Source organism: Electrona antarctica (genome assembly GCF_951216825.1).
Source record: "Electrona antarctica genome assembly, chromosome: 17".
Classification (NCBI taxonomy): domain Eukaryota; kingdom Metazoa; phylum Chordata; class Actinopteri; order Myctophiformes; family Myctophidae; genus Electrona; species Electrona antarctica.
This window is the reverse complement of record NC_136798.1, coordinates 12,854,885-12,972,821: the sequence shown is the minus strand read 5'-3', so window position 1 is coordinate 12,972,821 and position 117,937 is coordinate 12,854,885. Positions and strand designations below refer to the sequence as shown.

The window sequence follows — 117,937 nt, the reverse complement described above, 5'->3', positions numbered from 1 at the left end:
TAACCTGCCTGTAAGGTATCCCCCTTATCTCTATTCCAGACTATGGTCAGGCACAAAGTCCTCCTTCTAAACAATAAAGAGAAACCTTGAGCGAGACTAAACTGCCCCAAAGGGATCGGGGCATTGGGTGGCTCTGTACTAGCCACACAACTCCAGAACCTGTACAGTACATGAGATCCACATAAAATACTCCGGACTGTGCACAGGACACAGACCGAACAATTCCCCTGAGTTCAGCATAGTGTTGAGTAATGTCACTCTCCCAATACCTTGGGAACTGGGTCTAATTCAGATACATGGAACGCATGGTCTCAGAATGACATTCCATGCCATGTTATGAATCGTCATTGCATAAAAGCGTGCAAAAATTGTATGAGCAGCATATTACTGGTTACGTGATATGCCTATGTACTGGACATATATGGAATAGTGGAAATGCTCTTTGTTCAGAGTTCAGACGAATTTAATTGTGCTATAACTACTTGTTTCCTGAATACAGTAAGTGTAGTAGGCCTTTCTGTGTGTAATGTGCTCTCTCTAATGAGGCAATGGAAACAAATTGGTTAGGGAGAAAACTACAAAGGATGCACACAGATTCAGTATCATATTTTATTTTTTTCTTTCATTTATCTTTTGTTTGTTTTTCATATAAAAAAAGTGTCAGTAACTGACATCAGTCAGAAGTTCGATATAACATCCACTTCCTCTCAAAACCACCTCCAAATGATGTACCATGCTATTATCATCACCATCCTCCTCCTCTTTACATCAATCATTCATCTGTCCAGTTGTCTCAATCCATCCTCAGAAGAAGAATGCAGTACTTTACTGGTTTTAGTAAACAAAAAGAAAACCACAGAGGGTCCATTCCTCCATCCAAAAAAAAGAAAAGAAAAAGCTGCTTTTGCACTGGTTAGGTTTTCTCCCCACAAGGGAAAACAAGCACAGCTACAAAACCTTCTGCGCTTGACAGTTTACCGATCGCAGGTGGCCCAGTGTGGGCCCGGTTCCCTACTAACAGGAGCAGGGAAACCCAAAAAACATGAGTCTTTCTGCTCGCCAAAGAGCACTTCTTATATGTTTTATAGCGAAAACAGAAGAGGTATTTATTTACTGGTAAAATTCACAATCCAAAGCTTTGAAAGTGTTAGGGTGACCAGGCAGCTGGGATGAGTGGAAGACAGACAGGTGTGGTTGGGGGACAACCGGAACCAAATCCCTCCTGGAAGACCTGGTTTCTAACTTTCTTTCTTATCAGCTTTTTACTCTTCTTTAAAAAAAAAATCTTACCAGAAACATAAAATACAACATCAAACAAAAATGATAAACAGTCACCTCACAATAACACAGCTACAGCAGAAGCGGGAAATCTCATTCCTTCAAAGTGCCTCGCTTTTTTTTTAACGCTTGAAATTCCAAAAGACTTTTTTCCCCCTCTCTCTCGTCTCAATATTTTCTCTTTAACACACTCTCTCTCATCCACACTTGTCACAAACACAGGCTCGCTCACACGCATACAACCAATAGGGCTCAGACAGTGTTCTTTTTAATGAGTTTCTCTCCTCTGTTTTTCACAAACTCCTTAGATTAGCTTACATAGACAGGTTGGGCTGGGTTTGGGTGGGGGGGGGTTGACATAAAGGGGAGTAATGCAGTGGATTTATGATGGATAGGGGTGAGGATTTTTGGGGCGGGGGGGGGGGTTGGAGTGGGGTTAAGGGGAAGGAGGATCAATATGACCCCGTGAATACGAGAGCAGCAGCATCAGCACGTCTACACACTGTGCTGGGTAGTTTCAGGCACACAGAATTACACTGCCCAAGTAATGCTTCCGTCTCCAGTTATCATTAATGAAAACAGCAACCACATCGATTGCGACAAACATCAACCTCTCGATACAAAAAAAGTAAAAAGGTATTAAAAGAAAACTAAAAATAAAACAAATGACTACATGATCAAAAAAAGTGCACAGGCCATTTAGACTGCACTGCTTTCTGGAGAATCGCTATGGGTCGTCACACTTTTCAGGAGATTAGCAACCACTGTGTTGCATTGCATGGTGGAATACTGAAAGGCTGGCCTTGATGCCTCCTGTGTCAGTCCTCTGGCCCCAGCACAAAGTCCCTGTGATCGAGGGAATTTGCTCCAGGCTGCCCTCTCTTGGTCGGTTTTGGCACTGAAGGCAACGAGAGGAGCTTCTGTATCCACCACCAGTTGAGATGATGCATTTCTTTTTTTTTGCAGCTCTCTTGCTTTCTTCTTTTGACTCTCTCTTTTGTTCTGATCCTTTTTCGCTACATCCAACCAACATGGGGACACCGTTGACACAAACCGGGGCGTTTTGCCTTTCTTTCTTTTTAGCCTCAATTTTCCTTATTTTTCTTGAAGTGTCCCATAATGAGCGACAACAATGACAGAAAAAAGACAACGATTAAACGACAAAAAAAGAAAAAAAAAGCACTTCATGTCATGTAGCGGGTGATCGCTCTCAGAGCGTAGAGCAGTTCTGCCTGCATGCGCGCTTCCATAAGAAGCAGATTAACGTGAACCTACAAGAGACGAGAGAGAGAAGAAGGGATGAGTATATACCCTACCACACAACCTAATGTGTTGCTCCAAAGCTTCTATACGTTTCCACTCACCTTCTCGGAGTGCTGAAACTGCCTCCAGAAGCTTTCATACATTCGTTTGGTGGTCTTCTCAGGGCTACACACCATGGTCTTGATGTAGATCTTAAAGCTACGGTCCAACAGCTGGTTAATCTCTCCATAATCGTAGTCATCATACCTGAGAACCACAGAGACAAACCACAACGTTATAAATGATGTCGAGCGACATTATGACAAAGCAGCTTCTCGACTGGTTCTGGACTGACCTGATGCCAAACATGCAGTGGATGTAGTTCCAGATGGCCCTGCGTAGCATGGAGGTATCCACATCCTTGTGCATGGCCATGGTGTTGTAGGTCAGATTGTAGGCCATTTGGAACTTCTCGTCCAACAGCTGACCGACGTCGGGATACAGCCGGTTGACCAGAGAGTAGCCATGGTCCTCCCAGCTGTAGTCCTATGGAAAGATAAGAACAGGAGAGCGGTTAGTGACAGGTCAATCAGGCAGTGGTTAATCATATTTTGACATCGGCGTGGCATCTTGGCTGTTCAGCGTGTGGGGGAGTGTTACAAGTAGGGTTGACCCGATCCGATCATGTGATCGGAAATTGGGGTCGATCACGTCATTTTCAAATGATCGGAATCGGATCGGGAGCTAAAAAACATGATTGGGATATCCCTAGTATCAATATTATATCATGATATTAGACTGGATATTGTACTATAGTATGGCATACGTTTCCTATAAAAATATAAATATCGGATCTGGAAAAATCGGTATCGGCACATACTCAAAATCAGATCGGAATCGGGAGCAAAAAAGCGTGATCGGGACATCCTTAGTTACAAGCATGCACAAGAGGGTGCAAGCAGCATTTACCTGCACTCTGAGGGTGGGTACATGCTCCCCCCTCCTGGAGAAGTCCTTGTAGCCGTAGCTGGGGTCCTCAAAGTGCCGGGAGACATCTCTGGAGGGGACGCACTCCTCGTCCTCTGACGTGGTCACCAACATGCTCTCAGTCTTCTCCCTCTCAAAGCGCGTGGCCATCTCCTCCTGGCTGGCCTCCTCCTCGTCTCTGCACTCCTGAAGCTGCTTCATTTTCTCCATTAGCACCTCAACCTCACCAGACACCTCCTGCGCACACACAGAGCACCAACATGTTCTGGGTTAGGGTACGATGAAGTGTACTGTCGGTGGGTCGTTCCGTCTCATTCATCATAATGCACAGAAATGAATGCAAAATGTCTAAAACACTCATTTTTGCTCACCTCGTTACCGAAGTGGTCGTTGTGGAGGTAAGCATGTCCATTGCCGTTGGCGATGTCACAGACGCAGTACTGGCTGAGGGAAGGAGGTCGGAATGTGTGTCCGCCGTTGCAGTGGATCTCGGGGGTGATGCCGCAGCCAAAGGTGAAGGAGGCCAGGGAGTGGTAGTGAGTGAGGAGAACCACGGCGTGGATGAGCTCTGCTAGTGACCAGCTGTGTTCCTCAGCTTTGAGCAGGTGCTGGAGAAAAAAGAGGAGAAACGGAGAGAGAAAGATGTTATAAGTCTACTGGCTCCGACATCAACATCCATAACCTTTTAGGACACAGTTTAGGGAAAATGTTCTAGTTCTCACACCATTTCTTCCCCTAACTAACTACCCCCCTGTGGGGGGGTAGTTAGACCCTCACCACTGGTTCTGTTCTCGCTTGCTTTACTTAAGCCCTATGCCATACAGCTGCCATGACCCTCACAAGGGGCTTCCAAGTTACACTCTGGACCTCTCCTACAATCTCAGACTATTACACAAGGCCCGCCTTTTCCCCCCCCTTTGTCCTGGTGTTGTCCACCCTGTGGCCTGTGTGCCCGTTCCCACCCAGTTCTCTTTACCTCGATATGTTCCTTGGTGAGCAGCCAGGGTCGGTGTGCCAGGATCTTGTTGAGTTCACTGAGGTGCTGTAGCTTCTGCGGGGCGCCCTCCAGGCCGTTGAGCCACTTGGGGTCGCCGCCCACCTGGAGGAAATCGTTGACGTGGAGGTTGACCAAGTAGGAACACTGGTGCCTGGCTGCTGCCTACAGAGGTTCATCGCAAAGAGACAACCAGGGTTAGAACGTCCAAGTCTGTTGCAGTGTAGTGTGTATTTATTCATACAGCTTATCTTCAACTTGGCGACAGAGTTGTAAAACCTCTAGACGAAGTTCTATCTCCAGCAAACAGCTAAAGCTAAGCTACTGCTATTAGCAAATAACCACTTTAACAATATATCTCTGCTGTCGGGAAGAAACCACCCAACTCCTGTACATTTTTCAGGACATTTTGAAAACAAAGGAATATTGCCTCATCAAAGTTGATGAGGCAATAACCTAAAAAAAGAGGTTGGCTAACGAATTGGCTATTGGGAAAAAGCCAATGATAACAAATATTTTATCAGATCTATTACATATTCACTTTGGAGTCCTTGACATGAAAATGTTTGACAACCACTGCTGTGATCAGCCAACGTGAGGGTGCTTCTTATATTTTACCATGATGCCTATGTAGTGGCGATAGTGCAGAGACAAGGGGCCATCCATCTGCAGCAGGTAGTGCTGTGTCCGGAGGAAACTGTCCAGGTACTGCGGGTGGAAGCCCATGACCAGGGAGATGTTGTCGAGGCGACCGAGGGCTGCGAACGCGTCCTCAAATATCGATTGCGTCCTGGTGTCCACTTTGCTGACTTGAAGGATCTAAGCGGGTGATCAGCAATACACAATGTCATTAATTGACCATTAATTAATATGTTCCTAATATATTACAATACAGTTGCTATTATAAAAGGGAGATGAGATAGTGACAAATACCTCTTTTTCAGGGATAAATCTGCTTGGTCCATTACCAAGGGGCCTTGGGATGCGGACTCCCAAATCCTGCAAGACACAAGAGAATTTGGTTTTAAAAACTGTTATAAAAGGAAACTAGTCTTCAGATAAACTTCAGGTTCAAGCTTTTTCGAAATTCGCACCCTCCAGCCGCCCGCAAGCACACAGAGCACTGCTGTGCTGGGTCACCTACCAGCTGCCTCGACGCTCCAGTCACTTTTCCTTCTCCAAGTTATCCAGACTCCAGTCCAGTGTGTATGAAGTCTATGAAACCAAATGCGCTTTGTTTCTGTAGGCTACTGTAGCCTACTGTACTGCAGCAAACCTATCGCGCTGCACAGACACGCCGATTGATTTCGGAAAACTATATAAAAATACAAGACAACTGCGCTGTGTTTTTAAAACATTATTACACTGTAGGAAAGTTATCTATAGGAAATTTAACTATTTATATTCCGAGCTCCAGGGGTTCACATCTAACGAAAATCACCAAAGAAAGAATAATTAAGGAAATACAAATACAATACATGAATACAACTATAATGTCCGTTCATATCCTCTACTAAAGGATTAGTGTTTTTCGGCTAGTGTTACTTGTCCAGACATGTCCCCAGCAGAGCAGTTCCCTGCTGCTGCGCACAATGAACGAAGTGGATGAATGAATGGTAGCCAACGAACGGGATAAGATAGAATCCGAGAAAATGGTTTCAATGACACGGGTTTATTTTAAATCCCGCAATCAAATCAATGACACATCGACACTTGATATGATCAGGGAAAAAACAGGACCCATCCATTATAATGTTGACCGATGACAAATAGGATCAAACTCCTCAAACGCGTAAACAACCTGGGACACAAAAGAAAGGACTGCACTGCAGCTTCTCTGCTCACATTCAATGAAATCACCCGACCAACATCATGACATTCATATATAATCAAATATGCTAAATGAAGACTGTCTAAAGTGTCAAAACGTGCATGCATTCATAACGGGAACTTTAATTTGCCTTTCTTTTAAACGTACCTTTTTGCTCATCCGTTCACAATGAGTGCATATCTTTAGCAGGTTTGTCACGGTTAAAGAATTATTTTCCACATTTTCCGAAGGTGCGATTGCGTGCCTCATGTCGTGTTCGGTTTGCAGCTCAATTTTGGCGGATATAAAAAAAATTATGAATGTAATTTGAATGGCTGTTTCCCTCTTGTCTTTGTTCCTTGAGGCACTGGGTAAAGTGCTCCGCTGGCCGCTGTCAGCTGTCGGAGCCCCACACAGCAGAATAACGTTATGTCTCTGCACATACATTCGGTAAATAAGCTGAGGTCTGTGTGACCGACGTGCCCCGCAGCCAATCGCAGCGCGAAAACAGCCTCCGCTCGACCAATAGCGGGAAGAGGCCTGCCCCAAGGGGGGCGGAGTGTACCGTGAGGAGAGTGGGGGTCTGTCTGTCTAAACGTGAGCTCACTGAAAGAACAAACCCCCAGCCCTAAGAAAACATAATCACTTAATATGTCTCCTTCTTTTGTTCCTTGCAGGCTGCAAGTTGCAGCCATTGATCATGATCGACTCTACGAATCCCGCCTCTGTATGCAAAACAGTGCAAACAAGCCACTGCTTGTACTATGCATTGATATTTGCAACAAACATGATTCAATCAATTCCCCCTACCTAACCCTATGATGAAATGGGCCACAATGATTCATGATCTAAATTTATTTGAACACCAGCAGCTGATAATAAGTGCCTTGTTGTCTGTGTACGCTTCTATGTGTAAAGTACACCCTGAGAGAAAAACAACCATACATGCAGCAGCAAGCCCCCCTATTGACTGGTGTACAGTGTACTGGGGGGGGGGGGGGGGGGGGGGGGGGGCTGTGGGGGGGGACCGCCAAAGCCCCCCCTCCAGTCTAGCAGCAGTACAAGGGCAGTAACCACCATAGCTGTGTGGCAGTAGCACGCTGATCATCAGCACGTCTGCCCTGCATACAGTGGGATGGGTACCTGCAGGACCTGCTGCAACAACAACAGGCATTCAGGAAAGCACCGTTATATTTTGCCGTACAACCAACCACCACTGGCTTTGCGCCACAGCCTATCACACCACAGATAGCGTACAGCTCCTCCACCAATCAGCCAGGGCCAAAGGACTCCTTCAAAGCCAAGGAGGAAGTAGAGATAAGGAAGGCAGCTCTAATAGCTTTGTTTATCCCAGCTCGACAATAACACCAGCAACTGGTACAGTGTGTTGGCCTGGTTTGGTTATTATAGAGTCAATAGCTGTTCTTTAGTTTTATCAGAAGTGATACGCTGGAAATGACATTGTGCATTGAACACAATGTGTTAGGGGTGTTTTATTCCTTTATGGTCTGCTGGCACTGCTGGGGAAATGATTAAGCCTAAGTCAAGTGTGTTGATTGCCAGCTATCCAATAGTGTATGCAGTGTGTGGGTGCACAGCACACATGTGCGCGCACGCACGTGTACAAGCGAAAGGATACCCAATAAAGAACCCCCATAAACAAGTTGATGATGATGGGGTGGAAAGAGGGAGTCAGATCGTTGTCACCCAGCAAAGTCGAGGCATCAGCTACGCTCTGTCCAGGAGCCCATGCCTGGTCATTTTGTCCCTCAGCGCAGATAGCCACAGAGCACCATATTCAGCAGGTTCATTGTGTGGGCCTAACCCCCCTCCCCCTCCCTCCCCTGATGCCACACCGTGGGGGTGCAGGGCAGCAGTAAACATGCCCCTGGGGCTGGAGTCAGCACTCTGCTGGGTGACAGCAGCACTGGGGCCGCTGTACTGGGAGCCCCATGGCTCAGCAAAGCTGCAGAAGAGGCTGGTCAGCGTTAGGGCTTATGATATGCACCAACCTTTTCACATAAAACCGCTTAGGCCCAGGGTCCAGGCTCGTGAACGGGGCCAAGCACTATTGTCAGAAGGCACACACACACTATGTTGTGGAGCTTTACTGTAACTCATGTCATGGCCTGTGTGTGCGCGCACGTGTGTGTGTGTGTGTGTGTGTGTGTGTACATGCATGCATGTACTGTATGTGATGGGAGCTGTAGTGGCTATGTCATGTGTGGTGCTTACGATAGCATTGTGGGTGCGTTCGGAATTGCGCACCGGGAGTGTACTCGGCTCGCCTATTAGTTTGTATTGGCAGTGCGCTCACTCAGTGTGCCTATATCTGAACGCACCCTGAGTGTATTTGGGTTGGGAGACTCCACAGGTTTCACCTCAGGTATGCACACATCTTCAGAATAACAGGCCACCGGCAACAAAGGGGTTCCATTGATGCTTGCCTTATAGTAATTAGAATGGGTGTATTTCCATGGGCACAAATATCCAGATACAATGTTTCCTATTAAACCTGCATCACGGAGCATCAGTGTTGACCAGTTCACAGTTTCAAATTGATGGTATTGTAGTTAGGTGACATACATTCATATACATAACCATACAACTACAAAGAATATAGCATTAGCTGATGCACTATAAGTACACATGTTTCAAGGGATCCGAAAGTAATTCCGACGGAGAGCATTAGTCCGTGCTTGCGGTTATGGTTAGGTTAGGGTTTGAGGTAGGTTGTCGTTTGTCGGACCAATGACTAGCCTGAACTAAGTACTGCACGGGACATGTAATGCTGAACCCTATTAGCTAATATCACAATGTTTAATATGGTGAGGAATACTGGAGTTCAGAAGAATATGAGGCCTTTATAAATTAGGGAATTTAAGGGAAATGTGAACAGAACAGACTTATTTTATTATATATTATAGTGTTTTTGGTCCAGGTTTTATCAATCATCATTAAAAATTATACCATCATTTATAAATAGTTTGAATGAGTGACTGAGTGAATGAGTGATTTATGAATCAGGAGCAAGGATTTAAAGTTTCAATATAACTAATTATTTTTGTTATAATTGCTGAATTAACTTGAACTTGAATATGTAACATAGGGTGATCATATTCTGAATCCCCAAAAAGAGGACACTATAGACTTAACTTATAGAAGTTAAGTTTGGAAACTTAACTTCGTCGATAATTTTGGTATTGTATTTTATATGGTAATGTTGCCAAAATCCACCAATATGCTTCTGTTGGTAATCACTCTTGTTTTGAGCGACTTGCCAGCATGACTGGCTGCTTAACATGGGTCTTGCTACTTTGACAAATATCTGTCTGTGGTACTGGTTGTGCAAATCTTGCCTGTAAATCTCTGGAAGAAAGTCTATGGTTCCTGGAGTTCCATGGAGTGAAGCAAAGGTGAGGAACTGGTCTTCTTGGGGTGTGGTCTCCCTGAGACAGCCACTGTCTATGACTTCACCAGTCTCACAGAACTTGGTTCTAAGTTTAGAAACGGGTTATGGTACCAGCCAGGACTGCCACTCTGTGTAACGGAACATCGGATTCCACTTGCCCTATTGCACAGGCCTTAACTGAAGGGACAAACATGTCATCTATCCATGGGGGCAGTGTTGCTGCTTGGATCATACACAAACTTGTAGAGCATGTGTATGCTCCAATAAGTTGCAGAACCGATGCTCAGGTGCCAGTCACACACCTGTGATTGGCACACACTTGACAGCAGATATGTGATGGCAGATCGCTAACCTTTAAAAAACGTCAAATTACAGTTGTTCTGATATACCACTATCAGAAATGACTAAAGTGCTGTCTCGGGTATTGGTGAACTGAATACTCAATACGCAAGTTTATGCACCAATCAAATCACACAATTTATCACATAATGATTGCTTATTTACTCTACACCGGCAAACAATAACACGTGCAGATCTAGTTCAGAGTAAGGTTAGTCAGAGCTAGCAAAATGTCATTGTCAAAATGTAATTCATTCGCTTAACTTGAGCCAAGTCATACAACAATCATATCACATCCATACAGAGTATCCGTGTACTTTAATGTACCGATACGCAAGTTCACAGTGGAATCGGAAAGAGTAAATTGGTATCAGATCATCAGCCACTTTATTGAATGTTAAAAGCATTTGTTTTGATTATCACACTGCTAATGCTAAACTGTTGACTGCTTCTACCCATAAAGAGGATGATAAAAGCTAATGAGATTAAAAGAGAGGGAGAGACAGGAACTTAGGAAGCCATGCTTAAGCTCTGTCCCAGCAGAGTATAGCTGCTGTTTTTCACATGCAGTAAGACAGGAGGAGAGGAGAACCACATAAACTGTGGGGATGTTCAACAAGTGGTAGAAGTCCTAACCAGTTCAAACCCGACCTATCGGCTCACAGAGAGGAAGCAGAAAACTCTCGCACACAATGACATAAGCCTAGCAACAGGCTTCCACCAATCACAGTGCAGAACAACAGTTGCAGGAACCAATCTTTTTGCGCTCTCTCTCTCTCCCTCTCCTGTTTCTTTGAGAGAAAAAAAAGTAGAGAGAAAAAGAGAGAAGAAAAAGTTTTGCAAGAGCAACAAGTTGTCGAGCAGACATACTGTAGACTATTATCTAGTCTATTGAAAAGAAAATAATTCTGTTTACTGGCTGAAGTTTGTCTGGCTGTTGTTTTAAACAGTCATGAGTGCTTCTGTGTGTCTTTTTAGAGTACCTCCTATCTTTCCAGCGAACACAAAACCACATGCCTCAGCTTAACCCAGAGGCTCACAAAAACAAAAACATGTCTGAAAAACAACCAGGAGCTTTTTTCCCCCATGTCAACAGATCACCTGTGGACCTTGGATTTCTGTAGGTCACTGGCATTTGACGAACTCTATTTAAACTCAATCAAAAGGTAGAAAGTACAGGGCTAAATAAATAGCATAACTCTATGAATAAGGACTGGGCTGGGCATGTTCACTGATGAAGTGTGAAAACGGCGCAAAAGTGGATATTCTGCTCCCTCCCCTCCACTCCCCTCCACTCTTCAAATACGGCTCTGGGTTCGAGTCTGTGTCCAACGATCACTAAGCACTAAACACATAGCAAGCTTAGACCACGAATTGGAGAGTTAACCCTTACCTGGCCAACAGACCACATACTGCAGCGTTTAAGGAGTGACAACGTATCAACTGTAAATACTCATTTGGCAACACATTGCTTTAGCATGAAGAGAACTGAGCAATAGTTGCATCAGTGTGGGAAACTTTAACAATACAAAGGCTGCCTTTTGGCCTCATTTGTGAGTCCCTTGTCCCCCCCCACACACACATGCACATCTGATCTATGTGTACTCTGGCAAGCTATCAGAGTAGAGCGGCCTAACCAAGCGCCAGTTTTCCTGAGAGAAGAGGCGCACGCCCAGACCAATGGGTCCTGAACAAGCGCACACAGACACTGGGAGGAAGCCGAGTTCTCTGAATTCCATGAAACACAGCGGAACATGAGAGACTTGAGAGAGAACACATAAAGACAAAGAAAAAACAAAACAAGAGAACCTATGGTTTTGAAGGGCAAGCGGAATCAGGAACAAAAGAAGACCAGTGGCTTCACACTGGTTTCAGGCACGCACGCACGCACGCACGCACGCACGCACGCACGCACGCACGCACGCGCGCACGCACGCACGCACGCACGCACGCACGCACGCACGCACGCACGCACGCACGCACACACACACACACGCGCACACACACACGTCACACACACACACACACACGCACACGCACACGGACATGGGCGTTATGGACTATGTTCCAGTGGAAATGCCACCCCTGCAACCTGCCCATGTGCACGTGAGGAAGAATGAGTTCCCGGGGATGTTATTCTAACAGAGGAGAGGGCAGCTGTCACAATACAGCAAGCCGCAACAGAAAGATCCCATAGAATAACAGAAAATACCAATCCCTCCCCTGCTATCTTTAGCTTGATATGACCCAGTACCAACAAATAATTGAAAGCGTCTCCGTTTTGTTCTGCTTTGCCCCCTTTGTCCCCGGCCGTCACACTATTAGATTTTTGCCAACAGAACCCTCCCACCAGATTCCCCGGAATCTTCTCTTCCAGCCCTCTGTGTCTTGGCAGGGATTCGTGGACAATGTTGTTATTTACTTAAAACATTCAGGCAAACCAGAGGTTTCTAGCAAATTAACATAGAAAGTTCTATGCCATCTCTCATGCCCATCAGTACTGGGCAACTACCCATTAGAAACTACCACAGTCTGGCATGTCGTTTCTGTGTGGCTGCTTTGGCATGCGCAGCTGTTTTTTTCTTCTTTGACAAGAAGCAGAGGCTTTGCTGACTGAGCAAAAATGAGTCAGCTCACTGGGAACTTATCCAAAAAGTTGTTGATCATCAGATTATAATTCCTAATAGCCACTGTAAACGCTTCACAAAAGTCCCAATCCTTCACCTGTCTCTGGGAGAAGACAGAAAGACAATGATTCACTCCCAAAACACCACTTAACAACAAGGCCATAACAGCTGCTTGTTCCAACCACTAATCGTAATGTGAGTTAGTGTGCCACTAAATCCAAGGCAATAAAAACTGGGAAGTATAAAACTTGATGAACCGTTCAGCCACCCCAGAGCGGCATGTTTTAAAAACTGGCTTTCATCATCTCCATCTAGCTGCTCATGTGGTACAAGAGACAGAAAACAAGGGAGTCAATGAACTCCTTTATATAAGAGAACCAGGGCGGAGCGACACCTCTGCAAAAGACAACAGGTATAGAGAGCAGCTAAGGGTAATCCAGCCTGACAAATGAAACCATTAAGCCATGCTATTAAACACAGCAGCACACTGTACAAAACACTGTGATAGACAAAGGCTGCCACTGCGTCTAATATAATGCAGTGTAATCAAGTGTAATTTTTTAAGATATGCTTTGTGCTTTTTATGCCTTTATTTGATAGTGTACAGTAAGGCGACAGGAAATGGGAGGAGATATATGGGAGTGACACGCAGCAAAGGTATCGTCGGGATCGGGAGTCGAAACCCTCATGCTGTCAGTCTGGATTAGCAGCCTAGGTGCCTAGTCCGCTAGGCCGGCCCGGGCCTTAGTTGTTATTCTTCAATATAGGCTTTAGAATCTGTCAGTGGCGGTTGGATAAAGAACGTGTCAAATGAGTGGGTCTGGAAAAGTCTGGGTGCGTCTGAGTTTTTTTGTGTTTTTGGGTGTGCTCGTCGCTTCTGAAATACGTCTGGTAGAATCACACGCTTTGTCTAGAGCGGCTGCGTTCAGGTGCATTGTGGCCGGAACACGATGCTTCCATGCCCAGAGGAATACGTAGTTTTCATGAATCTCATACAGTGGGGAACGCTGTCAATCTGGGTGGGCCCAGATACAATCTGGCTGAGCCTGGGCCTACGCAGCCTGGGCCTACGCAGCCAGGCTACGGGTGGCCGTGGGCATACGGGTGGGCTTACGCAGCCAGGCCCACCCGTAGATCCGTCTCTGGTCTCTGTGACATAGGGATTCCCATAATGTACTGCAAGCCTACTACAGTACATCCGTTTAGAAATGCGTTGTGAGCATTTATACTGTGTACCTCTGTCACTTTATCACATCTGGCCTTCTCAGTTCTCAGTCTCCTCCTATCGGTTTCCTCAATCTCTAACCCATACCAGTATGTACTGTATTGTGATTGTTAAACTGAATGTGATACGGTGATACGGTCATACTTCAAGTAGGGGGAGAGGTGATATGGCCTAATCGGTGTACTCAGGAACAGCTTTGACCGCGTCCTATTACTTCATTAATAGATAATGAACCCTGATGACGGACAGCACGACAAAACGGCCAGTGGAACCTCTTCTGAGCATGACGTCACAGCAGCATTAATATTTGATGGTTTATGAGACGTCATGTCTGTTTGATCCAGCTGATATTTCAGGCCACGTTTCGTTCTGCCATCTAATCACTCAGCCATTGCTGACCCCATATTTCCACGGACTTATTTTTGTGACAGACTGAACGTGCCTTATTATTATGTGTTAATCAACATTCAAGGAGAAAACAGTCTATACACATAACAAGTAGGGGGTGTTGGCATGCAGGAAAAGTGTTGGATTTATATACTGTACCCTGTACCGGTACGTCACTAGTAAAATGGTACAGTATACTGTAGCTCTTGTCTGGTTAACCACATGAACCCTAGCATCTCTATTTTGGGCATGTCATAATGTGAACAATCATCAAAAATAACTAATCTACATACAAGCTCACACAACATGTCGCAACATGGCACATTGGGGGCTTAATTGTAGGTTGACTATTTTTGTCCATGTTCTTTTGTGTAGAGGGAAAGAAAGTAGGGGACCAAGCATACAACCCTGGGGGTTGTATGCTTTATGGTTTAAGTGGTTAAGACGTGTCAATATGTCTCCTAACACATTATAGTTATGGTCTTTCAATTGCCATCTATTTCACTTCTCGGTTTTCCTCCACTGTCTGCACCCCATTTATTTTCTCTCACACGTTACACACCACTTATCTTTGGCCATAAGCTAAGTTTACACTTTGGCATTATATGAAAGACAAAATATACACACTAAACTCTTGTTGACTCTGCAAACAGAACAGGACAAGCGCAAATGTACATAAACATGTATTGCCTTCGGCCCACTACACGGCCTATACAGTTAGTTCCCCAAAAAAAGTACACACATGCAGAGAACATGAGCAAAGAAAAATGCTTACACGTGCAGGAAATCACATACATACTGTGTAGGTGTAAAGAATTGTCACTGACTGCAGCAGATAATTATGCTTCGTCATTATGTCTGCCATGGCATATTTAGCAAAACACAGCAAGTTTTACTGTAGATTACTTTTCTTTTCTTTAAACACCCATTTAAGATGATGCTGAACTTCAGTTCAATATAAACAATTTAGATAAAGGCTACGTTTTTGATAGATAGAGCTTTTGATTTTTTTATTATTATATTATTTCTTAATATCCATTTTTTAAGCTATGAGCACATATCTGCACACATTAAGTGGCATAGTTGTGTTCACGGGGATCACTGGACATACAAATAAGCCTGTCTATAAAGTAGACACAGTGAATTAATTGGTCCCTGAGCAGGCTTCAAGCGGGCTCTTTAAAATCTTCCGGTAGCCACGCCCCCTCCACACACACCTGCTGCAAACAAACAGACAGACAGACACAGCTCCTTATGTTAGGTAGTAAAAAGAGTGAAATAAACAACAACTTATAATGTAACTTTACACCTCATGGAAGTTGAGTGGAGTCTGGGTTGTTAGGAAGTGAAAACTGCTCAGTCACAAGTGTGTGACAGTTTGATAGTTAATTCATCTTCATAATAAACTGCTTGGTCTTTTTGTTTTTATTCTGCAGGTGAGTTAGCTACCTATGCTAAGCATTAACATGTGTGTGTGTGTGTGTGTGTGTGTGTGTGCGTGCGTGCGTGCGTGCGTGCATGCATGCATGCATGCGCGCGCGTGCATGTGTGAGTGAGAGGGAGAGAGCATGAAATGAACAAATATAAATGTGCTTGAAAAAATGTACAGACACAATGTTTTGTTTGGGGTGTGGCACCTCAAACAAAACATTGAAGTGAACAATGTAGTGGTTATATATATTATATTATATGATATAGCCTCGTATAAAACTTAATTCTTAACTCTCTACCAACGATGGTTTAACAGAGGGTATGCACGTGACATCATCATCATACCCGGAAGTTATGCGGGGACGCCTACTGAGTGGCAAAAAACTACTTTCTGTCCTTGACAATCCATACATCCAAACAGAAAAGTCCTATCTGATTACATTAAACGATGTTAAATGACATTAAACTCACTTTGCCACTCACTTTGCCACTCGATTTGCCATTCACTTTATGCATGCGCATACCCTCTATAGAAAGTGATTGAACCAAGTGTTGCAACCTGAATTGCACATCTAGATTCTCTCAACTTATTCCAAGGCATACCCTAGTCAAGGCATGTTCAAAGTCCCCACAGCTTAAAAATGTATTATTTATCCAATCTGCTGTTGCTAGGGGGTTGTGACAGGGTACAGTGTTATACAGTATGTGGCTCTTGGTCAGCTCACTTTCTTTCTACCTTATACTCAAAACGGTAACAGGTACGGTCGCCCCTTTTCCATCTCGCCCCACTACTCTACCTAGCTGTAAATAACAAACATAAATTCATGTTGGTGATTATATAAAAGGTATTATATTAATTTATAATTGTTAAGTTCACTCTGTATATCTATGGGCATAATAGCATCATGATGCCATAACAAAACATGGGCTACATATGGAAGAAATGTGTTTAATAAAACGAAATTACCTGCTAGAAGGTCCTAAATTAACTTAATTAAGCAGTCACCGTCTCTGTCTCATGTTATTCTTCCTTGATTTGAAGAGTATAGAGATCGACTACTATACAATCAAATACATCTGTATACAAGATAATTTCAGATTTCAGGGAGGGAGGGAAATACATTAACACTTTTCGCGGGGGCGAGTTGGTAAAGGGGCGAGTCGTCTGGTATTCCTCAAAACTTATGGTGTCTCTCTCAATCTGCTCCACATATACACAAGCCAGGGTGATGACCTCAGACCCCTAAGCTCAGCGTCTTCTCAGCCCTGAGTCCATTCTCCTGTGGCATGACATGCCATGAATGCTGGACCCTAGAGCCTGCCCTAAATCCCTGACCACTGCACTACACCAGAATGATATGTGCAATGCTAAACATCCATGGCTGAGTGTGAAGATGGCAGCCAGGAGAATGAGGCTGGTCGGTGCCATTGATACTGGGAGGAAAGTACTGGCCATGCTATCCAGATCTACTGTATGGAGGATGGAGATGACTGGAGACGCAGCTGGAGGGCTCATCATCATGAACTAGAGAGAGGTTGACCCTGGCATCACTTACACAACTGATGACGTCAAGGTAGGAACTTTTTTTTTTTTTTGCTTCTGCTGCTTGATTCTGCTGCTGCTTGTGTATGCTGTGTGTATACTAGTGTGATTCAAGCTGTTGTACAATTACTGTCATTTTCAGGCCCAATGACTGGGTGGCAATGAAGCATGTTCAGTAACTGTTTCTGGCTCTGGAATTGAATGCTGATGTGAATCTACAGGTTGTATGTTGTATCTGCCGTTGACGGTGTGAGTTGTAACAGAGAACAGTATATGTGTATGTGGCTCTTGATCACTCAATAATCCTATGAGTGAATTTGTTATTTCCTTTTGTTTCGAGCTAGAGGTTTCGGGTTTTATAATAGCCATCAATAGAGAGTATGCGCATGCTTAAAGTGAATGGCACATCGAGTGGAAAATCGAGTGGCAAAGCAACAGGCAAAGTGAGTTTAACATTGTTAATGTTTAATGTTTAATGCAATCAGACAAGACTTTTCTGTGTGGATGTATGGGCTGTCAAGGCCAGAAAGTAGTTTTTTGCCACTCAGTAGGCGTTCCTGCATAACTTCCTGGTTTGATGATGATGTCACACGCATACCCTCTATTCCAAATGTTAATTTTCAATTGAAGACTGATATAAACAGTCAGTTATGTGTGTTGTGGTTGCTGATGTTCGTTGTTGAGACAGGGTGGCTGTATTGGTTCATGACTGGCACGGTGGCAAAGAATGTATGTAGGCCTTGTTTCTTTGTCTTTTTTTAATGTTTTTTTGTGGCTTTCGCCTTTATTGTATATTGTTTTATGGAGGGACAGACAGTAGGCTGACAGGAAATGGGGAGAGAGATGGGGGGAAGACATGCAGTGAGGGCCGTCGGGATCGGGAGTCGAGCCCGCGGCACACTGCCAGACTGGGTTGCCAGCCAAGGTGCCTGGACCATTGAGCCATGGCCCAGGCCGTAGGCCTTGTTTCTTGTCGGCCTTTATGTATTATAGGCCTACTCTCTCTCTCTCTCTCTCTCTCTCTCTCCAAAACAGTGAATATCAACTCTTTGCAGTTTAATTGTGACTTGTCATTGATCTTTGATTGGGCTTGTTTCTGTTGCCCCACTGATTGATTTGCAACAGCTGTGTAACTGGCCTCTGATTTATTTCAACAGACAGATGTGTTGATGTAAGGAGTCCCCTCCAGTGTGGCCCAGCAATGCACAGAACATGCTCTTCTATTTAAAGACTTGGAACACGCTAGCCATGGTTCACATGACGCTCGTAGTTCACATGACGCTCGTAGTTCACATGACGCTCGTAATTCACCAGCGTCATGGCTTAACTTCCGCCTGTTTTACGCGATCGCTACATTTACATTCTAAACGTGTACATAAACATTCAGATTTCAAACATAAAATACTCACCACGTGGGCCACGGGTGTTAGAAATGTACTGGGACAGCGATTAGCACTGCTGCATCCCGCGTTGTTTAATAAAAGGCATTTTTATCCGAGCTGTTTTTTGCCATTGGCTTTCAACTACGCGCCCCTGTCGGTCGGGAGGAGTGTGGCACTCGGTGTGTTCGATATAGGCATGCTTACCGCTCTGCCAATACAGACTAATAGGCGAGTGTGCTCCCGGTGTGCAACTGTGAATTTTCCAAACGAATCCCGTTTGAGAAAAGTAGCCGGGGTGCTCGGATAAAAATGCTTTTTATTAAACAACGTGGGTGCAGCAATGCTAATCGCTGTCCCAGCACATTCCTAACATCCGTGGCACACGTGGTGAGGACTTTTGAAATCTGAATGTTTATGTACACGTTTTCCGTGTAAATGTTGCGATCGCGATCATGACTGTCATGATTATTATGTCATGTTTCAGGGCTAGGAACACGCCAACTTCACATTCCAACTCACCGAGTTGGAATGCCTGATGGAAATCAGCTTAGTCGAGAGGAGTGAAGTTTAGTTGAATAGAGTTACAAGCTTTGTTTGACTGTGATGCGGTGAAGTGAAAAAAATACAACAACAAAGCTGTGAGGTGCCCATCTCAGCTTTAAGCTGAGATGAAAAGAAAAACGTATCTAGTCTAACCCATTTCAGCCAACTACAGTGAGTAAAAATATTCAATTATTTCAATTCAATACAGTTGTTCACCTTGGGTTGGCTCCCACTGGGTTTTCTCGCCACCAGTTCTGGGTGTCTGATGCAGTGCCCTGTCAGCCTCATCCTTCTCTCTCTGACCTTGTCAGTGACCCGTGGTAGGTCCCCGTAGCGTAGAGCATGGGTTTTCAACTGGTGGTGTTGCAGGTGGTCCCTGGCCATGCATTAAGACAATTGTGTATTTTCTTTCCTTCTTTTTTTTGCAAAAAATAGGGCAGTAAATGATGACGTAAGACCTCATGTGGCCGATATAAATACAGTGGGTGCCCCTCACTTCACACGAGTGTGATTTTTAAGCGAGAGGACTTGGGACTTGCACAAATACAGGCACACATGTGCCTGTATCCAACAAAAATGTGCCTTTGAAAACTATAGATATCTTCTGTCCAGCTCATGAATGTAGCCTGTGATCGTGTGATTAGTGAATAACAAGGAAGAAAATAAACTCTAATATTCTTAACCTATGGAATGGTGCATGAACCACTATTGTGTCAGGTGGGTCTATGATGGAACCATCCTGTCAGGTGGGTCTATGACGGACCCACCCTGTCAAGTGGGTCTATTGGACCCACCCGACACAATAGTGCACACTATCTTGCTCTTAGTCAGGATGTTGGTCCCTGGGTCAAAACCTGTTGAAAACCCCTGGCATAAATGATTGAAGTACAATTACTTTATATGATATTATACTTAATGCTTAATGCTTTAAGTTTCCAATACATCTTTAAGGACAAATGTGTGAGGCTTCAGGAGTATACCGGTTCTTGACTTTTACAAACCCTTCATGGACCTCATAACCCTGACAGTATAGTAGGCCTGTGTTGTGTGTGTGTGTGTGTGTGTGTGTGTGTGTGTGTGTGTGTGTGTGTGTGTGTGTGTGTGTGTGTGTGTGTGTGTGTGTGTGTGTGTGTGTGTGTGTGTGTGTGTGTGTGTGTGTGTGTGCGTGCGCACGGGTTTGTGCGCGTGTGTGGTCGTCTGTCTCATGCCACGGGCAGTAGTGGAGATGTTTGCACTGTAGTTAATCGATAACAGGCCTGAACAACCAAAGAAAGGACAAACCAACGGCTTAAAATCGTCTATAACGTTTCGCCTATGGGCTCATACCTGGCTGAAATATTATTAACAGGGGAGAGATGTGGAGGCTTTTATCCCATGGTGGTGTTAATGTATACGCAAAGAATGATGGTGCTCATTTTAAAACACATGGAATCCATAATTGATTTTTTTCCCTTTTCTCGTCTAATTCTGCATTAGGATATTGTTGACACAAATAAAACAATAATTTACCATCTGTCTGTTAATGCATAAGCACAGATATTGTGGCAATTGTATAAGAGCTAGCTACATGCGGTAGCTGGGAAAATGGCTGAATCAGAACCATTTCAGACCATTGCAACCATTGCAAGTAATCACAAAACTTGCTAACTGTAAATGTTGCTTCAGCGCTAAAGCACCTGACTGTGAAGAACTACTAAGCAAGTAGGCCACTAAAGAGTTTTGGAAAAGAGGATGCCCACTAGTATAAGAAGTGGAATCCTTTTTTGTGGCCTCAGACACAAGCCATGTTGTGTCCATATATAGTCTTAAACAAATCTATGGTTTTGTTTGAGCAACATATCCCTTTGACTTAAGTCATTCAAATGTAGTTACATCATAATATAAATGCACCACGTCTCTGTGTGTATGTGTGTACGTATGCCTGTAATTCACATAAGAACCGTTTTCCTCACAGACTTCAAATTTGACACACACATTGGGCCTTGTCTGGACAAGGCCCAAAGTATATCTCTATATATAGAGCTGGCCTGTTCTGACATCACAATGTTGTTCTGACATCTGCAACTCTGCATATACTCCATATTTGGGCATATGTAGGTCAGTCGGGAGTGGCTTATTGTCGATATCAGCCGGTAACACACAGGAGTCTACCCCCGTTACAATGTGCTAGACCCCTGGGAGATGGATTGCTGAGGTGGAGCGCCACACCTACCATCAGCTCCCAGTACTTCCCGCACGACTTGCTGCACCAAGCCGTGCTACTCATTTGCTGAGTTGGCGGTGCCCGAGGCTACCCGGACACAATTTGGGCATGCCTGACAAATAACTCTATTTATGGGCATAACAAGACATAATAACTGGGTGGGGCATCCATTTCCAACTTTTCCATCGTTCCAAGTAGGCCAGTGCCCAACGGGCACCGCTCTACTGAAATAAAAATGGCAAGACTTGCAATAGTGCAAACCACTTTCACATTAGCCTGGCATGGCCAGACTAATATCTGGGATTTTCTTTTCCTGTGGCAGATTTGTCTGGTTTCCAGGCTACTTTCCAAAGGCTTTTTCTTTTATAACATAAGGAATCATAATCACAATAACAACTTGTTGTTAAATGTATTCACCATCCGATGTACTATAGTGTAACTGAAAGAGTAGATTTCTCAAAGTAAGTACCCAAAGCTGGTTTTGTCACAACCACGAGGAGACGGGGAAGAAGAGAGGAAAGACAACTACAATTTAGGCATTTAGCAAACGCTCAAGAGACAAGAGAGAGTAGATTTAAGAGGCCAGAAACCAGGTGTAAAATGATGGAAAGAGTGATGGGAGAAAAGGGATGAAAGTTGGAAGGAGCACAGGGAGAGGGAGAGGGAGAGAGAGAGAGATTATTTGACTAGTGTGCACAGGGAACGCGCCTCGTACCTTTATCATGGATAAGCAAACACTCTGTACCATCTAGAGTGACATCATTGGCCCGGAGAATCAATAACCAGCCACTTCCTGTGCAGTGGGAAAATCGATGAGTCGGTACACTAGATTAACTATCTGTGCCTGCCCTGCACACCTGAGGAGGTGCTCAGTCACAGCACACACACGCGCACGGACATAAACAGGACAACGTCCCAACAACACGCACATACATATAGAGCATTAAGAGAGAAAAAAAAAGAACACCCATAGTTCTCACTCAGGGAGCGGTATTTGTGTGGCTTGAGTGCAGAGTCAGGCCATTATAGGATTAGTGGGAACCACAGAACATAATAGCTCAGTTAACCACATGGACCCATGCGTGATGCGTCCCTAGTCTGGGGGAAACATTAGGCGAAAAAAGCTGATCTACAAGCTCACGACACGTCACAACACATGCACCGCTCTGTGAGCTTGTAGATCGGCTAGTTTCAATGGCGAGATTTCGTCTAGAGGGTAAAAAGGAGCAGACCCAAGTATAGATCCCTGGGAGACCCCGGTCAACTAAGTGTGTTATATACCGTAGGATTACAGTATATAACATCTGATCTAACATCTCCCTCTCGCACGCACGCACGCACGCACGCACGCACGCAAAGCAAAGCAAAGCAAAAACACCTCAGCAGCATGGCTCATCCACAAACCCCCAAATCTCTCAGATCCCTCTCTTCTTCTGGGAAACCTCCACACAAAGTCAATTTTATTTGCCCAAGGAGGGGGGTGACCAACATTTAAAACAAACACACGCTGACATCACATCACATTTGTGATGGTATATGCTGTCGGTGCTTTATGTGTGCCATTGGCAAAACTGTATTTGGACGTGCACAAGAGATTCAGTCGGGTGAGCAGGAGAATGCATTGCTGTTTGCCTTAAAATGTCTGGGAGGAAAAGTCCAGCGTCATGAGCCCCAGTGTTCTCAGATTACAGCTGTGCCTCTGCCAAGTCAGGGAGCATTCTGGGAGCTAATAGCAGAGCAGGCAGTTAACAGAGTGGGCTGGAGGGGAGATAATGAGGAACGGAGCCCAATGTAGCCCTTCATCACCTGTGTGTGTGTGTGTGTGTGTGTGTGTGTGTGTGTAGGGGGGGCGTAGAGTGGCAGTGAGAGACAGAGAGAGAATATCCCAAGAGACAAAGATTTCAAACACCACAAATGCTATTTGAAATCCCACCCATCCGAAATAGACAAAAACAAACCTGTGAACAGAAAATGTGTGAAAAGTACTTGCTGTCTCAACACATAAGCTACACACAAACAGAAAAAGAACGAAGTCAGCCGTGGCGTGTGAAATTGTCGAGGTGACAGAGAGATGTGTGGGCGTATTTTTCTTTTCCACAGACACTTGATTGTGTTTCATTATCACAGCTATTCTCTCGCTGATATATGTTTATACGTGACTCACAGACGCAGCGCTTTCTGCCATTCACTACAGAGGCTGGTGTGTTTATCCAATTATGAACAGAGAGTTGAACACGCCGACCTCCTTTCCTCTTCCCTGTGTGTGTGTGTGTGTGTGTGTGTGTGTGTGTGTGTGTGTGTGTGTGTGTGTGTGTGTGCGCGCTCACCTGGGACACCGTCTGTCTGTCTGTCTGTCTGTCTGTCTGTCTGTCTGTCTGTCTGTCTGTCTGTCTGCCTGCCTGTCTGCCTGCCTGCCTGCCTGCCTGCCTGCCTGCCTGCTATCTGTCAGGTTTCTGTTGAGAGTCCATCTGGACCACCCTACACCAGCCCGTCTGTGGCGACACAGTAGACGTGTGAGAAAGGAGTGTCTGTAGATATTTATTCATGACAAAAATCAGTGATGAAGGCTGGATAGCCGAAACGTTTGTCTCCTGTCCAACATGCAAGAATAAATTATTGAAATGCAGTCTTGGTGTGTGCGACCCATTACCCTTATTTATATGCCCATGTATGTACGTAACACATACTGCCAGAATTGATTCTCGCTGCATAGCAGTCAATCAATCATTCTCATCTGAACTTCAGGCTACTGTTGCTCGGACTAAGAATTAGGTAAGTCTGTTTGACCCCATGAACTGCACTGATATCGGTGCGCGTGCGTGCGTGCGTGCGTGCGTGCGTGCGTGCGTGCGTGCGTGCGTGCGTGCGTGCGTGCGTGCGTGCGTGCGTGCGTGCATGTAGTAGTGCATGTGGTCATGCACATAACGTCTGGAGAGGAAATCTATAGTCTCTTGATGCACCAAAGCGAGGTGTGGCCTCTGCCCTGTAATTCTGTGAGCCGCCAGGCCTGGTCTGTAAGCCGGCCCGCTGGGCCAGGGTGCGTTCTCTCTGAGGCTCCCACAGGAAACCCTCACACAATACTTGGCTCTGCTTGAGGTAGTCACACAAGAGACACACGCACGTAACCTGTTAGCCTTGACACACACACACACACAAAGATAAAGAGAAAATTGTGCACGTATGTTAAAAGGAACATACGTTTAACCATTTTCATCCTGGCATCCCTATTTCCCTATTGCAAAAATAACAGATCTATGTGCTCAAAAAGCGACGTGTTGTGAGCTTGAAGTCGCTCTTCGTTGTACAACAAAGGACAATGTAGGGCTTAAGTGGTTAATGTAGTGCATACGCTGCCTGGCACACACATGCTTGCGCGAGTGCATGCGCACACAGGGTCACAGGCAGACAATGGACAGTGGAACTGTGCCATAAGGAAAGACTGTTGTCCAGTCACTGGGCAACTGGGGCAACAGATGGTCATCTTCCCTTCCACTAACACCAGCCAGGGAGTGTGGTGGGGGGGCAGCATGGTCTCTGTCTCAATGGCTCACACCTTTCACCATGGACATGCGGGAATGACTCAGCTATAACCCATAAAGTAAATGGACTGGACACTGATCAACCTATAAGACAGCGTGGAATTGAGTTTTCGGTGCACTGGTCTCGCGCACCGAAAATAGCCAATCTACAATGTCACAATGTTTCTGTGAGCTTGTGAGCTGCCCTCAGTGCGTGACATGGTGCACAAATATTAATCGGGCATTACACTGAGCAGGGGCAATTTATGCAGACACCTCTCTCATACAGTAACAATCCTCAGTGTTAACTTAATGTATTATGAGAGTGTAAAAAGCTCTAGGACTGTTGGTGTGCAGACATAACAGCCTTGCAACCTCAACCCAACAATAATGCAGCAGAATGCAGAATAGAGAGAGAGAGAGAGAGAGAGAGAGAGAGAGAGAGAGAGAGAGAGAGAGAGAGAGAGAGATTGAGGTCGTGAAAGAGTGAGCATAAGTGCTGTAAAAGAAAAGTAGGGGAAAGGTCGATTGCATTACATAGAAGAAAGGGAAACGAAGAGGAAAAAGCCCAAAACAAACACACACAGGCCACAGTTTCATATCTTGTTGACCAGTCGCTCCCTCTCAGCGTGAAAAGCTTCCATGGGACAACACGCACGACCATGACACACACACGCACGTAGACACACACACATACACACACGCACACGCACGCATGCACACACTGAGCGAGAGGAACGCAGAAAGATAAAAACTGAGAAGGGAGGGGGGGTGCGGGTGGTTCTCTAGTTTCGCGTCTGTAAATACTAGGCTATGCATGCCCACAGTATACTGGGCAAGTGTACACGCGACTGTTGATGGAAGCATGTGTCATGCACGTGTGTGTGTGTGTGTGTGTGTGTGTGTGTGTGTGTGTGTGTGTGTGTGTGTGTGTGTGTGTGTGTGTGTGAAAGAGAGGGAGATAAGACGGGACATGGTCAAGTTTAATGCGGACAACCTTATGTCCTTCTGTATGTCTCTGGATATCCACGTTTTTATATAGATATGTTTTGGGCATTAATCTTGCCTATATTGATATAAGTGTATGTTGAGTAAGTGGAGACAGACAGGAAGCGAGGAGAGATGGGGAGTGACCTACAGCAAAGTTTGTCAGAATCAGGACTTGAGCCCACGATGCGCTGTCAGGCAGCATTTAGCCTGAATGAACGCTCCCTTTCCAAGGCATAGAGGGGCGGATTCAAACTAGCGATGGAAACCGACAACGGCTCTCCACCAGGCCGAAGGCATGGGGAGAGAGTATGTTTTGCACTCCGTCCGTCCGTGTGTGTGTGTCCGTCCGTCCGTCCGTCCGTCCGTCCGTCCGTCCGTCCGTCCGTCCGTCCGTCCGTCCGTCCGTCCGTCTGTCTGTGGACAGCTAATCTCCGGCACCGTTGGCTTGATCGCAGCCATACTCTGCACACACACTCCCTGAATGCCACAGCTGAACCTCTGCCCCAAGGTTTTCACATTGGCCTTTTATAGCGCCACCAGGATGCCGCTTTGTGCAAAAAATTTTTTTGGACAGTACACCTACAGATTTGGTCCAAACATCACGCAAATTGGTACACAGTCTCTCTAGAGCCATCCAACGCAACGGGTCTCTCAGATTTGTCAGACTCCATCCTGATTGGCTAAGATTGGCTACCAAAGTTTGCAGGAGTGCACAGTTCCAAACAAAATGCCGCAAATCATGAACACATCGTGTGATTTCCGTGAAATTGTACACGCACATTCCCACTAGGCCGAAGAAGAAATGCCATTGGAACATTTTCAACTCAGCCTCATGGTGGCGCTATAACTGGCCAATTAGTGTTTTTACCTCTACCTGCACGGATCTGTGTAAAACTTTGTATACTCCAAGGAAAAACCTTTGCCTGGAATTTTTCACATCTGCTCTATATAGCGCCACCAGGAGGCCGACATATGTAAAACACATTTTCTAATATTACTCCTTCAGATTGTATCCAAATTTCACGCAAATCGGTACACATGCTCTCCATAGTCATGTGATCAAGATGGGTTTGTTTGTTTTCTCATAATCCATCCTGATTGGCTAGGATTGGCTTCTAAAGTTTTCAGGAGTAGCCCGCTTTGTACCCGTTTTGTACGAATCGCCACAACTCCTCAACGCAGCATCCAATTGCGGTGAAACTGTGCATGCATATTCCCACTAGGCTGAGGAAGAAATGCCACTTGACAGTTTTCAAATCGGCGTCATGGTGGCGCGGACCAAGTCGCGTCACACACACACACACACACACACACACACACACACACACACACACACACACACACACACACACATACACACACACACACACACACACACACACACACACACACACACGAACATGTTTACTACTCCTAAACATTTTGCCAAACATCACACACACTCCTATCCTCCTGGTGGAGACCTGTGCCCAGAAGGGCACTTTTTCTAGTTTTGGTTATAAACTGGCTGCTTTACGCTGAGAAACGCTTCTCTTAGGACCAGATTGCCAGAGATGTAATTGCGTTTGGTATTATCTCCCAAGATAATTTTTACATCATCTGCTGTCTGCCCTATACAAAATTGTAGTCTGTGATTAAACTATATGACACACATTATTTAACAGGGGTCAGATTTCAAACTCTTTACAGAAGACTTCTAGTGTATGGCATGCATTATTGGCATGTATGAAGAGTACAAGTACAACCCAGAGGTTATTATTTTGTAATCTATGTATTTCCGTAAGCTTTCCGTATCCAGCCATCACTGGTGTACTCTTTGGTCCCAAAGGACATAGTGTTTTATGAGCAGCTTGTCCTCCAGTGCTTGCAGTCGTCCCTTGGGACCTCGTGAATTTGTTTACATGCCTATATGGATTTGCATACTGCTTTCATGTAGGCTAATGTGGATTCATGTTGATGTAGAACCACGATGACTCTTTAAACGGGTAGTGGCGCATGGATATTGTAAATTATTGTTATCTACGTGTATCACCAACCAACGGTAATTGATTCCCACCGTTCTGAATGACATGCACCTGTGTCGACACGCCCTAGCTCGCATTATGACACCTGAAGGATGAAAGCATTGGGTTTTGACACAGGTTTCAAATTAAGGAAATACAGGAAGCAACCTTGTTTTGTTGGGAGTTTGTTTGTGACTCTTCGATACATTTGCAACTGGGTGTCGTTCTGTAAACGCATGCCCGTGTTAACCTCTTGCAACCCCAGCATCCATATTCTGGGGGGAACATTATTATTACATTTCTATTTCCCAGCACATCCAGGGCGATGTTATTTCATGGAGCGGTTCAGCCACAACAACACAGTAAAAATCGTTAGTCTCAAAAAATGTTTACACCCTCGCGAATGGAAATGAACTCCGAAGAGCCATGTTACATAAATGAGCGACTTGTTGGCTGCCGGCCGCAGAAGAGCAGATGTCTTACAGACATGTGAGCTATTTGCTCTCCTGTGTAAGAGAAGTGGAGCACAGAAAACAACATTGCCACCGAATGAATGGGGCCTCTGTGTGTGCGTGCGTGTGCGCACACGCGTCTGTGTGTGCGTCTATGCTCAAGCGTGCTCCTTCAAGAAAACATGTTTATTAAAAGGGAGTTACATCACAGTGGAGGTATGAGAGAGAGAGAGAGAGAGAGAGAGAGAGAGAGAGAGAGAGAGAGACAGAGAGAGAGACAGAGAGAGAGCAGGGAGGGAACACAGAGAGAGTCCATAGAAAGGCAGTGGGTGAGAACGAAAGAGAACAAACAGAGAGAAAGTGGGACGGAGGAGCAATGAAGAGAGGAGGAGACTAGTTCAGTATGTGGGTCATTAGATACGAAATGGTGGTAATACTTAATTCATTATATGAAGCCCATGTCTATGATGCATTATGAACACGTCTATAATGCATTATGAACATGTCTGAAAAAGGTAAGATACAACGAAAAAGCCTGGCAGTGGCTAAATGCAGCGAGAAATAATTCTGGCAGTGAGTGAATGAAGTGAGTTAAACGGAAAATACATTTTCAAGTTGGGATACAAATTGTATCCAATCAGAAGAGACTAGAGAACTCATACAGGATACAGGAAGTGAAATTGTAAGAGATGACATAAAGAAACGAGAAGACAAAACTGGAACTGGAACACTGGAGCTGAAAAAGAGGTACTCTCTCCTGATTGGCTGAAATTGGCAACCCACCTGAAAGCGCTGGAGAGATGGGGAGTCTCCTGTTACTGAACAAACACATAAAATAGTCTATAGCAATGATTACTATCAGAATATAGAGCTTTAACCTTTAAATTTATTTTAAATCAAACATATCACATACACTACCTTTAATTTAACTCGAGTGTACAGTTGCATAACCGGAGTAACCAAATGGACCTGTAAGAGTCCATTTAGTTTAGTTACACCTGGGTAAAACTCAATTCATTTTCTATTCTTTGGGTCAGGAAATATTCATCAAGGCTGACGGCTTCACAGTCAAAGTGGGTGACAATGTTATCAATTTAAGATTAAATTACCTACCTGGGTTCACCTTAGAGGCAAATCTCTCCAGTGATAAAATTGCAACTAATGTAATAAAAAAGTCAACAAGATTCTTTTCATATCTTCAAGTTCAAAGTCTGATCCAACCGTACAACTGAACTTAATGTATAATGCACACTATGAGCCCTATATAGCATCCCCATTCTGGACGAAGATACGTGAACATTCTGCCAAAATGGCTGATTTACAAGCTCATGCTTGTAGATCTGCTATTTTCACTATTGGCATACAACCTATGTAAGGTTTAAGTGGTTGAGTAGGGCAATGTGCATTTGAGGTGAGGCAGCACATTCCTTTAAGACTATTGCAAAATCTAGAAAGTTAAATAACAAGGGAAAAACACCATGAGAGATAATTGATTCAGCATGAATGTGACACATCCTCACTTGCTGCTTTCTCCAAGTTTAAAGTACTGTAGCTACTTTAGGGTACCTCTCCTTGAGTATTGACATTTTTAAAGTACTGTAGCTACTTTAGGGTACCTCTCCTTGAGTATTGACATTTTTAACCCATTTTGACCTGAGATCAGATTCTAAAAATGTCTTCTACATCCTGACAGTTTTCTGAAAAAGCTATGTTTCTATGTCAGTCGTTCTTCGATTTAAAAAAAATAGCAGACCTACAAGCTCGTAGCGCGCCACTCGGTGGCGCGCTATGAGCTTGTAGATCTGCTATTTTTCAATAGCTAAAGCATAACATAATGCTAACACCAAAAGGGGTGCCCGCCCAAAATGGTTTAAAGTACTGTAGCTACTTTAGGGTACCTCTCCTTGAGTATTGACATTTTTAAATACTTTATACTTCTACTCCACTACATCTCAGTGACGAATATTGTAACCTTGACTCTGACTTTGAATTTGAGTTTACTAATAATTCGGAATTCCATCACTGCTTTCTCCCCCTCTCCAGTCTTTTTTTTTTTTTTTATATAATATTTATTTTATTTGGAAAAAGCAGTACAGTATAGACAGCATTTATATTTATACATAGGACACAAGTGCAATTCCCAGGATTTTTTTTTCACCCCTCCTCCCTCCCTCCTCCCCTCATGCCCCCTCCATGTGACTCCATCTCCAATGTCTCTGTATAATCCTCGCTTTCTTCAGATGGACTACATATGGCACACAAATATGACCACATAAGTCAACACTTAACAGGGGCCTCTCCAGTCTTTCTAAGAACATTCAGCACTGGATGCCTGAAAAGCAGGTTGCTCAATCTCATTATAAAACTCACACTGTGTCCACACGGGAATGAAAAACAACCATGCACGCCCAGAGGTGGAAGTACATTTACTGTGCTTGAGTATTTCCATTTTTCAACACTTTCAATACTTCTACTCCACATACGGTACATCTCAGAGGCAAATATTGCTACACTACACTAATTTGAAGTGAACTAGTTCATTTTCAGATTTGGGTTATTAATACAAAATATACATTCACCACTTAAGCCCCATTTTATACTTTGACTATTCAGAAAAAGCAGATAAGCTCACAACGTATTGCATCATGACACGTTGTGAGCTTGAAGATTACAATTACAATTTACAATTTAGGCATTTAGCAGACGCTCTTAATCCAGAGCGACTTACATTAAGCAAGAACAAAAAGCATGGGAATACATCACATATGTAAAATGCATTTATCGCGAAACATGCGTAAGCTAAGAACGTGACTAGAACATATCTATATAATGACACTATACATATAAACTATAACTAGAACATATCTATATAATGACACTATACATATAAACTATACATATATGCTATACTATGCTGTACATATATACTATGAAGTGCTATGACTACATACAATGCACTTATTGTGCTGTCTACATGACATGCTATAAGTCTGTTTCAAATGCTATATTGCTATATTGGAAAAAGGTTTGACAAATTTGGATGGAAATGCTTAGTAATTTTACTTTGGCACTGTAAGCATCTTTTGATGCCAATTGTACTTTTGATGCCAATGTATTGTACTTTTGCCAAATTAACATTTTGAATACAAGACTGTATTCTATTGATACTTTCACTTAAGTAAAAAAGAATAGTATACTTCTTCCACCACTGCGTACACCAAACAAATGCCTGTGCGATGAAATGGCAAAAACAGATTTATTTTCCTGTCATTCTATTAGACAACAGTAGGGGGGGAGGACAATAAAGTACTGTAACTGACACCTACTGCTCTTCCAATTTGTCACTCATTCTCTATAGTCTATATACTTCTCATTCTCTGGTCTGACTTCTCTTTCAGGACCGCTACCCCCCCGCCACCCCCTTCCCCGCGCACGCACGCACGCGCACGCGCACACGCACACGCACACGCACACGCACACACACACACACACACACACACACACACACTTGCACAAACAGCATGTCTTGAGACATGAGCAAGACAAGGGAACGCTGGGGAGGGGGAGAGAGAGAGAGAGTAGGGAGGGCGACGTGGTGAAGAGGGGGGGTGTAACCTATATAGTAGGCTGTGTTTCTCTCTCTCTCTCTCTCTTTGGTTCCCTACAGACTTAGCTTCAGTTTGATAAATAGCAGGCCCCCTCAAAGCACCAGATGCAAAGCTCAAACCCCAGCAAATTCATCAGCTCTGGGTGGAGAAAAAAAAAGAGTCCTTCAGTCATGGCTCTCTCCACGGCTGTCCCACATACTGACTGCGAAGCCTCCCAGCCTGCATAGCACACGGCTGGAATGGACAGAGCACATTACAAAACAGGGCCCCCCTTCTATGTTGTGCTGCAGGCCCATGCAGGACACAAGGCCCCGCCAGTCATCGTAGCAGGCATCAGATCCCCCAGTCTCGCCTGGGAGGCGCTTCCAAGACCCCCCCCTCCCCCCTAGACATAAAGGAAAAGGTCCATCCAGCCCTAGGCCAGAGCAGATTCAAGAACAGGCCGGCATTACAGGTCAAGTTCAAGGTTCCTTTTCCCTCCCCCTTGTTTTGTGGTTATTACACAGGAAAAAGTGCCTACTCAAGAGTGCAAAAATGTACTCAAACAGATCTGTAACTCTCAGAGTTAAAAATACCATTAAGTAGGCTAGTTGACAACATGCAGTGGTGGATTTTGACCCATCCATTTCTTCAATGCTTTTCTTTAATCAAAACGTGTCCTAGTTCCGAAACAAAGCGGTCCAACATCAACGTGTCTAGCCACACCGATTATGTTGCTAGATCGTTTGCAGAAACAATTGTGGAAGGCAGCAAATATGTTTTCCACGCTGTGTGCTAAAACTGCCTGCTTGAAAAGCAATTTTCTCTCGGAAGACAGATTGTGTTTGCTCTTTTCAGCCAGACAGGGGCCGTTTTCTGGGGAATGTTTGGTGTTTTTGTGGGTTTTGTGGGAGAATGTTTGCTCCAAGGTGGAGCTGGTGCAAGTTGCGTTCAAAAGAAAAGAAAAAGACCGCCCAGAGGTTTGAAATTCAGGGACAAGCTCTGAGGTTTTGCGAGGTGTAATGAAGTGTTTGTTTATCGTCACTGTGAGCATGCACTTTGTATGGCACGTCTTCTGTCTTGTCCCGCACCACCCAACCCCAGCGACAACAACCTCACAGCCTTTAATTTAACTGCTTGAACCCTAACGTCTCCTATTCTGAGGCAAACGTTGGGCTACTCAACTTAAGATGGCTCAGGGGCCACTCAGCAAAATTCCAAAAGTCCAAGGGCCGCAAGCTAAAAATGTCAGTATTATTTTGAAATGACTAGTCTAAAAATTAAGCCACATTTCCATCTATAAGGCCAAACCACAATGAACAAAAAACATTGTGATTAATGATGAAGTTACAAAATGAGGCTTCATTCACAAAATGTGAAAATAACAAATTATCAGAAGAATAAATAAGTGGTTAATACTCTGTCATCAGGCCATATCACTTTATCTTGGAACAGCAATACAATATCTACAATCTTGTTAAAAAAAAAGTAAAATAACAAATTATATTTTTTATTGGTATGACCATGACGGGCCGCAGATAGATTAAGCAGGGGCCGCATGCGCCCCATGGGCTGCGGGTTGAGTAGCACTGCCTATGTACAAGTTGCTCACAACATGTCGCACTGACAAAAGGTGTGAAGCCAAGGATGGAGTCTATTATATAGGGTTTTAAGTGGTTTAACCATGTGTTACCGTCTATATCGGTCGTCAATACATCTGTCTCTGCTGTTGTCTGTTGTCTCCCTCTATTTTCTTCGCTTCCATCCTCCACCCAGATACATCTGCTCAACACATTGGTCTATTTTTTACAAATACTTTTTTAAAGAAAGATAGTGTGAGGAGGGATGGGGAGGGGGCGGGTGTTAGACTGTCTGCTGACAGTGGCATGGAAAGAAGTTATTTAAAACGCATCTACAGCCACAGCAAGCGCATTTGAGTGTGTCTGTCTGTGCATCTTCTGCTTCTGGAAATGTTATGTCAAATTTCCCTCTTGCGCGCGTGTGCGTGTGTGTCTGTGTGTGTGTGTGTTTGTAGTGTTCCAAGACAACATACAAACGCACGCATGCGAGTAGGAATGCTTACAATATCCAAGCTGGCCTGACACTAACAGTACATGGGACTGGTTTCTTTCTACCAGGGTGAGATAGGGGCCTGGCCCTATCAAAGACACCCAGGGTTGCTATGGTGCCAACATCATCACTATACACACAAACACACACATAAACAGATGTCTGAGCTAAGACAGCCTACGGGCCAGGGAGCGTTCCGGAACAAAACAGAATGCAGCTCCTACCACCTAAGCCTGACAGAGAAATGGTGAAGTAGCTTACACTAATGTGAACATTGCTTGTGTTATCCATAGATATGAACGTAAAGATAGACCATACTGTAAGTGCCCTACCTCCGTCAATGCCACCTACTTTGCCGGGGGACCTAATTATGCTTATTGCTATGGATACCATAAACAAAGCATCTTCATATCGAACAAACTCATCACAGAGGGCCCCCATGGATTGGATTGACTACTTTCTCTTCCGTGTTTGAATTTGAAATGGGAGCACACGCGTTGCTATGAATGGAAACGTCCATTCTAGACATTTATTTCTATGGTCATATCTAATGCTCAACCTGTTCTCTTAGCAGCATTTGCAGAGTAAAAGCAAGACAACAGAATAAGCTTGTTAATCTTTGAGTTTGGCAAAAGGGCCTTTCTGTGTGGAGATTGCATGTTCTCCCTGTGTCCCCTAGGCCTAGGGTAGGTACCCTCACAAAAAACATGCAGTAATCCTGGTCTCTAAACTGCCTCCCCCTGGCCAGCGTGGTGTTGACCGTGTGACCCGATACGGTCAGGGCAGTGTCATCATGGCTGTTAACAAGTTTCATGACCAACAAAGGTGGAGAACGAGAGAGAGAGAGACAGCAGAGAGATAAAAAGAAAACGTGAGCCAAGAGAAGCTGGTTTGTGACAAGCTTTTTCACACGCGCTGACATCACCGCGTGAGAAAGTCACCCACGTCTGCTCTTATCTCTCTTTCTCTGACCTCAGCAGTGTTTGACAATGTTTGTTTGCATTGAGTGTGAAACACAAAAAAATGAGGCCATCCTAAGTCATTAGGTTTTGTAGGTCAGACCTAATTCAAACGCTCACACCAGCCTCTTGGCATTGCGCATTAACACAGATTACCCACACGCACGCAACGTTTCCAAAGTTTAGGAAAAGCTAAAGGAAGTGTGACCGAGATTCTAGCCGAGTCAGGAAGGAAATGGAACACACCCCTGGATCTGAACAGGAAGCAGCCAGGGAAAGAGGGCTCATGGAGCACTGGGCTAACTCTCACACAACACACGCACAGTCGCACACGCGCACGCACGCACGCACGCACACACACAGAGGACTCCAACTTCGCTGAAGGCCTGATATTCTCAGAAAGTAAGTAGCCCGCACATGGACAGGAGCATGATCCCCCTAACTAACCCCACCCTCCAACAGTGGCCTGGCCATGCAGACAAATGAACGACAACTATAGGGGCGTACAACACTCCACATATTCTCCACAGAGAATATGTATACACACAAACAGATGTTATATAAGTGGTGCAGGGAAGGGACATTGGGGCCTAGGCAGGGAGCCTTTCACATTGGCCCGATAACGGACGTGTCACCATAGCTACTTTAGCTCCTGTTGTTGGGTCAGCAGGAATAGGTTTGTTCCGTGTGTGTGTGTGTGTGTGTGTGTGTGTGTGTGTGTGTGTGTGTGTGTGTGTGTGTGTGTGTGTGTGTGTGTGTGTGTGTGTGTGATCGTGATCGCGTGCGTGTTTTTAATTAATCGGAGCCACACCCCCATCGTATACTTCTCAGCTAGCTGCCGCCTGGACTGGAGTCAACAATGATCAGCTGGTTTCATCAGACGCAAAATGCTAAACCAAACAAACATGAGAACATGTGGTTCAATAGTTCTAGAAACAACCAATGGCGTTTCACAGCCTGGTGTTGTTGAGGTTCGGTTACTGATAAAAGACCCCCTGTCTTTTATCAGTAACCGAACCATCCACTGGACACATCAATGAAAGAGGGGGAATCATCAACAATCACTGTTATGTAACTCTTTTCTTTCTCTTATCCCGAGTTGGTGTTGGCTAGACCTCACTCTAACTAACTACTATCCACACCAGGCCGTTGAGTCTTTCTGTCTGTGAGCGGCTAATCTCGGGCCAAGGAATAACCTCCAACTATTTTTTATTTATTTTTATTTTTCAGCACAAAAACATTTGGCCTTCGAATTTGAGGCGCATTCACCTACAATACTGTACCATACAGCATAAAGCTTCTCAGAAAGAAAATTAAATGTGTCTAAATACTATAGTTATTAACAGCATTTACTAGTACTTTTGATAGTTAAAGGGATATTTCACTTTCAAATAAAATAAACATTAAAAACAATAAATCAAAAATAAATGGAAAAAGCATAGAGCCTTGCCGAGCCATGAGGCCGTGATTTTTCCATTGCTTCTTTCATTTTTATGTCAATTTTATTTTACAGTTAAATATCCCTTTTAAGTACAGCTAATGTACTTAAAGGGACTTGTAACTCAAGCATTTGTAACTCAATGAGTATCCAAATGTGTACCTTCTCAATAGTTAACCGCATTAACCCTGGCATTCCTATTTTGGGTGAACATTTTGTTTTCAACTTCTTTTAAATAGCTGATCAGAAAGCTCACAATGTGTTAAACACATTGTTAATGTGTGTTTGATACAAAACAGGATTTTACAGTACTGTGTGTGTGTGTGTGTGTGTGTGTGTGTGTGTGTGTGTGTGTGTGTGTGCGTGTGCGTAAGTAAAGAGAAAATGTCCTTTCCAGATCTGTGCTGTGCGTGTAGGGGCCTTGTATGAAGCAGCTGTGCCGGCTACCTGCCAAACACCCGCGCCCGCCAAACTCTCTGTCCTCCCTCGTTCCCCCTGTTCTATTCTCTCCTCTCTCATTGTCCATTCAGCATCTCCAGTGTGCATGTGTTCTCTCTCCCACTCTCGCTCTGTAACCCCAGTATTTTCTCACCTCAATCCCCCTATCACCAAAAATCGTCGTTCTTTTCTTTCCCCTGCTTCCTTGTCACTAGCAACATAGAGAGAGAGAGAGAGAGAGAGAGAGAGAGAGAGAGAGAGAGAGAGAGAGAGAGAGAGAGAGAGAGAGAGAGAGAGAGAGAGAGAGAGAGAGAGAGAGAGAGAGACTGGCACCTGATGATGACATGAGCTCATCCTCGGGAAGCTGCCTTGAAGCATGCGGTGCCATCTGTTAATGCTAGGGAGCAGCTCTACAGAGGAAACATACACACTCATTCTCATCATTATCTCATCATTATCCACCATCCTGGCAACACTAAGCAGTGTGAGAGAGAGAGAGAGAGAGAGAGAGAGAGAGAGAGAGAGAGAAGGAGAAGGAGAAGGGGAGAGAGAGAGCTGGGGAGAGAGAGGGAGAGAGAGAGAGAGAGAGAGAGAGAGAAGGGGAGAGAGAGAAAGTCAAAGAGCTGATTTCTGTATTTGTTTTGCTTTCGTGTCCTTCCCTTTTCCTTTCTGTGTTTTTTGGCTTCTATCGCTGCTGTATTTGTGTCCAGTGTAGAGAGTGTATCGAACGATATATCAGTTTCGCCGATAAATTGGCCATTTTTTTACTTTTGTATTGGCAATTATGCAGCTGACAAAAATGCTAAATAGCCGGCCTACCCGCACTCAAATTGGTTTCAAAAGATTGTATAATTGATTTTGATAATTTTGATTTTAACTTAAATCTCTGCCATAACATCGGGAAAGGTATCAGACTCAACAATCTTGCATCAGACAGGCTCTAGTCCAGTTCTGATCTCCCAGTATTTCAGCCCTCAAAATGCCTGCCTGTGTGTGTGTGTGTGTGTGTGTGTGTGTGTGTGTGTGTGTGTGTGTGTGTGTGTGTGTGTGTGTGTGTGTGTGTGTGTGTGTGTGTGTGTGTGTGTGTGTGTGTGTGTGTGTGTGTGTGTGTGTGTGTGTGTGTGTGTGTGTGTGTGTCTCTCTATTAAAAGGACACACAAAACATTAATGGGGGACATATCAGTCAAGGCCAGTTCAGAATGTGACACAGGAGTGAGAGGGTGCAAATAATCTCCCCCGCTCCCCATGCATGCACGCACGCACGCGCACGCACATGCACGCACACACGCACGCACACACACACACCCACTCCTCATCCTGGGTTATATAACAGTGGGGCTAGCCTATTAGGGGGGGGGGGGGACATCTCAAGTATGGGTGTGATGGGGTGGGGTGGGGGACCCTGGCGGCCACACTCACATGACCATCAGCAGTCTTCCCCTCAGGTTTTTCCACCCTCATAGTTTAAGGCTAATCAAGGATTTTTAATCTTGGTTTTATGTGTTATTTCTTTTCTTAATCTCATAACAGATTATTTGTTGAATCAATACTGCCATGAAGATTCTTCATCATCAACAAACTCAACAGGGTTGAGGAGGTGGTCCTTCCTGCACCTCAGTTGCAAGTTGAATCCCTTAAACTGAAATAATAATAATTAGTTAAGAGTTCAGTTAATAGAGGAGCAACAGAAGAGCATTAAATTAAACCTGATTATTATCTTTTAAAGATTTGTTTTTGGCTTTTCTGCCTTTATTGATAGTTTCAAGTGAAGATATACAGGAAAGAGGGAGAGAGAGAGAGAAGGGGAGAGACATGCAGCAAAGGTCATCATGAACGGGACTCGAACACGCAACACGCTGTCAGGCCAGAGCCTATATGTGGCATGAGCCTGCACCACTTGGCCAGTGGGCGCACCCAAACCTGATTATTTTTAAGATTTTGAGTTTGTGCAACTGGATTATGAAATAAACCTTGAGTATACCTTGTTGGTGAGTGTAAAAAAGAGTGTTTCACAAGCATGCTAATAAAGGATTATCACGGTTTTGACAACAATGTCAATAGTAGTCCTGTTGACTTCCACATGTGCAGCCCCTGTTAATAAACAGTACAGAAGCTGTTCTGGAAGCCAATACAAATAGTTTTCTGTTACATTTGACTTGAAAAAAAATAGAAAAAGTGCGTAGAGGTTCTGCTCTGGCATCCAGGGTGTGAGTGTGCACAGTTTGGCAGGAACTGGATCAACAGTGCCGGAGATTAACTGGTCACACACACGCACGCACGCACGCGCGCACGCACGCACCTAGCCAACTACAGAGCAACGCAAACAGACCCAGAAGGAGATGATCGACTATCTCGGAGCAGAGGCATAGGTCAGAGCAGGTCAGCTGCCTTCACAGGAGGCGGGGCATGACATACAGCAGGGGTGGGCAACTTTGACGATGGAGAGGACCACTATATTTCCACACTCGCTCCAGAGGGCCACACTGGCATTGCATATTACTGTCATAGCAAAAATAGCCGACCTACACGCTTGTAGATCAGCTATTTTTGCTATTATTTTAATTGAAATCCTGAATTATTTTTGCTATTTTTATATTGGAATCCTGAAAACGTAACCTTTTTTTATTTCAAATGCCTTTCAAATGCCTTTAATTATAGTTATGTTAACTGTATGAACTAAATAAAAATACATTGAACAAAAAAAACACAATAACATTTTAAAACTACTCATTAAGCTACTAATTAAAGCAGGGCATGTTTGGAATTGTAACAGCTGAATTCAATAATATAATCAGTATTCAGATATTAACCTGAGGGCCACATTAAGTCAAGGTGGCCCATGTATGACATACATATGCATACAGGGTATGCGTGTAAGCTAATACTGGCTGTACCTGCTTTGCAGTGTACCTGCTTGGCAGTGTTGCACACCCAACATCTCAGATCTACATCTACGAGCATACAGCGTGTTTTCGGTGCACGACGCCCGTGCACAATGAAGTATAACTCAAGCCTCGATCCAAGTATTTCATGTGACTGTCTCTGCGTACCGTGAGGCCATATCAAACAGGCAGAGAGAGAGAGAGAGAGGAAGAACTCGTTGGCACTCGCCCATCTCTCATGCCCTCTGTTTCCTGCTCCACCGACCCCAGGAGGGACATCGTAACCCCCACCCTCACCCTCGCTGACCCCCCCCCCCCCCCCACCTCCCACCAGGATTAGCCTGTGGTCACCCCACCAAGCCTATTCTCTTGCTCTCTCTCTCTCTGTCTATCTCTCTCGCTCGCCCTCACAGCTCTGCCATCTCAGCGTTTGGGCTATTTGGACAGGAAAGCCCTCCGCCAGCTGCCTACAATAACAAGCCGACCTTAGTCACCATCACAGCATATGCTTGTGTGTGTGTGTGTGTGTGTGTGTGTGTGTGTGTGTGTGTGTGTGTGTGTGTGCGTGTGCGTGTGTGTGTGTGTGTGTGTGTGTGTGTGGACGTGTCCATGGGAGACAGGCAGAAAGAGTGCAATAGGTGAAGTAATAACAAAGGTATTGTGGCGAGAGGTCTGAAGGCTCATTTATACTTAGTTGTGCGCCAGTGACACAGTGTGCGAGCAGATCAGGCATGCGGATGTGAGTGAGACGTTTTGATCATCTATCTACATCATCTACCGTGACAATAGGACAGCTGCTTTTCATGCCAAGGACCCCCACATTAATATCGTATGTATCTGGCCGTGGACCTCAACCTGAATATATTTTGTGCCAGGGACCCCCCCCCCCCATACAAGATTTGTTTGAAAATAGCCAATGTATATATGTTTAAACTTTGTTTAAACTTAAACTTATATTAATTTACAATTTAGGCATTTAGCAGACGCTCTTAATCCAGAGCGACTAACATTAAGCAAGAACAAAAAGCAATACATCACATATATAAAAAGCATTTATCAAGAAACATGCGTAAGCTAAGAACGTAACTAGAACATATCTATATATAATGACACTATACATATAAGCTATACATATATATTATACTATGCTGTACTGTTATTGTGCTGTCTACATGACATGCTATAAGTCTGTTTCAAATGCTATCTAAGTCTAAAAAGTGCTGTCTAGCACTGTCTAACATTTTGATGCAATATAATTTGGGTCCGGACGGCACTTGGAGAACCACTGCAGTGGGATTTCGGTGCCGGCAGCACACGTCATCATTAAGAGAGAGTGAGAAGGAGAGAGAGAGAGAGAGAGAGAGAGAGAGAGCAATAGGGACAGAGATTGACAAAGTTTGTTAACTCTGAGTGAAAATGTACACAAATGTGTCAATATTGTAATATTGCAATTTCTTCCCCCATTTTACAAGTAGGCTAACATTTTACTCTGAGAGTGTAAACATGGTTACACTCTCAGACACTAGTACGTATAGGGACTATATGAAGGATACATCGTACAGTCAGGTGCGAGCAGCTGTGAGAGGTCGAGTGTCGCAGTCCAGACAGAGCTTCGTACACATATAAGGTTTTTCCAAGTTTGTGCCGCTGTGCGCGCGTGCGTACAGTATGTTGTGCATGCGTGTGCGTGTCTGTCTGTTGATATATGGCTACTGCTGTATGATGTTTGTAGGCGCATTTGTGAGTTTGAAGGTGTAGAGTGTGTGCGTGTATGCCTGTGTGTGTGTGTGTGCGTGTGTGTGTGTGTGTGTGTGTGTCCTACAGTAGATATCACTCCTATAGCAGCTGTTAGAGAGACGTCCACCACCACATGCAGAGACAACCTCTTACCCACTGCTTCTACTTCCTGTGCAGGGCAGCGCACTCGCGGCACTACTTCCCGTGCAGCGCTTGCAAACTTTCCCCTCGCAGCTTTTTTTCTTTTTACACCATCCATCTTCTGCTTTTCTTGACGTCTCTCTCCCCTCAACTCCTACACACTTACCACATTATTTATACCACATGCCAGGTATTTATATCATTCAAGTTCTCTTGGTGGAACATTATCTGACTTTCTGCATTCGTTTAATTCTGCATGATGTGACAACTAGGGCTGCAACCGTAAATCATACTAACCGATGATGATTAAAAGAATAATTGATAATTTAACAAAATAATAATGTTGAGCATGTCATAGGTGAAAAGTTTCAAAATAGTTCAAAAAACCTTTTTAAATAGTTAAAAAATGAATTGTGACGTGGTGCATGCTTGCTATCCGCTTATCTGCTATTGTACACCATTATGCAACAAGATATAAATAGGACTTGCAGTTCGTGGTTAATCGGTGTGTTGTTACTTAATTTATTTTAAAATATGATATATCGATGATATAATAATATATCGAAAAAGGAGACGATAAAATCACCACGGAAATAATTGATAGTTGCAGTCCTAGTGGTAACACGTAAAATGTGCAGCGGTGTCGTGTTTGATGCTGAAAATGTGATTCTGCTCAACAGCCCCTCCAGCACCCCTCCCAACCCCCCCCCATGCAGAGGACAATCCTCTGTTAGTACAGATGGCTTTGTGTGAGCCTGCTCACTGCCACACAGCTCATCACAATGACACATGAACTAGTTTGAACCAGTGAGGAACTGCAGCTTTTGCCTAGCGAATCCAACCACCCACGCACGCACGCACGCACGCACGCACGCACGCACGCACGCACGCACGCACGCACGCACGCACGCACGCACGCACGCACGCACGCACGCACGCACGCACGCACGCACGCACGCACGCACGCACGCACTATGTCTTCAGCTTATCAAGTTATCAAGTTACAACCACAGTAACAAACTAGACTTTCAAAAAATCTATCTCTCTCTAATCCAAGGTAAGAAAACACTCACATCACATGGCCAGCAAAGATTGTATCAAATCTTATGACTGGGCTTTATTCCATTTACACGACTGATGTTTCGACATCACATGATGTCTTTTTCTTCAGAGCTTATAAGTCAGACTCCACACAGGCAGCCGTATACTCTGAATAAAGTTTAATACTGTTGTTATGCAAGGCGAACAACAACGTTTCGACCAACAAGTGGTCTTCCTCAGGCGAGGAAGGAAGCCCCCTGAAGAAGACCACTTGTTGGTCGAACGTTGTTCGCTTGTTTGCACATATTTAAACTTAATTTGGGGCATACAGCTCTGTGCCAATTTATTTTATTTTCGATAGGTTTCGACTTCGTCCTGCAACAGTGCCTACCTGGATGTGAATAGCATACATACAATTCCTGTTTGAATCAGTGTACCTTCAGAGATGTATTATCATACGTGATGTGGAACCTGTGCACACCTGCATATGTGTTGTACAGTACAGCAGTCAGCAGTAGTTCACAAACTTGGGTCCCCCATTGAGGGTGCGTCAGAAAATCTAAAATCACACAATCTTTGACAAAAATACCTCAATATCGAGGTATCTGGAGAACTCGCCAGTTTACCAACTCGCCGCAGCGAAAATTCTTCATCAATGTCTTCATCGTTATGCTAACATGCTGTCTTCATCAGTATAGTACTGTATGTCAAACCCACAGATGTTATAGTTCATTTCCAAAGTGATCAAATTATTTTGTGCAATTAAATGGTCAGCTAGATAATGATAAAAAAATCACACACGTGTGAACTGAGTGGTGCAACTACCCTCTTCCCCTGCCTCTCTCTCTCTCTCTCTCTCTCTCTCTCTCTCTCTCTCTCTCTGTGTAATTAGCAGGTAACAGTGCAACACTATCTCTCTCTCTCTGTTTCTGGCACAACAGTGCCACTTTTGCCCCTACTGGTACTCTAAACATCGGGACATAGTCCCATAGTCCCAACATTGCTGTTCCTTGGAGTGGTTGCACCACTCAAAAGTTGAGTATGTGAATACCAATGATAAGTAGGCCTACCAATTCAGGATGTTGTTTACTAATGAATTACATTGTTTCGGTACCATTCCTACTTCATCCACTGTAAACTTTAAACAACTATCCTCTCTCTCTCTCTCTCTCTCTCTCTCTCTCTCTCAATTCAATGCAATTTAAATGAAGGTGTGTAAAACTAAAATGCACTAAACCGCGCAAGTCGGTAAACTGGCGAGTTCTCCGGTATCCAATATCGATATTGTGGCTGGCGATATCATACTGTGAACAGATCACAGATCGGTTAACCAATAGGATCCAACGGCTGTTTTTGCGTGACCATGATTCACACTGGCTGGGGCAGGATATATTATATTATCTTTAAGTCAATTCAAATGCTAATAAACAATAAATAGCCTCGTCTTTTATCTATAGTTACTGTTTTATACTGAATTAGTCATCATGAGAATATCGCCTAAAAGGATCACAAGGCTTGCAGATGTATATTTTGACTCTGCATGCACAAACATGTCACAGTCACACTGAGTGTTTAGAGTTCAGCAACCTGCGGGTAGTTGGTTGGTACATTCACGCACGCACATACGCATGCACGCACACGCAGATGCAAATCACGCATCTCACGCATGATCTTGCAGAGCTGCTATTATGACATGCAAAGAATAGGGTGTTTCAAAATCTCTCTCAGAGAGGCTTTGTTCTGGCTGGTTGGGCTGAGCCTGCTTTCAAATGAAAGGGCCACTGGAGACAGCAGATCATAGGATGAGTCAGCTGGAGGAGGTGGGAGAGAAGCTGCAGGTGACGTAGCAACTGGAGTTCTGAATGTTTGTACCTTCATACCCACTTAAGCCACATGCCATACAATGCACATGGCAGAAACACGCACATAGGCAACCTATAGGCCTACGTACTAAAGTGTATACAATCCTTAGCCCCTCCTATGCACAGCTTGGTGTGTCTGTGTGTCCGTAGCACGGAATGTGATGATTTGATTAGCTAAGCACGGAATGTGATGATGTATGATGATGTATGATGATAAGAGCACACGATTGTGATTTCTTTTTACACTCTCTGAGTTCAAAGAACACAGAAGATTGTGCTGTGCACACAGCCCCTTCTCATGGCATCCCGTGATTAATACCTCTTAAAAAATGCAAGCAAAGATGCACACACACACACACACACACACACACCCCCAGGGAGGTGGTAAGCAAAGAGGGGGATGGCGATATGCTATCAGTTTTCATAACACGCGCAACAGACATACTGGGCATTGACCCTGCAGATCAACATGCACTACTCATGCCAATGCATGTAACCTAGTCTTGCACAAGTACAAACGCGCGCGCACACGCACACACTAGACTGTAGCAAGCCCTGTTCAAACACACAGCCAGTCCCTGCAGTGTGGCCTAAATACACGAGAATCCCATGACATCTTCAGGAACCGTTGACCTCGACTACCACTGCCAAAGACCTGCCAAAGTATACAGGTCAAGAGGTCACCTGGGATTTGCCTGCCTGTGCCTCATGTGAGGAGCTTACAAGTCACATTGTGACTGTCATTTGACTTGGCGTAATCACCCGTGTAAAGTCTAAAAGTCACATGAATGTAAAGTCTGCTACAACTTACTGCCAACATGATTATGTAACCCACTGATGCAAACTCAGTCACGGTGACCCAAAGGTTATTTTGATGCTCACCATTTCCACTGCCTTTAGTTTACTGTATGCAGGCCCGTGGGGCTATTGATTTTGTTGTCTTTTACAGCATACTAGTTAACCCCCCTAACCTCACTGAACCTATGATCTCACACCTCCTCTGTTACACTTGCATTTACAAGGCTTAAACCCCCAGACGACCCTCAGAGCCTTTAAAGCTAAACACAGACACATAAACATCACGGCTCCTCCTACTTTTGTGCGATATGCAATTACAAAACTGTAACTTATGTCAGGGAGACCTGCTGAACTGGATTTAGAGAGTCTTGCTTAACGTTGGAGATCATAATACAGATACTGCCCCTTGGCTCTGTGCCACATGGGTGAAGAACGTCTCTGCCCGTGTTTGGATCTGTGCAGATGCTCCCATATACTGTAGATAGTATTTAAAACCATAAAAAAGGTTCTTGTGACGTTGGCGACAGATTGACAGTCACAAAGCAGCGTGCATGGGCCAGTCTGCTGAGCCTAACCTCATAAACATGTTGTGATTAACAGCAGCTATCCATGCTGATTTCGCCATCCTAGAAAAGTTCACAAGTTAAGCCGCCGACGCCATCGTTTTAGAAAGGCGGGTGGGGAGAGAGAGAGAGAGTGTGTGTTGTGTGTGTGTCATAAATACTGCTGACTAAATTAGGAGTGTGTGTTTGAGAGGGCTGAGCGCACGCACACATGCACGCACATACACGTACACACCCAAGCACACATAAGCTACAAAGCAAACAAACATCCTAGTTTCCTAGAAGTTTTTGAATAGACTCCAATGGATGTTTTCCAGAATCAGCATCTAACTCCTCCTCCCCCAATGCCTCCTCTCCATCCAATCTCCTTGTCCCCCACTTCACCCCCACCACACCCCCCTATTCCCTCCTGCTTCCGCTCAAGCCAACTCCCCCCTCCCCCCTCCCGCCCCCCCGCCGCCCACCCCTTTCCTCTATGACTCCCCCCTACACCCCGCGCCCATCTCCTAGCCCCCCGACAGCCAGCCAAGACTACAGTGCACAAACAGCTTTCGGAGGTGTGTCGCCAACCAGCCAATCGCCGCTCCCTGAGGCATCTGCTTCTGGACCAATGGCAGAGCCCCGGAGAGGGAGAGCAGCACGTCTCCCCGTCTGTTAAACGGCAGTTGTTGTTTTGCTGCTTCCCTGGCTGCTCTGCAAGTCTTCAGGATGATGGATGGAACGAATAAGGGAGGGCCCCCTAAAGCAGTCATTAATAGGCTGTGGAGGCGAGCCCACACTACTTAGGTGGGGGCTAATCTGTAATACACGCACGCCCAAGTGCACACAAAAAACAAGCACAACACAAATGCGAGAGGCTACAATTTGTTTTTCGCCTACATGCACAGCATTCATTTCGCACGCCCTCTGTCCCTCTCTCACAAACAAACAATGTTTCACAGCATATACAATTCTGTCTCTTACTTGCTTATAATACTGTATGTACGTACGGTACTGTACAATACTGACTATACACAGTCATATGCAGTCCAAACTGACCAGAGAGAGGGTGTGGACAGTGACATAATGTCACACAAAGATATCTGCACACCAGACAACAGACAAACAAGTTTACAGACAAAAGAAAAGGACACAACATGAAAAAAAACACCACCAACAACACCGCACAAGCTCTGTGAATGTGGCTATAGGCGAAGACAAGTTCTTGCATACATGAGTATTTTTGCATATTCAAACAGAGCACGCCCGGAGAACCTCTTAAAAACATGTAGGCCTAACCCAATGTGACCATAAAAAAGAGTACACCACACAAAGAAAAACATCTCATTCTATTTTTTTGCGCTCCCTTCTTCCCCATTTCCCTCATACAGCCTCTTTTATGCAAAGAGATTTCTGTTACACAACAAACCGCTGAAAATACTTTCAATTCAACTGCTAAACGGCAACTTCCACCAGAACAAAAGCTGTAAACAGCCAGCTCTGTGTCCAGCATACTCTCACTAATACTGTATAGGACGGCTAATGTTATTGGTGCATAAACTAATAAAGACAATTTGAGGGAAGTCCCCAACAGACTGCATCGAAACAAGGTAATGAAGAGAAGATTTGGTACTGATGTGCGTTTTGCACTCCAATTACTTCTTTCTTTCTCTTTTCTCCCATGTGTGTGAGGAAGATATGATATGATATGATCTAGTACTTAATTGTCAGTTCACACTGAAATTTGTCTTGCGACCCAGTAGCCATGTATGCAGAACACATATACACACCATTTGACATAGCACAAAAAACAAAACAATATTACATACATAAATACATGAAGACAAGAGCAATGTCCACCGCTTAGATTACCCCATGGCTACTACAACTCCTGATTAAGCCTCAAAGTCGACTGGTGGACAAAGGACCTCTTTAGTCTGACCTTATTGTATGCTGGGACACCATATCTCCTTCCTGAAGGTAGCATCTCCATAGTGTTTGAGGTGATATTCCTTGCTAACCTTAGGATGCTGTTATCATACGTGGATGGCGAGGGAGCACTCAGGACTCGTCCGGGGGTGACGCGCTGATAACACTGCGCTTGGGCAAAGGTCTCAGTCGGAAGGTCACCTTCACATGCCTGCATCCAGAAACATGCGGACACCTGCAGTATTTCACAGTGGTTCCTTAGTTCAACACCCACACACCATCTACTTCTTTCCCCATATTTACAGAGACCTAGTGACCCATATTCCTACGTGAGGAATGACATGGCGAGTCCCAAATGTAGTACCCTTCAAAACACAAGCAACGAATATGACGTGGCACCGCAAAAGGATGTTGACAGAGTGGAGAGGGAGGTTGTGCAAGTTGAAAGATGGGGCACATTCATATGAAATGTGTTGTCAACCTTACAATAAACAATGGCCATTCATTCACATGCACCAATTGTGCATGTACTTTTGGGGAAATTCAGGTGTCAATAGTAGCACCGAGGTAGACATGCATGAACCATTGGACAGGTTAAGAGTAGAGAGGTACAACTAAGTTACACAATTGTCAATGGGAATTTAATGTTTGTAAGACAAAAATAGACACTAAGCCGATTTACTCAGACACTATGACGTAGATTTCTCCATTCATTGTCAATGGGAATTTAATGTTTAAATTGTTTAAATTGTATATACAGCTTACAGCTGTATATACAGCTATTAGGGGCGCTAGCCTAGCGCCCCTCAAAATACAGTACTGTATAGCCTATGCATAATTGGGAAAGACAGATTTTACAGTGATATGTTGACATTTGGATTGGTATGCTACAGCAGCAGCACCACTCAGCTGACAGTCTGTTGCCCAATGTCCTAAAATAAACCTGTTACATAAGTTATCTCTTGTTTTTGCTCTCCTCTGACATCACACTTTGACTGTGTTCTGTAGGATTTATGACAATGGGGCCATACTGTATAACGTTCTTTAATTCCTATCCCCATCTCCATTGACATCCACTGTAATGAGATGTTGGGGCCAGTATGGGCCACCCGCTCACCCTTGAGACAAACCAATCAATACCCTGATTGGGGAGGGGGGGGGGGGGGCTGTTTATGGGGAATGGACCCAGATAACCTGATATGACCCGAATGGGACCTGAGACTCCAGTCACCCATATTCAAGTCCTTTATTGGTGAGATTAGCACTGATACTTTTGAAAGCTGATATATTTGTTCAGAGCTTAGGGATATTTACTGGTTGGTTATCCCTAGAGGTAATATGAGAGAGAGAGAGAGAGAGAGAGAGAGAGACGGACAGAGAGACAGAGAGACTGCAGGGCTCGACTGAGTGACTAGAGACTGCATCTACAGTATATTTGAGCTGGTTTATCAGGGTCTTGCTTTCCTGAGGGGAATTAAAGTGTTTACAGCAATACAAACGATGAGATGCCTAGAAACCTGCGGAGAGTGCCAAGGCGTGGCGCTCTAGTGCCAGCGTAGAAGTAGAACATTCAGGAACATGCTTTCTGGATTTCTCATGATTAAGCTTTCTATGGCCTAGAAAGATCAGTTGTTCTCAAACTTTTCTAATTTCCCCATTAACTCTCAGAGTTACAGACCTCTAAGGGTCAATTCCGAAACCCCTCTGTCCCTGGACCCCACTTAGAACTACTGGCCTAGATCTATCTCCATTGCTTTGGCTCAGCTACTCGGCTGATCGGTTGGTCCCCGACCAGTCTTTAACCTGTTTTGTCACATCACAATTCGTTGGGAACATCAGTGACAAAATAAGAAGACTGCCCCTGTGAAGGTTCTGATTTTCTTCTGCCATTATATACTGAAATGTAGGAAAAATGACACAGTACAGCATCACTTAGACTACATTTTCTGTTTCTGAATCAATGTCACAAATTCCACGCTATTTATTGCACCTGAAAAGTGTTTCTAGTTCTGATAAATCTCTCCCCTCATTCTTTTACCGTTGACTGTTACCGACTTGGCATTCCTATTTTGGACGTCTCATTACAGGCAAAAACATTTAAAAATAGTCCAAAACATTTGAAAGTGGCGAAATAGAGATCTACAAGCTCACAATGCGTCGCGATGGAACTCGTAGTGATCTTTTATCGATTGGAGTGGTGTAAACCACTCCTACAACTGGCTTTGTTAGTTTACGTGTCTGTCTGTTTGTCTGTCTGTCTGTTCGTACCAAAAAATGAGCATGGTTGCTATGGTCACCCAGTTCACACGGGTGTGATTTCATTACGTCAGACATTACGTCAGACCACAGCTGATCATTCAGACCTTACACCACTCAGTTCACACGGGTGTGATTTTTTATATTATAAAATAGGGTTGGGTGGCGCAGGGGTACCACCGCGAAGACTAGGGGTTGGAATCCCCCTGGAATGTCTCCGGCTTTCATAGCACAAGAATTTGCATAATGTTTAATGTACATATTTCCTTCATGGTATCCCACACCAGCCTTTCCACCCTCTCTCTTTTGCTCTGTCGTTTTAGCTTTGCATCTCCTTCCTCAACCTCCTGCCCCCACACCTGGTCATCTCCCCATGGTCATTATACAATGAACAGCATTGTTTCCAAACATTTAGATCCCTGGCTAATGCACCACCCTTTGGCCTATTAAACGACTACGGCCCGTTCTCATTTTTCTGTCACCCCAGAAACTTAACAAGCCTGCAGTAAAGCCTCCAAACAATGGCTAAAGAAACACCCGACAAAGATGCCCTCACCATCCACAGTACTTAGAACTTGCAAGACCAGCTGGACCACAGCTCCCCTGGACCATCTCAATCCAGCCCGCGACTTTCTCAAAGGAAAACAAAATGATCCCCCATGAATTTGAAATGATAATAAAGCAGCCGATTTTGAGGCAAATCCATTTAACTCGATTTCAAATAATATTGGCAATTAATATTCACAAATTTCAGTCCATACCTGCATTCCACATGTACTCAAATGGTAAATAATGTGTATACTTGTGAAACAGTTTGCATCAGTCTAGATTTGAATAGTTTGTAATGTATTTGAGATCAACTTTGAGGAGAAAAAAATAAATAAACACGTAAGCTGAAGTTTAGTTTATTGAACCGTCGTAAGCCCTACTCAAAAAGCCATCTGTAGATCATTAAGATCATTAAGCCATTAAAAATATAATTAAATGTTCTGAAAACGCCTATAATGATGCCAAAAATAGAGTTGCCAGTTGGAAAGTGGTTAAAGATTGGGACACATTGGTTGCGTAATTACAAAATATCAATGTACCGGTAGGTAGTCAACAAAGTCAATATGCAGGTAAAATAAAATTGCCCCTGGACTCGGCCGGTTTGAGGTTTTTGTGCTTCCAGGTTGAACTGGGAGTCACTGCTGTCTAGGCTCACTGCTGCAGGCTATGTGTGTCATGTACTGTAACCAGTTCCGTCGTCAACAACTCGGCTACCTGACTCTATATGGAAAACAAGCAAGCACAGTATGAGGAAAATGTCCACATGTATATTCATTGTCAACGCGCGCTTGTCATTGTCAGTGGCCTCAGCAGTGAGGTACTGTGAGGTAATAGGACTTGCACATTCCAGGAGCGCCTAGCAGTAGTGTGTGTGGTGTGTGTGTGTGTGTGTGTGTGTGTGTGTGTGTGTGTGTGTGTGTGTGTGCGCGCGTGCGTGCGTGCGTGCGTGCGTGCGTGCGTGCGTGCGTGCGTGCGTGCGTGCGTGCGTGCGTGCGGCTGTTGAGAATAACAGAGTGTACCCAGGGGTCTAATAGGCTGGATGAGGGCATGATGTAACCCGTTTAACCCAATGTTCATGTCATCAGTGGGGCCAATGACGGAGGGGATATTATGCAATACAATGTTTTTTTTCCTATTATTATTATTATTATTATTATTACCCTTATTATTATTATCTAGTATGGCGTGCATACCTATCTGTTGGGACACAGAGTACAAGTTCTTGAAGATGAAAGTAAACACAAATACTGCACACACACACACACACACACACACACACACACACACACACACACACACACACACTTAAAAGAGGAACATGGACATTTCCTCTCATGACACGTGAATCTTCTTTAAATTTTGGAGCTACAGGGCTCACGTGCACACGTCTACAAAGGTCTCGTCTTTGACCTCTGGGGACTTCCCCTGCACAGACCGACTCAACGCATTATCAACCACATCGGTCGCGCACACAACACACAGTAAAATCCTCAATGTTCGTTTCAATCTTGAGGGTGCACAAATGGATCAATTTTGTGGTCCATTTACAGTCTCGCGATTAAATTCACTCTGAGGATTTTACTGCAAAGGACAAACACATACAGTACACACCCCTCCCACAGCACTTTCACTAATAACAGACAGACTAACAAAACAGACACAACAGACAGTTAGGCAGAGGTGTGTGGGCGATAAACATGGGGAGGCGGGGCCAAGTGTGAAAAACACACTAGCAGGGTACACACACTCAGCGTCCCGCTTGCAGTCTCATCTAACATTCATATTTTTAGATTTCCCTGAACCGCATGTAAACATCTATCAATTTGTTTGTTTTTTGTGTTAACCCTGTGCTAACTTTTTCAAATTGGTACTCCTCCGCTGCCCACAAAGTGTAAGTGCCCCCTCCTTTCCTCTTTTCTTCTCCCCACCTCTCTCTTTTAATTTATTTACTTCTTTATTGTCTCCACCAGGCCGAAGGCATGGGGAGAGAGTATGTTTTGCACTCCGTCCGTGTGTGTGTGTGTGTGTCCGTCCGTCCGTCCGTCCGTCCTTCCGTTACCAGCTAATCTCCGGTCGATGCCAAACTTTGCACACACACTCCCTGGATGCCAACGATGAACCTCTGCCCCACATTTTCCAGAACGGCCTGTTATAGCGCCACCATGAGGCAGCTTTTCACATTTTTTACCTAAAACTGCACCGATCTGCGAGAAATGTTGCATACACACTCCCTAGAGGACAAGGACAAACCTTTGACCTGCATTTTCCGCATCTGCCTTTTATAGCGCCACCAGGAGGCCGACTTTTGTAAAACACATTTTTGGATATTACTCCTCCAGATTCTGTCCAAAAAACTCACAAATCGTTACACAGTATCTCTATGGTCATGTGCTCAAGTCGGATCTGTCCGATATTTCATATTCCATCCTAATTGGCTATAATTGGCTTTCACAATTTGCAAGATTGCCCCGTTTTGAACAAAAGCCTCAAATCATGAACGCAGCATGCAATTTACGTGAAATCTTTCACACATTTTCTTACTAGGCTGAGGAATATATCCCACCCTTTTCACATTGGCCTGTTATAGCGCCACCAACAGGTTGATTTTTGCAAAACATATTTTTTGAACAAAATGTCTCAAATCATCCAATTGCCATCAAAGGCGTATGAAGAAATGGCACCCTTTTCACATTGGCCTATTATAGCGCCACCAGGAGGCCACAACCTGACCTGACTTGGTGGAGACCTGTGCCCCGAGGGGCACTTTTTCTAGTTCCCCTCTCCTTTCTCTAGTATTGTCTCTAAATGGTAAATGGTGCATTTATATAGCGCTTTACATAGATTGTGCATTACATTCACCCATTCATACACCGATTGCGGCGGAAGCCATGCAAGGTACCAACCAGCACATCGGGAGCAATTTGGTGTTCAGTCTCTTGCCCAAGGACACTTCGACATGTAGACAGGAGGAGCCTAGATTCGAACCGCCGACCCATGGATCATTGGACGACCTGCTCTACCTCCTGAGCCACAGTCGCTCTGCATTGGGGAAGAGTGGGTGGGTATAGTGGGTGGACGGGAGGGAAATGATGGGTGTCTATATCTATGTATTACAAATGTATATGTTGACATGAACAAGGACCCCACATGGGAGGGGAAAAATGTAAAAAGCCCAATAAAAAGATTTATAAAAAAACAAAGTGTAAAAATGCTATAATATTAGGCATGTAACGAGTCCCTGAACTCACGATACGACTCGGATCATGATATTAGGTTCACAATACGATTTTTTAAACAAAGAATATTTTCCAGAAAAATGACCTTGTTTATTAGGACCTAGCTCAGGTTAAAATGTAAATAAAAAAGCTTTCTTTGATGCCATCTTAGGATAGATATAGCCTAGACCTATTTGACATGAAACATAATTGCCTTCCTTGATGGATTAACGAGCGTCAACAGCCATCACCTGGTTACAGTCACACACACACAGCTCCCCTCTGCAGTGCTCTACTACTCAAAGTGACTGCATGGAGTCTCATTTCTCTCCAAAAGCACGCTCACATTACATATCACACACACCATAATTCACTAGCCCCCCTAAAACTGATTTACAATATATCGTTACATGCCTATACTGCTTATGATTTGTGAGCTTGTACCTTGGCTATTTTCAGTCATTTTGAAACACTTTTCAAGTATACTCAACTGCTTTTGTGCACCGCACCCGAGACAAGATTCAATATTTAGATATTTGATGTTCATTTGATCAAACACACCGCACTGCTTATGAGTCCTTGTGCATGCCCCTACCAGTTATGTCTGTGTCCATTTTATGCCCATATATGGAGTTGTTTGTCAGGCATGCCCAAATATGGAGTCTATACAGATCAGAACATCATTGTGATGTCAGAACTTGGGGTGATCAGGGGTGATCAATTGGCTAATTTGGGCCCTGTCCAGAGCCTGGGCAGAGGCTTTTGTGCTGGCTCTGGACAACAGTCCAGTGTGTCAAATTTGAAGTCGGTGGGGCAAACGGTTCTCGAGTTACGTGGATTGCACGCACGCCACGCACGCACACACACACACACACACACACACACACACACACACACACACACACACACACACACACACACACACACACACACACACACACACACACACACACACACACACACACACACACACACACACACACACACACATGGTGCATTTATAGATAGATGTGTCCAATGTTCTGATGTAGGCATACCTGCAGAATGATTTTGTAAATATAACTAATCAGTATATTGTCCATTAATTTGGACAATCAGCAGGAGCAGGACTGTGGTTAACGGCTTAAGTTTGAAGGTGAATGTGAGGGCCGTGGGTTTGAACGAATGAAAAAAAAAAATACTGTCTGGTGTGCAGACAAAAGCCAGCGTAGGGGTGAAAATGACCCCAAAAGTCTTTAAAAAGTGAAACCCCCCTTTTACACTATCATGCATAATTAAGATCAACTTATAGCATACTGTAGCATGTCAAGTTATACAATCACAAGATAGCTTGTGTGTATCAGGTATACTGTATACCCTGTGACACCCATATATTTATAGCAAAGTTATGTCTGGTTGCAACATGCAGCCCTGTAGAGTCTAGTGTAGACTGTCAACATGAGCCTACATGAGGGAAATAATTTAGGTCATATACCGTAGGCACGTAAACATAAAACATACACTAAAGGCTTCAGAAAGGAAAGGAAACAAATAAGACCTGCAACAGTGTTAGAATTTAAATGAATAATTTCAGTAAATATTTTCTAACTACAAAACTATATCACTTAACATATAGAATACATCAGTGCCTCTTTGGAATATCTCTGACAAAACAAACACTCACATATTTTCAGCGTGCATAATGGTATATTGTTGCATACTGAGGTCTTTTGCAGTTCAACAGCAAGAAATCCCTAGGCTAGTAACGCAGCTGTCTGTCTGGTGAGCATCAGGACACAGACAGACAAGGATCGATATACATACAAGCGTTTTTCTACCCTAAATAAACATGGAGACACAGACACACACCCACAAAGATTTTACAAACACTGCTTGTCAATCACTCACTCTCTACTCTCTCTCTCTCTCTCTCTCTCACACACACACACACACACACACACACACACACACACACACACACACACACACACACACACACACACACACACACACACACACACACACACAGAGGGTAGACACACTTGGGCTTAGTTTCGGGGAAGCCGAACCCGAGGTCAAAGGTGAGGAAGTGTGGGAACGCTGAGGTCCCGTAGTGCTGAACTGTCACTGTCCTGACAAACTAGTCTCCCAACATAAACAAGCGCGCCGCATACATCAGACCAGAGACAATGCCCCATGAGGAGAGAGCACAATACCTCTCGAACCACTCTACACACACTGGACCTGAAACAATACCACACACACACTGAGAAAACAACACAACCAGGCTTAAGCCAACACGCCGCTGGTCTGGCAACGCACATCGCTGACCGTGAACTCAGCGGCACGGCTCCTCGAGCAGCGCCACACAGCTCTCACCAGCGGTCTAAAGCAGTGGTTTTCAACCAGTGGTCCGGGGACCACCAGTGGTCCTTGAGGGTAGCCTGGAGACCAGACAAATCTGCCACAGGAAAAGGAAATCCCTGGGGAGATTGATCTGGCGCTCCTCAGTTTGAATTACATTTCGCTCACCCAAGAGTTGTGGGTGACCAATCAGAGCCCACTTTTTTGCTGTGACGTTGGAATCTATTTGTAACCAGACTAATATATACGCAGTGATATTAGTCTGGCCATGCCAGGCTACCTTGAGGGGGTTCCAGGTGGTCCGCAGCTAAATGATGGAGAGTTGGTAACCAAATGAACCTTTTATTAGATCTTTACCTCTTAAGAGCATAAAATGAAACCAAATGCACCCTTACGGGTCCATTTGGTTTCATTTTACGCTCTCAAGAGTTACATTATTGTTAAACATCTGCATTACTTAATTTACAAGAAGTCTGCACAATTAGAATGTAGAAGAATTATGTTATTTTGATCAATGTTTGCGTGTTGTCTCTTATTGTGGACAAAATCTTATCCAACAACAACAAAATATTCTTTAGGTTTGGGTCTGTGAGGCTAAATGTCATCAAATGGTGGTCTGTGGCTCAAATGCAGAATAAATAATGGGCCTTGATGTAAAAATGGTTGGAAACCACTGGTGTAAAGTACATTTACTCAATTACTGTACTTGAGGTGTTAATTTAACTCCAAGAGTGCACAAATGTAACCAAATGGGTGGATCCATTTGGTACATTAATACAGTAAAACACTATGAATTTACAGCGTTACAGAGTTGGAATAGTTGTAATAATACATACAGGATAGTAGTACAGATAAGTATGCAGTCAAATCCTCAGTATCAAGTATTTTACAACAGTGTAAAATGGACCTAAGTAAGACCATAACGAGTCCATTCTTTTTACACTCTCAGAGTTTAATTAAGACTGGCGATTTTACAGTGTATAGCTTTCAACTGCGTGTGACTGATGGGCTCTATTTCAGCGGTCTGCAGTTGTTTCAACTGATTGCATCACATCACATCACCGACTTCACCTTGACCTTAACCCCAATCAGTCTCTCCCTCAAAGTAGTGCCTTTGATTATAGCCTGACCACAATGCAGGCTCTTGCACCCAGCTTTTGGGTTCCTTTCAGTGCTGACCCCCAGAAGGGAGAAGCACTGGCGTATTGTCTAGTAACTACTTAGATAGACTGTATCTGTATTATTATGAAGTACATATCGAACCATATAGACAGGCAGGCAGATTGGCTGGCTGGCGTGAGCCTGGCAGTCAGTGGCTCTGTGGTCATTACCTAATAGGGTACATAAGGAATCAGGATGAGATTTGGAGCCCTGCCATGGGGGGGGGGGGGGGGGGGGGGGGCTATATTCATGCTGGGTTACCTGATCCAGGATGCTTCTAAATCCTGCTTGTACGCGATGATAAATCATATATACACACCCCCACACAAACACAGTCAGCGGTGTGCAAACACATAAATGCAAAAATAAAAGATCATGTCCTGGAATTGCATGTATTCAGCCTTGTGCATGGAAAATTACCATCAAGTAACTCAAGACGCATTAAGGATAGGTAAGAGAAAGAATGGCAGAGAGCGCCCTCCTGTGTAGAAACAGAGGAACTGCATTTATTTTGGTCAGTAAATCTGTGCACAAGAGCATGCAAATAAAATAAGGATAACCTTTCACATTGCTTTGTCAGTCGCTGATGCATTCAGTCAAATTAAATCTGTGTGTGTGTGTGTGTGTGTGTGTGTGTGTGTGTGTGTGTGTGTGTGTGTGTGTGTGTGTGTGTGTGTGTGTGTGTGTGTGTGTGTCTGTTTGTTTGAAAGGTTATAATTAAAAACAAATTTGGTCTGATTTAATCAGTCCTCCTGAAACTATCTAATTTGACAATGTCTTTGCTGCTGATTCAGCATATTTTGTCTGTCACTTGTTTTTAATGGGACGATCAAGGGTAAATATCTAATTTGTCATGTATTTATTCCACAGTCATTATAATTTAGATCAGAGTGTGTGTCTATGTGACTGATGGCAAGGTACTGTACGTCTCTCAGAGACAGTCCAAGATTTTACCATGTTTTCTTTTCTGTGTTTAGGTCGGATGACCATGAAGCAGGTTAATGTGTGCTTGGGTGTGTTTGTGTTCATGTCGTACAGAGAAGGAGAGAGAGAGAGAGAGAGAGAGAGAGAGAGAGAGAGAGAGAGAGAGAGAGAGAGAGAGAGAGAGAGAGAGAGAGAGAGAGAGAGAGAGCTAGTGATGTGAGGACTTGTTTATGCAGGGCTGAGCAGCAACCACATGACTACGTTATCGTTACTCTCGACAAGGAGAATTCTGTTCTGCCAAATGCACAGTGTATGAGTGTGTGTCTGTGTGTGCATGTGCATATGTTTATTAGGTTAGACAGGGAAGTAAGAAATTAAAGAGAGAAAATTGCGTTTTGAAGCAAGCGCATTAAGCAGGAGGACATGGATGTTGCGAGTTCAGCTTGGACATACATGTCCTCTAATTTATCATTATTGTTGTTAATCTCCCTCAGAGAGTCCATTAGGCCTGATCTATACTTAGTTGCGTGCAGGTGTTGCGCACCAAAGATAGTCGATCTACAAGCTCACGGCGCATTGCAGCATGACACATTGAGAGCTTGTAGAGCAGACACCCGCACGCAACTTTGTATAACTCAGGCGTTATAGTCATTCCCTTCCCACCTCCTGCTGCAGCACTTTGTTACTGTCGTCCTCTGCCTTGCCTCGTCCTGTTCATGCCCCCCTCTCCCCTCCTCCTCCTCCTGCTTGGGGTTTGGGGTCGTGCTGGGCTCTGTCTGCATTATCAGGCTGGAGAGAGTGGGGCTCGTAGTTGTTGGATGCTGGTAGTTTTCCACTAGAGGTTGTATGCCGGCTGAATACAGAGAAAGCCAGCATTTGTTAAACCTCATGTCTTTCTTGCTCTCTCTCTCTTTTCTCCCTTGCTTCCTGTCCTCTCCCAGGCTTTGCATTCAGCCCCTGTTAGTCCATAGGTGTTCTTCCTCTGCCTTCTATCCATAACCCCCTTGTTTTTCCTTCTTGCTTTTCTCTTGTTGTTGTTTACCTCTATCACTCCCATCTTCTACCCTGCCTTCTCTCGCTCTGGTTCCTGAATAGCATGGCCAGAAATAGCACTCAGAAGAGCAAGCCCCCCACCACACCCCAGCCAACCCCACCCCCCACCACACCCCAGCCAACCCCACCCCCCAGCAACTGTGCCAACCGACCTACCCCATCATGCCCCTCATGCCATTGGTACCATGACGACTGACTACACTCTCAAAAAGCCATACGCAACACAATCTGTCCCTCTCCGTTAGGAGAATGCAGTCCTCACGACGTACAGTTGGGTGCCACCGATATTGTCCCTTATCATTTGACCCATTTAGGCCTGACCTCAAAATAAAAAAATCCTCCAGTTTTCTGAAATAAATATTTTCACGATTTAAAAAAAATAGCAGACCTACAAGCTCGTAGCGCGCCACTCGGTGGCGCGCTATGAGCTTGTAGATCTGCTATTTTTCAATAGCTAAATTATAACAATGTTTAAAACACCAAAAGGGGTTCCCGCCCAAAATGGGTTAACTGTCCTTTTGCGCAGATCACGCAAACCTCAGCAAAAAGAAAAGGACAATATCGATGGCCTCCAACTGTACATGCTGTACTTTAACGTTAACATTTCAAAGTGTTATTACAAAGAAAGGAAACGCAAATCAAGAGGAATTGCAAATGAAATTCATCTTGGTTGCAGCTTTGCAACCAAAACCATGGGGTTCCTGACATGTACTACATAAGGTGGTTGAAAGCAGCCTTTCTTGTCGTTGCTGCAAGTTTCCAACAGGATTGACAGTGACCTAGTTCCATACTTCCCACATACCCCCCACGCACACACACACACACACACACACACACACACACACACACACACACACACACACACACACACACACACACACACACACACACACACACACACACACACACACACACACACACACACACACACACACACACACACACACACACACACACACACACACACACACACACACACACACACACACTCTTTTAGTGTTCCCCAGTCAGACAGCACTGGTTTCTCTGAGCGAAGGCTGATCCTCGACTGGTAGGAAGGTGGGGGCCTGTCTGGATTTTTGGATCAAAGCATGCAGTTGGTGTGCGAGTGCACATTGTCACTACTCATGTAGTATTTTGAATCACCTCACAGGTCAAATTTGTTTTGCTTAATATACGATATATACCGGTACATAAAAAACTCAAAATCAATGTTTTTTCAGTCTCAGTCAGAAAATATGATTGTCAGTGATATTTAGTTTGAAAATTGTACATTAGTCTATGTGTTCCCCACATATGTCACGGTATACTATAAAGTCTTCTCATCACTGGAATGAATTACTTACATTTTTTAATCGGGTATCATCGGGTATCAGCTTTCTGCCAGTTAAGCAGTACGTAATAACAACCTGTACAATTACATGATGAACACCCCGTTATCAGGCTACAGGTTGGGGATATAGTGATTTAGTGAACCGAACCAGCAACAACAGAGACTAACTAGAAAAAGTGCCCTTCCGGGCACAGGTCTCCACCAGGAGGATAGGAGTGTGTGTGATGTTTGGCAAAATGTTTAGGAGGATGTTTTTTTTTATTTGTTTTTGCAACAATTTTCTTCATTTTGTTGAGGAGAGCCAGATCACTCATAGCATCTCTGAGGATAGAATTCTGGATGAGCAGGACATGTGCAGCATTTTGTACAAAACGGGAAGGCAATGTTAGCCAATCAGTGTACAATCTGAGAAATCCAACAGACTCGTCTTGATCACATGACTACAGAGAGATCATGTATTTCTGTAGCCATTTCTTCATACGCCTTTGATGGCAATTGGATGATTTGAGGCATTTTGTTCCAAAAATGTGTTTTGCAAAAATCAACCTGTTGGTGGCGCTATAACAGGCCAATGTGAAAAGGGTGGGATATATTCCTCAGCCTAGTAAGAAAATGTGTGAAAGATTTCACGTAAAATGCATGGTGCGTTCATGATTTGAGGCTAATGTTCAAAACGGGGCAATCTTGCAAACTGTGAAAGCCAATTATAGGCAATTAGGATGGAATATGAAATATCAGACAGATCCGACTTGAGCACATGACCATAGAGATACTGTGTAACGATTTGTGAGATTTTTGGACAGAATCTGGAGGAGTAATATAAAAAAAGGTGTTTTACAAAAGTCGGCCTCCTGGTGGCGCTATAAAAGGCAGATGCGGAAAATGTGGGGCAGAGGTTCATCGTTGGCATCCAGGGAGTGTGTGTGCAAAGTTTGGCATCGGCCGGGTTAACGGTGCCGGAGATTAGCTGTACACAGACGGACGGAAGGAAGGACGGACACACACACACACGGACGGACGGACACACACACGGACGGAGTGCAAAACATACTCTCTCCCCATGCCTTCGGCCTGGTGGAGACAAAAAGTGAAAAGAAGTAGCCTACAGCTATGTACATTGAGTTGTGCATTTGAAACCTACTTTTAATCCTGCCAATTAATAGACAGAGACTACATATGTTTAACAAAGGCCTTGATAACTGCTTAGGCAATGAGACAGGACGTAGTTAGCTGTGAGGAATGCCTGTATGGGTGCTCCCAGCGCAGCTGAGCCTTAAGTAGATACCAGTACAATGTCAATGCAACGAAAAGCCCTCAGGTGCTGCTCAATAAGACGACTAGCCCCACAGACTACGCACCAACTGCCTGCATCCACACACCCAGAAAGGCCAGAAACCTTACACACATCCCCCCCCCCCCCATTACTGTCCCGTCACTTTGCAGAGCTTGGTTTCAACTGCAAATCCAGGGCTTTATTCTCCATCGTGTTCTCCATCCATAGTATCTCACTGTGCCAAAGGTCGCTGGCTGCTACAGCTGCCTCCCTCGCTCTCTGTCTCTCTCCCCCACCACCACAATTTGTCTGACCTGGTTTGAGCAATTGCTAGCAGTGATCTCCCATAATCCAGCAGATCTGTCGACAGTGTCGAGACCACAAGAGACCGAGGCCGCATTAAACCACAAAAGAAATTAAGTAGCAAAGGGACAAATACGTGATGTCATCTTGTGAGGGAACGGAAGGGCCCATAATAGGCCTATGTGAAGAAAGAAAGGCATTTAGTTCCATCAAACGTCTCCTGACAGATATTGGTTTCGTCGCTACTGTAGAAAAGAATGATGTGCGCCGTGCGCAACCTGTAGTGCTTAAAGGTATGCAAAGTTAAGTTAGTCAAAGGTGCATCATTATGGGACAAAGCATCTTCAATGCGATGTGCGCCACAGTGACAGCTGAACCAGTAAGCTTTGCTAGTAGAATTTATATTCAATGCTTCTCATCTTTTCATCTGTGAAATACGTGATGATGGCCTAGTCATTAGCTATTTCAGAAACATCTTACAATACGCTTACTGACTTTATCTTACCGGTATTTGAGATCCTCAGTGTTAATTTAACTCAGTAAGAATCGATTCAAATTAGATGGAGGATTAGAATGATGCCACCCATGACTGACAGATAGTTAGATAGAAAAATAGCAGCAGATAGATAACAATAGACAGAGACATACAGACAGATATGGCCCTGCCTGTGGATCACATGTACTCGTTCCATTGGGTGGAATTGGTTTTAATTCAACTTGAAATTAAGCCTATCTGGTATTTGTAATGACTTTGCCTACAGTTCATCAAGTCCAACAATGTAGGCCAACATATGTGGAAGAATTCTCAAGAATCTCAGCAGCATCGGCCCACTTCACAACAAGAACAGGTTGAGCTTTGAGTGCAATTCTTATTCCAGTTAGGGTGAAGGCATAACACAATGGTGTAATTACATAACACAAAGAAACCACTCTCTGTCTCTGTCCAACTACCCAAGACTGGGATCCTTTCATCCAGGCATGGCACATGGTGGCCAGAGAGAACCAGCTGATGTAGTCTGCCCACCCCTTTCATAGACTTAGAACAAATACTCACTATTGTCTGTGTGTGTACAGTGCAAATACGCATCTCTACACTCCTTTATACATTGAGTGGTGATCAATAAGAGCCTACTGCCAACACCTGCTTACGTTGACCACGTTTGCAGGATTCCACGGATAAGCGATTTTGACCCCGGCATGTTCACCAGACCGGACCCTTACACAAGGACAGCTTGTGGGAGGCTGACCCCGTCCTATACACAGAACCCTATTTCAGGCTGTGCCCCCGTAACCCTTAACCTCTAGCACTCACCAAAACTGGGGGAACACAACACCGCAAAAACACGAGCCCAGAGACCCATCCCTGCAACTGTCATCACAGCTTGTTCTGCATATTCACAGGGTGCCTTGAAAAACAAACAACGAAAGCAGGCTGCTCAGGTTGCACAAAATGTCTATAGCGAGGAAACGGCAAGGACAAAGCCATAAGCCCGATTTGTACTAGATGTTATTTTTTTGGGGAGGCGGGCGGGGGGCTGTTCAAGTATGAAAAAAACTTAAAAAGTTCAAAATCAAATGTTAAAAGATATATATTTTTTTACATTTCTGCTTTATTATGATAATGAAAGGTGGGCAGAGAGCAGGGGAATGACACGCAGTAAAGAGCCTGGCCAGCCAGGGGTTGAACCGGGGATATGCTGAAGAAGGCATACCGAGGAGGGGGCAGAAAAGAAAGAAAAACATAATATATAATTACAAACATTACAGTTTCTGAAAATGACCATGCCAAAACGAAGGATGACAGGGTGAAAGTGGTTAAGCAAGAAAGGAAAAATAAATAAATAAACAGTTATAAAATGAATGGAAACCCAGAAAGGCCTCCGAGCTAGGTGTAAACCTGTCGCTATTATTGTAGAACAAATTTTCACAGCTGTGATCTGCAGAGACATTACATTATTCTCCACAAAAAGGAGGCATTCCTCCAGTAGAAGAGGAGGGGTGGGGGCATTACCATTAGGCAGGACTGTCTGTGGTATCGAAGATTTCTCCTTTAATCAGCGGATCTGTTGGAATTAGTGGTCTGTCTGAACCAGAGCCCCCCTCCCTCCATCCCTGACAACAGAGGGTGGTTTGTGTGTTTGTGTATGTGTGTTTAAGTGTTGGTGGGCTTTAACCATGTGATGTGACCAGAGTGAAACGAGCTTGCCTCATAAACACAACCTTTGGCAAGCCTTGGGCACATGCAGCTTAGCATAATTCTAGAAATACCAGACGCTCTGTGTGTGTGCGCAGGGTGCGTGCGTGCATTGGCAGTATTCTCTCGTTGCCCACTCCTTCATATAGCAAATAACAGCTCCACCAAAGCAAAAAAATAACGTCCCCTTAAAATACGAGTTCGTCCAAATTTGTGTGGATTATTTGTTTGTTTACTGATTATTTACTTTGACTTGATTTAGACTTACCCTTCTAAGCCTGAATAAACACAGTAAATGCAACGCATGGACATAATCTCATGCTTAGCCAAGCATAACTCCAAATACAAAGTAGGAGCCATATATATACATCCATTTATAATTCATAAATAACAGAGGTTTTGACATTTTATACCAGATTTAAAGCCATATACTTACTACTCAGCAACTGTTGGTGTGTACTTAATTATTAAGTACGCACCAACATTTAGCCTTAAATAATAATCAACATTTATTAACACTCATATTGACTAACATATTTTCTTTGTTTATTTTTATTATATTCAGCAACTTAGCTACACATAATGGCACCTATCAATAGCATACATGTGATGGTGAATCAGTGGTGATGACTTTAGTAGCAACACGTTTTGTTGAAATGACAAAACAGCATGTTCCTCAATCCAAGTAAGAGGAGGGCAAACAGACAGTCGGAGCAAGGTTGTATTATATAGAAATTTCACGAAATACCTTTCGTTTATGGGTAGGTTTCCTTCAAAACCTAGCTGCAGAACATTATTTTATGTACTCCCAGGACAGAAAATTCTAGAATTTTCGCTGTCCTGGGCTCTAAGGGTGACGTAGGAAGCCACGCCTATCCCGTATAGATACCTGCGTGGCTACGTCAGCCCTCATTCAACTTTTCTTCTGCTAAGCTGCGAGAACGAACTTTAACATTCCAGTGTGTGCAGGGTAATATATCTCGCAAACTCGGCCGAGAGATTAATTCTTTAGGACCGTGAGATCTCTGGCACACTCTCGAAGCAAACAGAAGGATACTTCTCGAGAAAAAAAGCCGAACTTCGACACAAGTGAGTTCTAGGCAACTTGTTGCTACGCTAGCTTGTCGAAAAAACAGCTCGCGCCTCTTTTTCTCTCTCGCTAAAGCTAGCGTTTGTTAGCTTAAAGCTATCGATAGTTAGCTTAGCGCTACTAGGCAGATACGCCTGTGGTCTACTATTACACGCCACGAGGAAGATAAACCTGTGGCTGTTAAGCACCCGGACTCCTCTCTCTACAAGCAACCATGTCGCTGACGAGGGAGACCCAGCCCGGGGAAAGACGCCATCGACGACAGCCGGTGCCCGCCGACTGTCAAGAAGGCCCCAAACAAAAGACGTGCTCCACCTGGGGATGCGGGAACACGATGTCGGGCAAAGACGGGCATGACGAGTGCATGTATTGTCTCGGCCTCACCCACACCCGTGAGTCCATGGAGGAAATCGGTCCCGTTTGCCTCCATTGTGAGGAAATGGACGACGACGTCCTAAACAACAGGCTCGGACGTGTCCAAAGGTATTATGACAACTTTGCCGCCCACGGACTCCGAGAGAGGAGCCCCACTCCTCCCCCGCGACGAGCTCGCATACAAGTCCCGCCAAAGGGACAACGAGCTACCCCGAGACAGAGGCTCGACTACTCGGGCAACAGAGCCCCAACCGGAGCCTCTTCTTCAAGAGCAGCACCTGCCGGCGCTAGCCGAGACAGGTACGCTACTTCAGCCTCTGCAACCAGGGCTCACGAGGCCACTGATTACGAGGCTCATGGCGCGAGGCCAAGGGATACCTTCGCACCGCGCCGCTCTTCCCCAGCTCCACGTGCTCGACAACACGTCGTGCAGGCCACCATTGAGTGCCCGCCCAGACATACAGCTAGACGCAGACAGCCTGCTGTTGCACCCAGCTATATGGTGGACCGCCTGGACCCTTCCCCAGACCGCGCAATGTCTCCCGGTGGGGAGCATTGGACTACCAGGGAGGAAGGGGAGCTTCGTGATGACGAGCTCCCTTCCTTCCAGGAGCAACTCCAGGACTACCACGTCCTGGACGAGGCCTACGCGGACGAGCGAGATGGCCATGATGACCTCTCCCCCGGGGACTACGTCAGCACCACTCGTCGCCCCTTCGACGACCTGGATGCCATGGAAATACAGGAGCACCAGCAAGCCAGGGCTCCTGTCCCCCCGCCTCCTGTACCCCCCATGGATGACTCCAATATTTACGAGATATACAGGAAGGCTAGTGCACGTTGTAACCACACATGGCCTAAATCAACTGTCAAGGTACTACCATGGGAAGGCAGGACTGATGAGTCCGCCCCCCCCCCTGCACCTAGAAGACAGAAGCTCCCTATGGCACAGGGCTTCGAGGAGGCCATGATGCACGCCTGGGACGAACCCCTCCTGAAGGTGGATTTTCCCAAGGCCAGCGCCAAGGGGCCCAACGACATACCAGATAAACAAACCCTCGCCATAGACTTCATGCCAGCTATGGACAAGGCTATAGCGGCCTACCTGGCCAACCCTGCAGCTCCTAGAGTGGATCACCACGTAAAGGAACCGCAGCTCCTGTCCAGCAGCGTGAGGGAAGCCTCAAAACTGAACAAGTGGCAGTATGCACACATGTCATTCGTGGCGAAGGCCCTCAATGCAGGAGCACTTCTCCAGGGTTCCATGAAGAGCCTCCTCATTGAGATGGGACAGAAGTCCATTAAAGTCCAGCTAGCGGAACTGCCAGAAGACCTGGCCGAGTTACGCCGCTTGAATCACGAGATGGCCACCCTCCAGAGGGACTCCACTCTCCACAACGCCAAGGCAATGGCATGTTCCATCCTCCAGGAGAGATGGCGTTGGGTCGATCAGACCAGCGCCATCTCCCTGGAGACAAAGAAAGAGTTTGTGGCTGGAAATATCCACCCAGACAGTATGTTTAAGGACGCTCTGGCCAAAATGTCAGAGACCATCCAACAGCTCGAGTCCTCCACCAAGACGATGAAGGCGCTCGAACCGCTGGCCAACCAGGCCGCCCCGGTAGGCCGCCCCAAGGCTAAGAAGGCACCCTGGAAGGCCAAGACCGATGACAAACCCAGGTCCCAGGACCGGAGCGGAGATAGACAGCGACAGCCTGCAGGCCGAGGCAGAGCAGACCGCCGCACCTCTCCGCCGCCCTACAAGGCCAGGAGCGCTCCCAGAGGCCGAGGCCAGGGGAAGCGCAAATGACCTGCCCGGGCCGGGTCATCTTCCCCACCACACTCAGAGTTCAAGGCCAGAGGTGGGGATCACAGATCTCACCTCAGAGCCTGCGCTGAAGCGCTTAAGGGGGCCTGTACACAGTGCTGTGAGCACCGTTGTACAGACCCCCAAAATTGTTATGTGCAATTCACATGTGTATGTTTTTCCACGTTGTTCAATAAAGAAAACAAAAAAACACAAAACACAAAAAACAATAAAACCAACTCTGAAGGGCATAGGCCCAGTGGGAAAGATAACCCACACTGTGACAGCTTTAGCTGTCACAGTCCAAAAACTCCACGCCAATTTTTTCCAAACTCAATACCGAAAAAATTCACTAGAGGGAGACATTTCACACAAAGTAAGTCTTCCCCTAGGCAGGCCAGGCACCACGCTGACAAGCACAGGGAATCCTTTGTCACGTCATCTGTCACAATGGCGGATATCCGGGGCTTCCCCGTGGATAATCCGTACAATTCAGACAGGATACAGGCTTCAGTTCGCCTCGAAACCGCCCACTTCCAGGAAAATTATTTTCTCAGAAGCGAGCGGGCAAAAGGCCGCCATTCTGCAAGAGGAAATCAATTCATTAATGCAGAAAGGCGCCATCACAGAGGTGGCCCTCGACCAATCAATGAACGGTTTTTACTCCCGCTATTTCTTGGTAAAGAAAAAGGGGGGCGGACTCCGTCCCATTCTAGACCTGAGGGCATTGAATCGTCACTTAAAAAAGCTGCGATTCAAAATGCTTACTCCACCAGTCCTCCTACGCCTAATTCGCGAAGGGGACTGGTTTACGTCGATAGACCTGCAAGACGCATATTTCCACATTCCGATTTACCCGCCGCACAGAAAATTTCTGCGCTTCGGGTTCAGAGGAAAAGTGTACGAGTACACAGTCCTTCCCTTCGGAATGTCACTGAGTCCCAGAGTCTTCATAAAGTGCACCGCGGCAGCTATCGCTCCGCTCCGACAGCAAGGGATCCGTCTCGCTACATACGTAGACGACTGGATCCTACTTGCAGACTCTCCACGAGAAGCACTGTCGCACACACATCGTGTGCTCAGCCACCTCGACTCGCTTGGGTTTATAATAAACCACGAGAAGAGCATGCTTATGCCAACACAGTCAATAGACTTTATAGGCATAACACTGAACTCAATCTCTTACACGGCCCGCCTGAGCCAAGAGAGAATAGACGCAACACTGCAGTGCGTGACGTCATTCAAAAGGGGACGCTCGATTCCTTTTCATGCATGCCTCCGGATGGCGGGGTTAATGGCCTCTGCGGTCTATTTAATCCGCCTAGCAAGGCTACATATGAGACCTTTCCAACGATGGATAGGCTCTCTACATGTACCAATGCACCGTCGGCACCAGAAGGTAACAGTAACATCACAATGCATACTAGCCCTTCAATGGTGGTCAGACAGGAAAACCCTCTCAGAGGGCGTCCCCATGGGAAAGCCTCTGATCAGGAAAGTCATCACTACAGACGCCAGCACGACAGGCTGGGGAGCCACGATGGAAGGACTCACAGCCAGAGGTTTATGGTCGGGGCCACTACGTGCCCCTCACATAAATTACTTAGAGCTCATGGCAGTCTTCCTCGCCCTGAAACACTTCGAGCAGCGCATCCTGGGTTGCCATGTCCTAGTCAGGACAGACAACACCACGGCCATGTGCTACATCAACAGACAAGGTGGACTCAGGTCCCCTCGTCTTCATCAACTGGCTCAGAAACTGATCCTGTGGTGCAACACACGCGTCCTCTCAATAGTAGCGTGTCACGTCCCAGGTCTTCTGAACACAGGGGCAGACCTGCTGTCCAGAGGACCTCTCCGCTACTCAGACTGGTCACTACACCCTCATGCAGTGGCCCAGGTCTGGAGCAGGTTTGGGAAATCCAAGGTGGATCTCTTTGCCACAGAGGAGAACACGAAGTGTCCCCTCTTCTTCGCAATCAGGGGACCATCAACGTTGGGGCTAGACGCTCTGTCACACCAATGGCCCAAAACCCTTCTCTACGCCTTTCCCCCGCTATCCCTCATCAGCCCCACTCTGGACAGAGTGAGGACTCAGGGTCTGAAGGTGCTCCTAATAGCCCCGTCGTGGGGGGTCTGGAGGTCGGAAATAACCCCTCTCCTCTACGACCAGCCGTGGAGAATTCCCCTTCGAGCGGATCTCCTCTCTCAAGCGAGGGGGGAGATCTTCCACCCTCACCCCCAGGACCTAGACCTATGGGTCTGGCCCGTCAAAGGGTGATGTTGACTGCCGTGGGTCTACCTCCGAACGTAATCGAAACGATTCAGAAAGGCAGAGCCCAGTCAACAAGGGACCGTTACGACACAGCCTGGCGCGTCTTCGAGCATTGGTGCTCACGAAGACCAGACCAAACAGTCCCCTACCAGGCCTCAGTGATCGACGTCCTGTCATTCCTGCAGGAGCTCCTAGACAGGTGTCTAGGCCTCTCCTCAGTCAAGGTCCATTTGGCGGCAATCTCTGCCTGCCACCCAGGCCTTGATAACCAGACGGTGTGGAAGCACCCGCTGGTAAAACAATTCATGAAGGGTGTACGCAGGGAACATAGGACATGCAGATCCCTCGTTCCCTCGTGGGATTTGTCCCTGGTTCTAAAGGCTCTGGCTACAGCACCCTTTGAACCACTACAAACCGTGAGCCTCAAGCTCCTAACCCTGAAGGTGGCTCTCCTGATCGCACTCACGACAGCAAAAAGGGTCAGCGACCTACATGCGCTCTCGATCTCTCCAGACTGCATGAGGTTCGATGAGGGGTCGACCAAGGTCACCCTAAAGGCAAACCCCGCCTTCATTCCCAAAAATGCTCTCTCAGTGTGTGTGCCAGTGAACCTACAGGCTTTCCATCCCCCGCCGTTCTCCTCTGACGAAGACAGCAGGCTTAATTGCCTCTGCCCAGTCAGAGCATTACGCATATACGCGGATAGACTGGCTCCCTTCAGACAAGGAAGCCAACTCTTTGTGTCCTGGGGTGCCAGGACCAAAGGAAAGCCCGTCACGAAGGTCACTATCTCTAACTGGATAGTGGAAGCCATCCGTCTGGCCTACACTAGCCAAGGCGTGGATTCCCCTCAAGCCCTGAGGGCCCACTCCACAAGAGGTGTGGCAGCTTCCTGGGCACTCTACAAGGGTGTCTCCATTCAGGAAGTCTGCACAGCAGCAAGCTGGTCTACACCCTCGACTTTCGCCACATACTATAACCTAGATGTGGCAGCGCCTTCGCTAGCGCACGCGGTCTTGGGGGCCGCTGCTCAGTAAAGCATCAGGGCAGCATAGCGCTGCCTCCTGCTCTCCACAAGGACTAGGTTCTGGACCCAAAAGGGTCCGAGCCCCTCCCAAAAGGTTTACCTGGGACCCACTGGAAGTTCAGGTCACGGGAGTTCATAAAGTCCCATAAACGAAAGGTATTTCGTGAAATTTCTATATAATACAACGTTAAAGGTTACTTTAGTAACCACGGTTGTATATATAAATTGAACGAAATACCTTTCGTGGAACGCCCTTCTGTTCTCTAAAGCAGAAGAAAAGTTCCGAATGAGGGCTGACGTAGCCACGCAGGTATCTATACGGGATAGGCGTGGCTTCCTACGTCACCCTTAGAGCCCAGGACAGCGAAAATTCTAGAATTTTCTGTCCTGGGAGTACATAAAATAATGTTCTGCAGCTAGGTTTTGAAGGAAACCTACCCATAAACGAAAGGTATTTCGTTCAATTTATATATACAACCGTGGTTACTAAAGTAACCTTTAACGTTTGCCATGAGACATTTTTTGAGAGAGAGCACTTGATACAAGGACAGACATGCAATTCAAAGCATTTAAAATCTACAGTATATATTTTGTTGACTGAGGTCCAGGAGTCTAAACTTGGTCCCCACATTTTTTCTCTATACACTAAATCTCTTTGCTGTAATTATAGGCGATCTACAAGCTTGTATAGATCTTATATTTTGCCTAATGTTCACCTACATGCTCAGAGTATGGATATTAGGGTTAATTTGGTTAAGTAAGGTGTTTTTGTTGTTGTTGTGTTGCACTCTATGCATTTTATGTTTCACTGCTTTAAGAGAATGTCTATATTTAATTATAATTTGCTTACTTGGGCAACTGCAATCAGCTATGTGTATGGATGTGGTTTATGTAAGATATATGTGATCTTGACAAGCCCAGGGAGATGGCGGGGGGCTGTTAAATGGTGTCTCTTGTCATATGTATTTTGGCAATTTGGCTCAAGGAAGGATACAGCTTCACTGGCAGTGTTTGCAAACCTTATGAAAAGGTGCAGAGAGGAGCAGATGGCAGTGGAACAATAGCATAAGCTCTAGAGAAGCTATATTAATATGAGGTATATTTCCTATACACTGACACCACACTAGACAGGAACGCCCAAAAACGTCACATCCGGTTTTAGCCTGGGGTAAGAATTTTCTATGGCTGCCAATGCAACTTGGTCCAATCCTTAATCACATACGGACAAACATCTATGCCGATGCTATCTAACTTGCGGAGGTAGCGTGCCTTGTCCACGGGCAACAGATCTTTCAACGTATGGCATTGCAAATACGTTTGATAATCGCTACTCTGCTCAATATTGTTTTGAAAATGCCGCAAATTGCATTGCAATGAACGAGCGCAAATCACAACTTCCCCCAAAATAGGGCGGAGTCACAGTTTGAGGCGCTGATTACACGCCGTGGTGTCAGTGTATACATCTCTATTTTACATGCAAAATGCTTATGGGGGTTAAGTTGTCTCATTGTGAATTCTAGAGCAGTGGTTTTCAAAGTGGGGGCCAATTGGAATTTAATAAATAAATGAATAAATAAATAATTAGTATATAAAAATCACACCCGTGTGAAGTGAGGGGCGCTCTTATCATCGTACATCATCATGACATAAAATAGACACAATGTCTATTTGCTCAGACACTGACTGACTGTCCATTCATTGTCAATGGGAATTTAATGTTTGTGTAGGACAAAGTTTGTGCACACACACCAAAAGCTGGATATAGGAGGGGCTAGCGTCCCTCAAAAATGTAATTTCAATTCAAACAATTCAAAGCATAGCTGTGCTCCAACATATTGTGAGCTTGTAGATTGGCTATTTATTTATTTATTTGGGTTAAATACAAATTTCAATGAAGGCCACAGTCAGAGGCTATGGTTGTTTGGGGTACCTTGGCACAGAAAGATTTAGCGGCCCCTGTTCTAAAGGACGGCCTACCTGGACAGCTTGCAGAAGCCACACGAAACGCTCCCTGACGTCTTCAAAGGGACACCGTTTGGAGAGCATGAGGAGACGAGCCAGAATGTCATTCAGATCGCTGTTGGGGGAGCTCGGCGTTGCAGGGGACGAGGGGGCCGAGGCTGGTATGGGACGGATGTCCTCCACTCTCCTCATCACTTCCTGGCGGACGTGCTCCATGGCTGCTTCTCTGGAGCTTGCATCCCGGCTACCCAGCCCGTCCCACCTCCCCAAGGGTTCCTGGTCCTGAGGCTGTGCATCCATCTCTGCTGTGGGCCTAATTTTTGTGATTTCTTGTGGTGGGCTAAACAAACAAACAAACAAACAAACAAACAAACAAACAAACAAATAAATAGCTTGCACTGTGCCATTATCCCAAACAATTACATTCTACTCAAACATTTCTCTATTGAATAATAGACTCCCATCCCTATGCATTGAAGGCGACGTGATATTGAGTGCGTGCGTGTGCGTGCGTGTCTGCATTTCAGCGTGTCCCAACATGATGACAGAGAGACACTGCAAGAATTTGCGGGATATTGGGATCTGATTTGGATCGTGGCGAAAAATGATTGATTCTCAAAAGTTCCAATATGATTTAAGTTCATTTTTTTGGTGTGTAATAAACAACTTCAAGAAGGGGGAAACGGTCTGGCGTTGACACAATTTACCAGTTTGACAAGGTGCATAAATTGTAGCTATAATTATTATTCCCTTTCAGCATGTAAAATGCATCAAAGAGCAGATAACGGACTGCATGGTGTTCATTCCTTCAATAATCACACTCACACTCACTCAATGTGATTAAATAATAATAATGTGTTAAGCCTGCACAGTGCACACTTGACTTTAGTAAACCGAATGGTCTAATGATCCATTCAATCTCTCTCTCCTTGATTCTCTCTCATCTCGTCTATGGTCTTGTCTTAAGGCTTTCAAGCTGCTTATGAAAAAGACACCGTAAAGATAAGGGACCATTGCGAAAACATTAAAATATGTAAATGAATAAATAAAACCCTTTCACAACAAGCAAAAATCAAAGAGTGACATAATGAAATACTCACTTTAAACCACATTATTTGATGCAGGTCTTCGGAAATAGGACGTCTTGCCTCGGAACTCGTCCCTGGGCAGTAGCGATAGGAGTCAACAACTTGTGGTGATAAACATTTGATTGACAGGACAAATACCCAATGACAACGTTGCTGAGACATGGAGGGCGGTTCTATGCCAACATCGACGAATGGATGTGCTTCGGGGCGTGGCAACGAGCCCAGTTGAAGGATTCATGGGATTTTGATTCTTCCAAAATCCCTACACTCAATAAGTGGACTTCATATCGAGCTCTTCAAAACTACACCTCCCGTCACGCATTTCGATGTTTGTCTGAAATCAAGAGAGATGCTGCGCATGTAGGATATTATAATATTTATATCATTTATAATAATAATAATTTGTTTTGCAGCACCAGCAATCAGTCATATGTTAGCTACCTGTATATTCCACTGACTGACCAAATTATGTGTTTTATAATACCAATGGATTGCTAAGATTTCTTTATTGAAATGTACCTATACATTTTCAAATGACATTATATTGAAAATATATGGCTCTGCTCCTCACGCCCCCTGTGAGGAGGAGACAGTGCACAGGCGGAACCAGGAACCAGTGAGCGGTAAAGAACAAGAGGAAGAGGGAAATTCAAAAGGTGAGGACAAGGCACTAAGCCAATTGCCAAAGAGGAACCACAACACAACTGAAAAATAAACAGTACGCTTACGAGTGAAAAGAACATCGTCGATCTTACTAAACTTGGAGAACTCGATCGTGTTGTTAAGTGTACCGTCTACCGTACACTATGGAGACCAAACAAGACAAGGTAAGCTAAGCACTATTGAATACAATAATGTTTACTAACGCCTACTAACGTCTGCTGCTAACAGATCGCAAGAGCTAAATGTCAAAAAATGTCGTTCCACTTTTTCGTATTAAACTGTATGTGTTGCAAATTCATCAGTATTAAGACAAGAAGCAAGTGTTAGTTGGGCTTGTACGCAGCTGGTAAGTAACCCTAACCAGGACCTGTTTTGAAAACAGTTGCACAAAGCAGTAATAACGTTAGCTCTGTCTAGCTCATACTCATTATGGGTATGTATGAGCAGGATAAACAAGTGAAATTGGAAGTGACAAAATAAATAATTAATCTTATCAAAATAGATTAAATGGGTGTCCCATCTGAAAATGTATTTTCTGTTGGAGAGGGGGGGCGATCTCGGTTAGTTACTGAACAAACACTGACTGTAGCAATGATTAATTACTACCACAACACAACATAGGTCATAGAGCTTTAACCTTTTTAACAAAAAACTTTTGCTTTAACATACAAATCTCACTAACGGCACCCTTTTTAAGTTCTTGTCTTCTCCTCCTACTTAAAAGATTTTAGACTCGCCCTCTAAGGACAGTTACATTGGGAGTTACTACGATCCGCCAGACAGGATTACATTAACATCAGATGAGAGGGAAGCCCCTGTGTCCCCTTCCATCATCATCAGAAAACAGCGGCCCAGTCCGAGGGTCTCGCTAACTTCAGCTGATCTTGACAGCAAAGGTATGGTTGCCTAGAATGGCTGATGTTCTAAGTTGAAGCAGTGTGACCCACCCACAGAGATGAGTTCCTCCATGAAATTGCATTGATTGTATGTATAATATGGAAATTAATACATGCAGTCTGTAGAATACCAGAACTTATAGCTGACAAACTCTATGGTATATTGCTCTACAAAATAATGTCTAGTAGTGCTGTGTTGTGTGGATATTTATTTTTCACACAATGGTTTTCTCCACTGCAACTGCCAAAAGGCTAAACATTGGTGCAGGTTTAATTGATTGATTGAATACAGTAATAACAGTTTGTAAAAAGTACAGAGGTACAGTTATATAATAACAATGCTAAAAGGATAGCACAAAATTACAAAATTACATTGTTTCCAATGTGGTCCTGTAATTCCTAATTCTCTCATACTAGTAAATAAAAATCACATCCCGTGTGAAGTGAGGGGCGCTCTTACCATCATCCCCGACTTCCTACTGACCACCCGCTTCGGATGCCCTGACAGTTGAGAGTTGAAAGCCTCCTATATATACACTTTACACTATGATGTAAAATTGTCCATTCATTGTCAATGGGAATTTAATGTTTTAAGTTTAATGACAAAGTTTGTGCACACAGACTAAAAGCTGGACATAGGAGGGGCTAGCGCCCCTCAATAACTACAATAATGAGCAGGGTTGTCTTATCCTGCATTGCTTTTACTTATCTTCAGCCATCATTGGGGCACTGAAGACACTTCAAGAGAAGATTCGACGGTTGGAGTTGGAAAGGAAAGAAGCAGAAATCAATGTTGATACGTTCTCCCTGGCTGCTCATAATTATGAGCACGCCGCTGCCTCTACCACTACACTGAGAGAAGCTCCCTTGTCTGAGGCGGACAACTCCAACCAGAAAGGTAACAGATCCAGGAATAGACAGAATGTGGGTAATTTGAGAGATTAAGTTATTTTTGTATAGATCTTTGTCTGGATGAACGTGTAACAAGGTACAGTATGTTTGGAATATTTTAATCTATATACAGTTGGAGGCCATCGATATTGTCCTTTTCTTTTTGCTGAGGTTTGCGTGATCTGCGCAAAAGTACAGTTAACCCATTTTGGGCGGGAACCCCTTTTGGTGTTTTAAACATTGTTATAATTTAGCTATTGAAAAATAGCAGATCTACAAGCTCGTAGCGCGCCACAGAGTGGCGCGCTACGAGCTTGTAGGTCTGCTATTTTTGAAAAATCGTGAAAATATTTATTTCAGAAAACTGGAGGATTTAGAAGGATTTTTTAAAATTTTGAGGTCAGGCCTAAATGGGTCAAATGATAGGGACAATATCGGTGGCACCCAACTGTACTCTTTATGGGTGTGTTCGGAGCTAGACTCTCAGCTGCAGTCTGCTGAGGCTCGCTGCCAGGTCCTTATGGGTCTTTATGGGTGTGTTCAGAGCTAGACTCTCAGCTGCAGTCTGCTGAGGCTCGCTGCCAGGTCCTTGAGAAGCAGTTGGACTACATGAAGAAGATGGTGGAGAAGGCTGAAAAAGACAAGAATGCCCTAGCAGAGAAACAGGTGAATCATTACACTGTAAAGACAGAATTCACCACAAAATAAATCTTACTATAATATTGGATATCATATAAATGTCTCTCCCCTTTTTTGTTTCTTTTTGTCAAAGATTAAGCAATTTCTTGTGTTTTATTAATCAATAAAAGATTACCCGCACACTGCCACTTGTACAGTACAGAAAGAATATTCATTAAGCAACGGTCACACACAACCTTCCTCAGATGCAGGAAAAACTGCAATGTTATCATAAAATGCTGTGCTGAGCGTCGGTGAGCAACCTCCAACCAACCTTATTAATAACCACTCTGTCTGTATATCTCTTCTTTTTACGACCAACCCCATCCCCAATTCAAGGCATCACTTCAGAGGCAGCGACTGCTAACCAGCTCCGATATTCAAACCCAATGTGAGAAGCTGGATAACCTCGAAAAGCAATGCCTGAAACTTAACGAAACTCAGGCTTTGGCCGAGGTAACTTGAGAGTGCAGGTGAAAATATTAAATAACCCATACATGTGATATATTTGGAGACATTGAAATCAAAAGTGAATTGTGTTCTTTTTAGAGGAAGATTGCTGTTCTGGAGGAGAGACTTCTGAAGGAAGAACATGAGCGTAAGCTCCTGCATGGGAAAGCAGATGAGGTTAGCTTAACTACACATATGAACACTAAGGGCCCTATTATGCGTGTCTTAAGTACCAGGTCTTATTACTTAACTTAAGACCTGGAGGCGTGATAAATGCCATTTGGCTATTCTGAGTGGCCAAACAGCATTGACCACGCCTCCAGGTCTTAAGTTAAGTAATAAGACCTGGTACTTAAGACACGCATAATACTGCCCTGAGGCTCTACTCTTTTTATGACTCAATGTATATTTATGACTCCATGTTACATTTTACACAGAAAAATAGAAGATGAGCAAAAACTGTAAATACAAGGATCAGACATACAAAGAAACAACAAATGAAACAAAAACAAGACAAAGTTAATACAATACTGTACAATTCAGAAAAAATACAAACATTACAATAAATGAAATCAAATAAAAGTAAGACAATCTGAGGCTCTACTTTACAGTATTGTGTGTTCTCAGCTGCAGAAGGAGTTGAACGCCAACCTTAACCTGCAACTGTGTCCAGATGGGTTCGAGATCACACCCAAGAAGAAGAAATCAAGGGTATTTTAGTCACTTCGTTAATAATTCGTAAACAATAATTATTGTTTGGGTGTAGCAGTGAAAATAACGTCCATCTCCTACCCCAGTCTCCCAGTTCTGCTAGAAGGCAAGGACCACCATCATCACCGAGTTACACCAAAGGGAACCGAATGCCCTTTGTCGCTGGAACGGTGAGTCAATACTACATCTACTTGCAATACTATACTATAATACTTGCAATCTCATCTCTTAAAAACCTACATGTTGCGCTCGGGTGGCACTGTGCAAAAGTGCCTGCCCAGCACTGCAGAGTCTGGGGATTTGAATCCACTGCCCCGAACACAATTGGCCTCTGTTCGGGGGAGAGAAGCCAGGCAGGTAGAGTGATATTTGTCACTCTACGTACTACTACGGGCTGGGGTGGCATACCACAGCAGTGACAAAGTTGACAACACACAGTAATGTGTGTAGGGAGGAATTTATTGGCATAATGATTACATTTGGGGTAAACGGCAACAAGGATCAGTGGACACATCCTCTGAGCTTTCTCTCATATTCCCACTGTTCTTGTAGTCAACAAGTCCGAGCCATTCGGTCCACGCCAACCTGCAGAGCATCCTCCACATGATGAAGCACCACCAGCCCCAATTGTGTGAGCAAGTGCAGTCCATGCGCAGGTCTGGCTCCGGGGCCAAGAAAAGCCTCCGCAGGGCCCTGTCTGCCTCCACCTCCACCCCTCACGAACCCTCACCTGAACAAGCAGCTCAGTCCCTGAGCTGTCTGTCCGACCTGCTCTTGGCCCTGCAAGACGAGCTAGGACAGATGAGCTTGTGAGTATTTTTCTTATAGAAATAATTAATTTCTATGATGAGGTTATTGTTTTCCTGCTGGTCATATCCCTGTAGAGACTTGTGTGTGTGTTTGTGTGTGTGTAGTGAGCACCAGGAATTGGTGAGTCAGATAGACGTGACAGATCAACGTGTGCACAGAGAGGATCTGGAGAGAGAGCTGGAGGCTTTGGTAAAGAAGATGGAGGAGAAGTCGGCTCAGATCACAAAGCTCCGCAAACACCAGCAGACAGTACGCATATTTTGATTCAGTATAGCTCAGAAGCATTCCCAAAGATAATCTTTGAAAAACTGACAACAAAACAAGGCACATAAAATGTTCCTGCGATAAGTATTAGTGTTGTGATAAAAAGTAAGCCTTGCCGAGCCATGAGGCGCATAGGGCAGGAGCCTGTCTCCTGTTTCTGTAGCATGAGGCAGCTTGATGTACAAGTGCACATGGTGCTAGTATATCGCAGGGACTTACCCCCAATCCAACCCTTGATGCTGAGTGCCAAGCTGAGAGGCATAGGCCTATCTCACAGCCCCCTTTCCACGCCCCCTTCCGGTAGTTAGTGGTGTCATTTAACATTAGGCATTTACACTTTTTTTCTCTGGAGAATCCAAGTACATTTCCTAATGTTAAAATGTCAAAGACCGATAATAATATGAAGAAAACACAATGGTATAACAACTCAAATAAGTAGAATAAACCTTACCTTTACAAAACGGTAGTTTGTGGCTTGTGAAAATACCTCTTTTAACATGGAAGTCTATGGACCGCAGAAAAAATAACACCATTAGCTCCCAAAGGGGGCGTGGAAAGGGGGCGGGGAAATGCTGTGAGATAGGCATATTGGGTCCCAGTCTTTGGTATGACCCGGCCGGGGAATGAACCCCGACCTCCCAGTCTCAGGGCGGACACTCCTGTCTGTGTCGTGATGGCTATTATCAATTTATGGCTTGAAGAGAATATACATAATAATCACAGCCAAGACATGTGCCTGAACCTCTAGTATACAGTATATATTTCAATACTTTTAACCCCCTTTTCATCTATTGTCGCAGGTCCAAAAACTGACACAGAAAACCCAAGATGGTTCCAAGAAGGCGAGTGACATCAGAGCACCTCTCCTGTCTCCTGTTAGGGCGAAGCGCCAGGGAAAGGGGGGCAGGGCCAGACCGGGCAACCTGCAGCTTCTCAGAGAGACTCAGCAGTTCAACAGCAGGCTGAAAGAGTATGACCTTTGCTGGGAGACGTAGGAGCTTTTGAAGGACCCCTCTGTGTGCGCAGGCTTTCATCCCAACACTAGTTGAAGCTACAAAAGCCTCCCTATGTTCCTCACATCCTGTTTCCTCTCTCACTGAACGACAAAGGGTCTCAGCGAACAGGCAATTCTTTTAATCTTTTAAATATGAGGATTAATTCCAACGCCGTAATTGTGTGCCAAGGATGCAATCCGCTGACCAAGAGGATGAGCCATTAATTGAACACCTGCGTGTGCACAAGTACAGTCGTGTTACTGTAGGTATGAACTTTGACCTTGTCTTGGCTGAAAATTAATTTGCTTACTGTATGGGACTCTTTGTCATTAAGTACATCCCATCTCAAAGGAGAATCGCTGTTTGCTTGAATAATGGATTCTATTTTTAATATTTTTGTGAAATATAAATGTTATTTTTTTTGCATGTTTTTGTTTCATTGGCTTTACACAAAATTAAATTAATAACGTATGGCCCATTTTTACTGCTGCTGAGTGAAATGTAGCCCCCTAGCTTAACCACATGGACCTTTGTGTACCTATTGAGTTCCAGTTTCATGATATCAACCACTAAAAATGGTAAATAAATGGTGCATTTATATAGCGCCTTTATCCAAGGCGCTTTACATAGATTGTGCATTACATTCACCCATTCACACACACATTCATACACCGATTGCGGCGGAAGCCATGCAAGGTACCAACCAGCACATCGGGAGCAATTTGTCTTGCCCAAGGACACTTCGACATGTAGACAGGAGGAGCCGGGAATCGAACCGCCGACCCATGGATCATTGGACGACCTGCTCTACCTCCTGAGCCACAGCCGCTCAGGGTGGCAATAGTAGAATTATTATTGAAGTGGTGAAGGTGTGGTGTTGGAGTTAGACTAATAACTGGGCTGAGTTCCTACTAGGAATGATGTCTAGGAATTTCCTTGACATCATTTAGCTGAAGTTGCCCCACAGAAATTTCTTAAATGATTGCGTCAAATCTCAATACCACATCACAGTCAAGTCAATCATTTTATCAATTAGTTCATATCACTTACGGTGTGTCACCGAGACCACACGATATAAAGAGTTCTGGGCAATGACCAATTTGAATACACTTCTCACACAGTGGTAACTTAAACCAAGTACATGAAATAAATCATAAACAAGAAAATAAACATTTTTTATGGCAAAATGGCAACCAAAGAATTGATATGACATAGGATAGGCTACAGTGCAACTTTTCACATTTGTCGGCTGGACTATGGGCAGTTGATACTGAGGGCACACTCTAACCTTGCGTCACCAGACTTTCCACTTCGGAGGAAAGCCTTGTCTGTGTTACTAAATTGCTGTTTGATCCGGTCGGGGGTGGATGATACCTTACGTCATGTTGTAGTCATCAGGCCGGAACCCTCAAACCAGAACATCCTTTCTCTCAAACCGGAAGAATAATACCTTCCCAATAAAAGTGTAGTTGTAGTTTCGCTGATTTCTAAAATACAAAATAAATATAATTGTGAGTGTGCCTTCCAGAGACTATTTGGCATCTGTATACGGTACCTAACCTTTGTTATCCCACAGGGAAATTCTATTCTCATCGCAGGCTATGAGAGGGCAAGTCACGCTTTTATTTTAGTGTCTGTACTCCGGCCTGAGCTCCCATGTGTTTTTGTATGTTCCCTTCATATTGTAGATACATATTTCATGGAGGATTTCCTTCAAGTAATTCACGGGCTGCTTGGTGATGTCCACCAGGTCTTTGATGTTGTAGTATTGGTGCTTCTCAAAAGCAGAGAACAGCATGTCCAACACTTGCTGCTTGTCAGCCCTGGCTCGTTTACCCTCTTCCTTCTTCTTCCTGTCATATTCACGATTGTAGGCGTGGTTGGCTACAGGTTTGTAGTTGTTGGTGACAGCTTTGTCCAATTGTCGAGATAGCCTCACAGGCTTAGCTGCCTCTTCTATTTGTATCCTCATACAGTCTACTGGTCTGCAAGTATATTCTGCTTTCTGCACCACCACTCCCTCCAAAGCTATTTTATCGGATGAAGACTCAGTGAAGACAGCCAATGTCTGACCTCCCACCGACTGCATGGTGAATGGATGCTCCCGAGGTGCAGATACTGAGGTGCTTCCTATGCCATCACCTATGGTTAGTCCCTCATTCATGGTGAAAGTCGCATCTTCTTTTCCTTGGTTCTTGACAATTCTGATTCTCCCGACCTCGCCTCTCCCAGGAGCCTTTGCCCATTGTTGAGCCACATATTTCGGCACCTTTACAAGCCATACAAGAGGGTTCTTTTTTGCAGCAGTTAAATCAACATCTACTTTCTCTGACATTTCCAAATGTTCATCAGAGGCAAAAACGTATTCTACAGAAGTGACATGCTACACACACTTTTATAGGAACAGCAATGTATCTATGATGTCAGTCTGAGTGATCTATGAAACCCATGTTTGGAGATCTTCATATATGGTGTGTTTAGAACAATTTGAAGCCGACCGTAGATAGACAGGACAGACAGAGGGACAATATTTCTGGATTGATTGTTGTATGACTCCAGTGGCTCAGGGATTAACAGCCGTGGCCCCAGGCAGTTCCAGGTGGCATCTCAGCCTCAGGGAGTACCAGCAGCAGGGGTCACACAGAGTACGGACGAGTAGGCAGAAGAGAGAGGTAGGTAGGGTGGCAAGAATGGATGCCCAATGAGAGTCAAGCAGAACTTAACTGTAGGCTACTGTATGTCCTCAGATGAACCATTGGTTGTGCAGCAATGAGAAATATAATATATGTCTCACTATATTATAGTGGAAGGTCTAACTAAAGCTCATTACCCTGCATTTTGAAGGTATGTAGGGTTTAAGTAGCAAGCACTGAGCAGTTATACTTATACATGCTTTATCAGCACAATACTACCCAGCTCGAGGCTCAGCTGAAAGTGCTAAAAGACGCAATATCGCATTTTTCTCTGAAACTAGGGCGGTAATTAAGGGTGCTATCCATGAACAGATCCACAAGGTTCAGGGCTCATTTCTGCAAATACAATATTAACGTTTCTGGAGAAAGATAGCAATCGTGAGCTAACATTAACTATAAAATACTACTCAATCAGGGCTGGTTGTCAGGACCCGCCGCAGTGGTGGTGTCCTCCCTCTTTATTTTCTTGTTTTATTTTGTTTTCCTTTCAGAACATGTTAAACACTATAAATACACTTTCCCCACTTAACCTGTCCAGTGTCCACAGGTTGTTAGCTAGCCACACTTTAGTTTAGCCAAACTCGTCCAGCAGGAGGCAGCAGCAGGCTTTACTTGTAGCTGTTTCTCCTCACTGGGCAGAGCTGCTCCAAAACACCCTTGTACACTGTCGAATACTATTATAGTAGTAAGTATAACCATTGCCAACGGCCTCTGTGCAATGTTTTACTGTTAGTTAATCTACTTTCTACGGAATTGGTTGACAGCAAAGGTAGAAAGAAATGCATAACAATTTGACTTGCTAAAATGAGCTCAAAACAATATGAGACGTCATCTGAGTGCGCTCAGCTGTTGCTATGGATACGGGATGCTTGCTTACAGTCCGTGGAACCGAATGTTGCCAGTATAGTTATGCCATCCAATGTGCAAATAGAAATTGTCGGCTTGATTAAAGAACATAACTTTCATGTTGCCAAGAATGTTGCTGAGGTAAGGTAGCCTACTTAGCATATAATGTAATTCACGAAGAGCTGGCAAACAACTTAAATCACAATTAACTCTTGTATCTTCATTCTCTCAATCTCAATAACAGGAACTAAAACTAAAATATCCTGATGCCTTTTTGGATCCAAAAATTCAACCACTATTCGAAAGTGATTGGCATGTCTATTTGTATAATAAGAAAAGGGTAGGTACAGTAAGTTATGTTTGCCTTTGTTACTTAATTATTATATTGATATAATAATAGTCATATCATCTCTCAAGACAGAACCAAAAATATTTTAGGCTACCGAATGCATTCCCAGATAATAGCCTACAGATGATGACACCATCATTCTGATATACATGAGTCAATGATAATCTCATATAAGCCTAATGGAAGGAAATGTAGGCCTATTGCAGTGCAAGAGATTTAGTCTATTCTGTTTTATTTTGCGCTGTTGTGTGTTGCGACATTGTTTATGAAATACCGAACCAAAAACCAATACTTCTTTAAAACATTCTTATCCAAGGAGCTGCAGGGGGAAGTGTGGCTGTTTTCCAGCAACCTGATGTGCTTTCTGAACGGCCAACTACTTGGTGATGAGAAGGACCTTGCCAGCTGGGCTGAGAAACAGTGGCAGTTCACTGGACACATTCGTCCACGTGCATTTTATGCAGAGCTCACTGGAGACTATTATGTCAAACATCTCCACAAGACACGGGCGAGTCAACACAACGGTCACACTGTCACATAACATATACATATATAGATAAGTAAAATGGAAGTCGGATGCATGAAAGTAGTCTTTCCTTGTGTAACGGCAATCCTTCCCTTCCAATGCATATTTGCTCGTTACTTCACAGGTGATGGGAGTGATCCTACGCAGAGTACTAACAGAAACATGAAAGATGAATGTCCAGTCTTAGGTCCAGTTTTGTTGTATTTATTGAGCAGAAGTGAGCAGTTTTAATCATGAACATGAACATACCAGTGATGTTATTGTTGAAGTTTCTCTGTCTCTGTTCTGTTGCTGCTGGTAAGAAACGGTGTGCTCCTACCATTTCCTGTGTCCTATGTGATCTGATTAGTGCACCTGCACCACTGCACCTCTAAATACACACCCAGTGCTGACAAATCTAAAGCCCGCCACCAAGTGTTCAAAAATAATATGCCAATAATATAGCACCATCATAATGGCTCCTACACACCGGCCCCTAATTGTCTTAAGTGTAATGACACAATTACAAATAAAACATATAAGGAGCCAATATCAAATTTACATTTACATTTTCCCTTTTTTTTTTTCACAATTTCAAAAGAAATAAAGTAAATTCATTCAACCTTCTTTGAACATCAGTCTCTTTAGGTTTCAGTCTCTTGTGTTTCAGTCTCTTGTGTTTCAGTCTCTTGGAGCAGACATATCTTTGTTATTGGTCTCTCCAAGATGTTGCTTTTGGTCTTTAGTCGAACTGTGCGTACAAGACCTTTTGAATCAGGAATGGTCTCCAATATTCTCCCCAGTAACCAGGCGCCTCGTGGTGCAGTGGAATCTACCACCACCACAATGTCACCGGGGGCAAAACTTCTCCTTTCAGCTGACCATCTTTGCCGTTCTTGGATTGATGGTAAGTATTCTTTTGTCCATCGTTTCCAAAAGAGATCTGCCATGTATTGTACTTGTTTCCATCTACGTTTGATGTACAGATCCTCTTTCACAAAGAGTCCAGGTGGCAATATTGGCTGTGTTTTCAACAAAAGAAGATGATTTGGGGTCAGCGCTTCCAGGTCCATTGGGTCATCAGAAGACTTGGTGATGGGTCGATCATTTAAAATTGCCTCTGCTTCACACATTAAAGTTTGCAATCCTTCGTCATCAAGCACTTGTTGATTAAGAACAGAACGGAGTACACTTCGTACCATGCGGATCAGTCGTTCCCAAACACCGCCGTGATGGGATCCTGCTGGGGGGTTAAAGCTCCACTTTATCCCTTGCTGAAGCATAGCTCCTATGAAGTTTGTACCGTTATCTGACCTTAAAGATGAAACTTGACCTCGTCGACAGATGAATCTTCTTAGTGCATGGATGCAGGAGTCTGTGTCAAGTGTATGTGCAACTTCAAGATGTACTGCTCTGCTTGCCATGCAGGTGAAGATTACGCCATACCTTTTAACAAGACTTCGTCCTCTCTTGATTTCTATAGGACCAAAGTAGTCTACTCCCACATCTGTGAATGGAGGCTTGTCTGGTTGAATTCTCTCCAAAGGCAAGTCTGCCATCTTTTGCTCACCAACTCTACCCCGCTGTCGTTTGCACACAGTACAGTCGGTTATGATTTTCCTTGCCGCAGAGTTTGCTTTGATGATCCAATATTTTTTGCGGAGATGAGACAGCATGTAATTCCTTCCTCCATGTCCGAGTAGTTTATGGATATGTCGTAATAACAGGGTGGATATGTGAAGGTCTTTTGAGAGGATGATCGGATGTTTGATTTCTTCAGGCATCGCGAGCCTATTCAGGCGACCACCTACTCTCAGTAGTCCATCATCCAACACTGGATCCAATTTGTACAAATGACTGCTTCTTTTGACATTTTTATCAGTTTGCAGAACAGATATTTCTTCTGGAAATCTTTGCATTTGACTGAATGAGATGACTGCATGTTCTGCTTGGATAAGATCTTCGGGAGTTAAGCACTGTCCACGAAGCATCGCTTTAAAGACTTGCATCTCCTCTTCAACCTTCTCTTTTAATTTGACAGGATCCTTTTCAACACTGCTCACAGCAGCTTGAAGCTCCTTTCTCCTTCTAGTCAGTTGCAAGAGTGTGGTCTTTACTTTAAGAAGCCAAGCTACAGCAGTCTTCAGTCTCATCCATGATGAGAAGTAGTGGATCAGATAGTTGGCTGGGTTCAGCTGATCTTTGACAATGACATTTACTGTGATGTCAGGTTTGATTTCTGGATCATTGGCAGATATTGTTGATTCAAAGGGCAAGTTAGGCCATTCATCATTTGATCTGCAGAGGAAATCTGGTCCTCTGATCCATTTCTTGCAGCTTAGAAAGCGGTCTGCTGTCAGCCCTCTTGATGCTGCATCTGCAGGGTTTTCCTTTGTACTCACATATTTCCATTGTGATACATCAGTAGCATCTCTTACAAGAGAAATCCTGTTTGCTACAAATGTTTGAAAACGTTTTGTTTCATTGTTTATGTACTTCAGCACTGTAGTGCTATCAGTCCAGAAAATGGACCTATCCAGTGGCAGCTGCAAGTCCCTACGCAGCATTTTGTCAACTCGGACAGCCAGGACTGCTGCGGCCAGCTCCATTCTTGGAATTGTCATTTGTTTTAGTGGTGCCACTCTGGATTTTCCGATCATGAATGCAATATGCACTTCTCCGTCACTGTTCTCCAGTCTTAGGTAGGACACGGTTCCGTAGCCACTTTCGCTGGCATCCGAAAAGTGATGTAGCTGTGAGTGTGTGATTTGATCAAAGTTCTTAGGCTTCATACACCTGTCCACTTTGAATTCCACAATTTGCTTCAGATCCGCTAGCCATCCTGTCCACTGCTGTGAGAAGACGTTGGGTATGGCTTCATCCCATCCAAGCCTCCTCCTGCAGAGCTCCTGCATTATCAGCTTGGCTGGCAGAGCAAATGGTGATATAAATCCTAAAGGGTCATATATAGAGCCAACCACAGACAAGATGCCACGTCTCGTGTGTGGTCTTTCAGGTGCAGTATTTGTGAACTTGAACACATCTGTTTCAACACACCAGTGTAATCCTAAAGCTCTCTCCACTGGCAGATTGTCCTTGTCTAAGTCCAACTCCTTGATTTCTTTGGCCCTGTGCTCTTGTGGAATAGATGTTAACACAGCACGGCTGTTGCTGATCCATTTAGACAAAATGAATCCACCCCTCTGGCAGAGAGCAGTCAGGTCTTTTACTAATTGTACTGCTTCTCGTTCTGTGGGCATGGATTTCAGACAATCATCAACATAAAAGTTGTTATTTACTGTGTTTGTCACCTCAGATGGAAAGTGAGCTCGGTTGTCTTCAGCAGTCTTTCTCAAAGAAAAGTTGGCACAACTTGGTGATGACACAGCTCCAAAAAGATGTACCTTCATTCTGTATTCGGCCAGATCTTGCTGTACATCACCTTCAGGCCACCATAGGAATCGCAGGTAATCGACATGTTCATCCGAGACCTTAACCTGATGGAACATGGCTTTGATGTCTGCCATCAAGGCAACTGGTTCCTGTCTGAATCTGGTGAGGACTCCAATAAGTGAATTAGTCAGATCGGGACCCTGAAGCAGTTGAAAGTTAAGTGATGTTCCTTTAAAGACTGCTCCACAGTCAAAGACCACTCTCAAGGTGCCTTTCTTTGAGTGATGCACACCATGATGTGGGATATACCAGAGTTTTCCATCACTTCGATTCAGCTGGTCCACTGGCACCAATTCAGCGTAGCCACTGTTAATCATGTCTGTGAGGAAAGATGTGTATTCATCATGGAACTTCTCGTCTTTGTTGAACTTGCGTTTCAGGCTCTGGATGCGTTGCTCTGCAATACAACGGTTATTTGGCATGATGGGATCTTCTTGTTTGAAAGGTAAGTTTAGGCAGTAATGTCCATCTTTAATCTTTGCTGAGTGGTTTATAATATCAAGGAATTTGGCCTCTTCTCTTGACATTTCCTCTGTTTCATTACTGGCTCTTTCACTGAAATCTTGATTGTACTGTTTGACAAGCAACTCTTCCAGGTTTAGAATAGATATTCTATTGACAGCAACAGCAGGGCAGCCATTCTCATCCCTGATGGTGTCGTCTCCTCTTAATGGACCATAGATGACCCACCCCAATAGGGTCCTCACTGCGTATGGTCCATCTGCTTGGCTATTAACCACCTCCCAGGGTTCCAGTAGCTTCGAGGCGTTTGTGCCGATGAGGAGGTCAATGCCAGAGTCTATTTCGGGTAGTGTGATATGGTTTAAATATGGCCAGTCAGACAAGTCCTGTTGTTTTGGAATATTGTGTTGTGAGACAGGCATGGTTGCGTGTGTGAATACATCAGGCAGTTGAATAAAGTCATCCGAGTCCATCCTTGCTATTTCCAAACCAGTGATATGGTAGCTAGACTCAGGCTTTACTTGATTCATCGTTCGGAGGAGTATGTTTGTTTTCTGTCCTGCCATCTTGAGCCTATTCATTAAGTTTTCAGTGCAGAATGTAGAGGTGCTGCCATGATCTAAAAATGCGTATGTTTGTAAAACTGTGTCTCCCTTGTGGCTCTTCACTTGAACAGGTACGATGGAGAAGATGGAGGTTTCATCACCGGCCCCAATATGACCACATGTGTGCGGTGAGATGACAGCCTTGCTTTCATTTGATTTCTGTGTCTGTTGTTGTTCTTCTTGTCGAATGTGAAGTATATCAGGATGTTTCAGTTTGCATGTGTCACAAGTTAGACGACCTCTGCAGAATTTCGATAAGTGTCCTCTTTTTAAGCAGCCAAAACAGATTCCATTTTGTTTTAAGAAGTCTATTTTCTCCCTGTGGCTCTTTTCCATAATCTGAGGACACCGTTCCAATGTATGGCCACCTCTTTTGCAGAACAGACATGGGTAGTGACTGATGGATGCATTCATTTTCTCTCCTTTTGACTCCGCAGCTGTTATGGGTGTTACTGTTGTTGCAAAACTGCTTCTTGAACTTGACCTTTCTTTTGATTTAACAGTGGTTGAGGTTTTGACAGTTGAAGTCTGCTTAGGGTCCTGGATGTTTCCAAAAAGTGGGTCGGACATTATCATCACTTGTCTTTCGATGAAGTTAACAAGATCAGGAAACATTGGCCGACGACCACCCTCTTTTAGCTCACAGGCCCTGGTCCTCCATATGTCTCTCAGTTTGTATGGCAGTTTCAAAAGAATGGTCCTCATGTTGGAAGTCACATTCATCTCGTCCATGTAGGATAGATTCTCCATAGCATTGCAGCAACCTCGGAGGAATAGAGAGAATGCTTCCAACCCTTTTGCATCCTCTGATTTGATTGTTGCCCAGGCAAAAGCCTTTTCCATATATGCCGTGGCAATCTTATTCTCATTTCCAAAATGCTCTTTGAGCAAATGTTTTGCTCTTGGGTAGCCTTGTGACAGAGGCAGATGTTGGCAGCTGCGGACAAGATTTTTTGGATGCCCTCTTGTATATTGCTCCAAAAAATGTAGACAGTCACCATAATCATGTCTTTTTCTCAATTGCCCTCTCAAATGCCCTGATAAAACCTTCATATTGCAATGGATCTCCCTCATAAACCGGAATGTCTCTTTGTGGCAAAGTGGAATGCAGATTCTGTTTGACCAATAGGGCCGTTATGTCATTCTGTCTTTGTAACACATTGGAAATATCACCTTGATCAACAACATTTGTAACAGTAGGTGAAGTACATACAGTTTGACCTTGAACACCCCTTTTCATTTGACCCGGTATGTTTTCAGTTTGCACATTTCGACTGAGGAGAGGGTATTGCAATAATGGAGTTTGCCTGGGGAGAGAGTATTGGGTTAGAGGAGTTGTGTAATGAGTTTTGGTAGTTTTTTCATAAGCCTTTGGCCTTACAACCTGTGGTTGTGGGGGAGGCTTCGTTTCCATTGACACTTTTCCCTTTTGTTGGGTCGTTTGATCAGGTAAGGATGTGTTTGGATTTAATGAAGTCGTTTTCCTTTGAGTAACGGCAGCAGCAGCCGCTCCCTGTATATCTGAGTGCATCCCCAATGATATTCTTGAACCTTTTCTTGATCCCATAGATCTCAGTACCTGGGCCTTTGCATTGGCTGCTGCCAGTTTTGTCTCCATCTCCAGTTTCTCTTTTTGCATTCTGAGTTGTTCCTGTTGTATTCTGAATTGTTCCTGTTGTATTCTGAATTGTTCCTGTTGTATTCTTTGCTGTGCTTCAATCTGATGTCTCTTTCCCAAGGCAGCCATCTGTTCCATCAGAGCAGCTTTTTCAGCCTGAGCAATAATGAGAGCAGATGATGTTGATGAAGATGCTTTGGATGTGGTGGATTTGCGTGTGGATTTGGATCTAGAAATATTTGACACACTGTCACCGGGTCCAACATCATCAGAATTGACAATACTCAGGTTTTCACTTTCAACAGGTGTGTGTGTTATTGGTGGTTCATTTTCAACAGTGACATTTTCAACAGTAGTATGCATTCGAGATTCATTTTCTTGGGTGACAGGTATGTATGGCTCAGTTTCAACAGTGACAGTGACATCATGTGTAATTTGGTGTTTCACTTCTGATAGCCATTTGTGTACATCATGCATGAAATCCTCCAGAATATCAATTTTAGGTTGAAACCACTGATTCTGCCTCTCAATTTCCTCCTCAGGTATTTGCAAAACCACCAGTGATGAATGGTCTGCTCTTGCTTCACCACATAAATGAATTAATTCATCCAAATGACCTTTTACAGCCTCCAAATTGTCATTTGAGTTCATGAGCTCCTTCATTGATTCTCTCAACTTTGCAGCCTTTTTAACTGCCAATCCTCTTGCCTTTTGATACTTATCAACCACCATTTCCAAGCCTTTAGCTGTATGTTTGACAACTCTTTTTTCCTTTTCAGGTTCAATGTTGCCATCTTGTGGCTGAGCATCTCCATCACCACTAGACATGTTGCTGATGAATCACAGCCAGCTTCAAATCCAACTCACCCCAATAGAGCTGTAGCCTGCAGGTGTGTCCAATCACCTATCAGTGTTGGCAGTGAAACAAACAATGTCTGTCCAGTTGTGGCTCTTTTGATGTCCTTTTCACTCGTAGAGCGTCGTTTCTTACTTGAGTGTAACGGCAATCCTTCCCTTCCAATGCATATTTGCTCGTTACTTCACAGGTGATGGGAGTGATCCTACGCAGAGTACTAACAGAAACATGAAAGATGAATGTCCAGTCTTAGGTCCAGTTTTGTTGTATTTATTGAGCAGAAGTGAGCAGTTTTAATCATGAACATGAACATACCAGTGATGTTATTGTTGAAGTTTCTCTGTCTCTGTTCTGTTGCTGCTGGTAAGAAACGGTGTGCTCCTACCATTTCCTGTGTCCTATGTGATCTGATTAGTGCACCTGCACCACTGCACCTCTAAATACACACCCAGTGCTGACAAATCTAAAGCCCGCCACCAAGTGTTCAAAAATAATATGCCAATAATATAGCACCATCATAATGGCTCCTACACCTTGTTCACTGTTGTGGACTGGTATCTCTATTGTGTGTTTGTTTCCCCTGTTACAGTTTAGGTCATATTATATTATGAATTATATTTAGATTTACAGTAAAACGTACACCTTTCCAAGTTAGTCCAACAGAACACGTTATATTTTGATAATGTCTCGTTATTATATTTAAAATAAAATAAAATCACACCCGTGTGAAGTGAGGGGTGCTCTTATCATCACATGTCATCATACATCATCTCATTCTGGCCAATCACAATTTGCGTCCTCACTTTTGTCTTCAATGTTTGTGTTTACACATGTTTGTGTTTACAAACCCTCAAACTGTCTATGGGAATTCACGTTGTCTTCAATGTTTGTGTTTACACAAACCCTCAAACTGTCTATGGGAATTCACGTTGTCTTCAAAGTTTGTGTTTACACACACCCTCAAACTGTCTATGGGAATTCACTTTGTCTTCAATGTTTGTTTACACAACCCCTCAAAAGCTGGACATAGGAGTGGCTACCGCCCCTCAAAAATCCATGCAATACTTGATAAGCTATTGAAACAATAGACATGTACTAATTGTTTGTGTAAACACAAACATTGAAGACAAAAGTGAAGATGGAAAAGTGAGGACGCAAATTGTGATTGGCCAGAATGGGATGATGTACGATGATAAGAGCACCCCTCACTTCACACGGGTGTGATTTTATGTTAATGCATAACAAACTATGTTTATTGTGTGGCCCTCATTGCTAAACATACATCTCTGTAATATTGTGTTTGACCATAGTCGAAGTTACTTGGAACTTGGAATATGTACTGCAGAATAATATCATGTACACATATTTGTAGTATTAGAATTATATCAAGTAAATTCCCTTGGGCTTTGACAGCATCTAACTATATTTCTTTTATCACAGCATCAGTTTGTCTTCATGGACATTGAGATTCAAGGGGAGCCAGTAGGGAGGTTGCTGTTTGAGGTAAAGCCTGATTTATACTTACTGGTAATCGTATGACGCTTCATGTGCCAAAATAGCAGCTCACTGTCTGTACTCTGTCGTACAACAATTTTACAGATTTTCTCATTGCATTAATTCAACACTCTGAAATGTGTGATCTGTTCTATCTAGACGTGAATGAATGTTAACAAGTAAAGCCAACTAGACAATCTCCCAATTTGTATCTCATCACATTACCATGCATCTCCCCAGCTGTTCTCAGATGTGTGTCCAAAGACTTGTAAGAACTTCCAGGCCCTGTGCACAGGAGAATGTGATCTCTCACAGAGTGGTCTCATGCTATGCTACAAGGGCTCTGTGTTCCATCGTGTGGTACCCAGTGGCTGGGTACAAGGTGGAGGTATGGTTCATAAGCCATTATTGTCTTGTGCTTAATGTAGTTTTTGTTTTTCATTATTGCATTTACATAATATTTGGATGGCTATCCTACGTTTAATTGACTATTGATCTTCTTGATAGCCCTATTTGTATTGAACTGTTGACACATTTTGACAACTTTTTGAGTGGTGCAACCACTCCTATAGCTATGTGTGTCCCTGGCCGTGTCCCTGGCTGGCTGTGACCGAGCACGAAAATAGCGTTTGGTTGGTTTTCACCACCACGTGTCACTGTTGCGCAGCCTAACACACGCACGCACACGCACGCACGCACGCACACACACACACACACACACACACACACACACACACACACACACACACACACACACACACACACACACACACACACACACAATGTTTTTATTAAATTGTTAAATTATGATATTATCAAACATACAGAAAATATCAAACATATCAGACAGTATACAGTACGTACATTTCTCAAGAGGAAATCCATGCATGTATTTAAGGTAATTCACTCCGACCAGAAGTAGGAATATAACACATGCCAGCAATTAAAATGAATGACCAGAGGGGGATTATTGGGGATATCAAAGGTATAGGCATGGATTTTCTCCCCGCCAGCATATTGAACCTTGTGTTTGTTGTACATAAGGAATGTAACATCCTCACCTGATGCCTTTCTTTAATAGATGTTTCACCAGAAGGAAAGGGCAATGGAGGGGAGTCAATCTATGGACCGATCTTTGAAGGTGCAGATACAGAGAGAGCTTGGACATCTACTGCACAACCCTGTGAATTCAGTGTACTTGTTTACAGTATGTATATTGTCTATAAGCGTCTGTGTTCTCTTTTACTTTAGATGAAAGCTTTGCAGTTTCGCACACTAAGCGTGGCATTCTTGGAATGGCCAACCAGGGTCACCATAGTAACGGATCCCAGTTCTACATCACTCTGCAGCCGTCTCTGTGGATGGACACGAAATATGTTGCCTTTGGGTTTGTGCCTCTGATTTGTAACTTTTCAACTCTGGTTACGCTTACGCATCATATCGATTCAGATTAGGGGTCAATTTAATTGATTCTAAAAGAAAATCAATCATTGATTGGGGTAAAAATCTTGAAGAAAATAATCAATAGTACCTAATTCAGATTAGCCCTCACACAATTTTGACAAACGATTAATATCAAATGTCAATGTATATGAAAACTACAGTCAGTTCTTGGTGATATAAACATACTGTATTCTTTGTATTTTTCCAGTCAGGTGGTAGAAGGCACAGACGTACTGAAGAGACTAGAAGGGGTTCCAACCTACAATGAGAGACCAAAAGAGGAGTGTAAAATTGCAGACTGTGGAGCATTTGCACCATAATGTTTCATTGAATAGTTGTATTGTCTCTCTCATTTAAGATGAAAAAAATGTTATGTCAAATAAATCATTGTGTGAATTTGATAAATGATGTTTGGAGTTTGTTTGATTTATTTATTTTACAAATAAGTTAGAAGAAAGTGTGTGTGTGTGTGTGTGTGTGTGTGTGTGTGTGTGTGTGTGTGTGTGTGTTTAAAGGTGTCTTTCTTGGGACACATGGTCAAAAGGACCAAAAATTAAAGAAAGCACAGGTAAAATCCACCTGTACAGGCTGTACTGTGTGCTTACTTACTGTTGAGAAAGCTGATTTTCTGTAAAGTAGCCCAAAAAGGCAGGTCTTATTGAACATCATTAATTCTCATTCTAGAGCTAGGATCAAAGTAGCCCTAGATTAGCTGTGATGTTGTGAAATGTTTATGTGATGCTGTGAAATGCATGCAACATCAGCCATTCTAGGACCAAAGTAATGTGCAAGTGCCCGAAAAGGACATTATTATTATTATTATTATTATTATTATTATTATTATTATTACTAGTACTACTAAGCTAAGCAGTTATTTCTTGATTGGCCTGCAGTAGCTGGATCAGATGTGGAGCCATATGACCATCTATGCATATGACACCCTGTTTTTTTCCAGTAAAAGGTGCCACGTGACCTGTCAAGTAGGAAGTGGGAAGAAGTAAGCTAGTCAGCAACGCACGACGAAGAAGCAGAGGTCCAGAGGATCATCTCCTATCTCCAGTCCCGGCACGATTCGTTTCACAACAGTATACCGTTGTTTTTAATCGGACGGACATAGCAATACATAGACTGCCAACATGTACCGCAAAATAGCGTTTGTCACGTTAGTCCTGGCGTTGGTCGGTGCATCGGCAGCAGACACAGGTAAGTTTGAGACGTCTCATAACGCAGGCAGCTCAGAGTCATTGCTGAGCTAGCAGCTAGCTGTGTCCAGTTTGTCCACCTAAGCTTTCTCTTGAAAAATTATGTTTATTTAATGTGTCTGCCATGGCCCTCTCCAACACAGCACATTGCGTACTAGATTGTCCATTTCTTAGTTTGAGGGCTGTCAACCAGACTGTCACTGACTGAATTAAAAAATATAAATATTATAGCCTATTCTTGTAACTCGCATGCGACTTATTTCCACGTTGACCAGAGGCAGTGAAGTTTACAAAACTGCTAACGCGCTAGCCTCAGGCCAACCTTTGAAACAAGAAGCTGTTTATTTTGAAAATGATAATGTACATTATGTGTATCTAATATATTATAAGCTGACATAATGCAATAATCAGCACGATGAATTCAAGATGGACAGTTCTGGTGGTGTTAAGGCTAGTTGTCAGATCCAGATGCCATGGTCATTGGTCAGCCACGCACAGACTAGCTTATTATGTAATAATCTATATGGCATGTGCCCACAGTCATGCTTTTAAATTACTGTGTTGGCATAAAAGGAAAATGTCTTTAAATATGACTTTTATATTAGCAGTTTATTTTACACACATTCTGTGTCAATCTGTGCTCCTCATGGTTGTAATGGGAAAAGCCACCCGTTGGCTTAATATCACTTATCTTTGGTGTTAATAATAATTTTACAAACTTGTATCTGTTTGACAATTTCATTTTGCAGATATCTGTCCTGGACTGACATGTGAACAATGTGGAGGGAATAATGAATGCCTGTGGATGAACTGCACGTCATGTGAGTATCTTCCTAAATCTTTGGCATGTTGTGTCAATTGCCATAGGTTGGTCTTTGTGTTGTCTGGAATTCTCTGCAGAGCTGACCTGATGAGACATGATTCTTGGCTATGGAGAGAATGTATGGAGAGAATGTATGGCATTTGTGCAGTCATTTGATGACATCATCCCAATTTTGCAAAAGCAGTTCCAATATCTTGGGAAAGTACCTCCGCAAGGCAGGATGGATGGACAGGTTGTCCGTCGATGCAGTGAAATGCATTGAAAGCTGCAGTGCAGGCGGACCTACCTTGTTGAGGGTTATAATTCTGACTGTTTCCTAGCAAAGACGCACTCATATTTGATTTAAACGTCATTTTCACAACAATGTAATTTATTTTTACTGCTGTGACTCATTCTACTCACACCCACAAATAGAGACGTGTGTGTTAGACACTGAGCAATATTAGGACATCCATTTTGCCATATTTTAATAATCTACCGATGATTGTTTTTCAATCATCGGTATTTCATCATCATTTTTGTATTTTTTAAAGATGCATAAAAAATACAAAGAGCTATGATAGTAAAGAAGCAACACATTGTTTTCTGAGTGAAACAGCAATTTTTTTTTTCAAGCACTTCCAAGCTGTCCACTAATCGTTCGTTACTAAGCTTTAGTAGGTCACCGTTCTATCAGATTGTGAAGGTTGTTGTTTGCATGTTGATCTTATCAGTGTATGGAATTGAGGTTACAGGACTTCATATGTTTTTATGGGCTACTGAGGATTGGATGTAATATGATTTTATTCTGCAGTACTTCCAGGTGTGACAGTAGTGTGTGGGTTATCACGTGCTCGTTCAGAGCCACGTTTGTTCCCAATGACTATATAATACATTGTGCCTCCAGTCCGCTGGCTGAGCATGATGAAGATGGACATCAGAGGTAACTAGGGGACAGTGTGACAGGAAGTCTGCTATATCCTCATTCCTCACAGAACAGAGGGTAGGGGGGGGGGGATAATGGTGCAAGTGAAAGCAAAGTGAGTGGGGAGGATGAGGTGCAAGATATCTTAGTTTTGATTTGGAGGTGTGGAGGAGGTGAGAAAACAGCAGAGAGGAGCTGGGTCTAGTGTGACTCTTATTATCTTACTAGAAAATCTGACTACACCCGTCATATCATACTGTGTGTCAGGGATGAAACAGGAGGGAAACATGGATATATGTCAGGTAAAGGAGAATGTTACCCCATCAGGCCCGGCGCCACCCCTGCCCTATCCAATGTTGTTTTGTAGCCTACTGTGATGTTGGCAAATGGCAATAATAGCACAGTAAAGATGATATAATCTAATATGATGTGTGTAGTTCTTTATAGATCTAGCCTCTTCATTTTTATCTCAAAGTGCACCAGATTGAAGCATTTTCATCACAAATTAAAAAGGGGGGCAAGCCCCCCCGGACCCCCCTGGCGGGGCAGTGCTATCATTCCAATATTGCATATGACCAGCTGAGTCATAGAACTGACACTGCCTGCTTGATTTAGCAACACAATATGATTTTTTTTTAACCGTTTTTGTTTGTAGCAGCATGTTTCGAGTTGTTATAACCAGTGCTGCTAGTGAATATCACTGCCAAATATCACTAGAAAACCAATCCAGCACAAAAGGTAGTTTTATATTTTATTATTGACATTATTAAAAAAAGAAAAAAAACTTCTTCTTTTTTGCCCCCTCAAAAATCTCAATTGACCCCTCAGTCATTTCATCCTGGCGCCGGGCCTGTACCCCATTGATTACACTAATGATTGGCTCCATAAAATGTACAGCCAGTCAGACAGAATTGTCTCCACCAGGCCCGAATGGGACAGTATGTTTTGCACTGTGTATGTGCGCACACGCGTGGCTACAGGCTTTTGTTTAGACATACTATTGTTGGTCCGACTGTCTTTAGACCGACAACCTACCTCAAACCCTAACCGCAAGCACGGAGCAGCCCGTGTACGACCGTTGTTTCCGCATGCCGGTCCATAATCTTCGTGTGGATCCCTTGCGCGTCAATCCGTCCGTCTGTGTACAGCTAATCTCCGGCACCGTTGGCCCGGTCGATGCCAAACTGTACACACACTCCCTGGAGAGACGAACCTCTGCCCCAAATCTTCCAGAACGGCCTGTTATAGCGCCACCATGAGGCAGATTTTTGCTAAACGATTTCTTTATATTCCTTGTACAGATTTTATCCATACATCACGCAACTTTTATCCATCATCACGCAATACATACACTATCTCTATAGTGTATGTATACACGGGCACAAGCTGTGCATGACACGAAAATAAATAAACAACCAATCAATCAATCAATATAGTGATACACTGATTTTCATATTCCATCCTGATATTCCATCCTGATTGGCTAAGATTATATTGTGGTTGGCTAAGATTGATATCTAAAGTTTGCAGGTGTGGCCCGTTTTGAACAAAATGCCTCAAATCATGAAGTCCAATTGATGGGAAACTTTGCATTGTTTCTACTACGTTGAGCCTGTTGAACAATGAATGCCACCATTTTAACATTGTGTTATTATAGCGCCACCAGGAGGTACATTTTTGCAAAAAACAAACAAAGAAACATGTTTATATCACTCCTAGGCTTCACTCACACCTTCGCATCTAGCATACAACATTGTTGGATGCTAGATGTAAACAAAGGGTTTGTTTACATCTTGCCCCAATGCATTTCCAATGGAAGTCACATGGTTTGACACAACATTTGTGTTGTACAGCTTTCGGCTGTGTTTCGACTGCCCCCCACCCCCTCATACAACAAAAATGTTGTGTCAAACCATGTGACTCCCATTGGAAATGAATTGCGAGCTTGCATCAGTAAACAAGTCTCATGCATCAGCTATACATCAATCTGTTGTGAAGGTGTGAGTCGGGCCTTACACATTTTGTCCAAACATCACAAACAAACCTGTGCTAATCTATCTTCATAAGGCCTGATACTTAACACCCATATACATAGGAAGCTTTGATTGTCCCCAGAATGCCCTGTAGCAAGAGAAACATTCAGAGAGTGAGAGAAAGGCGATCCCACACCCTGTTCGCTTATTGTCTCCCAGTTTGAAATGGGACTGGCTGGATATAATAACAGAAGAGGTGAGGTGGTTAAACAGGACAAGCTGCACGGCACTCCCATACCTCCTCTTTATCTATGAAAGTCCGATAGGATGTCATAGATGTCACGTGTAAATTATTTGTTTTCCCCCTGGGACAACGTTATTGTTGCACCTTATGTAAAATCTAAGCAGAAGATAAACTAGTGGGTCATGTCCTGAGTTGTATTGCAGTCATCTTGATTGTTGATAAAGTGTTTTCGATATAGTCTTTGCTTTTATTGTGGACTAGATTAACTATCAACCATTCTTCCCCCTTGTTAAACTGCCAATGCAAACAGCTTATGAGTCACTGAATGCTTGGCGTGAACATGGGAGCAGTTTCAAAGAGACAATTATTTGATTGTGTTCTTCAGTGAGTGTGGTCTGTATTTGGTCTTCTCTTCCGTTAACAGTGGCTCAGAATGCCTTGAGTCAATGCAGTCCCACCAGATCTAACAAGTCACAGGCCACGGGCAGAAACACCAGCACTAACAGCTCGACACACACATGCGCACGGACCACGCACGCAGAGATGGGCTGGAGCTAATGCTTCTCACAAGCCCAACAACAGATCACCTATTAGATATGAACAAAGCAGAAAGGTCAGCAGCAGCTGCCTGAGGAAGATGCTTGCTCTCTAAAGTACATGGCAGCTGAGTTGCTGCAGTGAGCTAACGCCTAGAGCCTACCACTCTGTCATTACCAGATTTATCTCTGGTTTAGCGATTTTGTGTAAACATGCTTTTGGCGTCAGAAGCACGTTTCCTTGCAGACCGCATTTAAATGCCTCGGCGCTTTCACATGTGCTCATGCTAGCTTCAGTGCACCTCTAAGTACAGGCTTTGGGTCTGTGACAAAGCCGTTAGAGCCCTAGTAACCTGGAGGCTGTTTGCTCTGTTAAGCCAGGCTCTTCAAACTTCCTCTGTCACCTGTAGCTACACTACAGTAGTAGCTAATAGTAGACTTGTGGCACCATCATTTTGGAATGTGTGAGCAGGTTCCACCTTTCACAGCTGCTTGTGAGATAACAACCCTGTGTCCTCCTGACATCAGGAAGAAAAAAAACTTCCTGGACATGCACAGATAACAGTGTGCTATCACAGAAGTTCCAAGGCTGGGTAGTTGGTAACGGTCAAAGTGTTTTTTTCTGGAGAGGCACAAGGGAACCCGGCGTCCGATTAAATTAGAGATTTGCTACAACACATAATATCATAATGTTAGTTAAATAATAGTTGATAGAATAATTCATTATTCTTCTCACTACTGCCAAGTATGCCAGTTTATAAGCAAAGATGGACACTGTGTGGCCATAAAGACCGCCTGCTGATGTCTGGACTAATAATCCTCAAGCATGGCCATTATTGAGTTTGAGAACATTTTTGTTTACGTCATAGAGAATCCTGCTAGTACTATCATTTACTTATTAAAATCTTGAATTATGTCATGGTTTAATTTAAAATGTATTTGATATTGTCATCACAATATCACAAATTATTGTCACAATAGAGTGTCGCAGTCCCGCCTCCTACCCTGGACCAGGAAATGAAACCCAATGCATTTTCCTCATAGACATTTCTTAAAGTATTTATTTAAAGACGGTTACGCCGCGGACAAAGCCAACTCGAGTCGTGACAACTCATGACAACACAAACAATATTTTGGACCAAACAAATAATTACAAAGAAGAAAAACAACAAAAAAAGTGTTGTAACCTGCCGTTTTTTTCTTCTTTCTAATTATTTGTTTGGTCCAAAATATTGTTTGTGTTGTCATGAGTTGTCACGACTCGAGTTGGCTTTGTCCGCGGCGTAACCGTCTTTAAATAAATACTTTAAGAAATGTCTATGAGGAAAATGCATTGGTTTTCATTTCCTGGTCCAGGGTAGGAGGCGGGACTGCGACACTCTATACCAATATATGGTATATGTTAAAAAAATATTGCGCTAATACTCCATATTGTCCAGCCCAGCCCCTAATTCATAACTCATAACACCCATATATACTGTAGAATGAACAGAACAGCTTGAACAGGAAAAGATTCAAATGATCTTCAAAACATGTCCAGCTGAACAAGAGTTCTCATGATAATATAAAGGATATGGAATCCATTGCAACATGCTGCTGCCATGACTCATAACACTGTTTTGTTTACCTGGCTGGATCTGGCTAAAGTGTCTGCTATTGCGTAAATAAGTTGTAACCTTAGTGTGGTGCGTGTCACTGTAGCGGATTGATTTACTCGTTTGGAGAGAGATTGAAACAAAAAGGCTAGGGAAGGTTAATTTAAAGTTAGTTTAATTTCTTTGCTGATGTCATAGTTTATTTCTTGCCCTAGAGCAGTTTTAGTTAATCTTCTGGGGGTTCATGATGCCATATTTGACGAGGCAGTAATTCAGTAAAACTACATCACAGGTAAATGAATAAAGTCTGGCACAAATCGATAGTTCCTTGGTGCAGCTGTACCAAATTATGTTTCTCTGCTGTTTGTCTCATTCTTCATAATTAGTAAGTTACTCCATTCAATAAAGTGACTCATTCTTATATTTACAGTTTTTCAGACCTGCAAGACTCTGAATGGTCAAAGTCTGTCTAGCATAGTTAATAAGTAATCTGAGAGATCATGAGGTGAAAAAGCTTACACCAAGATGATCAGACCATGACTTAATAGTTTTTGTAGCAGGCTTAGAGCTGGCACAAAATGTGTACATGTTTGGTTTACTCATCAGGCAGAAAAATGGACCGCTCTCTCAGATAAAGTGTGTGTTTTATTTAGCTATTTGCAGTAATTGTAAGCCATATAGCGTTGCGTGAGTGGTGAGACGCGCGTGTATGCACGGCGCACGCACACACACGCGCACACACATACACGCGCGTTGCGATTGGCCACTGTACACACACATGTGCGTTGCGAAATTAGCTGGAATTGTTTACCTGGGCTATAGATGGCGGCGCAAAATTGTATAGGCCACTGTTTGTTGTGTTGCGGCGGTAGCTAGAGGAAGCATGCCAGTGGGGTAACAGCGAGAACGGTGGCCTGTGATGCAGGTGTCGCTAGGAGGCGGAGGTGTGAGGTTGCGCCCATGTAAGTAGATGGGGACATTTTAATTCACTAAAGTAATTTTTAATGTGTTAAATGGGAAAAAGGGCTTCGTTAAGACCTCCATATTATTATGGTCAATGCCTGTGTGAAAAGTGGGGAGTGAGGAGCTACGACAGTGTTAATTATAGTATGATGATATGAATATGATATGATATGATTATAGTATGATGATATGATATGATCATATCATATCATATGGAGCGTCAGACATTGTGTTTAGACATAGCCTGAACCAGTCAAATAACAAATAAATAGTAGCGTTTATATCTCAACCAATAAGTGTTTGGGGCCGTGAATTCTTGCTCAAATTAAGATTGTGAGCAAATATAGGAGGGGTGGACGACGTCACTGCATGGTGCGTTGTCGCTCGCGGTACGTCAGGGCTGATGAGGTGTAACTGTTAGCAGAGCATGCTTGTTACCAGAAGGTTCCCTGTTTGATTCACAGGACCGGTGGGAAAAATCTTGAGTGGTGTTGTGAATGGCCATTGGCCACCACTTACTAACCACTTACTACTAACCCTGACTGCTCCTGTGGAGCTGTTCAGTGGCCAACAGACTGTGGTTGTACCATTTAGCTCCCAGGTTTGAATGTGTGTGTGTGTGTGTGTGTGTACGTCTGTGTCTGTCTGGCATTGCTGAAAGTGAGTGCTCAGCAACTTTCCCTGGGTAAATAATGGACAAAAAAAATAAGAAACATCCTCAATGAGTTCTATTAAATGGTGAAGATGTGTTAACTGTCCTAGAGACACTGAACCTCTAACTGTTTCCGATGAGCAGGTTGAGGCCTTGCATGGTTTACTCTGCCATCAGTGTGCGAATGGATGAATGTAATGCACTTTGGATAAAGGCAATATATGCACCATTTAACCATTCGTTCATCGGCCCCCATGCCTAACGTTTCAATGTCGGTAATCTTCATGCTGTCCTTTTGGACCAATGCTGTGCTTGACTGTACCCTGTACTGTATCTTATTGTCTAATAAAAATAAAATGATCAATCAATCAATCAATGTCATTATGACTGATCCAGCTCCTGTTTAAAATGAACACTTAGTTGTTTACACAACTCTAGTAGTCTTGTTGTCAAAACTGAACTGTGCTTGCTTTCACAATGACATTTTACAATTTAATATTTATTTATTTACAACTTATCCACCGTAGTCAACAAACAGGGCAAGATGGTCTATTAAGTAGAACAATTGAGTGCTTCAAAGAATTCTTTGCATTTTGGTCATGTGAAAAAAAATCACACCCGTGTGAACTGAGTGGTGTAATATAGTCTGACGTAATGAAATCATGTCTGACGTAATGAAATCACACCCGGGTGAACAGGGTGAACATAGCAACCATGCTCATTTTTTCTGCACTAACAAAGCCAGTTGTAGGAAATCACACCCGGGTGAACAGGGTGAACATAGCAACCATGCTCATTTTTTCTGCACTAACAAAGCCAGTTGTAGGAGTGGTTTACACCACTCAAAAATATAAACTAAAGTATCCAACATACATAACATATATAACTATGCAGATATATACATATCTGCATAGTTATAACTATCATCTAAAAGAATTGGTGACACATGGCCCGGGCCGGCCTAGCAGTCCGGGCACCTATGCTGGTAACCCGATCCAGACGACCTTTGCTGAGTGTCTTTCCCCCCCATCTCTCTCTCTCTCTCTCTCCGTTCCCTGACAACCTACTGTTAATCTATCAAAGGTAAAAAGACCCAAAACTAAAATATCTTAAAAAAACATTGGTGACACAAGGCATACAAACATTACAAGGAAAGAGGAAGGTGGTCTATCTATTGTCAATATTCCAGCATTTAATGACCTCATTCAAGATTATAGGACATGATATCATACAAGAGTGTAGTTTTTATTGGTCTCATACAGTGATGTAAATAGGTTTTCAATGTACTGAGTCCCAGGATGCAGGGATGGTCTTTCAGATGAGTCCCAGGGACATGTTATGAGTCCCACTTCAACGACGTTAGGAGCCATATTTTGCCATTTTCACAAATTGCAGTATTTCACTCCAATTTCATTTGTAGATGGTTATAATGTGGTTATATTCATGTAGAAATTATTATTATAACTAAAGCTAGCAAAATAAACTGGAATACAAAACAGTACAGTAGTACAGTAATGCATCCCGTGGATGCAGAGGTCGTTGTTTTATTGCATCCATTAACTATAAACTGCGTTTTGGGATGCAAAATGCACCCTATTTTAATCTCTGCTCATACACCTTTTTCCCCCCTACAGTAAATGCATCCTCCTGTGTCAATTCGACTCTGGTGGCGGACAACGGCACGTGCACCAACATTAGCTGCACAGGTAAGAATGAAAACAGCGTGATGGCCTCTGTAAAGGGATATTCAAATATGGAAGCACAGCTTTATTATTATTAATGTTAAAATATTATGAATTCCTCCTATACAGGCTCAGTGTTAGTGATATTCAGGTCTAAAGGAAAGAGTTCTAAGGCATGGATTTTGTATACAAAAGGCCATGTTTTGTAACGAGGAAATTGACGTAGTACACAAAAGATTTTGGAAGCAAAAAGCAGAATCCGTTAATCCATTTTTACATCTTCGGCCGAAAGTGCAACAGGAAAAAGGTGTCTCTGGTTGTGTTCTATCGTGTAACCTCATGGGTCTCTGTAGAGTTGGTTGGTCCTTTCCTCTTCTGCCTTCCTCCCCTGTCTGTAGCTAGCCTCTGTTGCTTAATGGCTTTATTTTTTGCTTTGTCTTTCTGTATCCACTTGGGTGTCCGAGAGGTTTTGGGCAGGTGCAGGTCTGAACCCTCGCTCGCCCAACAGGACGTAAGCGTGTGTGACCCTTGGCATTAACACGGTTGTCTTGGTGTTTCTCCCCTACCCCACCACCCCCCCAACCAACCCCCCTGTACCTTCCTACCCATCCTGTCCTGGTGTTGGTTTCCCCTTTAGCTAATGACCAAGTAACCACAGGCTCTCCTACAACCGCCCCCCCTACCACGGCTCCACCCCCCCCTCCCACCACCCCTCCTCCTGTGGCCCCTACTACAGCCCCTCTCCCCCCCACCACCGCCGCCGGCACCACCACTGGCACCACCCACGAGCCCACCACAGCAGGTAACTCGCCGCCAAATGCCCCCGCTACGCCTCCCTGTCTAAGTCGGTTATGCACTATACATTTTAGAATTCCTAATGGAGTGTAACACCTGCATCTTGTCCACATTTTTGTGAGTGCAACACCCACGCACAACTACGTATAACTCAGTTTGTAATGGTTGAGCAGTGCACTGGCTAACCACTGTGTTCCCTGCTGCAGCCAACGGAACGGACCCCACCTCCAGCCCTGTTCCAACCAACGCTACCACTCAAGAACCTGGCAGTTCCACAGCCTCAGCCACAACCTCCAGTAAGTCACTTAACTCCACCCCAGGCACCCCAAGCGGGGGATCTGGGGGTCCTATTTTACATAATAGATGTAAGGTCCTGTGTTCTTGTTAATTTTGGGACTTTGATACCAAATCCTGGAGAAATCCAGAAGTCCTGCAGAATCCAGAAGGCAGCCCTGGATAACACTAGGGCCAGCAGAGATTTTTTTTCACCACTTCCAGGATCCAGGATCATTCAGACTGTGGCGACAAGCGCCCATTAGTGGTTAAAACACTGAAAACACAAAATCTCAGCTTTGGCACCCAGGACTTTGCAAAGAAATACAGAATGTCTCGTCTTTGGCACCCAAAGAGTTTTAATTTTGGCTTTTGTGATGGTACAGTGGCAGTGGACATTAGTAATCTGACTTGCCTTGCTATATTTGTCTTTCTGGAAATAAGCTATTATCTATCACATTCTATTACATTTATTGTGATATCCTTGACATTTTCAAATAATATGTATTTGTTGCAGTGTGTTCTCTATAACCATATATCTTTATGTAAAATAAATCGAGTAAAAAAAGTGACACAGCCCTTGTTCAGATTCGAGCTGACCCTTCCTGTTGCTCCAATCCACAGATGGAACCAGCACTGCCACCACACCAGTGGCACCATCTCCTGGCCCGCACAAGGACTCGACATTTGACGCTGCAAGCTTCATTGGCGGAATCGTGCTGGTCCTGGGCCTGCAAGCGGTGATCTTCTTCCTCTATAAGTTCTGCAAGTCCAAGGACCGCAACTACCACACTCTCTGAATTGGCAGTTTGGTTAAATTCTAAGCTTTTGGATCCACGGCACTTGCCCACGCCCCCCATTTGTGTGCCAACTATACCCTCCTGATCAGACCCCCAGGGTCACCACACCGTGCACACACTGACCACCTCAAACGGTGTTTCCAAGCAGACCAGTCTATGTTGCTGTTGCCCTCATTGATTAAAGATGGAGTGCCGTGATTTTTTTCCACCCTAAAACATGATCACCAATTCTTATTGTTAAATAAGGAGGTATAATCTTTTCAAAAAAAGTGTACAGTATTTGTTAAAATGTTGTTTTTATGTGGGCACGCCCACCAGTTCATTAAGTATGCCTGGTTTGCCTGGTGGGTGGTGATGCACCTGAACTGAAGCCGCACCCACAGCTGTAGTTGTATGATAAAGGGGGAGGGGCTGATAGTGTGGTGTCACTATATTACTGTTTATTTCATTGGCCCGTTTGACTGTCAAGGTTTCAGCCTCCAGGAAGAAACTCTAAATACAAAGTTAATACACCATTGCACATAAAAACGACTCCAGGGTGTCTAATGAAGTACTGTCACCTCATAGACACATGAAAAACTGGAAAAATACAAAAATTGTGGCACTCCATCTTTAAGTGTATGGTAGAGCTGTGGCTATACCAACTAGGCCCCCATTATGCTGTTTGCGATCTTGTGCAGAACTGTTTCTGTGCTTACTTGTGGAAATTCACCTTATGGCTTTTAATGTTCCCAATGCCACTTACAGAACTGATCATTTACACAGTATGAGAAGGAGCGTATACCTATTTTGTCATGCTTTGGAAACGCTGTCTTGAGTTCCAACCCAATCTTGAAAATGTGAGAACTTTAGCGTTGCGATATAGCTTTCATTCTCTTTTTGAGTCATGTCCTATTAATTTAATTACTAAATACTACATTTAGTGAAATGAAATCTCAGAAGGGAATAAAAGTGATAGATGCATCTAAAAATGAAAGGTCCACATGGATGACTTTGGCAGTAATTCTGTGTAGTTTACTTTTATCGACTTGTCTGGGTACTCAACCCAGTACTCAAGGCATACCGGTACACAGATTGCCAATAGTGAAACTCAGTGCAATAAACATGTATCAATTTCATCCCCATGCCAATAACTCCCAATTATCATTTTCTCATCTTCACAGACTCCCAAGATTTTAGTAATCATGCACATTAACCGCCCCCACCCCTCTTCGGGCCACTCTCTGACAAACATATGGGCAGAGGCCCGAGGGGTCAAGATGACAGATTGTAGTATATACGTGAAATAGAAATAATTCCTTACTTTAAATAGTGTAAATAAAATGGAGTCTAAGGAGATAAGGAACATGGTATGCACCTTCTTGACGTGGACAATGATAGCAGTGAAGTGCCTTTAATGTTAAATGTCTAATATGACTTAACGAGTAGGGGATGTGGAAGTATTTTCCTCCTGGCTGAGGCCTGAGTGTAGTTATTAATGTGTGTTAGTAGACTCATTGAAGAAGCGGTATCGCTGTGCTGATATTGATAAGCAGAGAGAACCCTGAGTATCGCAGCTGGACTGAATTTCTTTTTAGTACAGTGGTCGCTGAATGGAGATGTGTTATTGCTTATTGACATCTGCTTTCCCCGAAGGCAGATGTTTTTTTTTTCTCTCCTCAATGCATGAAACGTTTGGTCTAGTTCTATCTATGGTTCTCTAGTTTAAATACATATAAGAGGGAAGGTTATGGTGTTAAGTAGGTTCATTTGAAACACCTGATGAATATCGGAGAGATCAGATTCAGTCAAAAAGTCAGTTGAAGTACATTGTAGTGTTTGTTGTGTTTGCCTCATGCCGTGCAGTGGAGATGAGAATTGGTGATTGAAATGCAGAGAAAAAACAACTTGGTAGCCACATTAGCTTGTGTGGCAAATTCTCTAATTAGCTTGCTGCTAATTGTGTGTTTTTTGTTTTGTTTTTGTGTTTGTCCCCCTTGTATATAGAACTATCCTATCTTTCATTTACCTTCTAGGTCTCAACTTGAGGCAAAATGAAGGACTTCCTGTTTTTCAGTAGTTTTGCTTGCAGCAGTTTGGTGATGTTGAGAATTCTGTTGAATTGTCAGTTTTTCTTTATCGTTTTGAATTATTGCATGCCAGATGCTTGGAGTTTTGATTCCCCCCCCCCCATAACATTTACTTTCAGGATTTAGACATGTGACAAACCACTCAATTAATTTTTTTTAACCAGTATGCTAGCCTAAAGAATGCCTTGAAACAGTTTGCATTAAAGCCAAAGTTGTCAGTTTTGGCATGGAAAATGGAGCATTGCACTGACAAAGCTTTGATTTGTACTTTTTTTTTTCCTTCCCCTTCCTATTTTGCCTTTTGTGATTCAGCCAAAATGCTTGTTATTTGAAGTCGAATATTCATATTTAGCAGATAATGATCATCTAATTGTTTTATATATGACCACAGACGGTATGTAATTTATATGTGCACATGTGACATTTTGGCCCCTATGTCCTTGGATTTAGTGTTCGCTCTTGAATACCATACTCACGCCTTTTTAAGACTAACCTACAGTCACCTGGATGGAGGACAGGTATTAGGCTACAGCCCAAAGACCCAACTATGGCGAGTGGTGTATATACAGGCTACAGGAGTCCAGTGTCTGTATGCGCATGATTGACCTCTGATTCACCCATAGAAATAATTCAGTTTGACCAAACTGCTGAAGTGGCGAGCTGTTCAGCAGTTGGTCACTATCCTGTTTGAGGACTCTCTGCTTTGGCCATGGTAGCTGCATTCCTGCAGAACTCAGCATCACGCGTTGGAATAGCGGCATCTCAAAACACCACTGGTATCCATAGATACGGATAGATGGCCATTGTTTCTCTCTGTCCTCAGAGTTTATTCTTCATGTTCCTCATCACACCTCTTTAGGAAAAGTGCCTTATTCAGTTAAACATCCATAATTATCTACAGTATGGTTCACCTTCAGTCCAATTATTTCTCATGTATTAGATATCACAAGTCGCCACTTTCAGTTTCCTCTAAAGATTACATTTCCATCTTTTTGCGTTAACAAACCACTGATGAAGGATATAGCAAGAACCACAGTCACTGCAACATTTCCTCAGTCTCATGAAGACTTTAACTCTATCTTGGGTTATCATTTCCTGTACTATGTATGTAGCCATCAAGTTTATTTCAAAGTGGAATTCTAAATTTTCAATCCAGTTTTGTCTGCTTTGTTTGTTGTTTTTTTTGTATTGCCAAAATTGTTACATCGGCTTCTCATCTTAACAGTATGGAATTCCCATTCTTTGCCTTGTTGTTGTATTACTACAGGCACACATTGCCATAACTTTTGGCTGCTGACTATTTGTGGCCATGAGTTTTGTCGGTATGATTTCTTAGCTTTGCTCTGATCACACACACACACACACACACACACACACACACACACACACGTACGTGCACACACACACACACACACACACACACACACACACACACACACACACACACAGAGTAATTGTAATATGCAGACACTTGCAGAAGCCACAATGCCTGCAATATGTTTTATGCCTCCCCCCTCTGGAATCTTGTTTCTGCTTCATTTTTTCTAGTGTTGCCTTTAGTTTGACAATGTTGAATCAATAAAGTTTGAATATTGTTAAATGAGTCATCTCAATATATCCTTGTAAGTTTACTGGAAGCTTGTTATTTACATGAGACATCACAACTGGGGCAATAAATGCAGAGAAGCACCTGTTTTAATCTCCATGGTTACAGCTGAACAAGTTCCCAGACAACAAAAGATATCAGGTTCCATTCCTGCTTTGTGTTGCACTGTAGATGCTTGTAATGCCAGGTCAACAGGCTCCTTTGCTGACAATTTGCATCTAAATCACATGCATGTGGGTGCATTCTGGATTAAGACCGTCTGCTAAATGCCTAAATTGTATATATCCACATAAGGCTGCATCAATCCACTTTGCCTCTACAATAGTGGAAATAGTGGAAAATAAGCCACATGAAGTGTTTCTTTAAATCAGTGATTCTGTATTTGCTTGTGCTCACAGGATATCTGAGCATTTATTTGTTGCTTCCTCATCAGTGAAGAGTGTAAACATGAACATAGTAACCTATATACCTGTAGTAATAGTAACCTACAGTATTATCCTACTCTAGTCTGTACTATGTTTAATGCATCTCTTTTTGGTGAGCATTTTGGCATTGATGTTTACACTGACAGGCAAGTATTTTTTATATTGTTCCAATTTAGTTATACACAGCTTTGCTGCGCTTTGGTTCAAAACTTCATATTCTTACATAGATTGGTGAAACATCACTTTCTCAGTTGCAGAAAAAACATCACTGACGGGCAAGTATTTGTATTTCTGATATTGTTCCAATTTAGTAATACAAGGTTTTGCTGTGCTTTTGATCAAAACTTCATCGTTTTACATAGATTGGTAGAACCAATAACTTTCTCAGTTGCAGAAAGTGGTCATTCTTTATTTGCTGTACAACCACATTGCTTGCCAAAATGTAACGTAGATTTTCAGATGGAAATACACATGTGGATTTCACTTTAAAATAAGCCATTCTGTTAGTGCAACTTCTGCTGTTGTTGATATCAATATGTCTGATTTACTTGGCTCTCTGTCATTTCCTTTTTCTTCTACCACTCGACAGGATGCTAAAGTGGAAACCGGTCATGGCACCATGCAAACATCCAGGACCCTGATTTATTTTAATGTCCTCATATGGCAATAAAGCCATAATTGACCAAAGAGCATCAAAATTTGTTTAACTTAAGTTATGTGGCCACCAACCTTTCTTTATTGTCTTGTGCGCACACCGATGCATGGCTCAATACAGAAGAATGTCCCCACTAAGTGGTTCTCTAACAGGATTCATGGTAAGTTCCTAAGGTCACTGCTTATGTAGCAAAAAGCTGGTCCAGAGGAAGTGGACCACACATTCACCTCAAGTATGACGCTGTGGGCTGTAGATTGTGTATAACTACATTCTTGAATGAGGTGTGTGTGTGTGTGTGTTGACTATTATTTCATTCAGTTCAGTGGCCTTGAGTTCACAACGGGCACTGTTTCCCAGAAACAGAAAAGGGGAATTTCAGAAAAGGCCTTTTTAGACAACCACAAAGTCTCCCTCTCGCCTTCCATCTTTCCATTAAAAACAATCTACCACTCGCTTCTTCTTGACAGTTATATTTAATGGACTGCATCGTTGTTCTATTTATAGTCAATAACATGCCTTATGTGCACTCAACTAAATTTTTGCATGCACTGATTTTGCAGCCTGACTAATAATTACATTACCTTTCAATGAAATCAAGGGTAACAGTACAATTATCACATAAGATTACTGAAACTTCCTAGAAATAAGCAATCCTGAAATACAATACATTCATATCATATGCTTAATTTCAAAGATCTCAGTAGTCTATTTTAAATTATTCTCTGTGGAAACTGACAGCAACACAAAGAGGTGTGTCCTGGTCAGGACAAGTGACCAGGACACACCATTTGACGGGACCCACAGTGACATGCCTGGCATATACTCAGAAATGACCCTGCCCTCCATATGGGCTTCTCCCTGAACACCACAGCTGTTCACTGCCAGAGACTCAGAGAGCTGGAGAAAAAAAAATTGGAAATCAGACTGGGTTGTTTTCACTGTTGTTGGGAATGGAGTGGTTTACTTTATGACAGAAGAGGTGTGTGTGCGGTGGGCTAGGGGGTTTGAAGGTGAAGCGCATGTAGTGCGTGTGCGTGCGTGTGTGTGTGTGTGTGTGGGGGGGGGGGGGGGGGGGGGGGGTACTTGACTTGCCAAAGCTAACCTGATTGCTGCGTCCAGCCATGCTCTGTAATCTAATATAGGGAGACAACAAGGCAATTGATTCAGCCTCACATACACTACCTTAGTTCATTCACCTTGTGTGTCAAACCATGCAGTGAGAGGTGAGTCACAGTGAAAATACCAGAGCCAAGCAATGTTTGCCAGATAGTAAAGTGATATACAGTGCATGTCCAGAGTAATAATGACACTCAGCTCGTGTTTTCTCCCATGATGCAGAATGTTGTGTGGTGCGGTCGTGCAGATATACATATACAAGTCGATACTAATAGTCCCATTTTGGTTCAACGTGATTTGACCACACACAGCTGTAGAGCTCTTTACTTTGGGGCCCAGCCCAGGAAATGGACAGGTTATTTTAAGTCCTGTGTCACAAGGCACAAGGGCTACTTCTGTATTTGTATTGAAGTGTGATGTGACATGAGACAAAACATGCAAGTAAAATGTTCATCTAAACTTGAGATCTGCATGTTAGACTTTCTGGTAATATGGGTCAAACCACTTCCCTTTGACCTGTGGCCTGAATCACATTTCCTCATCTGTTTTGACTAGTCTGCAGACTCTGCACAGGCTGCACTGATAAACTGTCATGCAGAAAGCAGGCCCAGAAATATAGGAACTAATGTGTTCACTGTTCATCACGGATACCCCCCCCCCCCCATCTCTCTCATACAGTGTAGTTGGGGGGACTGCCCTTAGAAAGTGTTTTTCTCGTCCCCCTAGTGGCGAAAAAAAAGAGAAACTTCTGTTAACTCAGATTAGGACTTCCCCAGGCCCAGACTCTTCTTTGTTCTGTGCAAATACGTCTTCAAGTCCTTAACCCAGAAACCTTACCTGACCCTAAACCTCACAAACATAGGCTAATGTATGCCTAACCTCACATAATAATAAAACCACGCCCACCTGGACGAAAGCTCTGCGAAAAAGGCAGTCCCTACTAGCTCCTGCTCCGGACGTGGTCATCATGAAGAATGGCGCTGCAGTTTGAAATTAGGCTAATGTGTTAGCGATATAGCTTCCGATCTTTAGTTCCTTTCCCCTGCAACATAACAATCATAAACACTCGAATTCGGGTAACGACGGTCGGATGCAATAACTGTGCTTTTCACAGTTTAGTGTTGAATGAAGACTGACTCGGAGACTGTCTCTCCTCCAGTACAGCTACTTGCTGAAGCGTCGACACATCGGGGCCATAATGGGTGTGCATGATTTGTGGTCTATTCTCGGGCCAGTTTGTGAGTCAGTGCCCTTGTACAGCTTAAGTGGGAAAACTTTAGCTGTGGACCTTAGTTTATGGGTATGTGAGGCCCAACATGTACAAGCAATGATGGGGAAAGTCACAAAACCTCACCTAAGGTAATTGTTTTACAGTGCTGCTGTAAATGTTACAGGCCTACCGAATAGTCTGGCTGGCTGTTGATCCTGACACGTCGTCTGTTATTTCACATTTGGTCATTTATGAACATTGAACAATAATGTTCAACTTCATTTAAATGTGTTTCAGGAATTTGTTTTACAGAGTATCAGCCCTCACACTAATGGGAATAAAGTTAGTTTTTGTCATGGAAGGTGAAGCCCCCAAACTTAAAGCAGAAACCATGAGCAAGAGGACAGAAGCAAGATTTGGAGGATTCAAAAGGGCTGCCCCCAAATCAGCTGCAACCACAAAGAATACCAGCAGAGGGCGCTTTAAATCAGTTCTGAGAGAGGTTGGTATATCACAGCATTCATAAGGGGTCAGACACGGACCATAAGAATTTGACAACTAATAGCTAAGAAGAACTTCACAGGCGGCCACTATATGACCTATGTTTGCAGATGAGATGTATGAGATAGCAAGTGTATCTATCTATTCACAGACCTTCTCTCCTCTCTGCAGTGTGCTGATATGTTGGACTATTTGGGGGTGCCCTGGGTGACCGCTGCAGGGGAGGCTGAGGCCATGTGTGCTTACATGGATTCCAAGGGCCTGGTGGACGGCTGCATCACCAATGATGGAGATGCCTTCCTGTACGGAGCCCGGACCGTATACAGGAACTTCAACCTAAATTCAAAGGTAGTAATGGTATTCTGCAAGGGTCTGATTTACAAAAAAGAAATCTCTGGTATAAATGGCCATTGATTATCAATGAGATTACTGTTATCCTACTATATTTATATAGTTTCTGATCACAACTGTAACCTGAGATAAGAGGGGTAAACTGGTCAAATAAGGGTCATCATAGATAATTTTTTATTACAATTTAGATTGGCAGATCTTATCCAGAGACGTTTACGATGTATAAGATCTGTATTTGAACCTAGGTGAGCGGCCGGGTCACCCTACACTGTAGAAAAATGTAATAGGCCTATCTCACAGCCCCCTTTCCACGCCCCCTTCCGGTAGATAGTGGTGTCATTTAACATTAGCATTTACACGTTTTTTTCTCTGGAGAATCTAAGTACATTTCCTAATGTAAAAACAGACCAATATTATTATGTAGCAAACAAGATGGTAAATCAGCTCGAACAGATAGAACAAACCTTACCTTGAGAAAACAAAAGTTGTAGACTTCTTAAATAACCTCTGTTAACATGTAGTGTCTATGGAGTGACGTCACGCTATCACCACTAGCCCCGAAAGGGGGCGGGGAAATTCTGTGAGATAGGCCTATTATGTTACTGTAGGGTCAACAGTAGCATAATTACGTTTTACTACTCTATATATCTTTTTTTGAGGGGCGCTCCTATACTGTATACAGCTCTTTGTCCTAACTCGTGTCACATTTGCCATTGACAATGAAAGGAGAATTTACGTCATGTGTCTGAGCAAATAGGCTTTTTATGCCAACACAAACATTAAATGCCATTGACAATGAAAGGAGAATTTACGTCATATGTGTTTGAGCAATCGGCTAATGAGGTACGATGATAAGAGCGCCCCTCACTTCACATGGGTGTGATTTTTAAGGGGCGTTACAGCTGTTGTCCCCACACGTCTCAATATTTGCCATTGACAATAAAATGAGAAATTAGGTCAAATGTCTTCCAAATATGACGTAAATCTTGTCCCCACACGTCTCATATTTGACAATGAAAGGAGAAATTAGGTCAAATGTCCGCCAAATTTGACGTAAGTTTCTGGCAACACAAAGCGCCCCTCACTTCACACAGGTGTGTTTTTTTTAATCTACTGATACTCATCCATTCCAGACAAGTCATCTAGAAGTTATTGTTTATTAGGATCAATAGTTAAAAAGAGTGCTATACAGAGTATTCACAAAATATGTTGGCAACTGTCAGGCTCAGAGAGACTTTGGGTAAGAGGGTGCGCTATTACTCATGTAAAAACAACTTTTATCATTGCCTTTTTATCTTCCCCCAAGGACCCTCAGGTGGACTGCTACAGCACTGCTCGAGTGCAAGCAGAGCTACATCTATCCAGAGAGAATCTTGTTGGTCTGGCCATCCTTCTTGGGTGTGACTACATTCCTAAGGTAAAAGGTTTCAAACTTTCTATTGTGAGATTCTGTCATGTTCACAATATGAATTATGCATAACTGTTTCCTCTATTCTTCTGTTACTTTGGTAAGGGTGTACCAGGTGTTGGTAAAGAGCAAGCAGTCAGGCTCATTCAAGCGTTGAACGGACAGTCACTTTTACGGAGGTACTGAAATCTGTACTGAAATGTATTTAACAATATTAATTTGGTCCCCTCTCATTTGGGATATTTTGTCACTATACATTTGCAATTTTGCATACACTGAAATGTTTCCTCTGCGTTTAACCCATCTTAAGTATCAGGAGCAGTGGCAAAGTCTGGGGAGTACATGGGTGTTAAAGGTTTCATGACGTTAATTTTAATTTATTTTTATTTTTTAACTTTTATGTCACAATCCCTTAAGTATCTTACTCAGGGACACTTCAACGCGTATATCTAATTTGCGGCTGAGCATAGACATGGTAACGCCCCGCCTGCCTCTGATACCGACACTGCCCGTCTTGACTGTCCACTGAGTTGGATATAGCTAAGCTGGTTAGCCTGATCTCTGCTGCGAGGTGGTGGAAAAATAATACAAGTATACGGTATCGGTATGATTAAGAGAACTGCCTCTGCCTGTAACTTGTACGTTTTATTTTTGTAGAAGAGACAATATTGTTTATGCCGTTTGCTTTGATTGAATGATTGAACGTGAAACATTATTATACTGTAAAAAGGTCTCTTTTCCCTTCACCTTTATCCTTTTTAGCATTATACTAGTGTACTATAATTAGATTAATACACGATAATCAACACTAACACTTTATTTAGAAGTACACCCCCAAATCAAATCATAGTACATCGTACACGTGTGTTCAATCAATTATTCAATCAAAGCAAACGGGATAATCAATATTAGTTTGGCTCTTCTACAAAAATAAAACGTACAAGTTAGTTACAAGGCTCTCTCACGACGGAGTAATCTCGGAGGACAGTCGAGACGGGCAGTGTCGGTAGGCCAATCGGAGGCAGGCGGGGCGTTACCATGTCTATGCTCAGCTGCACATTAGATATACGCTACTTCAACCCATACTGTTTCCCAAGCAGCCTCGAGTCTCTAGTCTCTACCCATTCAGCTATGGTGGCCCATTTACACTCTTTGTGACAGTGTGTGTATGTCTTGGTGGTACTTATAACTTGTCATTGGCAATTGTAGGTTCCACCAGTGGATGCAGGAGAACGTAGCAGGCATGACCATGGCAACTGTAAAGAAGGTTCCCCACTGCAATGTATGCCGCCATCCTGGTGAGTTGAGCCTTGCCTGGACTTGAACTCTGGCCTGATATCATAGTTTTAAGTGGTTTAAAGCAGTAGGATGTGCTCCCACAAAACATGTCTCGCTGTCTATAGCAAGTAAAAAAAATCAACATTTCAACGTGGGTCATGTTTGGGAACCCTCAA

At 43.7% G+C, this 117,937-nt stretch overlaps 6 protein-coding genes and 1 long non-coding RNA gene across 10 annotated transcripts in view; 4 read left to right on the top strand and 3 right to left on the bottom strand.

The window, feature by feature from the left end:
* Positions 1-595: 595 nt before the first annotated feature.
* sesn1 (sestrin 1) lies at positions 596-74,134 on the bottom strand. 2 transcript variants are annotated; one of them, XM_079526720.1, is made up of 10 exons: positions 74,031-74,134; positions 72,946-73,270; positions 5,435-5,500; positions 5,120-5,320; positions 4,484-4,666; positions 3,879-4,115; positions 3,490-3,744; positions 2,876-3,066; positions 2,643-2,787; positions 596-2,549 (listed from the first exon to the last, which is right to left on the bottom strand). In XM_079526720.1, exons 2-10 carry the CDS (start codon positions 73,228-73,230, stop codon positions 2,463-2,465), a joined length of 1,650 nt encoding a protein of 549 aa, XP_079382846.1. In that variant the 5' UTR covers positions 73,231-73,270; positions 74,031-74,134; the 3' UTR covers positions 596-2,462. The 2 variants fall into 2 exon arrangements, with proteins under 2 accessions (XP_079382846.1, XP_079382847.1); XM_079526721.1 differs by lacking the exons at positions 72,946-73,270; positions 74,031-74,134 and adding an exon at positions 6,480-6,716.
* A 463-nt stretch (positions 74,135-74,597) lies between these two features.
* On the top strand, positions 74,598-80,858 carry cep57l1 (centrosomal protein 57, like 1). Of its 2 annotated transcripts, none has more exons than XM_079526732.1 (11): positions 74,598-74,845; positions 75,406-75,577; positions 76,293-76,475; positions 77,013-77,134; positions 77,486-77,602; positions 77,696-77,773; positions 78,224-78,307; positions 78,394-78,477; positions 78,860-79,116; positions 79,192-79,366; positions 80,182-80,858. In XM_079526732.1, the coding sequence occupies exons 1-11, from the start codon at positions 74,825-74,827 to the stop codon at positions 80,374-80,376; spliced, it is 1,488 nt and encodes a 495-aa protein (XP_079382858.1). In that variant the 5' UTR covers positions 74,598-74,824; the 3' UTR covers positions 80,377-80,858. The 2 variants fall into 2 exon arrangements, with proteins under 2 accessions (XP_079382858.1, XP_079382859.1); XM_079526733.1 differs by having other exon boundaries at positions 74,600-74,845; positions 79,222-79,366.
* A 1,145-nt stretch (positions 80,859-82,003) lies between these two features.
* Positions 82,004-82,711, bottom strand: LOC306941328 (general transcription factor IIF subunit 2-like; the record flags this gene model as incomplete). The annotated part of the gene is made up of 1 exon (XM_079526742.1): positions 82,004-82,711. One exon carries the CDS (start codon positions 82,709-82,711, stop codon positions 82,004-82,006), a length of 708 nt encoding a protein of 235 aa, XP_079382868.1.
* Positions 82,712-83,943: 1,232 nt separating this feature from the next.
* Positions 83,944-95,020, top strand: ppil6 (peptidylprolyl isomerase (cyclophilin)-like 6; the record flags this gene model as incomplete). Its single annotated transcript, XM_079526741.1, has 8 exons — positions 83,944-84,056; positions 84,160-84,255; positions 84,581-84,772; positions 93,204-93,266; positions 93,498-93,645; positions 94,339-94,398; positions 94,509-94,644; positions 94,909-95,020. The coding sequence occupies exons 1-8, from the start codon at positions 83,979-83,981 to the stop codon at positions 95,018-95,020; spliced, it is 885 nt and encodes a 294-aa protein (XP_079382867.1). The 5' UTR covers positions 83,944-83,978.
* A 648-nt stretch (positions 95,021-95,668) lies between these two features.
* cd164 (CD164 molecule, sialomucin) lies at positions 95,669-110,661 on the top strand. 2 transcript variants are annotated; one of them, XM_079526745.1, is made up of 6 exons: positions 95,669-95,903; positions 96,652-96,723; positions 105,227-105,298; positions 105,912-106,076; positions 106,276-106,365; positions 106,967-110,661. In XM_079526745.1, exons 1-6 carry the CDS (start codon positions 95,837-95,839, stop codon positions 107,140-107,142), a joined length of 642 nt encoding a protein of 213 aa, XP_079382871.1. In that variant the 5' UTR covers positions 95,669-95,836; the 3' UTR covers positions 107,143-110,661. The 2 variants fall into 2 exon arrangements, with proteins under 2 accessions (XP_079382871.1, XP_079382872.1); XM_079526746.1 differs by lacking the exon at positions 105,912-106,076 and having other exon boundaries at positions 95,673-95,903.
* Positions 110,443-110,805, bottom strand: LOC306941338. Its single transcript, XR_013792123.1, has 2 exons — positions 110,605-110,805; positions 110,443-110,552 (listed from the first exon to the last, which is right to left on the bottom strand). It is a non-coding gene; the product is annotated as an uncharacterized lncRNA (long non-coding RNA).
* A 3,135-nt stretch (positions 110,806-113,940) lies between these two features.
* gen1 (GEN1 Holliday junction 5' flap endonuclease) overlaps positions 113,941-117,937 on the top strand; it is a 9,436-nt gene continuing 5,439 nt past the window's right edge. Inside the window, exons 1-6 of the mRNA XM_079526714.1 lie at positions 113,941-114,372; positions 114,521-114,725; positions 114,896-115,072; positions 116,382-116,492; positions 116,589-116,662; positions 117,693-117,781. Of these exons, the coding sequence (XP_079382840.1) occupies positions 114,212-114,372; positions 114,521-114,725; positions 114,896-115,072; positions 116,382-116,492; positions 116,589-116,662; positions 117,693-117,781 (817 nt within the window). The 5' untranslated portion in view covers positions 113,941-114,211. The remainder of the gene's footprint in view (positions 114,373-114,520; positions 114,726-114,895; positions 115,073-116,381; positions 116,493-116,588; positions 116,663-117,692; positions 117,782-117,937) is intronic.

Coding starts and splice junctions, on each gene's coding strand:
- cd164 (XM_079526745.1), top strand. CDS start 95,837: ATGTACCGCAAAATAGCGTTTGTCACGTTAGTCCTGGCGTTGGTCGGT. Junction 96,724..105,226: donor GTGGATGAACTGCACGTCAT/GTGAGTATCTTC, acceptor TCCCCCCTACAG/TAAATGCATCCTCCTGTGTC. Junction 105,299..105,911: donor CACCAACATTAGCTGCACAG/GTAAGAATGAAA, acceptor TTTCCCCTTTAG/CTAATGACCAAGTAACCACA.
- cep57l1 (XM_079526732.1), top strand. CDS start 74,825: ATGGAGACCAAACAAGACAAG. Junction 77,135..77,485: donor ATGCCCTAGCAGAGAAACAG/GTGAATCATTAC, acceptor CCCCAATTCAAG/GCATCACTTCAGAGGCAGCG. Junction 79,367..80,181: donor TCCGCAAACACCAGCAGACA/GTACGCATATTT, acceptor CTATTGTCGCAG/GTCCAAAAACTGACACAGAA.
- sesn1 (XM_079526720.1), bottom strand. CDS start 73,230: ATGGATGCACAGCCTCAGGACCAGGAACCCTTGGGGAGGTGGGACGGG. Junction 3,745..3,878: donor ACGACCACTTCGGTAACGAG/GTGAGCAAAAAT, acceptor GTGTGTGCGCAG/GAGGTGTCTGGTGAGGTTGA. Junction 2,550..2,642: donor AGTTTCAGCACTCCGAGAAG/GTGAGTGGAAAC, acceptor CGTCTCTTGTAG/GTTCACGTTAATCTGCTTCT.